Here is a 118248-nt window from a genome sequence, read left to right as displayed (position 1 = left end):
TTGCCTTACTCCTAGGTTGCGGGGGCCTGGGGCTGAGAGGTGTATGTGCAGGGCATGTGCCTCTGTGATTATGGACACCTGCACCTAGAAGGGGGGATAGTAGGGTCTTCTTAGCTCCAATAGGCGTGGCATCACTCTGAGGCTGTAGGCTCAGTTGCTGCCTCTCTGCTTGTATCAGTCCCCTGATTCAGCATTAAAGCCCTATAAAGTCTCCTGAAGGTTCCAAAATTCTCTTTTTGTCTGTGAGCATCAATAATGAACCCACCTGGCCTAGGATGGTTGCACAACAGAATTAGTGGCCACCACAGTGAGGAGAGAGCTTAGTGGTGAAGAGCAAAGGGCTGGGAATAAGGAGACCTAGATTTGATTATCAGGCTATGCCATCCCTGGCAATGGCCCAGAGGGGTTGGGATTCTCATCTGTAAAATAGAAGCCATAACAATCCTCAGCACATAGCGCTCTTGTGCACTTAACATGACATGATGTGAGCAAAGTACTTAACAGGATGCCTGGCTTATCCTCTGCCTAAGAAATTGTTGGTATGGGACAGGCTGGCTCAGGTAGACACCTGACTCAACTACTTTTGCTTAGGTGTTAAAAAACAAAACAGAAAAGCCATCATTTTAGTTAAATGTTTGCTTTAAACACAGCAAAAGCAAAGACCAGAATTGGGATTTTGCTGACAAAATAACAATTTCAGCAAGTTGAACAGCCTGTCTTAAAGTAGCCTCCGAAGCAATCATTTCAGCTGAACACAGAGGGAGGGAACGTTTCTTTGCCTTCAAAAGGTCCTGGCTCAGTTATAATTATTAGAAGAAACTCCAAACGCCCGGATGAGGTTGCTCAGTCTCATTTTGTGCAGTGTCTGTTATTAAAAGGTTTTGCTTCAGCTTTTTTTCCTGAATTTGAGCAAATAAACATCCAGTGTTTTCCAAGCATTTCCACTCTGGGTTGCTCCCAACAAAAGCAAGAAATAGACTTACCCGCTAACCCAGATAAAAATAAAGGCTGACACCACTGCCCCACATCTGGTGAGCAGACAAGTTCACTAACTCAGCTAGGATGCAAGTTCCTCAAGAGCAGGAAACCTATATTAGACACCCCGTAACCCTAGAACAAGGCCGGATATAGGTTGGATGCGGAACATATGTTAACTAATTGAAAGAAGGAAAAACAAAGCACTGCCCTTATTGAGAACAGTAACCCCCCCACCCCTCAACCCCAACCCCTCCTGATGTGGCCCAATGTGGTTTTGATGTTGAAAAATCCCTCTGGGGTAGTATGGAATTTTCATTCATTACCACTGGGAGTAGAAATAGAAACCACCACTCCGGAAAAGCAATTGGCAATGTGTAAGGAGAGCCTTAAAGCTCTAAACATAATTATGTTCACTAGAACCTAATTCATAATAGTTTTACATAAACAAATGGAAAGGTCCCACAATAGAGGCCAGGTAAGTGCAGGACAGTAGCTCCATTGAAAACTGTTCTAGTGATAGTTTTTAAAAGATGCTTTTCCCTCCTTTCTTGGCTTTAATATTGAATTCCTGCAATGTTTCAGGCACTGTTCTAGACTTTGGGGATCCATGAAAAGAAAAAGAAAAAAAAAACTTCTGGTGGTGTTTCCATTTTGGGAGGAGGGAAGTGCTAGCAGGAGGCAGGGAATAAAGGTTGAGTTGGAGGGCAGTGAGTCATCTACAAAAGCCGAGTAAGGGAGGGGTGGCGTGGATGTGAAGAGGGGGTGACCTGGCTTTTGATCTGTGTTTAAAATAACATGGTCAGTGTGAGCATCATTCATTATGGGCATAACCAGGTGGAAGGTGCAAGCCAGACAGTTAACTGGTTGGCTTTCAAAACTGTGATAGTGGCAAAAGCTCCTACTACATGAAAAGCAGGGCGCAAAGGTCCGCATTAATGGAGGAAAACTGGAAATAAATAATAAAGGCAGCAACAGGGCCAATTCCTGCTCAAGGTAGTTTGTAGGATAAGATTTCCATTGGATGAGTTCATTTTTTTTTCCCTTCTGCATTTTCCTTTTTTATCCTCACTGTGATAAATGTGACACCTTAACGTTTTTTAAAAAAAGACAAAACCTTGAATAAGAAAAGGCACAGGGCCTCCCGGGTGGCACAGAGTGTTGAGCACTACACTATGAGGCTGTCTGCAGCCTCTGCAGCGCGGGTTCCATTCCCGGCTGGCCAGGGAGCTACCCACATGGCGCGGCAGACCTCTCCTGCCTCTCCCGCTGCTCCCCTCAGCAGTGGATTTCAGTCAGTCTGCCAGTTCTGCACCCCACTCTCTCTGGGTGAATCCTCCCACCTCCCTGCACCTCGGGCCTGTACCCCAGTTCTTGTATAAATAAATAAATCTTTAAAAAAATTTAAAAAAAAAGGCACAAGTCCAAGGGTGGGTGGGCGGGCTGGGCCACTGCCCGCCCCGCCCACCGACAGCTCCGCCCACCGACAGCTCCGCCCACTGCCCGCTCCGCCCCGCCCCGCCCACCGCCCCGCCCCGCCCACCACCCGCTCCGCCCGCAGCCGGCAGGGGGCGCGCGGCCTCCGCTCGGCGCCGCCGATCCGCGCCGGCCCGCTCCGCGCCCTGGGGCCATGGGCTGCGCCCGGAGCCGGGCGCGGAAGGGTAAGGGCCGCAGCTGCGGGGACCGCGCAGGGTCGGGAGCGCCCGAGGGCGAAGGCGCGGCGCCGGGGCGCGGGCCCGAGCGGTGCCGGGCGCGAGCGGGCCGAGAGCCGCCCTCACCCGGCTCGCGCCCCCCGGTGGTTGGGGACCGGCGCGGCGGAGCCCCGGCCCTGCTGCGCCCCGCGTCGCGCTGCCCCGACGGGGCGGCCCCGACGTGCGCAGAGCTGGCGAACCCCCGGCCCGGCCCGGGCCCCGGGACGTCCCGCGGGCGGAGCAAGGCCGCCCCCTCCGGGTTTCCCAAGGCCGCGGAGGCCGGAGGCCGGGCGAGGGGCCGCGCTGGAGGCCTTCAGAGAGGTAGGGGCGAAGGAGCCTGCGCCCGAGGACCTGGGGAGACACCCCCGGGGAGGCCCCAGCCTGCCTTTGCTCGCGAGCCTGGAGCGCGAACCCTTGTGACAAGCACCTGTCCTCAGAGAAATATGACAGGGGAGGGGAGCAGACATCTTCCTGAGCCCCCCGAAAGCCACCTCACCAGTCACCTCACCTCTCGGCAGCCAGGGGAGGTGACAGGGCCCGAATCTAAAGCACTGAAGTGCCCGAAAGAATGTTGGGCCTGTTGAACCGGAGATTCTGGCTGGGCTAGGTCTCCATTGGGGCGCCCCTGGGCCTCCCTCCCCCATACCTTCTCCATCAAGAATTTTACCCAGATCTTTCCCCTCCCTCCACCCCCTTGAATCTTAGAGACACTGAGTCCTGAGTTCCCCCTGAGTTCCCCTGAGATGAGACACGGGCTGCTGGGCCCCCCACGTTGCAGGCAGGGGCGGCGGCTGGCAGTTACTACCTGACGTTTTCATCCTTTCACGTGCATAATCCTGCTTCCTTGTACCAAGCACACTGTGAGATAGGTTGGTCCGAACCCCCATTTTACGGATGAAGAAACAGCCACAAAGAGCTGAGGAAACTTGCTCAGATGCACTGGTGTGTAGCAGGGCTGGGAGGCCGGGCAATTTGAGGCCCAAGCCCAGGTTGTTTCAGGTGTGAAATGCGAGGCCCATAAAATCAGTCTCCCAGATGAGGAGCGAATGGGGAGCTGGTGCGGATTTGACTCTTTCAGAGGCTTATCCTTTGCAGCCCAAGGGGAAGGGGTAAGAGGCGTTGGAAAGCCAAGGGGAGAAGGCAGTGCCCTGAGAGAATCCAGAGGAGTCAGGGGTGTTGGAATGGAAAAGATCATTCTTGCTTGGGGGGCAGCCTAGAGACAGTGAGGAGCTAAAACCCCGCTGGAGTTGAGGACTTGAGTTGGGGAAGGGATTGTAGGGGAGAAGCTTAGGTGACTCAGTGCCTGCTCAAGGTCAAGTGGCCAGCCTTGACTTTCTTCTCACCCACACCATGAAGGAGTTTGAGTCGGTATTCCCAGACTTGTCTTTAGGGTACCATCTTCAGGATTTCCCCACTATAATGTCCTGCACCCACCATTTAAAGTACTTTTTAATTAAAATATATTGTGCATCCAGAAAAGTGCAATCATCACGGTACAACTTGCTACATTTTCATTGTATCCCAAGGCAGCACCCAGCTGACATTTCCTGTACCCCAGAAGCTCCCTTTGCGCTTCTTACTCCCCCACCAAGGGCAACCCCTAATCTCTTTCAAATCACCTAAAGGTTTCACCTCTTCTACATTTGCTTATTGAAAGAAAGTGTGTTGTTTTAAGCACTAATCTATGAGACCATGCAGTGTCCTAGATCTTTCTGTACACATACAACTATGCATCCTAGTGAAATTGTAAATATTCTTTCACATCTCACCTATAAACATTCTAGAAGTGACTTTCCTTGATGATAATCTTTACACGACAAATTTAGCAAAATGCTGGACTGCTTGAGCTGTAAGTTACCTGTCAAGACGATGACTTCTTTAATGAGCAACCAGAATCTGGCCTAAGTTGTAATGAGGATGTCTTGATTGAGTGACTCATCAACAAAGCCTCTACTACTTAGCAGGCACTAGGGACTCGGCAGTGAATAAGGCATGCGCCCAGCCCTTGGACGGACAGAAAGTCTGAGAAGAAGAATGACATGGGAAATGCAGCGTCATCCTGGGTAATCCTGGAAGTGGATGAGTGTAAGACGCTCGGGGAAATGATTGAGGGAGTTAATTTCTGGGCACTTAGAGTCTGACTTGTATTTCTGCGGTGACACGTTTCACTCTATTTTAATTAACTTGTAAATACTGTGCCAGGGGGATTTTGAGGATCAGGAATATGTCTTGTTCGTTATGGTATCTCCGTGGTCCTTGGCACACTGCTTTATAGGGATGGAACTCAGTAAATGTATCCGTATAGAGTATGTGGCAAAGGTGAGGAAATCCCCAAACGTCAGTGTTATTAATGATGACTGGCTGCTGTAGTCAGGCAAGGAGACACTGTTTCTCAGCGTGTAGTCCTAAAGTCACCTTCAAGAGAACTCATTACACAAGAGGTGCAGGTTAAAGACTCATGTTCCTGGCTTCTATTCCAGACCTGCTAAATCAGGCTCAGAGTATTGAACCAGGAATCACCACTTTCGGTGCCTTAGGTCATTCTGTTTGAACCTGATCAGGAACACTGCAGTGAGGTGTTGGGGCTAAGGTCAAACTACCTTGGGGCAGAGAGAGGCTCCTCTTCTCAACAGTGGGCCCGAGGCTTGGGTGGGGCACCACTGCAGATTGTTGGGACTGATAAAGAAACAGAAAGCTGTGAGGCAGAACCAAGCCTGGTTCAGACTGACTTGCTAGTGATCTGTAAGTCCGGAGTTAGTAGTGAGTGATTTATTAGGTAACTCAGGTAATTCAAGAGAAAACTTGCTTTTAGCCTAGTCTATGAGATGTTTAAACAAATCTCTGCCCACTCTTTGGCTCTTCACACTTGAATATTCACTTCTTTCTTTTAATGTGTGATGAATATTTAAAGTTTTGACAAGTATATTTTACTTTTACAATTGGATTAAGTCCTTGAAGGAAGGGATTGATCTGTATGCCTTTTTTTTTTAACCATCATAGACCATCATTGAGGATTTCATGAATATTCCTTTTACCCTAATTATTACTTTGCTGTTAGAAATGAGTATGTATGTACAGTTGTGCAGTTGCAAATTGCTTTCACAAATCATTCTGTAACCTGTTGGTTTAGTGAAAGTGCTGTGGTTTTCAGCTTTCAACTTTCAGGTGTGTTGAGAATGCTTTAGTGGTGTGCTACCAACTTTTGATTGATATGTAAGAGATTTTCCCCCCACACACACAATTGAGTGTATGGGCCTCTAAGGTGTGTATATACACACAGACACACATACATCAGATGTCAGTGTCAGGGGATTCAAAACTCAAATAGCTAGAGGGACAGGCAGGTAATAGAAATGAGTAAAACAGACAGATGGTAAACCATAGGGAGTCGTGGAAACTGGGATAAACTGTGGAGGGAATGTTCTAAAGGGGGCAACCTCTGTTCAGCTCTCCTTCTGTTGGTTGGGAAGATGAGTCAACTTTACCAGATATGATTTTTCAAGAGAAACTAGAAATCTGTACTTATTTTTTTATTTTGATAACGTGTAATTTGTAAATGTCAGCAATAAAACAGAAACTGAGAACCAAACAAGATGTGATGTAGATCGCAGGTAACTGTGACCTGAGAATGTGTGGATTAATGTCAAGCTGGCACACATTAAATACCAAGAAAACAGTCAGTGCCTTTTGCATGTATAGAAGTGGTCAGGCAGAAATCAATTTTTCTTAGACAGCAATACAATGCAGAGAAATAACTGAGAGAATGTGGTAATAACTAATGTCAAAGTATGGTTTTCAAAAAGTTAAAAACATGATTCTTGTACCAAAAAAATGGACGTGTATAACATTTATTAAACGTATCAGTACATGAAAGAGTCAGTAGGTAGTAATGTTGATTTAAGGAGAATTAAGGACTAGAGATTTAAGGACTAGTGATATAGTAGTTACAAAACTGGTTACTGTAACCCATGGGCTTATTGGATAGAGATGTACAAATTAGCATCAAACCGTTATGGGGCTAACCCAGGAGGAACCAGGGATGACCTAGGTTATGAGTCCTCACCTGCACTTAGGGATACAGGACAACACCCAAAGCAGATATCCAAAGAGAAATTAAAAAAAAAAAAATTAAAAGGACTTATTTACACATGGAGTAAGAAAAGAGAGAGAAGAAGAAGGAGGCTTATGGCCAGCGCGTGGCTGGATGCCGTCTGTTCTACCTGCCATGGCATCAGCTGGACAGCACTGGGTGCCATTGGAAGTCAGTCCAAAAAAAAAAAAGAAAAGAAAGAAACACTGGCTTGCCTGTGCTCCAACATTTTAAGTCCCCATAGTAGCGGCTCTGCCCTGCCCCTAGTTCCTAGCAGCCCCTGTTTAGGAAGTTGGGGTGGAGTCGGGTTAGGGCCACCTTGGGCCTCCGACTGGCTTTGTGCCTCCCTCACTGGCTTGGAGGTTGTTCCTCTTGCAAAATTTGTGTCTGGACTCTCATGAAATAGTAGATAGCAGGGGCCTACCTGGTGACACAAGAGGTTAAGTCTAGCTGCAGCCACTGCAGCACGAGTTTGATCCCCTGCCAGGGAGCTGATCCACATGGCGCAGCAGACCTCTCCTTGTCTTGCCTGCTGCTCCCCTCAGCAGCGTATTTCAGTCAATTCGCCTGTTTTGCTCCCCACTCTGTCTCTGGTGAATCCTCTCACCTCCGCTGTTCCCCCACCTGTGGCCTCTACCCCAGTTCTTGCGTGCATAAATAAATAAATCTTAAAAAAAAATAGTAGCTAGCAAACTCAACTGTAAGTACATCCTCTTAGAGAATTAAATAATTCTTGAGTGTTTGTTAAAAATGTCCTGGTGTGACAGTGAAAGGATATTGTCATCCTCTGCCTTTATTTCCTCATTGTAGATATTCTTAAGATTGCGGATTTTATATCATAGTTAAAGGGAATTATTACTCCCTTACTTAGTGCAGTTTTAAGCTTACTGTTCCCCTCAACTCTGCTGCCAAAACTTCACTACTTGGGTGGCGCAGGCGGTTGAGCGAAGTGCTGTGAAGCTGTCCGCAGCCTCTGCAGTGCCGGTTAGATCCCTGCCGGGAGGGTCCCACATGATGCGGCAGACCTCTCCTGTCTCGCCCGCTGCTCCCCTCACAGTGTATTTCATCAGTTTGCCTGTTCTGCTCCCCGCTCTGTCTCTGGTGAATCTTCTCACCCTCTCATGAATCTGGCCTGTACCCTGGTTCTTTTATAAATAAATAAATAAATCTTTAAAAAAAAAAAAACAAAAAACTTCACTACTTTTCCAGGTATGTGTAGCAGCCTGCAAAGCTCTCTATATCCAGTTAACAAGGACTTCGTTGAGTTCTTGATCACAAACCTTTCGTTTGAAGTGGGCGCCCTGCGCTTAGTGGTCTTGTCTATTTGAGTTTTTGGAAATAATCTTACCTAATGGCAAAGAGCTAGATTTTTTTTTTCCCTTTCTGTAGGCAGTAAATCAAGGAAGGAATAGTAGAAGGAAGTACAACTTAGCAAATAACTCCCTACCTCCACGCAGGTTTGTCAGAAATACAATAGGGGGCTCAGCTCTCCTTGCGTGGGAGAACAGGAAGCATGGCGTCTCCTGCCCACTGGCATCAGGGTTCTTGGTATCTTTCTGGCAATTTGATCTGCTAGACTGGTAAATGCAATCCTTGGATTTAGCCAGGCTTATCTGGCTGGGCAGGAAGGGGTGCCCAGCCTAGGACAGTACAAAAGAAAAGTGGAACTGGGATTTGGTCCTCAGTCAAGCATGGGCAGTAAGAGAAAGGGCTCAGGTATCACCCAGGGGCAGCAGAAGGGAGGGAGTGGCGAGGAGGGAGGAGGAAACACCAGCCAGTGTCTGGCAGGTGGCTGGAGGGCCTGCAGCTGGAGCGGGCCTGCTAAGGAATGTTAATTGTATTTATTTAAAGCAACAAAACAAAGTCAAATCAAAGTTTTTTTGGCTGTAGGTGTAGGCAGGGACTTGGGGAGGGGTGGATATGAAAGAGAATTATCCGTGAGATCTTTTTGCCTGGCTGCTGATAATACTCTTTCACTCCGAGGCAGATCAAGGCTGGACTCCTGGTGCGTTTTCTTTAAGACCAAGGGCAGGTTTAGCCCACTTTTTAAACGCTCCTCTCCTGTGTACCTTTCTGTTCGCTGACCTTGCCGGCTCCTCACTATCCGGTCTTGGATGGTTAGCCGGGCATGGAATTCCCTGCCATTTCCTCTTTGCTGGGGGAGCTCTCCTTCCACATCAAGACCCAGTTCCAAGTGGCACTTTGACGATTCCCCAAGTGGAGTTAGCGCTGCCCTTTGTGGACACCCACGGGCCTTCCCATCTCCGCTTTGGGACATTCGGTGCAGTGTGTGGTGGATTCTGTGGGACTGAGTTCCCTGGGCAAGGATGGCCTGTTGAGCGCTGAATTTCCTTTTTGGGATAGTACAGGGTACCCAGGATGTGCTTGGTCAGGGTCTGAGTCCCTCCTGTCTGCTTCTCCCTCCCCCTTGAAAACTTCTTTTATCTAATTCTCATGCCTCTGACTCTGGAAGCCTCTAAATGTGACCTCTCTGGCAGGTAAAATTACCTGGTTGGTCCTCCCTGGTGGTGCAGGCGTTGAAGTCTCAGCGCTATCAAGCTAGTGGCAGCCACTGCTGCCTGAGTTAGATCCAGGCCAGGGAGCTAACCCACAAAGCAAGGCAGACTTCTCCTGTCTGCCTGGAGCAGTGTATTTCAGTGGATTCTTCTGTTCTGCTCCCCACTCTGTTGCTGGTGAATCCTCTTCCCCACCCCCCACCTCTGGCCTACACCCCAGTTCTTGTCTGCATAAATAAATAAATCTTTTTTAAAAAATTACCCATCATGAGGTGTGGGAATGGAATTCCCAACATCCCACTTGCAAGGTCGTAGTTTTAGTAAGAGAGAGCACAACTCCTAAGAGAGTCTCATAAATTAGGTTGCATTTACTCGTTCAACACTTATTAACAATCTTCTAGCTGTTAGATGTTAGGGTAGGTGCCGGGGATGTGAGTGGGCATGCCCTTTTGGAGAGGTTTTCTGAGCAATGTATCGTTTTGGAGGCAGTTTATGAAAAGTAGCCACATTTATCATTCCAAGCCCGGCGCTATGCTGAGTGCATGTATTAACTCGTTTAATCATTGCAGCAATCAAATGAGGAAAATGAGGCACAGAGATGTATGGGCCGCTGGCTGGTAAGCAGCAGAACCAGAGCCCTCACCCAGGAAGCTGGTCTCTTAACCTCTGCGTGCGCTGCTTGCTGTGTACACGGATGAGCACTCTAGCCTACGGAGAGCCTGCTCCCCTCGCCCCCTCATAAGGCTGGAAGTAAGCGGGGTGCTCCCCTGGAAACAAGCAGCTGAATTAAAATCACACTTTTGGAGGGTTGCCAGTAGCTGGGAACGTGGGAAAGGAGCATATTCAGGACACTTAGCCTTATATATAGGGACAAGTAGAATCAAACTCAGTCATAGATATCCTAAGAGTAACCAAAAATGACCAGCTTGGGTGGGGAAGGCTGAGAGCTATGGGCTCTGTAGCCCGTACAAAGCAGAGGAGAATCCCTGTGTCACTTCATGCCCACAAGGTCAACATTGTCCCTGAAATATAGCCTTGAGCTGTTACAGGGCAGGGAGGGGGCACCCCAAAACCCCCAAACCTGCCTGTTCTAAATAGATTTTTGCCATCTGCTGTATGAGGACAAAACATTAGTGTGTAAGATCTTCAATGGAAAAGAACTTTAATACAATTAGTGTGCAACAAAGACAAAAAATATAATTCCAAATCTAGCACCTGACATTACCCATCCCCTGATGGGTAAATACACAGCCAACAGGGTTGGCCCTCCACTATTGAAAGCTGTGTGGAGATTCCTCAGCCTACTAAAGATAGAGCTTCCAGCAATTCCACTCCTAGATATTTACCCAAAGGACACAGAAACATTAATTCCAAAGAGCACCGGCACCCCTATGTTTATAGCAGCACTATTTACAATAGCTAAGCTTTGGAAACAACCCAAATGCCCAAAAATAGATGACTGGATCAAGAAGATGTGGTACATATACACCATGGAATATTACTCAGCGTTCAAAAAAGATAAACTCATGCAATTTGCAGGAACATGGATGGAGCTGGAAGGGATCATGCTCAGCGAAATAAGCCAGAAAGAAAAAGAAAAATACCGGATGGTCTCACTCATAGCAGGAATCTAGAAAACCTAAATAAGGGACCAGGAAAAAGAATAACTATAAGAAAGAAAAAATCAAAATCAACAAACAACTATGAACCAGAGACACACCATGGGGGGGGTGGCGGGGAAAGGAGGGATAGGGGTCAAAATAAGGGGATTGCAATTGTATGGGGAATATAAAAATAAAATTAAAAAAAAAACAAAACCAGACAGTGTTGGCCCTAAGCAGGGCCACTGAGGCCCAAAAGCCTGCCACAGCTCTATGGCATGTTCCGGCGGGGACCCGTAGAAAAGGGTCCAGAAACAGCCAGACAAGTCCTGGAGGAAAAGAGCAAAATCAAGATAAAAGCTGCCACTGTCACCTCCCCACAGATCTCTTAACCCATGTCTGTTTCAATCAATCCAAGGCCGAGAAGCAAGCACAGCTTCTTCACATGTCTCTGCCCCATGTGCCTCCTCCAGGTCTCCTATGACTCTCCATCCTGCTCCTTCCTTCCTCAGTCTCCTCTCTGCGGTTGGCTGCTGGAAGCCTCTCCAAGTCCTTCAGAGGCCTACAACAGCCTTCTGGAAGATGGGCTCGGTGGGCGCAGAAATCACTAACCCCGGAATCGCTGAAGACCCAAAAACACTGAAATCCCAAAAGCTGACTGAGGGGGCTGCTTCCGTAGTCCCTTATATTTCTTATCAGAGTCTCCACCTGCACCGATACTTTGTATTTTGCCTGGGCCTATCCATCCTCACCTGAGCCCCCCTCCAGGGGGCTCCACCTGTAACAGTCTTTGGCTTCAGCCACGCGGTACAGGGCCCGCAGAAAGAGATGTAAATCTTGTTTTTGTTGAGTCCTGTGAGTTCTATGTATATCTTTGTCATCAGTCCCTTATCGGTTGACTGGAGTGCAAAGATATTTTTTCCCAATCAGTGGGGTGTCTCTCTGTTTTGGTTAGTGTCTTTTTTGCTGTACAGAAGCTTTTCAGTTTGTTGTAATCCCAGGTGTTTATCTTTGCCTTGACCTTTTTTGCTTTGGGTGATGTGTCTTTAAAGATATTCTTGCAATGTATGTCTTGTAGTGTTTTACCTGTATTTTCTTCTATATATTTTATGGTTTCAGGTCTTATGTCCAGTTCTTTTATCCATTTTGAGTTGATTTTTGTGCACGGTGAGTGGTAGTGGTCTAGTTTCATTTATTGCATGAGGTGGTCCAGTTTTCCCAGTACCATTTATTGAATAGACTGTCCGTGTTCCATTGCATATTCTTTGTTCCTTTGTCAAAGATCAGTTGTCCAGTCAAGAAATGGGCAGATGAACTTAAAAGACATTTCTCCAAAGAGAAAATGCAAATGGCCAACAGGCATATGAAAAAATGTTCAACATCCCTGATAATCAGGGAATTGCACATCAAAACCACATTGAGATATCACCTTACGCTAGTAAGAACGACACATATCAAAAAAACAAACTATGGCAAATGTTGGCGAGGATGCGGTGAAAAAGGAACTCTCCTACATAGCTGGTGGGAGTGCAAACTGGTCCAACCACTGTGGAAAGCTGTCTGGAGGTTCCTCAGTCTACTAAAAATGGAGCTACCATATGACCTGGCAATTCCCCTCCTGGGGATCTACCCAAAGGACGCAAAAACATTGATTCAAAAGAACAACTGTAGCCCTGTGTTTATTGCAGCACTATTTACAATAGGTAAAACCTGGAACCAACCCAAATGCCCAAAAATAGATGACTGGATCAAGAAGATGTGGCATATACAGAATGGAATATTATTCAGCAATCAAAAAAGATAAACTCATGACATTTACAGCAATGTGGATGGAGCTAGAAGGAATTATACTCAGTGAAATAAGCCAGAAGGAAAAAGAAAAATATCAGATGGTTTCACCTATAGCAAGAATATAGGGAAACCAAATAAGACGTCAGTGTGAAAAAATAATAATAGTACAATACACAACAAAGAAAAATGGACAATTACAAATCAGAGACATCCTGCAGGGGAGGAGGCGGGAGAGGGATCAGAGGGAGGGAGGGAGATGCACAGGGGCTGAAGTGATGGTGCACGGGTGCATTGGGGAAGGAAACTATGGAGACTACACCTGAGGGGGTGGGGGGAAGCAAATATTGTTTAAGCAAATATTGTGTTTACAATGATGTAAAAAATATATAAAAATATAAATAAATAAAACGTTTTTAAAAAAAGAACGATGTAAATCAACTTAGCTTCTGAGGTCACCTCCAATAAAGGTTGTCGCAGAGAGCTGTTAGATTTGAGGGCTACTTACTTAGGTTATGGCTGCACAAGTCACTGAAGGGAGTAAGAAGAGAGTGTCAAGGAAACACTATTCTCCCTCCTTTTGCCACTCCCTGGCCCTGTGACCTTGGAAGAGGTCATTAACACAGCAGGGTCTTGGTTTCCTTATCTGCAAAATAAAGTGAATGGATAAATATTAGCTCCTTTTCAGCTCTAACATTTTGTGAATCTGTCTTCCCCGCAAAATTAACCATTAAATTCCAGTGATTCCAAATAAAAATACCTAGCATTTTATAGAATTCCACACTATACAAGATACTTTCACATGTATTAGCCAAGACATGTCTGTTTTCTGGCCTTGACTACTGGAATGCATGTCTGGATTCTAAGATTTTTACTCATTCCCTTCATACTATGTGGGCAAGTCTGCAACTCCTGAGTAACAGGAAAACACTTGCTTGAAAGCAATAAATATATTAAGATCCAAAGTAGTATCTGAATTGCATTTGGAAAAGATTTGAGCAGAGGAATTTGTATCAGTCCTGGTATATATCTATAACCATTTCTCTCAAAGAAATCATCTTTAAATCCGTGTCCTCCTTCTGCATATAAGACCTCCTTGCAGTCTTGTTGCTTTTGAGAAATAAATTTCACATTGATTTTAATAAACTGAGAACTAGAAAAACTGAAAACACTTCACAGTACATACATGCATTCAAACTCTTGCTTTAGTCCACCACCCCAGAAAACGAGAGGGGTTTGGAAGGACGCATATGGCATGATATAACGGTGTATTCAGCACATACGTGTATTCCTGCCGTTTGTAAGTACAAACGTAATTTGGAAAAAGGGTGAGAAAACTCTCTTTTCACTTTAAACGCTGCCAGCATATGCTGCGTGGACTTTTTTTTTTCAATGTGGAGTCTTGTTTTCTATTTTATAACAACTGCATAGGACCTGAAAGTATCCTTAGGGATATCTTTTAAAATTTTACTTGTAAATGAATATACAAGTAAAATTGACTTATTTGGTGTTAATTTATTAATTTTAACACCTGGATACATAACAATTTCATGACCCTCCCCCAAAACTCTTGTCATGTTGGTTCCACTGTCTGGCCCCACTGGCCACAGCCCACCACCTGAGAGGAGAGGACAGCCCTGCTCAGGGTGCACCTTGTCTGGCTCCTCCTGCGTGGCCACCAAGAAAGTGGTTCAACAACTCTGCTTGGGCCCTGGCTCAACTTGGTGGATTCCCGGAAGCTTTAGCTTTGAAACAATTCTGCCTGCAGAATGCTCAGCGTCACCCCCTGTTGACCAGGGTGTCTTCAAGTACAACCTCAAAAAGTCTGTTCCTTTTTGTAGTAAGACAAATCTTTGGAAGGTTTCCTAAACCACTTTGATGAACCAGTGAATATTCAAAGGAGAGCTAAAATGGGAAGCTTGGAAAAAAGCTTATTCCTCTAACATGTGCATAAACCTCTTTCATCGGTCCTTAACATCTGAATTTTCATGAGTTTCTATGTCATAAAGGTAATTATTTTAAATAGACTGGCAGTAGTATACAATAAAATATAGTATAAAAGTTTACAAAAACAAGAGAACTCCATCATGGTAGCCCTTTGTGGTCACAGCCGTCTCCTACTCCTTCTGGCAATCACATAATCTGTCTTTCATCAGTACTTTTGTCTTTTAGGAACATCATTTAAATGCGACACACAGAATACTACCTTCTGAGACTGGTTTCTTTTTTCTTTCTTTCTTTCTTTATTTATACAAGAACCGGGGTACAGACCAGATGCATGGGCGTGTGAGAGGATTCAACAGAGACAGAGCAGGGAACAGATCAGGCAGACTGATGAAATACACTGCTGAGGGGAGCAGTGGGCGAGACAGGAGAGGTCTGCTGCGCCATGTGGGAGCCTCGCAGGCCAGCCGGGATCGAACCCACACTGCAGAGGCTGTGGACAGCTTCACAGCGCTGCGCTCAACCACCTGCGCCACCAGGGGAGGCCCCTGAGACTGGTTTCTTTCATGCAGCATAAGGCCTTTGAGATTCGTCTAATTTGTTTTGTGTATCTACAGTTTATTCCACTCTGGTGCATTTATGACATTGTGGGAATGTGCCATCATTTATTTAACCTTTTGCTTTTTTTTTTTTTTAAAGATTTATTTAGGCATAGAAGAACTTGGGTGTAGACCAGAGGTGCAGGGGGTGAGAGGATTCACCAGCAAGAGTGGGGAGCAGAACAGGCAGTCTGACTGAAATACACTGCTGAGAGGAGCAGTGGGTGAGACATGAGAGGTCTGCTGCACCATGTGGATCAGTAGTGGTGGTAGCGCTGAGACTGAACCCCTAGGCCACTAGGGAGGCCCTAACCTTTCACTTTTGAAGGATATTTGGAGTGTTTTCATTTTTGATGATTATAAATTAAACTGCTATAAACACTGTACAAGTTTCTTAAAATTTGAGATGTAACTAATACATCATAAAACTCAGTGTGCAACCATCACCGCTATGCAAGTCCAATTAATATTTTGGTTTCTTTTGGTTTGCTTATGTTTTTTTTTTTTTTTTTTATATAGAGGCATGTTTTCTTTCTTTCTTTATTTGTTTGTTTGTTTATACAAGCACTGGGTACAGTCAGAAGCGCGGGAGGGTGAGAGAATTCACCAGAGCCAGAGCGGGGAGCAGAGCAGGCAGAAGGACCGAAGTACACTGCTGAGGGAAGCAGCGGGCGGCAGGAGAGGTCTGCGCGCCATGCGGGACCCTCCTCTGGTGGCCGGGAAGCAGCTGGGGATCGAACCGGTGCCGCAGAGGCCGCGGGCAGCTTCGCAACCCAGCGCTCAACCGCTGCGCCACCGGGGAGGCCCGGTTTGCTTATGTTTTTAATGTCATCTCTAAAAAGCAATCCATGGTCATTTAGGGTAGTATTTCTTGCATTTAGTTACCTGATCTATTGAGTTAATTTTTGTATATGGTGTGAGGAGAGGAACCAACTTCACTTTTCTGCATGGGTAGATCCATCCTCAAAGCACCATCCCTCCTCAAAGTGTCTGGACACCCTTGTAAAACATCAATAGAATGGTTTCTTTATGGCATTTAAAAGAATAACAGCTGAAGAATTTGAAAGTAAAGAGGACAAATTAAATCAAGGCTTTATCTTCCATAGATGAGAAAAACCTGGTTTCTGAAGTCATTTTTAAAAGGATCTACTAAGGAAAACTATAAATTTTATTCTTTCCTGTAACATCTTTTGTGGTTTTGTGCCTATAATGTTTTAATCCTGTAGAATTAATTTAAACCTTTAAAATGATTTTCTTATTTACAGAATCAATATGAAATTCAACAGCTAGATGAAAGAAGGGAATGTTGATGAATCTACTCCTTAGTAGAAGTTGTCATTGTTTTTCTTCTTCCATTTGGCCCTTTAGTAACCTTTGCTAGCTCCCTGTGGTAACCCTGGCAGGGTAATCTTTGGGCTGAGTGATCTGATCAACCACAACTAATACCACCCTCACCTCTGCCTGACCCCCAGAGTCAGCTTCCAATGACAATGCAGTAGAACTTCTGGCATAGTTTCTCTTGTCATAAATCAGCTCACAGGCAGTCACTTGGGGAAGAGATAATTTCTTTACATGGTCTATTCCCAGCCTCATATAGCCATTGACACCTGGATGTGGCACATAATCAGTGTGGAGTGAGGTGAGTGGGAAATTTCTTCTAGGCTAGGATCCCTACCACAATCCCAATTTAATTTTAATCTTCTAAGAAGGCTTTGAAGGAGACACAGGAACAAGAGCTAAAACCAGGATGTTGTAGGTCTTTTTATAGCAACTTGCATCCAACATAATTATGACTTCATATGTCACTTTCTCGTTAAGAACTAAAAACCCATTTTAAGGGTGAAAAAACCATCCTAGTGTTTTATTTCAATTTGGTACGTAAGTAGCACTAAACACTAAGATGTATTATGTTCAGCACTGGAGATTCATTAGCATGAAGGAGTCTTTAGTCTTCTAGCGTTTCCACAAATACTTCCTTTATATTTTTCCAGCATGTCTCACACCCTACAGACTTTAAAAAGCACGTATAATTATCTTGTCTTCTTCACTTTATGGATCATGTCATGCTTCCCTTTAAAGCTTCCCCACTCTCAGGTTTTTTATGGAATAACTTCTTATTTGATGGGATCTTATTAGATCTGAGCACAAAAATATTCCATGTGCCTTGTGATTTGAGGAAAATACTACTCAAAGATACTTATTTAAAATATCTGAGAGTAACAGTGTGTTTACAACTCTTCATACTTGAACTGCATAAAAAGGTTTGTTAAGAACTATGGGATCTGTAAGAATCCTTGATTTCTTCTCACCTCTTGCAGTCCAGATGCTTTTTAACCTCAGGCAACAGAATAGAGACATGCACACGAAAAGCCTGCAAACCAGAAGGTGATGAAACAGGCAGATGGACTGCTGTAAAATTTTTATCATTACCCTTGAAGTGATCATGTTACTTATTAATGTCAAAAACTCAAGTTCTAACAAGTCGCGGTTTCAGCCTGTGGTTAGCTTTGCCATTTGGCTTTCTTTTGCTGGCCCTCGCCCTTGCTTAGCCCCCCTTTTTTTCCTGCTTTGAAGTTCCCAAGTTTCCCCTCTCTTCTTTTAAGTGGCAAACCTCTTGACCTTGACCTGGTCTTCTGAGAGTCTAATCAGTCAGTTTTCATGATGGTCATCTGCTGGTTTTCCCTGCCAGTTCCCATGACACAGACTAGAAGCCCGGGCCTTGGCAGCCACGTGAAAGGATCAAGAAAGGAGGGAATGTTGATGAACCTGCTTCTTATAGGAGTTGTGGTCTTTCTTCTCCCTTCTCTCTCCTCCTCCTCCTTTCTCCCTCCAATGGTATCGAAGAGCAGGAGCTACTATAATTTAGCTGTTCTCCTAGTGTTCATCTGTTTTTCCTAATTTTTTACCATAACCAATGCTGCTATAATGAAACTGCTGGTAATATTGATTGATTGATTGATTCATTCATTCATTGATTTTCAGAAAAACAAAGTTATCTTGTTTAATCCTACAAGTCCCACTGGACAAATTCCAGCAATAGATCAATGCATATACCACTACATGATTATAAAACATTCATGATGTAAAATGAGGAATGACAGTCTTTTTAATAAATGTTGCTGGGAAAATTGGAAAGTCACACATAAAAGAATAAAGTTAGATTACTTGCTAATACAATACACAAATATAAATACCAAGTAGATTAAAGTGTATATATAAAAAGTATAACAATAAAATACATACAAGAAAAAAAATGGTGATACATTCCACAATTACAAAAATAAAAATATTTTTTGGTGACTCAACCCCTATGGCAAAGGAATTAAAAACAAAAAATAAACAATGGGGGCATCCCTGGTGGCACAAGGGGTTAAGACGCAGCACTATGAAGCAATCCGCAGCCAATACAGCATGAGGTTGATCCCTGCACAGGGAGGTGACCCACATGGTGCAACAGACTTCTCCTGGCTCACCCACTGCTCCCCTCAGCAGTGTATTTCAGTACATCTGCCTGTTCCATTCCCCACTCTGTGTCTGATGAATCCTTTCACCCCCACACCACTGGCCTGAACCCCAGTTGTTGTATGCATAAATAAATAAATCTTTTTAAAAAATGAGGATTACCTCAATTAATTTTTAAATATTTTTTAAATTTTATATATTTTTTACATCATTTTTCATTTTTGCACAATGTATGCATTTTCATCTTGGTTTAGTCCCCATACAATTCCCACCCCCTGCTTGTTTTGATCCTACTCCCTCCGCACCCCCAGTAGTGTGTCTTTGGTTTATAGTTGCTTGTTGATTTTGATTTTTACTTTATTGTAATTAGTCTTTTTCCTGGTCCTTTATTTAGGTTTTCTAAATTCCTGCTGTGACTGAGACCATCTGGTATTTTTCTTTTTCTTTCTGGCTTATTTCGCTAAGCATGATCCCTTCCACTGCTGGTAATATTTAGATAAAAAGAAAGGATTGAGGACTGGGAATAGAGATGGATGAAGAAGCTGTAGAGCAGAGATAGTATCTCTTTGCAACATTCCCCCCCGCCCCCAAGGGAGAAAGGTAGCTCATGCAAAGTATCTTGCCTTTTCTCTAGAGAGGTGATGTACACGAATAGAGTAGGCAGGAGGCAGGGAGTGGAGAGTGTTGATATTAAGTCAGTGGTCTATTTTGTTTCTGTGGGTGTCACAGGAAGTGAACACGATTCATCCTAAAGCTATAGAACACTATAGTATCCACAAGGAACTTGCCGATGTCCCTGTTAATTAGGTGATGCTAATTATATTAATAAAAACTACTGAAAGCTTTTTCTGTGAGAACACTAGGAGGTAGTCACGCTTTTGTGACTATAATGTTTTCATTAGAGATTTCTTTTTTTACAGTAATTCCCCACAAGTAAGAAGACCGGGTTAAAGGGAATGGCTGACTCAGTGGTTTTCAAATGCACCCTGTCTAGCTGCTTTCCGAAAGAATAGCATTAGCCATCTCTGATTTGTTATTTATCCATCTGCATATTTTGTTTTTACTGGACAGTCTCCCCTCAGTAGGAACACAGCTCTTCTTGATTGCAGAAGACACGCCTGCCCTTGTAATGGCCCTGAGTCCTGTGTTTTGTGCATTGGCAAGTATCTGGGCTTATTAGGTGGGCGGTGCCCTTGGTAGAGATGTTATGTAAGGACTTGTCACCTTCATTGGAGTCAGTCATCCCGCGAAGCCAGGAGTCGGCCGGGGATAATCGCAAAGGCTTGTGTGGGAGCCCTGCCTCTGACATCAATTAATTACCTGTCTGGACCTCAGTTTCCTCATAAGTAGATGAATAGGTTGGCCTAGTGACCCCAAAATGTCTTTCCCAGGCTGATGTTCTGTGATTCTCATTCCATGAGAGGTTACTACTGAGAATTCTATGTCCGCCTTGTCTTATAAAATAAGTGAAATGGAGGAGAAAATGAAAACTAGAGTTTGATTAAAAATTTTTGTAGCGTCATTAGGGGGGCTGTGGTCATGTGCCATGTTGACTTAGTACAGTGGTTCTGAATTAGGAGTGTCCATTAGAATTACCAGTGACCATTTAAAATAGATATGTGTACATATGCACATGTACTGCACAAATACACATGCTTGGGCCCCATGGCTTGTGATTCTGATGCAGTAGTTCAGAGTGAGAGCTAGGAAACTGGGGTGATTCTGATACAAATAAGGGTTGAGAGGCTTCCCTTAGACGACAAGCTTAAGGGTGGGGATGGGGGCAGAGACTATAGTTATAGTCTGGTCTGATGTATTCTGCAACAAATATAAAGCCCCATTGCTTTTTCTTGGATCCTATAATTGTTACGGATTTTAGTTTTACTTTAAAAGAAATGGATATTCCTCATATTTCAGAGATAAGGGGATTTCTGTATCCCTCTTTACTTTTTTATCCATGTTTTAGGTTAGTAATATTTGTGTGTCTGGTATATAAAGAAGGTCTCTTGATCTTTGACCCAGTCTTGACAGTAATATAGGGGTTACTTTAAATTTTTTTAATTTTAAATAATTTAAAAAATAACAAGGGCCTCCCTGGTGGCTCAGAGGTTAACGACAGTGCTATCAAGCTATCACCAGCCACTGCAGCACGAGTTGGATCCCCTGCCAGCCAGGAAGCAACCCACATGGTGCAGCAGACCTCTCCTGCCTCGCCCGCTGCTCCCCTCAGCAGTGTATTTCAGTAGATCTACCTGTTCTGTTCTCCACTCTGTCTCTGGTGAATCCTCTCACCTCCGCCCCTCTGGCCTGTACCCCAGTATGCATAAATAAGTTGGTGTTAAAGAAAATAACTTAACAAATAGTATGTATTCATGGCTTAAAAATCCATAGTGTAAAAATATATTGAAAGGTGAAAGTCCACCTTTGTAGAAGTAACCGTTGTTAACTTCTCTTGAGATTAGCTGCTTTTGTTAACACTTTGTTTAAACACCAGTCTGGGTGTAGTGACAGTATAACATACTGGTTAAAAAATGTGGACTATATCTTTTCACTTACGGTCAATTGATTTTTGACAGAGATGCCAAGTCATCTCAATAGGGAAATGCAAATCGCGCTGGGACAATGGGATATCTACAAGTTAAGATTGAAATTGGACTCCTTCCTCATACCACACACAAAAATTAACTCAAAATGATTAATAGAATTAAATGTAAGAACTGAAACTATAAAACTCTTAGAAGGAAACTTTGGAGTAAATCTTTATAACCTTGGATTAGACAATGGCTTATTAGATATGACACCAAAAGCACAAGCAAGAAAGAAAAAAATAGATAAATTGCATGTTATAAAAGTTTTAAATGTGGGCCTCCCTGGTGGCGCAAGGAGTTAAGCATTGCACTATGAAGCCGTCCACAGCCTCTGCAGTACAAGTTCGATCCCTGGCCGGCCAGGGAGACAACCATATGGTGAGGTAGACCTCTCCTGTTTCTCCCACTGCTCCCCTCAGCAGTGTATTTCAGTCAGTCTGCCTGTACTGTTCTCCACTCTGTCTCTGATGGATCTTCTCACCCCCACCCCCTGCATCTCTGGCCTCTACCCCAGCTCTTGTATGCATATATAAATAAATCTTAAAAAAAAAAATTAAAATGTATGTGTTAAAAGACAGTGTAAAAGACACTATCAAAATAAATAAATAACCTACAGAAAGGGAGAAAACATTTGCAAATCAGATAGCCGGTAAGGGACTTGGATCCAGAAAATATATGTAACTCCTGCAACTCAAAAACAAAAACAGAATAGTCCAATTATAAAAAAAGGAAAAGGATTTGAACAGACATTTCTCTGAAGAGGAGATATATATATTCAGATAATCAATAAGCACATGAAAACTTGCTCAACATTATCAGCCCTCAGGGAAATGCAAATCAAAACCACAGTGAGGCATTACTTCACACCCACTAGGATGACTGGGCTAAAACAGACAGATAACAAATGTTGACAAGGATGCAGAGAAATTGGAATCCTCATACATTGCTGATAGGAATGTAAAATGGTGTGATTGTTTTGGATAACAATTTAGTGGTTCCTCAAAAGATTTTGCATCACCAGACAGTTCTACTCCTAGGTATTTAAAGAATTGTAAACAGGTGTTCCAAAAAACAAAACAACTTACACATGAGTGTTCATTGCATCTCTACTCACCATAGGCGAAAGGGGGAAATAACTCATGTGTCCATCCACTGATGAGTACATAAATAAAAGATCTTATATACAAAGTCTGGAATGTTACTTGGCAGTATAAAGAAATGAAGCATTGATGCATGTTATGGCATGGATGGGCCTTACTTATGCTAAACAATAGAAGCCATATTGTAGATTTCAGAAAGTAGATTAGTGGTTGCCTAGAGTTTGGGGGATGGGAGGAGACTTGCTGGAGGGAAATAGGAAGTGATTTCTAATGGATTTGAGATTTCTTTTTGAAGTGATGAAAATTCTAAAATTGATTGTGATGATGGTTGTACAACTGTGTGAATGTACTAAGGATCATTGAATTGTGCATTGCTAATTAGTGAATTCTTTGTCACGTGAATGATATGTCAATAAGCTTGTTTTCCAAAAAGAATGGAAGAGAATTATAACAAATTTAAATAATACTAGCTCACCACTTACTGTCAGCTCTGCAACTTTGGGGAAGTTGCTTGACCTCTCTGAGTCTGTTTCCATATTTGTAAAATAGAGAAGATGTAGCAGTGTTTATGTAATGGTATCCTTGTAAGGATTAAATGAGATGATGCCTGACAGCATTAACCCCCTGTCTAGTTCTGGGTAAACATTAATAACAACTATGAATATGGTGAGGAAATTGAAGAATGAATAGGTCTTAGATAAGCAGAGAGGAGAGGAAAATTATTTGTGGAGCAAGTAATCAGCGTAGGATTAAGCTGGCTTTGTTTGTGGGCCCAGACCAAGATAGCTAGTTTAAATATTTACAAGCCAGAGGTAGCAATCTCTCGGTGGTTTGGGCTGGTGATGATGCCAGGATGACAGTGCTGTCATGTGGGGGTGACATGCCACTAAGATGGGTAATGTTTGTTAGGGTGTCACACTGGGCCACAGCAAAATCCTGCGGGGGAGTGATAATATGAAAAAAGTATTAAAAAAAAAAATCTTGCTGCGTCTGTGGCCTTAAGATCCAGTGTCTGAGTCTCCAGGAGTTGGCTGGAGAACACAGAGCCGAGCCTAGAGTTGCATCGTCTGCTCCCATGTCTCCAAGCAGGACTGAGTGGGAAGTGGACATAAAGTCTGCATTTCAGCCACAGTGGGGAGATGGGAGGGTAAACTGTGGCCCTCAGTGTATAGAACCTGTTATTTTTTCTCTGACTTCCAAGGATAGTTCAAACTTTTGCTATCATTATTCCAGCTGGCCTGAGAACTAATCCTGAGTGTGACAAAATCAGTCAGGAATACTGAGTGGCTGGCAGTCTCCCCTCAATGATAGCTAAACGTAAAGAGTCCTTCCGCAGGTTTCATATGGCCCTCGGGGCTAAAACCGTAAGGCTTTTAGAGTGAACCTAATATTAGAAAATGCATCATGTTTTCCTTTCTGATAATTACCATCTTTGCTCCCATGACTTCTAGCCAAGGATCCTCTCCCAGGCCCAGAAAAGCCAGCTGCTGGTGTGAATGTTCCCTTAGGGGCCACCAGCACCGCCGTCACGGACCCCGGAGCCCTGCTGCAGGCCTACATAGACAGTCACCCTGTGGTCATCTTCAGTAAGTCCACCTGCAAACGCTGTGCGGAGGTAAGGCTTCAACCTCAGTGGGCAGTGACAAATTGCTGAATTAAAGACGTTTGACAGATTTTGAGCTCAAGTATAAACAGTGGAATTCACCTTAGCAAGGGGACGTGTGTAGCTGTAACTTGCAGAGTGTTGCTTTGAAAACAAAATATTGAGTAATATTTTTCCCCGGGTGTTTGCAGAGTACTAGAGCTGTTTTCAGGTAGTCAAGGTTAGGGAGCGAGGGTTTCCAGCCCAGGGGGCCTGCTGCTTGCTCAGTCTCTGAGAATGTTTCCTAAAGGGCTGTTATTTAAATTGTGATCTCTTGATGTTCACAAAGAATAAACTGTGCTTCCAATTTGGTTCTTATTCCAGATTATCTAGGATTAGAGGTCAGTGATCACAGCCCTAGGGAGGAATGAATCCCAATTAACCCCATCAAGAAACTGCGGATTCAAAAATAAACCTGATCTGGTGCTTTAGAGGAAAATTGAGAGCATTTAGCTTTAAATTTATGCTCAATGTAGCTGCAGGGCTAGACATAATTGACTCTTAAAAAAAAAAATAACTGGCCATCTATTAAGTTCAACTCTTCTCTTCTTGTCTCCTCCTGACATTTTCTCAGGGAAGTTGAATGCAGAAGGCTTTTTTATTCTGGAAGCCTTATAAATGGCAGGGATTTTTTTTTTTTTTTTTTTGAGAGAGAGAGTGTGTGTGTGTGTGAGAGAGAGAGAGAGAGAGAGAAAATGGGTAAAGAGTGGAAACACATTCTGGTTCTCACCTGGGCATAGTCACCTCATTGCCACCTGGGTATTCATCCCTGTCGATGCCATGGAGAGGATATCGTGTTGGGAGTCGGAGTGCAAGGGGCTGGGAGACAAGTCCCATTCTTGGCGGCTTTAGTGGAGGGTAGAAGGTAGCACATAGGCTTAGGGAGAAAAATGATCTAACACAACCCATTTGAAATTCTAGGTCTAGGCAGAAATGTTCCAGAGTTTAGAAGCAGACTGGGTATTAGAAATTTGCTCTATGATTCTTGGCCTTTGGGAGCTTAATAATCTGGCTCTGGTGATCTTGTCTGCTTTTGAGGCTCCTCTACATTGTTTTTTTTTCTTTCATTTTTTGTGTAGAAGATCTGACGTGTAGGCTAGGGTGCAGGGGGCTGAGAAGATTCACCAGAGACAGAGTGGGGAGCAGAACAGGCAGATTTGTTAGAGGGAAAGGATGTCCTGTGCTAATCCCATACAGGCTTTGTGGATGCCACCCCCACTCCAGACTAAAGCCATCAGGACATTGGGAAAGACAAATCCCGTCACCACCAAAGGGAAGGTGGCTGGGACCTGAGGGTGGAGTTAAGCAGCCAGGGTTGGTATAAAAACCAGACACGTGGGCCTTGGGCTCTCTTGCTCTACCGCTCGCCTCCTGGCTTCATGGCTCCTGGCTCGCGGCCAGCTCTCAGAGTGCCATTTTGGGATTCCTGATCAGTGGATTGGGTAGGACGCATTTAAAACTTTGTCTCCCACTTTTCTCCCTAAGCTGTACATTTCCTCATTTTCCCTTCCCTTGTAAATAAACCTTTTATTAACCTTTCGCATGTGCCTGCAGTAAAACATTGATAAGTCCTTTTAAGCGCGCAGGTGAGGACCCACAGTCAGGCACCCCGTTTTGTATTGGGGCTGCCCTATAACAGTTTGGCGCCCAGCGTGGTTTCCAAGTTACACCCGCAGTTGACCAGCCCAAAGTAATGTTCCTTGCGTTGACTGAAATACACTGCTGAGGGGAGCAGTGGGCGAGACAGGAGAGGTCTGTTGTGCCGTATGGGTCAGCTTCCTGGTGGGGATTGATCTTAGGTCATAGTGGTGATAGAGCTGAGACTTCACCCCTAGGCCACCAGGGAGGCCCTACCTTGTTTGTTTAATCTTTAAAATGAAGGGCTTGGATTAATTGATTATTGAGATTCCTTTTAGTTCTGAAATTTTGTGGTTGTCTAATCTTTTCTGTTACCAGTTAATGGTTAAGAGTCTGAACTCTGAAGACACAGTTGGATCTTGGCTCTGTGACTTATTAGCCATGTGACCTTGGTTAAGCTATTTACCATCATGCCTCAGTTTTCTCATCTGTAAAATGTGAATAGTAGTACCTGTCTTCTGAGTTTGTTGTGAAGATGAAATAATATTTTACAAGAGCCCTTGAAAAATGCCTGGCATATATTAAATGCTATGTAAATTTTTTGTTAAATACAAGAACACTTTGCAATTCTTGTTTTCCTATCAGGACTAACAATTTGGATATTGACCTGCCTTTGGTTAAATGGTGATCAACAAATATCAACCATTCTAAGAATAACTAGTACCATTGAAAAGTGGTTACTTTTACTAGTCTAGCCTCACCCTTCAAAACCCCACACTCACACTGGCATAGTAGAAGGAACACTTGGAGTGAAAAGACTTGTGTTCTCATTCTGTAAATCTCAATTTCCTCAACAATAAGAATGACATTACCACCTTATCTATAGACTTGTTAAATACGGCTTGATCATGAGGAACAGATGACTCCAAACCTATGAGAAAGCACTTGGAAGCCTGCGGCATTTGCTTATCTTGCTAGTACACCTTCGCATGCCTATTGTGTGTCAGGCACAATTTGGGCACTTTCCTTGTATTTTAAAATGCTATTAAGGAATGGGGAATGTCCACTTCTGACCCTGCCTAGTTCTGAAGATGACTGGTCAAATCTCAAGGTGACCTGTGGTGGGCAGCTTTGGGTCAGCTTCTTCTGCAGGGGCCTGTCTAGGCCTGCCTGAAAGTGTGGGGGCCTGGATGTGCCGGGCAGACCCCTCAACGGCCTCCCTGCCTGTTTTAGTTATCAGACTCAAATAACTTCAAAGTGGTTCATATTTCTCATCAAACTGTTTTTAAACTTGTACCAATTTATATGGAAATCAATTTCCAATTTTTTTTTTGGCCCTGAGGGATGGTTAGGTGCCTCTCCTGGTAAAAATAGCGATTTTCTTCTGTGTGGGCACAACTTATATATTTGACTGCTCACAATCTTTTCTCTTTCCATTTAAATGACCTTGAAGTAGAATTTCCTCAGGTTATTTCCTTCAGTTTTGATTTTATCATCTCACTTGTGTTGTGATTAGAGTAAATCAGGATGGAGAAACTTTGTTCTTCAGATCTTTATTTAATCTTATTAATTTGCATTTCTCTCTGTGATGAGTAATATAATTTGCATCAGTTCATTAATTCCCAAATTAGGAAATACAAGAGAAGACATTAACTTCCACATGAAGTTGGTTTCCTGCTTGTTGCTCAGCACATCACCATGGGCTCTTTGAATGTACCCCTCTGGGAATGGTGGATTTTAAAGTGCAAAACCCGCCCTACCTTTCAGAAAATGTGGTGCTTTTTTCTTACAGCTGTTGAATAGCTGAAGTCAAACATATGCGGTTAGGATTAACAAGTGATGTCCTGCTTCAGCTTTCCTGTGGCTTGATATCCAGATCCATCCCCACTTCTCCACAGTGTGTCTATTTTATGGGAAGCTCACCCTTTACTTTTATCAATAAGAATATTCTAGAAACTGGCACTTCTGATTTTTAATACAGGTCTTTGATTTTGTACTGTAGAGCGATGCTGAAGTTTAACCAGAGTGAAAAGAACCCACACAGTAGTTTCTTGAGGTGGCGTCATGAGTATTCTGGAGTCTGTATTTTCTACCTTCACAAAGTGAAGGTGTCAGATTATGATGATAACTTTTAGTTGCTGCTTTAAGGATTTTCTCTCTGTATATATTTGGAAAGCCTGTGGGTGTTTTGGGGTTTTTTTGGGTAGCAAACTATATATGATTTATTTATAAAACTCAGTGGCTAAAGAAGTATTAAGGGTATCAATGATTTTATACATACATTTTGTTTCAGTCTTAGAAAATAAGTGTTAGAATATCAGTTGACAATTGTCCTGTGGTCTCCCAACTATAGGGAGCCTTAAAAATAGCAGAAGTTTGGATTTGCTTTCTGATCCAACCAGCCACTCTTTGCCTTTTAATTGGTGAGTTCAGGCCATTGACTTTTAGGGAAATTATTGATATATAAGTATTTATTGCAATGTTTCTATTTGTTTTCGGGATGTTTTTACGAGTTGTTCCTATTGTTTTATTCTTCTCTTGTTCTGTTCCATTGCGTTTTAAAAGCTACCATTCGCGTGCATTCCATTTTATATTCTTCTTTGTTTCCTCCAGGCATTTTTGTTCTGAGGTTATCATATGGCTCATATATGGAGCTGTATATTTAAAATCTATCTAAAATCTTATCTTTTCAAATAATTGTTTCCAAGGGGAGCTGATTCCTACTGGGAGACAGGCCCTGTCCAAAGGAATATTAGAAGGCCACTGAGGGTGTGTGATGAATTCATTCTCCCATTTTATTGAAATATGTTATTTGTTCTTATGAAAATGATGGGAATCTTTCATGCACTTTTGTACAATGAGAAGTGTGCTGTTTTAATTGTTAAATTAGACTGGGACAAGAATGCATTCCCATGATTTAGTATTTCTGTGAATTCCAGGCTACTCTGGCCTTTTGAATTTTATTGTGTAAGCTGGAGGAATGTGGTTCTAAACTTTACAAAAATACTAATGACAGACTATCTGTGTCTTGTATGCACCTGTCATTTTAAGATCTCTTTTATCAGTAATTTATATGTTATTTATGATGTCAATTTGGCAAAAATAACTTACTTTTCAAGTAAAAAATTTTTCACTAGTGTAGTTTGCATAATCTTGAACTGAGTTGTTAGCTGAAGGTTAATTGGTCAAGAAGTAAATAATTGTTTTGCTCTTGTAAAATGTATTTTTTCCCCAATGTTGCCACATGATGTTTTGGAAACATTAAGTATTCTAGAGCCTTTTAAAATAATATAAAACCCATTTTATTGTTAGGTTGACTGAGTCACTAAACATGTAAAATATATTTTATGAGGTTATATTGGTGAATCATTGAAAATAGAATTGAATCAACAGACTTCAAATATCCTTTTAAATATCATTACTGTCAGCAGGGAGAATCTTATGGGTAATAGAAAAATGAACTGGAAATTTTCCAAAAGAGTAGAGTGATTAAGGAGGATTAACAAAGTTGGGTAAGAGACTATTCTATTGATTATATCGTTGATGTGGTTTTTGTTTTTTGACATTCTTAACCTTATTTTTAACTTCTAGGTAAAGGAGTTATTTAAATCTATGTGTGTTCCATGTTTCTTCCTTGAACTTGATCAAGCAGGTAAGATTCTGCTCTATATGTAAATTATATCTACTAATTGTTAATTTTATTTAATCTATCCTGCCTGGCTTATATTTTTCTTTCATGAGGTTTATATTATTTGGTGAATTCTTCGCAGTTTTTTCCTTTATTTGACTGTTTAGATTGGATACTACTCTGGGCTAAAGGTAAAGACTTTTAGTCTTTATCCACTTTATAGCCTTGATATTACTCTGAAATTCCTGTTGTTGAAATCATTCTATTGACCTAGAGTCTAGTCACAGTACAATATTTGCTGGTCTTGTGTTTACTTTATTGCTATTGTGTCTACCAAATGGTGTTTGAATTAAATATAAATTTTGATGTATTCTTAAATTTCAGCAAGGACATAGAAATACTAGTAAGGGTAATGATCCATGAAAGGAACTGGTAGCAAAGCATTGCAAGTGACTGGATTTCCTAGGGAAAAATAGGTTGGTGGAGCAAAATGGGGAGTCTCTTCCTAAAACCATGGTGTTCACATTTTTTGTCATGTATCAGATATCAAAGATTCATCAGCAAACATTACTAAGAACTGGAACAGGGGCTCATCACCATCATTTCTATAAGGAAAAGTGGGCACTTCCAGAATCAGGAAGCATAGGTAGCCTTCATGCCTAATAGCTTGGGGAAGCAGAGTCCTGGGTACTTCAAGTCTCAGCTCAGTGACTGAAGGAAAAAAACAGCAAGGAACAGACTCAGCTAGAGAAAAATGAGGTAATTAGGACAGAAAACTTATTTTAAGGAGGAAGAAGGTATAGTTGTAGAGTGGGGAAACCATTGCTTGATGTTTCTAAAGAGAGATCCCCTACCAAAGCAACATATATCACAATAAATTAAATACTGAGGCAGATAGGAGAATCAAACTGTTGTCTATTAAATATACACGAAAATTGCAAAAAGGCAAAATAATAACCAACTTTTCATAATGTATTTTTGTTAATTAATTTTTAGTTAATTAAAGTGATTTTAATTAAAATGTTATTTATGTCAACATGTAATGGGTCTGTTACTGTGAAATTCTTTTTAAAGATTTATTTATTTATGCATACAAGAGCTGGGGTACAGGCCAGAGGTGTGTCGGGGAGGGGGGTGGGAGGATTCACCAGAGACAGAGTGGGGAGCAGAACAGGCAGACTGACTGAAACACACTGCTGAGGGGAGCAACGGGTGAGACAGGAGAGGTCTGCTGGGCCATGTGGGTAGCTCCCTGGCCGGCTGGGGATTGAACTCTTGCTGCAATGGCTGCGGACAGCTTCATAGGTTGCATCTTAACCCCTTGTGCCACCTGGCATGCCCTGTTACTGTTAATTTTAAGTGAATTAATAAATATAGATATTCATTGACATACCATTGGTTTGCAGTACTGTATAAGTTGCATTATTATCGCTTCACACCACAATAAATGTATTCAATAAATATTTTTAAAATGTCTCAGCTTTAATTTCTAGTGAGGTAAATATTGACAGCTATAAGCCATATGAACAAGTTCTGTGGGCCCTAATAATTATTGAAGCATGTAAAGGAGTAGTGACAACAATCATTTGGCACCCTCTGTTCTAAGATAACTAGAGAATGTGTTAGTCCAAGCACTTTTGATCCTGTAAGGTTTACTTGTGCTCAGCTTAAGAGGAATGCCATCCAATATCTGTTGGGCACATGGGCCTCCTCCCCAGGAGAGGTATACGATCTGGTCCCTGTCTTCAAGGAGCTTGTAACTATGGACCCGAAACTGCTGAGGTGGTCTCTGAGTGCTGGTTTCATGTATGAACAGTGGCTGATCTGCTTCTGCCTGACTCCATGCAGAACCCTTCGTAGACAGGATTTTCCCAGGTTCCCTCACTCCCCAGTGCCTGGTTCATAGCAGCTTCTCAGAGGATCAGCAGGCCAGTTGGTAGGCGGGGATATTTGGTATAGAATCAAGTGGGCACCTGATTCACTCAGCTTGTTATTTGAGTGTTGCTGCGTGTGAGACTCTGTGCTAAGCCCTGGAAATACAGCAGGAAACTGGGTGGGTGTGCTCTGTGTTCTTAAGGAGTTAGACTTTTCTCAGAAAAGCCTTTTTCTCTTCATTCCCAGCTGAGAGCCCATGGCAGCCTGTGGGTTGCCTGACGGGCTTGGTGATGGAGGGGATACACAGCGGGGGCCTGCAGTTGTGTAAGTGGTTCACAGGACTCCAAGGTGGAACCTCCCCCCACCATTTCCCTTCCTTCTTTGGGGCTGCATCTCAGGCAGTGTATATAAATGAAGGCTGTTGTTTGGAATAGTTCTCCAGATCACCTCTGACCTTGGTATTGGTGTTGGCATTGGGGAGAGGAGCTTAGCTCAGGAAGGCATGGCATTAGTGTCTGTGGCAACGGTCATGCATGCTGTGCTCCAGTGCCACAGACTTGTATGTGTTCTCCTATTTAATCTCCAAATATCACCATTGAGGAAGGTGGTGAGATCACCTTCCCATGATGAGGAAACAAAGCATGGAAAAGTACTACTAGCAAGGACAGCTGACTTGCTAGTGAACACACTGGTCATTCCTGGTTCCTTCCCTCTGCTTCCTCTGACTACCTCCTCTGATTACCTGACCCTTCCTGCCTTACGTTTGTCATTCTGGGTATTGATATGATGATAAACATTCCTGCAAGTGACCGTGACTGTTGCAACCAGAGACTGTGCAACCCGCCACTGCCATATCTGCTGCACTTCAGCTGCCTATGAGGAAGGGCTGCAGCTCACATGGCTTGTTGATGTATGACGTCTTGTATCTCAACTTCAGGTCTCTGCCCAGTGGCTTCGATCTGAGAAACAGACACCATCAATGTAATCATCTTAATTTGATCTGGCAGCTGCTGCCATTCTTCAGTTACTGCTGGAGGTTCGAGAGCATTTGTGTGACAGTTTGCCAAAAGTCTGGATCTGGCAGCCTGTGTCTCTAGCTTTGGGCTCCTGATGTGTATCATCTTGGAGCCCTGGCTGCTTATCGAGAGCATGGCTTTAAAGCTTTCAGCAAGAAGGGGAGGAACTAATAGCTGAGTCCCTTCTTTATGTCAGTGTTGTTAGAAAGACTATGTCAGTAAAGACTTAATGTCAGTCTTTTCCACTTCATCCTCACAACGACCTTGTGAGATTGTTGCATTAGTTCTGTCTTGCAAGTGAGGAAGCTGATCTGAGCATTGTAGTGACTTGCTCAGTGTTGCCCAAGCCTGTCTGTTTCCTCAGTTGCCTCTTCAAAGATTGGTTTCCTTAAATAAAATCCCCAACAGGCAGAGATACCCCAGGCTAGCTCAGACCTTCCCACTTTTGGCATTGATGTTTATCCATGCAACAGTTGTGTTTTGGGCATCTGTTCATGTGCCAAGCAAATGAATAAAGCAATCTTATTCTTCATGGTCATTCTACTTGTTCCCAGCTGCCTCCTTTCTAATTTCACTGTAATCTTGTGACCAGAAAGTCCATAGGATCATGAAGTATCTGTAAGAGGATGTTGGATAGGTATTTCTCAGTAGAACAAAAATAGTAGTAAGAATTCATGACTGTAAACAAAACAAGTTAGAAAACATCATGGCTTGTTCATCTAGCGTGGTTCTAGTAAGGCACGCCTGCAGAGAGAATGATGATGAGCAGTGAAAGAATGAAGAGGCTTTATCCTGAAGGAAGCAGTGTCCGTGGAGGGGGTCCTGTGTATTTTATGAGTGAGACTCAAGATAGTCTGTAAGCATTTTTGTTTTGATAGTAAACATTCATTTAAAAAATTTTGGAGTCGGTAGTCTAATAAAATATAAAAATTACATGTATTTACATCCAGAGATAACCACTACTAATATTTTTGTGTATCTTTTATATATCCTGTATTCTGTTTTGTTTTATAATATTTTGCATGCTGTTAAAAGTCCTTAATAGTTTTCTTAATATATGAAATATTCTGTATAATATTTTATAATATTATACAGAATTGTAATATAATTCTGTATAATATTTGTATAATATAAAATTCTGTATAATATAAAATTCTGTATAATATTACTTAGCCACTCCACTGTGGTTGGGCAAATAGTCTGTTGCCAGTTTCTTTCTCTTTTATACGTAAAACTTTTGATGCATTTAGAATTGTTTTTTGAGGCTGGATTACTGGAATGGATTTCTGGGTCAGGGTATGAACTTTTCTAAGGTTCTAGAGCCTTTTAAATGATGTGCACCGATTGATAACTCCACAAGTTTAATGAGTTTTTAATAGGTTTAAAGAATTATTGTTTGGTAATTTGAGAGATTAAATGATGTCCTTATTTTAATTTGTATTTCTTTGATTATAAATGAGACAAAATATTTTTTGTATTGCATTGTTTGAAGTGTGTTTTGATTATTGTATGTTGATTATCTGAATTGTCAGTCCATGTAATAATGGTAACAGGAAACTGTTAGGACAATTTCTATGTGCTCTAAGCCCTTCTGGTTAACTAATTTAATCCAATTGCTCTGTGAGCTTGTATTACTACTATCTCCATATCACAGATAAGGAAATGAAGACACAAAGGGCTTAGATGACTTGCTCAAGGCTGGTACAGCCAGAGAGCGACAGAGCCTGAACTTGAAACCAGGGATCTCTGGCTCCAAAGTCCAGGGTCTTACTGCTGAATTGTTTTCTGATCTAATCTGAGTTTATGGTCTTTATGGTCATCGTGCTTCCCACTAACTTCTACATCCAACACACCCTACGCCCCACACACACCCCAGGCTGCTTTCAACACCCAGCTATTCATGGAAGTTACCACTGCACTGATTGGTCCCTAAGTGTGTTCTTTGCTCTTTATTAGTGGATCAAGAGGAGTGGAGGCAGGTAGTTTTATAGCATTCCCGTAAAAATCCAGACAGACATAGCTCTCTATTCAAGTAACTTTTGGTTTGGACTGAATGCAAGGGAAGTTGATGGTCCACTTAGGAAAACAACTCATACATTTTATAAAAGGATTTCTCTTAACTAGAAAGTAGAAATTATGTTTTGTAGCACTCAGACCCGGTTCATATTCCTGCCAGGTGAAGTAGTGTTGAGTTATGAATCCTCATTCATAGAGGGAGGAGACAGACTTAGGTTAGAGAAGACGATGAATTTGGTTCAGGACATACTGTGAAACTGTCTAGTGTGGACAGATGGGCTAGTGCATGTATAGGTCTGGAGGAGCAGGAAGGTTTAATCTGCAGGGGAATTTTGATTGAAGAGCATGGAAAGAAAGTCTGTGGAGTGAGATTCAGAGTGACTCTTTCTTTCTTTGCTTTAGTTATTTTTCATTTCCTATAATGTATAGGTAAATTTCCTATAATGTCATATAATTGTCTTTAGTAGTATTAGGTTTGGCCACATGTGATAGCAAACTCAAAACAACAGTGGCTTAAATTGGATATAAGCTTATATCTCTGTTACCTAAAAGAAGTCTATGTAGAGGGCATCTTACCAGGCTCATATGATGCTCTGCAGTGTTGAATCCAGTGTGGCGTCCCCTTATTTCCGTGTTCTACAGTCCATTTATTTTCCATCTTTTGTTCCAAGAATGACATCCAAACTCCAGCCAACAGTTGGAAGAATGTTTGAATGAGTGTCTATCCTTTCCATATAAGGACATCTCCCAAAAGTTGAACATTACAGTTTGTTTATATCCTTTTGGCCAGAATTTAGTCACTTAGCCATCTATTTGCTAAAAAGCAACTGGGAAATGAAATCTTGATTTTGGAGAGGTCATGTGCATGGCTAAAAATCCAAAATCCTGTAATGATACCTATAACATCTTGGTTTTGCCTGTGGAAAAGCTGAGGTTGGTTCACCTATAGCTATTAGTACTGTAGGGCCTCCCCTGATGGCACAGCAGTTGAGCGCTGGGCTGCAAAGCTGCCCGCAGCCTCTGCAGTGCCGGTTCAAACCCTAGCCACCAGCAAGGGTCCCACATGGCATGCAGACCTCCCCTGCCATGCCCGCTGCTCCCCTCAGCAGTGTATTTCGTCAGTCTGCCTGTTCTGTTCCCTGCTCTGGCTCTGGTGAATTCTCTCACCCTCCTACACTTCTGACTGTACCCAGTACTTGTATAAATACATAAATAAATCTTAAAAAAAAAGAGATTAGTACTGTAATTTCTATATAAACCATATATGTGTCTCTATTCTTTTAAATTTTATTTTAAAGATTTATTTTATTTCTTTCTGTATATAAGAGCTAGGGTGTAGGCCAGAGGTGCAGGGGAGGGAGGATGAGAGGATTCACCAGAGACAGAGTGGGGAGCAGAACAGGTAGATTGAAAAGCAGCGGGCGAGACAGGAGAGGTCTGCTGCCCATGTAAGTTAGCTCCCTGGCTAGGGATCAAACTCATGCGGCAGTGGCTGCTGATAGCTTCGTAGTGCTGAGACTTAATCCCTTACATCACCAAGGAGGCCCTGTGTCTCCTATTTAAATGATGTGTAGAGGCACCATATGATCATTATATGATGGCAGAGAGAAACAATTTTCCATTTTAGAAAGGCCAGTGAGTGAACACTGAACTAGAGGCATCGTCAACTCACTTCATGGTTGACGTTGAGTCCTGTGGAGGCGAATAGGAAGTAGTCCACCCTCTTCCATGTCAACGTTTCCTCTAAAAAGATGTGAGGTTATTGAAAGATTAAAGAAACATTTTATATCTGTAGATGTAGGAGTTCAGAAACATTTTGGTGGCTCTTATCTGTCTTTAGAGGAAAAACTGGTCTTAACACAGGCAAAGTTATAAATTAGACAGGGTGCTTCTAGATTGGTAAACAAGTGGGGGTACTGGGAGAGACCATGGCAGCCCGAAGGCCTTGTGTAAGCATCTCTTCCATCTAGCTTTTCCTGAGTCATACTCTTTTATAGCAAAGTAGTAATCTAATCTTCTCTGATAACTCCAAGAAGTAGATGAATTTCAAGTTCAAGCTTTTAATGATTATGACCTGAAGTCAGTTTCCAGAAGGGAAACTGTCCATGTTAATAGACTCAGGGTGAGGACAAGCTCTTTCTACATCCACACTCTCAGGAAGATTCTTCCAGAAGTTACAATAAATTAGTCAAGGGTGGACTTGCATAGGAGGTGGAAGAAATGGTATCTTCCCCCTGTTGGAATGCATGTGCTGAATGGCCATGCAAGATGGAAACTCCATGTTTCTGGCCGACAATTAATCCTAACCTGCTGGATTTCTGGGAAACACATGGAGAGAGTACCCTGGTAATTAATGCCAATTAAGAATAAATTATGGCCTCTGACCCTGATCAGGTGCAATCCAAAAGTCTAATGTCTAGTTAGCCTGTTTCCTTTTCAACTAAACCAGAAAAAGCAGGTTAACACACCGGGTTTCTTCCTGTGATGACCATATACCCCAAAGGCAAAAATGGAGACAGTGCTTTTAATCCATATCAGGACTTGAAGTTTTATACCCCACTTAAAATGACTGTGCTTTCCCCCTCTTATAACACTGAAGAATTCTGAGACTGAGATTAATACCGGAGACATAAAATTATGATATAAATATAAAATTGTAACTACTGTGACTAAATGTACTTTTGTCTTTTATGAGTTGGCGCTTTTAGAATCTAGATAATGCTATAAAAATTGTATAAGTCTACTTAATACTATAAAATTATAACATAGAATTTATAAATATTATAAATATTCATTTAAAATATTTGAGAAAGATAAATGAGACACAAATTACTCTCAGTTCAAATCAGAATCTGAAGTATTGATCACCGACCAGGAAGATCCAAGACAATTTCGGCCTCAGGCTCCACGGGGCGACTGTCACCCTCCGTCCAGGACGTGTAGCCATCAACAATCTTGGGATTCTAGATTTTGCCTCTCGAAGAAATTAGAGGGGGATGTTCCTCTCAATATTGATAACCCAATAGGGCTTAAATATTTGAGGTTACTAATAATAATAACTTGGATGACACTTCTTTCATCTATAGGATCTAAAAACACTTTACACTGTTAATTAATACTCACTTAACCCCTTGGCTGGTCATGAGGGTGGCTGATCTCCAGTTTTGTAAGATGAAACATCTGAGAGTTGGCTGAAATAGAGCCTGTACCTCCTGAGGCTCTGCTGGCAAGTGTTTTTTTGCATTAAAAATGTTTTATTTTCTCTAGGATTGAAAGGGGGCCATTGAGAGACCTAAAACAAATGGAGTCAAGCAGGGGACCAGTTCTGCATGTTCTAGTGGATATCCATGTTGTGTGTATGTCCATGGAATGCAAAATGCATGTACTAATTTTTTAAAGAATATCCTCATGTCCTTTCTACTTTTAGCAAATAGTTTAAGAAAACGATGTGTTTCTTCTTCCAGGGAAAGAGCAAGCTGTGAGTCATGAGAATGGGTGCACTGTAGAAAATGGCGTGCTTGGACGGCTAATTAAAAGAAAGATGAATCAGTTACCCTTTTGAATTAAGTTTTGAATAGCATCTCGTATAACCCATTGTTGACAGTTACTGTGAATGACTAAGTTGTAGAAGGGGAAAATCCAAACTCTTTTTATTTATTTTTGTGTGTAGAAGAACTGGGGTGTAGAGCCGGGATGGGGGTTGTAAGAAGAGTCACCAGACACAGAGTTGGGAGCAGAACAGGTGGAAAAATCCAAACTCTTAATCACACTGAGGTTTTTCCAGATTTATCAGACTTAAGGGCAGGATAATGATACTAACTCAGACACGGAATACCTGCCACATCTGGAGCCCTTCGTATTACTTATTCCTCTAGTTTCCACAACCATCCCATGAAGTGTAGGCACTAAATTTATCACCTTTTGACAGATGAGTACACTGAGGCAGTGCAGCTTGTCAGCATTAAAGCAGGTGATGTGACTTCAGAGGAGGCTCTCGTTACTGTTAGGCCAGGCTGTTTATTAGTAGAAAGCTATCAATAGATGAGGCTGCGGTATCAGCTCAAATATTGACAAAAGAGGAGACGTTGGCACATGGGAAGGCAGAAGGACTTAACAGTCCTTGGTTGCAATATGATAGTTAAGGGATGTGGGGTTTCCTAAGGCCAGCTGGAACTGAAATAGATTTTGGGAGCCTGGTAAAAGTGAGCGTTAGCAGGTAGAATGTCTTCTCCATGTCTTCTGAGGTTGTGGTACAGTCTGGAGAGCTGCTGTGGAGAGGGGGCATAAAAGGAAGTAGTTCATAACTGATGACCTTGAACTTTGGGGGAGCGGGAGATAGGGTTGGAGGGTGGGGTGCTGGAACATTCTACTGACAGCTCAGGAGAGTCTTTGTTAAACATTCAGGAATTTTGCAAGCAGGTTGATAACCTGAACTCAGCCAAAGTGGGAGCATTTATACCACAGAAATTGACAAATGCTACCACCACCACCACTACCCAGAGCTGATTTGCCCAGAGCTCTCTTCTCCACTTTGCTGACATTTGAAAGCCTGAAGAAGTGCTGGTTGAATTCAGACCTCATGTGAGTGCCTACCGTGGGAAGGCACTTAGCCAGTTCTGGGGATGCAAAGACCAGCCCCTCAAGTAGAACCACTGGGTGGAGAAAAGAGGGTGAGGGTGTGAATCTTGGACCAGCTGTCAAACCTTGGGCTATGCACTTAGCGTGGGGGTTACAGATGACTCTGTACATCCCAAAAGGTTACTGAGATGATGAATGAGAACATATAAAGCTCCTGGCACAGAGGTGCTCAGTAAGTGACAGTTCTAAGGGTGGCAAACCTATAAGTAGATGCTTTAATGTAGCTTTGTGTAAGAAACAAAGTGAAAAAAACAGTTCTCAGATCAGAGAAGACTTCACAGAGATCTTGGTCCCCTAAGAAGGGTGTCCAAGTTTTCAGGATGAAATTGTCCCTGGTCCTTGTAGAAAGGTACTGCATTTTTTTTTTCTGTCCCTACAGCTTGTTGCTTTTCCCTCTTTTTAGCCTGTATCTCACTACACATTATTAAATTGTAAGACATACAATGGAGATGGAGATATAGGTACATCCAGATGTATGTGCCAACTTCAACACACTGTGTGACCTTCGGCAAGATTCTTAACTCCCTAGAATCTAGTTTCTAAATTTGTCATGTGGGTGTAATCCTTAGGGGGGAAATCCAGACACTTAGCTGCCTTGTGAATCTCAAATTGAATCCAACATATAATTTCACCTCCCCTTTTGCTTCTGCAGCACAGGCAGGAACAGGCCATTTCTAACCTTGTGTCTTTGTACATATTGCTCCTTGGCCTTCAAAAATCCCCTCAGGAGGTAGAACACATAATGGTAGGAACCCAGGGCATTGTGTCGGTTTCAGCTCTGCCAATTATTAGCTAGGTGTCCGTGGCAAGATAATTATCCTCTCTACACCTCAGTTCATTTTCCATTGTAAAATGGGGAATACAATATTATCTTGCCCTTTGGGTGGTTGTAAGCATTAGCTTCATCACGTTAAGACCTAGATTTATGCCTGGCACATAGTGTTGAAAAAAATTCTTAGGCACCACTCCCATTCCCATTACTTCCATCTTTATTATTTCTCAGGATGTGGTTCAGATATCATTGCTGTCAAGCCCGCCCCAATTTTCCCACATCATTCTTTGCTTCCCCTCTGTGATGTTGATCCATCACTGCATTTTGAGTGTCTGTTGTGTACCTAGGGGTACTACAGATGTTATTTTATTCAGGGCACCACGTATGTCCTCATTTATTATTGCTACCCTCGAGATAGACCGAATTCTTAAAGGTCAAATTCAGCTTCTAGAAGAGGACTGAGAAACGCCCAACAGATACCGTGTAGAGACGCTTTCCTTTCCTGTGGAAAAAAATTAAATCCACAAATTAGCCAGTAATATCTTCATTTTCTAGATCGAGTCTTTTCACAAATATTTATTGAGCAATTACTACATGTGGGAACACTGGGGTGAGCATCAATTATCCCTGCCCACATGTGGCTGTTTACTGTTTAATTAATTAAACTCAGATAAAATGAAAACTTCCGATCTGTACTTGGAGGAGCGCTGTCTTAGTGCCCAGTCATCACATCTGGCTCGTGGCTAGTGGGGGTGGATGATGCCAACACAGAACATTTATGTCATGGCCGAAATTTCTATTGAACTGTGCTGTTGTAGATAAGGAGGCTGACATTGATATCAAATAAACTTATCACTATTGTGATAAGTCCTAAGCAGAAAGACTACACAGTAACGTGGTGCGTGGCTTCCTCAAGGACAACCTGTTTGAACTGAGATTTGATGAATGTTTGGGAGTTAGCAAAGCCCTGAGGTTGGATAATTAAAGAGACTGAAAAAAGGCTAATGACCAGGGCGGGGAGATCCAAGGGAAGCTTGGGTGAGATAAAGAGGTCGAAGGGACCACAGATTCTTTCCTCAGAAAGAACCTAAGGAAGCTGCCAGGCTGAGCAGCTTGACTGTTTAGTCAGTGACAGGAACTGGACCTGATTTCAGAGCCTACTGCTGGGTTGGGCGATGTGTATTCAAAGCCCTCTGCTCCTGTAATGAGCACTTCTGATTCCTTTCCTTTTTGGAAGTTGCCACGTTTCCCTCTACTGGATTATTCCTTCAAACTAAAAGATATAGGACAGGAATTTTTTCCTTAACTAAAACAAAAACCTTCTTTGAGCCTGCATTCCTCTTCAGATAATTTCCCAATTTAAAGATTTATTTTTATTTATTTATGCATATAAGAATTGGGGTGTAGGCCAGAGGTGTGTGTGGGGGGTTGTGTGTGAGAGGATTCACCAGAGACAGAGTGGGGAGCAGAACAGGCGGAGTGACTGAAATCCACTGCTGAGGGGAGCAGCGGGCGAGACAGGAGAGGTCTGCTGTGCCTCCCTGGCTGGGGATCAAACTCAGGCCACAGTGGCTGGCAATAGCTTGATAGTGCTGAGAATTTAACCCCTGCACCACCAGGGAGGCCCTCCCAATATTTGGTTTTTATAACAAAACTCCTTGAAAGAGTTGGCCGTACTTACCATTTCCACTTCTTTACTTTCTGTTTCTTTTTCTTTTTTTAGATTTATTTATTTATGCATACAAGAACTAGGGAACAGGCCAGAGGTGTGGGGGGCGGGGTGTGTGTGAGAGGATTCACCAGAGACAGAACGGGGAACAGAACAGGCAGACTGCTGAGGGGAGCAACGGGTGAGACAGGAGAAGTCTGCCTCGCATGTGGGTTGCTTCCTGGCCAGTGATCTAACTCATGCTGCAGAGGCTGCTGATTGCTTCATAGTGTGGTGCTTAACCCCTTGCACCACCAGGGAGGCCCTACTTTCTGTTTCTTATTGAACCTCCTCTAATTAGGCTTCCTTCTCCTCCCTCCCCCATCATTTTCATAAAATTCAGTGTGACTTCCACAGCTCCATCCTGGTCTTACAGGATTTCTCAGTAGCATTTCATACGGTTGATCTTTCTCTTTCTGGAGCACTTCTTCATTGGCTGCTGAGATGAGCATAGCCTCTTGGTTTTCCTCCTGCCTTCTCCTTTCTCCCTCTCATGCTCCTTTATTGGACCCTTCCCCACTGCACTGTCAGGTCTCAATCCTTGACCACTATTCATTTCTCTAAATATATAACTCCCTTAATTTCCTCTAGTGCCATGGTATGATAGTTAATTTTATATGTCACATTGGCCCCTAGTTGTTCGGTCAAATACTAGTCTAGATACTGCCTTGAAGGTATTTTCTGGAAATGATCAACAATGAAATCAATAGACTTTGTGTCTAATGCAGATTGCCCTTCACAATGTGAATGGGTTTCATCCAATGAGTTGAAGGCCTCAAGAGAAAAGATTGAGGTCTCCTGAAGTGGAAGAAATTGTGCCTCCAGACTGCCCACAGACGTGGCACTGCAATAGCAAGACCACTGGAATTTCCAGCCCACTGGCTGAGCCTGTAAGTTTCCAGTCTGCAAGTCCCTGCTATGGTGGGAGCCAGTCCCTTAAAATAAATCTCTACCTACCTCTACATATATGCATTTATTGATTCTGTTTCTCTGGGGCACTGTGACTAATGTGCATGACATTAAATATCTTTTATATTTGACTTCCAAATTTTATTTGTAGCCCTGACTACTTCCCTAAGGCCAGATTTACATATACAGCTACCAACCCCATGTCTCCATTTGGATAATTAATAGTTCTCTCAAATCATACTGTGGGGCCTCCCTGGTGGCGCAAGGGGTTAAGTGCCGCACTATGAAGCAATCTGCAGCCTCTGCAGCACGAGTTCAATCCCTGGCCAGCCAGGGAGCAACCCACATGGCGCAGCAGACCTCTCCTGACTCGCCCGCCGCTCCCTTCAGAGTGTACTTTGGTCAATCTGCCTGTTCTGTTTCCCACTGTCTCTGGTGAATCCTCTCACCTCCTGCATCTCTGGCCTGTACCCCAGCTCTTGTATGCATAAATAAATAAATCTTAAAAAAATCATACTGTGGATTTGTCTCAAACTATTGCTTTTCATCTCCCCCCTTACCATCTTTCTTCCTCCTCCCCGAGTGTTCCCCCTTTTCATTAAAGAGAACCACCATTTGCCTAGCTGAGAGGGCCAAATGCAGGAGTCATCACTGATTCCTCTCTCTTTTATATCCCTCACTTCATCCATCTGTCAAACTTATTAGCTTTACCTCTTTTATTGAGATAATATCAATTTACGACACCGTATGCGCTTTCAGAAGTGTGTATTTCACACTGTACCCAATACCAGCTCTCCAATGACCATGTGTCACTAAGCTGTTGCTGCCCCAGTCCTGCTGCTCTGCTCTGGTAACCACCATTTTGTTGTCAGAATCTAAGGGTCTGTTTTTTGCTTTTGTTGTGTTTGCTTGATTGCCTTTGTTTTTCTTTATATTCCACAAATGAGTAACATTTGTCACTGGCATTTGGCTTTCTCCTTTTGACTTAGTTCATTTAACGTAATTTCCTCAAGGTCCACCCATGTTGTCAAAAATGGCCAGATTTCATCTTCAGATAATATCTCTTGCCCTCAGGAACCCAAACCTTAAGATATAAACCAGATCATGTCTTTCTCTCTTGACACTTTGGCTTCTTAACACATGTAGAATGAAATCCAGAGTCCTCACTATGGCTTTGGGGTTTGACCCTGGCTACTCCCCTCATTTCACCACCAACCGCTTTCTTTCCTTGCTCACTCCTTCCTGTATAAATCTTTGGATAAGTCAAGCAGCTTCTAGCTTGGGGCTTTATTATACTTCCCTGTTCCTCTGCTTAGAAAGATATTCCCTCACCCCACGCTCTGATCGCTCACTCCCCCATTTCACCCTCCTCTCTGCTTACGGGTCATATTCTCAGCGCATTCCAGACCTTTCTACCCTACTTCCTTCTTCTTCAGGGAACAAATAATTCTTTCAAAATAGTTTTTTTTTTTTTTTTTTTTCCCTGTGAGGGGAAACTTTGAAATGGTGTGATAAATGGGAGGGGGGGTTGGGCACATGAGGTCATGAGAGGCTTTTTAAAAAACAGGCAGAAAATGAGCAAGTGATGATGCCAGGGAGGAAGGGTAATTTCAGAGTAAAGTCATTGACTACTGAGAAGACAAAAAAAGGGAGAAGCTGCCTTCATTAAAACAGCCGTGAGGGCAGGGAATGTGGTGGCTTGCAGGTAGAGAGGAAGATGGGAGGGAGTTCTGTGTGGCTGATTCTGTTCTCTTCAAGTAGGAGGCAGGTCATGAGCCAGTGGAAGGTGTGGGCGTATTAGAGGTTTGAGGAAAGAGGAATGGGTTTGAAATAGTCACTTTGGAAACCGGGTAAACAAATATACCAGAGACATGAAGAATTGCCGGGAAACTTTGGAGACACACTGAGGTTTGTGGTCCTGGTTTAAAAGTGAAATCACTTAATTTCTGTGTTTTCTCCAGCAATTTTTTGCTGCCAAGCAGGTATAGGGTATGTGGACAATTATGCTTAATAAGGGTGGACCTTGCTAAGTTAGTATAATTAAAAAGTTTGGAATTTGTTTTGAGGACCTTGAGAGTTAGTGAAGGTTTGAGCAGAAGAGATTTGGGTGTCAGAAAGGTGGTTCTAGCTGCGTGGGGTGGGTGTGTGTGGTGTGCGTGAGAAAGGCAGAGAACACGAGTTTCGTGCAATAGGCCCTTGATCAAACACCTGTATAGATCTGTTTATACAGCTGATAGGGATCAGGGGTGCTGACCCCTACTAGTCGAAAATCCAAGTATAACTTTTGACTCTGGAAACATCACTGCAGCCATCCCTTCACATCCACTGGGACTTGGTTGGGAAATACCCCCATTCCTCATACTAAAATCTGTCTATGCTCAAGTCTTTTATAGTCAGCTCTCCATAAGTGAGAGTTGTGTGCCCTTGGACTCAACCAGTGATCGATCACGTATGGCTGGATGAACCTGTGAATATGAAAAGGCCAAAAAAAAAAAAAAAAAAAATCTCCAAGGGTTGGAAGAAAAAAATCAGCTTATCTGTGGACCCACACTGTCTTGTTCAATGGTAAACTGCAGTGTACTTAGATGACAGCTCAGGAACATAGAGAAGTTTTCCCAGCATTTTCTGAGTTACTGTCTGTAATAGGTTCTGGGGAGACAAGATAAATCAAACAAGGGTTTACTTCCCCAATGCTCTTGGATTTAGATAATTTTTAATTATTTTTAGGTATCTGGGAACACAGAATAGGGAAGGAATGGGTGATAAACACTGGGTGGGGATCAGGGAAGCCCTCCTAGAGGAGGTGACATTTCAGATTAGCTTTGAAGGAGTAGGCTCTTAGGGAGAATAATTTTAGGCAGGCAGAATAACATAAGCCCCATCAAGAAATGTGAGATGTATGACTAGAACAAATACTGAGTGATGAGAAATGATGAAAATGAGGCTCTTCTTCCATTGATGACCAGCTAAATAGAAGTAAGGAGTTCTCTGTTTTGTGAGGAGGGTGAGATATCTAGGCCCTTAAAAGAAGCAAGAAAGGTTTGAAAGGAAATGATTTTTTTAAAAAGATTTATTTATTTATGTATACTGGGGTACAGGCCAGAGGTATGGGGGGTGAGAGGATTCAGTGCTGCAGTGGCTGCAGACAGCTTCCTAGGTTGTCTTAACCCCTTGTGCCACCAGGGAGGCCCCCAATTTTTTTTTAACTCAAAAAAATAATTGCATGGAGCTACTGGAGAGATTTGTGCTATATTTTGCTCACTTAAGAACAGCAAGCAAGTCCTTTTCTGAGACTCTTTAGAAAATATTAACTATGTTAACTAACTCTGACCTGTCATACAAAGCTCCTAAGAAATCAGTCCTTATCATTTGTCTTTAGTACATTATTTCACATTATTTCACAGTCCCTTTTTATCTTAAAACATACTTTGGAAAGAAACTCGTTTGTCTGTATTTTTATGAATGAGGTGTTTATAACCTTGGTTCATAGTCGTTATTATATCGATTAAGTGACATCAGGCGTATCAGATGGTTAATACAGTTGGGCCCAGCAGCCTGGAGTAAATGGGAAGTTTTCTCCCTTAGCCCCCGTTTTCTTTCCCCCACATTTTTTACTCTTTGCTCCTTAAACCACATTGTTTTTTGACCACCTGTGTGCTAGATCCACCCTCTGTTCTAAAGACCCCCCCAAATCAGACAAGATACACCTTCATGTAAATAACCACCACAGAGACTGTCAGTTTATCGAGTGCAGTGTGTGTGCGAGTGTCTACGTGCATTCAGACTACCTGGAGCCTCTCACTGGGGCCTGGGAAGGGGCTCAAAGTGATACTGGAATTGTGTAGGTTTTCAGGCCTAGACTCCCGGCCAGGAACGGATTCCAGGCTGCAGGGGCAGCGCTGAGTCCCAGCCACTAGACCACCAGGGGTTGGTGTCTCTGGAAGCTGCAGCAGGAACTCACAGACAAGCAAGAGAGAAGAAGAGGGTTTGTTTAGAGAAGAAAAAGTTTATTGAGGAGAAAAGGAACAGAAATAAAATGGGACTCCCAGGCCAGGAAACCAGGCCAGGGAGCAGCAAGGAAGCCAAAGTTGATTCATGCCTCAGAGAATATAGACCTTCTTTCCCTTGTTATTCTAAAGCTCCACCAGTCTCTTTGTGATTGGTTAGTTCTGGGTGGTCTCGCTCACTGCCTAAATTCCCTGTGCCCAGAACTAAGTCTCTGTGCCCTACACCTTATCTTATTTCTTTATTGTCCTCAATTTGGAATGCCCTGTTGACCTTAGTCCTGGGGTATTTGATTAGTTCCTTTTGGAAGTAGTTGCCCTTATCTCTGGATCCTTCCTTAACTCTCCTGAAGTCCCTGCACTGTCCTTGAGGCGGCCTAATTATCCCTAACTTGCCCTGGGGTTCGAAAGGAGGGACTGTGGTTTCCTGCAGTGCGAGGAGAGAAGGTAGGACTTCTCACCAACCCCAAACACTAGCAGCCCTTTCCTCCTAGAGTGCTTCAGTCCTGCAATATCCAGACAAAGAAGGGGACAAGATGTGTGTTTACTCAGCAAATACCTTTGGCCACCTACGAGTGCCAGGTGCTGAGTAAGTGTCAGTAGAGAGGGGAGCCTGGGAGAGCCTGGCTCACCCCGGTAGCTGCAGGTGGCTGGGCCTGGCCGGAGTTAAATATACTCTCAGTTTTCCTTAAAACAAACATGACCAACCCAAAGCAGAGGGAGACAAAGAGGAAGTACCGTGGGGAAAATTAGGTGCTGGTGAGAAGTTGTCACTTCTTTACAGGGTTAGTCAGGGTGGATTAGGTGCTTCTTTGGAAAACCTGAAACTTCCTGCAGGAATTGCCAGACTGACTAATCCATTACTTTAGGGCCAGGGGCCGCAAATTCTGTAGTTCACTGGAAACCCCAGGCCACACCCATACCGATTACTTCAGACTGTCTGGGTGGGAGCCAAACGTCAGTATTTTTGAAAATCCTCTCCTGATGACAAAGGCCAGCAGGGAGCTGGAGTCACTGCCCTGGGGCACAGTCCAGTGCCCTCCAGTTCAAACGCACTTTTTTCTAGGTGGTGGTTCCAAACATTCCTGCACTTTTCTAAAAAAAATATTTATTTATTTATACAAGAGCTGGGGTACAGGCCAGAGGTGCCGGGGGTGAGAGGATCCACCAGAGACAGAGTGGGGTACAAAACAGGCAGATTGAAATCCACTGCTGAGGGGAGCAGCGGGCGAGTCAGGAGAGGTCTGCTGCGCCATGTGGGTAGCTCTCTGGCCAGGTTGCCTCTTGACCCCTTGCGCCACCGGGGAGGCCCCCCCCACCCCCCCCGCACTTGTTTTTGCTACTTTTTTGAGTTGGGGGCGCTGTGAGCAGGAGAGGCGGTGCAGTCACCAATTAGGAGCTCCCACTGTGCTCAGCCCTTCGGCGTAGGTGGCCAGGGCCGCACGAGGAGTGGATTTTTGCTTTGTCATTCTGACTCCGGCGGTCTGCCCGGCTCCGCGGCGGGCGGGGCTTCTCGCAGCCACTGAGCACCCGCGACCCTTGCCCGTCTCTCGGCTGCAGTCGCGCGGGGCCTCGGAGCGGAAGGGGGAGCCGTCCGGAGGGCCGAGAGGGCCGGGGAGCTCGCCGCGGGGTAAGCGGGGGGTGCCTGCGCGCGGCCCGGCCCGCGCCTCCCGCGCGGGGCGCTGGGGACGCGCGGGGGGAGAGGCGCTCGCCCGGGCTGCGCGGGGCGCTCGGGGAGCTGGCGCTTTTCTGGGGCGCGCGAGCCTAGGAGTTTCTTGGCCGGGTTCCTCGCCTCGCCTGTGGGAGTGACAGCGTAGCGGATGGAGGGTGAGACCAGCCTCCAGTCAGCTGGTGCTTCCTTCCGCTGGCTGCTCTTTGCAGAGTTTGCAGGATGCCTGAGAAAGTGGGTTTTGGATCATCTCTTGAAATGTGGGCAACGATGTGATGCATAGATGGACACATGCTCGGGAGCTTGCTGTGGGTGTAGTAAGCATGTCAGGGAGATGCCAACCCTCCCAAATCCTGGGGGGGCGGGCAGGTCACAGGTATGCCCGGCGCTGACCAGCTGGGGGGAAGCCGAGGCGCAGAAACGTGCCACCTGCCCCCGGGCGCTTCAACCCCGCGGGCGAGCGTGGAGCCCCGGGCTTGCCTCACTGGGGTCGGCAGCAGAGAGGGTAGGGGTCGAAAGGGGGCGCCGGTCCCTCCGCCCCTTTTGCTGTGCCTCAGTTTCCCGACCCGCGAAATGGACCTGCTGGAGCCCCTTCGCCAGGGCGCTCGTGGAGAGCCCGTGTGACTCTGCAGCGCACGGCGCCTGCATCGGGTGCGCTCTCGCGGGGGGTGCCGAGCAGCTCTGGGGTGCGGGTGTGGTTTTGCCCCAAGGCCGGGTCTGACGTCGGCGCCCCTGGAGCCCCTCCAACTCCCTGGCCGACGCAGGGCCGACCGAGCTCACCCGTGTGTGAAACGGGGCCCTGAGCTCGCGGGGTGTCACGTGGGGTGCTACCGTAGCGCTTCAGGGCACGTAAGTGAAAGCGCCCCAAGTGGGCAGGGTGGCCTTGGGCTTGGCCCATGGCTGCACATTTCAAAGCAAGTGGAAGCTGGGCTCTCGCGCTCTGCGGTCGCAGGGTTCAAAGGAAGGGCCAGCCGGGAGGTGCCCTATAAAGTGGAGCTAATCGTGCCCCGAGCCTCCTCCTGGCAGCGTTTCTGAATCCCGGACTTGCTGGGCGAGGAGGTTGGTCCTGGTCGCCGGGCTCGCCGCTGCCGTGCGCGGACCCCGGTCGCCGGCCGCGCGGCGCGGGGTGGCCGGGGTGGTGCGCGGTGGCCGGGGGTGGCCGGGGCGGCGGGGGGTGGCCGGGGGTGGCCGGGGTGGCCGGGGGTGGCCGGGGCGGCGCGGGGTGGCCGGGGTGGCCGGGGCGGCGCGGGGCGGCGCGGGGTGGCCGGGGGTGGCCGGGGTGGCCGGGGTGGCCGGGGGTGGCGCGCGGTGGCCGGGGCGGCGCGGGGTGGCCGGGGTGGCTGGGGCGGCGCGGGGTGGCCGGGCTGGCGCGGGGTGGCCGGGGGTGGCCGGGCTAGCGCGGGGTGGCCGGGGTGGCGCGCGGTGGCCGGGGCGGCTCGGGCGGCGCGGGGAGGCCGGGGTGGCGCGCGGTGGCCGGGGATGGCCGGGGAGGCCGGGGCGCCGCGGGGTGGCCGGGGCGGCGCGGGGCGGGCGGCAGGGCGGGCGCGCGCGGCCGGGGGGCGCGGGCGGGAGGCGGGGCGCCGCCGGGAGCGCCGGGGGCACGCGAGGCCCCGCCCCGGCGCGCCCTTCCCGCCGCCGCTGACTCCCGCGCCGGGTGCTTTTGTGCCGCAGAGGACGGGCGCCGCCTCGAGGGAGCCCTCGCGGAGCTGACCGCGGAGACCGAGCTGCCGGTGGTGTTTGTGCATCGGAGAAAGCTAGGCGGCCATGGTCCGACCCTGAAGGTAGGTGGGAGGAGGCGCGCGCGGTGCTCCCCCGCCGGCCCCGGGGGTCGCCGCCCGCGCGGCCAGCAGTTGGCGGGGAGCGCGCCCCGGAGCCCGCCAGCCCGGGGGGACCCCGCCGGCGCGCGCGTGTGCGGGGAAGCTGGTGAGATCCTGGGCGACTTCAGGACTGGGCCGCGTGGAAGGGATGATGGTTTTCAGTCGTGTCCTTTTCCGCCTGTTTCCCTTTGCCTCTCTTCCTCCCAGTCTAACTTCACGGTTTTATTATTATTATTTTCTTAGCCGTGTCCACTGCTGCAAATGCGTCGTCTAGGGAAGCTCTGAGAAAAGGGGGTTTTCCTCTTTAGTGCTCCAGCAGGGAAAGTCAGGGAGCCTAGGCTCTGGGAGAGCAACCTGGAGGCCTGCAGCGAGTTTACTCCCCATCAGGTGTTTTATTTCCCGCCCTGAGTTAACAGTTGGGTGGAGGGAAGAGAGAGAGGAAGGTCTTTGCTGGTGGGGCGAATGGTGGCCGTCCCCCCTTAGCTCGTTGGGGATGCCCTTGGGCCATGGGCCTGGGTGTGGGCAGGACGCCGGGAGGCAGGTGCAAGTGAAGGGGATGCGCGCAGGGAGGTGCGGTGGTTATCCTGCTGGAAGCCTCTCAGAATCCCATCACCCTGATACATCTGCTTTGGATTATTTATTTATCTATTTTTTTGTCCTTTGTCGGTTTGTATCTGTAATTTTTAAGAAATGGAAGTCATACTTAATATTGCCTTCATAGAGGTAAACCCTGAGGCCTCAGTTCAAAGTGAAAATATATTTAGGCATGTGCCCTTTTAGGAAGGATATTGACAATTTGCATGTTCATTTACTACCTTCTAAAAGGATCTAAACTCTTTGAAGAAGAGGGTAGATGAGATGGAGCTAGACTTCAAGGACAGATGGCTAATTGACAGAAAATAATTCCGGGAGATGAAACAAGCTTTTCACTTGATTTAGAATGGAATCTTACTCAGAACTTTAGTTTGCAAGTAAAAAGAGACAATTCTATTACTATTCCTTCTTGTCTGATCTGCTTTCTCTATCTGTCATACATTTACATTTAAAAAGTTACATAGGGCCTCCCTGGTGGCCCAAGGGGTTAAGCAACTCACTATGAAGCAAAGCCTCTGCAGTATGAGTTTGGTCCCCTGGTCTGCGCCAGGGAGCAACCCACATGGTGAGGCAGACCTCTCCTGTCTCACCCACTGCTCCCCTCAACAGTGTGTTTCGTCAGTCTGCCTGTTCTGTTCCCCACTCTGTCTCTGGTGGATCCTCTCACCCCCCGAATCTCTGGCCTGTGTCCCTGCTCTCCTATGCATGAATGGATGAGTCTTTAAAAATAAATAAATAAATAAAAGTTACAATTAGACGTTTGATCTTTATGTAAATCCTAGTGATGGTCCTGGTTTTAACATCAATAGTAGTAAAAAGAATCTCTTTTTATAAGTTTTAGACCCACTTTATTGGTATGATATTGTGTTTTCATTTTCAGGTCATCGCAGTTAATTTCAGACAGGTGCAGTGCCATCAATGGGTACATGCCACCTGGTCATACATAAAATCATTTAGCAAGTTTTCAATCCCCAGAAGACTTTTTAATCTTAACATTTTACTTAAAATTTCATTTAAGTAATCTTAACTAGTATGCGTTTGTGTCATTTGATTTATTTTTGGTTTTTAAGGAGTACTAAGAAATGGGAAAACAGAGACAAGGTAAAGATGACTGGTTTGAATTTGTGAATTTGCACCTAGTTGTCTACTTTGGGCTAAATGGTGGAGTCTGAAAAGCTTTAGGGCTCTAGTGGAGAAAGTGACTTATTTAGTGGAAAATTGAATTCCATATCTGTTGTACACATCTTTAAAGAAAAAAGTTACGATTTTGTACTTTAATTGCAATGTAAATAATGGAAAGGGAACTCTAACATGCCTGCTTTACCCTTCTCAATTTTGTTTCTTCTTTGTCTGCCTTTCCCCTCAATAAACAGCAACAATAGTAAATCCTACCTTTGCTTTCAGTGCCCTTTAGAAGACAAGGGAGTGAGAATCCTACTGGAAGGAACTGATGAGTTTAGGTGACTGCCTGCTAGGTGAAGGCTTAAAGAAATGTGTTTCAAAAACCGTGCTGTCTGCAGGCCACCTACACAGAATCCCCTGGAATGCTTGTTAAGCATGCATGCCCCGGCGGCTTTTGCTGAGTTCTTGTTAAGTAGGCCCTCTGGAAGGGGCTAGTATCTGCCTTTTTTAATTTTAAATCTCCCTTAAAAAAACAAAGTGAAAAATATATAAAGCCCCCTCAGGTAATTCTTATCAGGTTTAAGATCCTTCAGTGTATAAGCTAGTTTGCTCAAGATCATTTGCTAAGTAGAGTTGGGGAAAACAAAGAACTACTCTTTAATACCCCAAAGAGTGTAGTTAGAAAATAGCAAATGGTAACTCAACAGACGAGTAACCCTTCATGCCTGAGTAGAAAAATAGGCTCCCTGTGTCTAAGTGTGAAGTTGGAACCAGGGGGCTACTGAATTTGAAGAACTGTGAATAGAGTACCTATTATTGCACAGTCATCTGGCTTTCATAACATTTTAATTCTTAAAGGTGTAATTGCAAGTATCCTTGACGGCAACTTTCCATGTGGGTAAATCATTGACTCCAGGATACCAGTGTTTGGAAACTCTGAGGAGAGTTTTTGAGAGGAAAAGCCAAATGAATGAAAAAGTGCTTATTGGAATTCTAAGTACTAGACAAAGTTAAGTCTCTAGTATAAGTTTGAGATGGTAGTATTGAGAGTTAAGACTAAAACTGGCAATAGGGAGCTTAAAATAATTTCTTCAAGGAGAAAGTAGTAGGAGAGATGACAAACAGGAAGCAGTGTGTGGTTGACACCCAGTGCTCATGCGTGTAGAGCCCAACATTGATCACATGGTGGGCAGGCTGCTTAGGCTTGGAATAGTCACTAAGACAAAGGCAGGTCTCCCTTCCAGCCCGCCTTCTAAAGTTACCAGAAACCAGACACTAAATAGACATCAGGAAATGAGCGATAATAACATCTTACTGTTCTACCAAGGCTGACAGGAAACTGAATTTCCTTTGAGTCTCTCCTTTGAGATAATCCCTTCTGGGTATTACCTGAGTTCTCTTGGGGGGATTAGTAAGTAAGATCTGCTTTTGGCCTGGTTGAGGTGGACACCTGAGGAGAACTGGAGGGCTGCTTGGAAGATGAGACACTGAACCTGCTCTGTGCTTACCTTAGAGGGTAAGATAAGTACTAGCAAGATTTGAAAGAGGCATGTATGGTTGGGGTCAGCAAATGAATTTATCTAGTGCTGATCATCTAGTAGAATTTTTACTAGTTGTGAGTCCATAGTGAGACCCTATGCTGCCTTTTCCTGCTTTTGCCAGGTGACAACACAAACCTCATTTTTTCAATGTCTCTTCTTCTACAGTAGTGTCACTCTCAGCCTGTGGTCCAGGCTTCACGTTTCTCTCAGCTGCCCTGCCCACCCACTTGCCAGGGCTCACTGTTTCCCACGTTTGTGCCGAACACTTCTGTACTTTTTGCCCTCTTTCAGGAACATGTTACCTCTGGCCTAAGCCATTTCAGCAGTCTCTACCTGGCCTCCCACTGCTGCATCCCCTCAGCTGCGAGGGTCACCTACCAGATGGCATGTCCCCCGGATCTGTATCCACGTAAAGGCATTTTCCTTAGCTGGGTATTCTGTGTCCTCCAGGGTCTGGTCCCAGCTTGCTTTTCTGGTTATTTCCTGCTCTGATCCCTCGTCTGCTGGAGCCTTAGGGATACTGTTGCATCCATAGTTCCTAAAATTTCCCTTCTTTGCCTTGTTCTTTATTTTAGTTTCTGGCTTATTCCTGCTCAGACCCACCTTTTCAACTGCCTACCTGTTTTAGAGTACACAATGCGCTAAACATTTGCCCATTCTTTCCCTCTGTGTTTCCACAGCACTCTCACAAATCCTTACCTCCAGAAAGGGAAGAATCCTGCCAGTGGCAATTTTTGGTTTCCATATCAAAAGTAGAGTTAGTCTCATTCTTTGTACCTGTGGCCCAGATCATCATTAGAGTTGGGCAGATATCTAAGTCTACCTGCCTATTGACAGCAGGAAGCGTTTAGTGAGTGAATGTCTGATGTGGGCCAGATTCTGGGTCCTGTAAAACTATGTTGATTGTCTTCCCAGTAATCCTATGGAGGAGATGCTACCCAGTTTTACAATGGGAGCTATGAAAAAAAATTTTTTTTTAAGATTTATTTATTTATGCATACAAGAAATGGGGTGTAGGCCAGAGGGGCGGGGTGGGGACGGGGTGAGAGGAGTCACCAGAGACAGAGGGGGGGCAGAATAGGTGGATCTACTGAAATACACTGCTGAGGGGAGCAGTGGGCAAGACATGAGAGGTCTGCTGTGCCACACAGGGTTAGCTCCTGGTTGGGCATTGAACTTATGCCCCAGTGGCTGGCGATCGCATGACGGTGCTGAGACTTTAATCCCTGCGTCATCAGGGAGGCCAAAAGAAGCTGTGAAAATTTCAGGAGCATGCCCAGATTACTCAGCTAGATCAGTGGCAGAGCCAGGAGTGGAACCTGGCCTGTCTGTCAAGCTCCCTCTGGTGTGCTCACACTTCTGGCACTTGGCTTTGTGTTATCTCCCTGATGCAACCGTGTGCTCATGATTCAGGGCTGAGCCCATGCAAACCTTGGTGTTCCTGGCATAGCTCGGCAGTTCGTAGGCTTTCATTCACTAGATGCTTGCTGAGTGGAACTGCATTCCTCTGTGCCTACTAAGTTGTGCGTTCCTTTGCCATGAAAATGATTTATTTTTGTGTCTTCCATCTGTTTTTTTCAACAGCTAACATTCACTCATTAAATATTTGTTGAATGGATGATGGGCAGAGGAGAGTCACTTCAGTGAGGGATTTCTCTACAGGGGGTCTGGTTTTATCTTTATCGGAGACCAAGCCCTAAGTTGAAGGAGAGTCCGTCACTGGACAGGGAGTGGACCCGCAGCCTCTCAGCCAGATCCCAACCTTCCTCACAACACGGGCGCATAAGCTAAGTGGCTGTCCTCTGTGCCACCCTGCAGGAGTTGGAGGGATGGACACTGAGGGATGGACTGAGGGGGTCTCGCTCCCAGGCCGGAAAAGGGTTCTTGAGACCCTCTGGTCAGGACTGAAAAGAGAACTCCACAGACTCTGGAGAGGGCAGGCAAGGAGTCGGAGGTGTATGATTAATAGCGAAAGACCTCCAGGGCGTGAGGGAGACTCCTGGGCGTGAGGGAGACTCCTGGGCATGAGGGAGACTCCCCAAGGTGCTGGGCTTCAGGGGGTCTATGTAGGCTTTAGAGGTTAGAGAACAACCCGTAAGTTAAACCATTAGTTGAGAAAGTGGGGAGGACCTGGCGGAAGTCCATTATTGTTGCTGACTGTGGGCGCCCATCACCTGCTGGTGGCCTCTCCAGGGTGAGCTGCTCACCGAGGTTGTGTCCCTGCAGCACCAGGGTGAACCCAGCTGCTCTCAAGGTCTGTGACTCCCTTTTTCTTCTGGGTTTTTAAAATTCCCCTTTCCCCATAGCAGCCATCCTGATAAGCTCTCTCAGAAATGCCTAACCTGGAGGTAATTAATTAAAAAAAAAAAAAAAAAAAAAGCACTAAGGAAATTTATGACAGCAATGTCTGGGCCTAAAGTCATTGGATTTAAACCTCTGGTTTATTGGTCGTCGAAACAGTAAAATCGAGTGCACAAGCACTGCAAAGTTTTCCTTGAGTCTTGTCCAGTTGGGGGACTTCTTAATATCTCAGCTCTGGCAGCATGTTGGAATGTGGTTCAGGATTTTAAAGGCCATGTGAGAACATGTCCACCTGTAGCAGCTCATGCAGGTGTGGCCAGGGCAGTTGAGAAGAAAGTTACCTTACGTCTACTTAGCTACTCCTTACCGAGCACTTGTTTCCTCTGCATTGAGCTCTGCATTCTTTGTTTATTTCCTCACACAAGTCTGTATGTAGCGCAAAGTATATTATAAAATACACTTATCAGCAAATAATTGTGTATCTTTTTTCTACAAGTTTTCACAACCACTCTGGCAGAGACATCATTTCACTGTGAGACAGCTCTGAAGAAGATAAGTGGAAAGCTGTTGAACACTAGATTTTGATTTGAACTGTCTCCAGCTCTGAGTTGCTTCAAGGCTGCCTCCTTTACAAGCCACATTTCTGGCTCTTCCCTCCCCCTAGGCCACCAGAGAGGTGAGCCTGGTCTTTGTGGCCTTGTCCTTGGAGGTGTCCAAAGAGAGTTGACAATTGCTCTTACAACTTGGAAAGGTTCCTTCTCTCACACCCTTGTTTATGTTCCTTCTTGAACTTGGCAGGCAAGCCAGCCAGGACAGGGTTAGCTGAAGTGTCAGTTAAGAGTATGGCTTTTGACCACACTGCACAAGGGTGGAATATAAGTGAAAGTATTTCAATGCATGGGTTGGAATTATTTTTTGGGGACTTGACTTCCTTTTTATTGTTTACTCGGTAAGAATAATGTCATCTCATTTGAATAGGAGTTATTCAAAGCCTACTTTGCATACTTTTTTTTTTTTTTAAAGAATCTGAAATCCAAGGAGACTTTTGGGAGGAAAAAATGCATAATTTTGCATATAGTTTCACTCTTCATGCCTGCTTAGAATATATAGTAAAGAGACTTATCCTTCACTTCCTTCAGTTGAAGACTTAGGTTTTTAAATTTCATCATCTGGCAAATTTCTGGCATTGTGGGGTATATTCCTGTATTTCTCTTTATAAATTTAACCTTTAAAACATTTTTCTGTTTGTAAAATAACATCTAGGAATGTAGCTACTGGTTTATGTACCTTTTTTTCCTACTTAGTGTCAAATGTTTATTAAATATTTGCTGTCTGTGGGATAATTTAAGATTTATTATGTACCTCCTTAGTTGAAAATATTGCCAGATCTATCACATAATTCTCATTCAGTACTTAGAATAACTTTATTATGTAAGTAATAGTATTTCAGGTGAGGGAACCAAGGGCTGTGGGGCTACACAGCCTGCCTGTGTTAACACTAGTAGCTAACAGGTCAAGTTTGGCTCTCAAGTTTTTGCCTCCTCCCCCTGTCCATAGTGTTTTTAGAAACTTTTTTAAAAGACACACTGATATTTGGCTTGAACATAGCAAATTTTCCCTTTAATACTAAAAGCCAAACAGCAAAAATAACATACACACAGACACACACACACACATACACACACACAATCTTAAAGGAAACTAAGGTGAAAGAGAAAATATATCTAATATCCTTTTAAATAAAACTAGGACTTTTACCATATCTCTTCATTTTTTTTTTTCACTTTTCAATATTAGATACCTTGGTGGGATTGTTACAGGGCAGGGAGAGGTGCACCCCAGACCCCCCCAAAACCTGCCTGCTCTAAATGGGTTCTGCCATCCGCCGCATCAACACAAAACATATGAGACTTTAATGGGAAGGAACTTTAATACAATTAGGAAACAATACAGAAAAGGCAAAGAATCTAGTTTCTAAATCAAGCACCCAAAGTTACCCGTCCCCTCATGGGTAAAACTCCATGCGAATGGGATTGGCCCAGAGCAAGGCCCCAAAGCCTGCCACAAGTCTAAAGCATCTTCCAGTGGGGACCCACAGAAAAGGGCCAGAAACAACCAGACAAGCCTGGAAGGAAAAGAGCAAAATCAACATTAAGATAAAAGCTGCCATTGTCACCTCCCCACGGGTCTCACCCACATCTGTGTCACCCAGTCCACGATCAAAAGGCAAGCGCAGTTTCTTCACGTGTCTCCTTGCTCCATGTGTCTCCTCCAGGTCTCCATCTTGCTCTCCATCCTGCTTCCTTCCTTCTCAGTCTCCTCTCCAGCTTTTTCTCTGCTCAGCTCCACCCTCTTTTTGGATGGGGCAGGGAACCTGGAACCTCCCCCTTTACTGGGGACCACCCTGTTACAGGATGAGGGGAGAAAAAAGACAATGAAAGAAGGAACAGAAAAGTTTAGGGAAGTAGCTGGTAGTAGCTTAGGTATTTCAGCCAGTGCAGACTCAGACTTGACTGGTTCCTGCCTTTGGCTCAGAGGTCTCAAACATCTATTTGTTATAGATTAATCCTGCGGTAAAAAGCCAGCACCCCAGAAGAGTTGGCCCTACGGGAGTTGTTTATTTGGCGGTGGAAAGATCTTAATGTAATGCATGACACTTCATACCATCCTGTTTGAGTCGAGCAGCAGGGAGAGTGGGAAAGCTCAGGATAAGCACATCTGAATGCCTAGCAAAGGAACTGGAGAGTAATATGGAAGAAAACAAGGAAAGGGAGAAAGGAAATGGAGGGCCACACCGAGCCTTTGGCAGCAAGTCCTGAAAGAGGAAAACAGGGAGAGAGGACCTAAATTTAAATTCTCTCGGAGGCCAAGGTGAGCGTCAAGGTTGTCTGAGCCAGTTGTGTTGCTGAAGGAAGAAGACTGGTGATTTCTTCAAGCCGCTTCTGCTTTCTCTAGAAGTCACAGAGATGTTTAGCAATATAACTGAAAGGATGTATTGCTGTCTCTTTTAAAGCTGCCTTTATATAACTATTAGTAGTTATTTGACCTTAAGTTAGAAAATTCCTGTTTAATGATTGAAGGATTCTCGAGTGTAAAAAATCCCATTCTTTAAATGATTAAAGGAAATGATTAGACTTGAGATTTTTACTTTGTGGCCACATCTAACCTTGTGCTCTAAAGACAGATTTTAAAAGGCATAATGTAATGCAAGTATGACTTTTTCTGCAGATGATGTTAAATGTTACTGAAGTTCTTAGGGACAGGGATCTAGCATAGAATGAATTCAGCCCTGGATATCACAACTTAATAACACCATGCTTGTCTTGATGGGTTGTTGCTCAGAGCAAATTGTGTAGGCTGTTATCTCCTGAGAAATTCTTGTAAATGGTAGTAATAGTACTTTATAAGTAGGTTGGGAGAATTAATTAATTTTTTCAAAGTATTTTGAAATTCTTTGGTGAAAGTCTCTGGATGGAGCAAATTGGTACCAGCCAGTTTTCCCTCCTCTGAGCCAGGAGAAAATAATAGCCTCCTTAGGGTGGGAAGGTTAACTTAATCTTCTGGAATTCTTTTATAAATTCCCTTTATTGAATTTCAAGTGGATATCAGAAGTTCTCAAGAATGTGCTTAACTATAGAAGTAAACTTGTTTGGATTTGGGACTTGGAATGAGTTAGGTGTTTTCATCTAAGGTTTAAAACAGGCTTTAAGTGTTAGTTTGCAATTGGACAGAAACCAGGAGAAATATGGTCTTTTGTTAGTCCTGGGTCACTACTTTTTCTCTCATTTGTCTTTATTTCAGAGAAGGTATAAGACTAACTTTCTGAAAAGCAGCCTTTATTTTCAATGTATAGTATATATTTTCCCTAATCTGCTAAATTACTCTTGTGCCGAATAAGTTGGATTAGGTGGTGAAACAAAGTTTTTCATCTACATTAATTTGTACCTTCAAATGTACATACTCAAATGCATGCATGAGAAAACAGCTCAAATGCAAGATTGAAAACCAAGTTCCTGCTTTGGAGAAACAGTCCAACAGGGCAGAACAAAACTGGATAAGAAACCATCATTCATGTTGTTTTGAAAAATGTGTTTCTTCCTCAATTATACCTACCTGAAAAATAGCGAGCAAACAGTAATTTCAATGTTTTGGAGAAACTTTTAATACTAGATTTTACTGTTTATGCATTTACCAGTCTGTGATAGATTCCTGGGAAGGGAGGTAGGGCTGATTTACTCCTGGTAAATCAGGAGTAATTTCAACATTGCCTTCAATGTTGAATGAATGAAATGAAACCCAACATTGACAGGTGCTGTGTGTTGTTCTCTTTCCCCACTACTCTCTTCCTCCCCTCCTGGTTAAAAGCTTTTTATCTTGAGAGGGTGTGAGAATATGCATATTCCCTTTAAAAACCAAATGTGCCCCTCCTTTTTCATTTGTGTGGCTGTTGAGCTGAGCCCGGGTGAATTTTCCATGATCGCTTAGTTGCATTTGCTTTCTTGTTCCTATCATTTGCTTTATGAGATCTTTATATGACTTTGCTCACCTTTTAGAGTTAAGGTCTACTATCCAGAGACTATAGCTACTCACCCTCCACTCAGCTTATTGGATGTTTGGCGGTGTGACCAAAAGGATGTATTGGTGTGCCTTTCTATAACTATTAGTGTTTGACCTCAAGTTACAAAATTCCTGCTTCATGATTGAAGCATTCGCAAGTGTAGAAAATCCCATTCTTTAAATGATTAGAGGACATGACTAGACCAGAGAGTTTAACTTTGTAACCTCTTCTCCCCCATGATGGGGTAGGCTGGAGGGGACTTGACTTTTGAGGGCCAGTGAAAGCCATTAATCCAGTGTACATTTGCCTAATGAATGAGTCCCAGACCACCTGTTAAGTGAACTGTGCAGAGCTCGCCTTATTTGTAATAAAAGTTCTGCATTTCATGATCCTTGGCTTGATGGGCAGCTAATAAGCCAGATTGAGTTCTCAAGAAAGAAAAGAAGAAGATCACCTTTTAATTATATAAAAAGAAGGGGGGTGGGTGGGAATTGTATGGGGACTATAACCAAAATGAAAATGCATGCACTGTGCAAAAAATGAAAAAAGATGTAAGAATGATGTAACATAAAATAAAATATTGATAAAAAATAAAATAAAATAAATCTAATATCAGTATCTAAAGAATTTCTGGAAGGGGATGAGATCTCCATTATTTTAGTTAAATAAAAAGATATTTTTACTTCTTAAAAAAATAAAAAGATATTTTTACTTCTCTTAAAAAAATAATTATATAAAAAGAACGAAAAACGTAGGTCGACCTCAGGGCACTGTGTAACAGCGGGGGAATCTTTAGCCCCCCCCTAAAAATTGGTCCTGGCTACCCACGTGTTTCTCTGACAGCCAGCGCTGAGGAAACGCCCGAACGCGCGTCCCCGGGACCCATTATTGCGCGCGGCGGCGCCCGGGGCTGGCTCGGGAACTAGCAGCGGCCGCTGGGGGCGGGGCCAGCCGGGGGGCGGGGCCTCCCGCGGTGAGCCGCCGGGGGGCGGGGCGGGACGCCCCGCGCGCTAGTGCGCATGCGCTCGGCGCCCGGCGTTCTAACGGACGTCGTCTCTGTCCGCCGTTGGGGGAGACGTTGCGTGGCCGCGCGCCGGTTACCTCAGCTCCTCCGATGGCCGACGGGTCTGACGAGAAGGAGTCCCTGAGGGGAGGCGTCGAGCGAAGAGAGGAGCTGGTCGTGACCTCGCGGGGCAGCGCGTCCTCCGTGAAGCTGGCCGAGGAGGAGGAGGAGGAGCCCATGAAGGTGGAGGTGGCCGTGGGGGACGACGGCTGCTCCGAGGACCTCAGCGCCGAGGAGGTGGAGCTGGACCCCGCCCTCCTCGGCCCCGCGGACAACGAGGAGAAATGCCGGACGATCCGCAAGCAGTACCGGCAGCTCATCTACAGCGTCCAGCAGCACCGCGACGACATCGTCAACACGGCGAGCGACACCCTGACGGAAGCCCTCGAGGAGGCCAACGCCCTGTTCGACGGCGTGAGCCGCACGCGGGAGGCCGCCCTCGACGCCCAGTTCCTGGTGTTGGCCTCCGATCTGGGCAAGGAGAAGGCCAAGCAGCTCAACTGCGACGTGAGCTTCTTCAACCAGGTCGCCTTCTGTGACTTCCTGTTCCTCTTCGTGGGCCTCAACTGGATGGAAGATGGCGAGCCCGGGGACCTGGGCGGCTACGACGAGCACGTGGCGCGCTCCTTCTGGGCGGCGCTGCAGCGGGAGGCCGCCTCCTGCACGCTGCAGGCCGAGCCGTTCCGCTTCCTCTTTGGCTCGTTCAAGACGGAGCGGGCGGCCCCCAGGCCCCGACTGGAGCCCCAGAGGCGGGTTCGCAAGATGGAGGAACGGGGGGACATGCCGACGAAGCTCAGGAAGCTGGACCTGAGCAGCAACCAAGAAGCCACCGAGAAGGAAGTGGAGAGAATCCTGGGGTTGTTGCAGATGTACTTTCAGAAGTACCCGGACACGCCCGTGTCGTATTTTGAGTTTGTGATTGATCCCAAATCTTTCTCGCGTACTGTGGAGAACATCTTTTACGTGTCGTTCATCATCAGGGATGGCTTTGCGAGGATACGGCTGGACCAGGACAGGCTGCCCATCCTGGAGCCCACCAGCACCAGCCAGATGGGCGAAGGGAATGACCTCGGCTACCTGGGCAGGAAGCAAGGGGTTATATCTTTGAGTTTGCAGGACTGGAAGAATATTGTGGCCACTTTTGAAATTTCGGAGGCCATGATCACAAACTCCTACTGAAGATGTTGCTCGTCGTGTAGGATGTGTTCTGTGGTTTTTCTAAAGGAACGCCAGGCGAAGAGTAAAATCCCCGCAGCAGCATCGGTTGTCTCTCTTGTCAAGTGAAAAAGTAGTGTCAGCGACTTCAGGAATTGTGCCAGTGTATTTCTTGCTGCTTTATAAAGTTGTCATGGTCTTCTGATATTAAAAAAAATTCACCAGTGTTAATTGGGAAATTTTTTGTCTGCCCTTGAAGACCATGTAAATAAAAATCAGTTCTGAATTTAAGTTAAAAGGTATTTGATAATGCTCAAAACACGTGGTCTGTTGCATTGTTTCCTATCCCAGGGAACCAAGGGGAGTCCATCTAGGACTCCTAAACATGTTGGGGGAGAATGGGTTAAAAAAAAACAGTCAGGCTATCCTTAGGGTAGTGAATATTCAGTATTGTTACAAAAAAAACCCTGTTGCAGTGCGAACTCGGTAAGATGGTTGAGTGGATAGCCATATTCTGAGCAACCCCTCTGGACTCAACAAAAGCAGGTAGAGTATCTCCACCGCAGTAGGTGAGGCAGCAGCTAAGTGCTGCCAGGTGAGTAGGAAGTGACCATTGGTAGGAAGTGGCCATAGGCATTCTTGGCCGGGCAGCATGGGGCCACACACCTGAACTTATGAAAAGTTCACTGCAGCAAAGAACATTTACTGGGAAACTGTCACATTTGAATGTTAAACCTGGCAAGAGTTGAAGTACCTTGTATTTAGCTGTGGAAGATATTTTTTTCAGGTAATTTCAAACAACATTATCTGTTTACTACCTGTATTTACTTGGTTGCTTTCTTCCAGGACTTCTGGTTTTCCTTGGTAGGTTTTGCTAGTACAGTGTGTCCTTCAGGATCAGTGATGCTCATTATTTAACAGCCTCAGGTATTGTCAGCTTAATCTTGCATTTCTTAGCAAGGCTTTTTTTATAAGTGCTGGAAACGGTACCCTTTTAAAATGAAACATGATTTATCCAAATATTCTTCACTATAAAGCCATGCACCTTTTTTTTCTTTCCTTTGTTGCTTGTGATTGTTTTAAGTATAAAGTACAACTTTATTTGGAGGTTACTTTTGAAAATTTGGATCATTAAAATGATCTTTGAAGGTGCAGTGAGCATGCTTGTAAGCTGCCTTTCTTAATCCCCCTAGGGACTAAATCCTTGGTTGTGGTGGGATCTTGCTGGTGAGCATGATTTGACAGATGGCTCTGTTCTACATGGGAACAACAACACACTCTCCTCCTAAATCTAGTGTGGTACAGGGAAGGGAACCCAAATACTAAATGACATCAAGATTGAGAGGAAACATCTAACATATTTGTGGGGAAAGTTCTTTACCAGGTTTTTCACAAAAATAGGAATTTCTCATGAAATTTGACCAATTACTGTCTAGTCACTCCTTTCCCTTATGTGAAAAAATGCTCACCCTTACCGACATGTCTGTGCTTTGACTTAGCAGTCATAGAAATGTCATTTGATCTTGCTGATATGCTCTACCAAGTCCATTGGGTGTTCTAGAGATTGGCTTTTTGAGGACACCCTTTTAAAAAAATAATTACCCAGCAGGTTTTTTTTTAAAGATTTTATTTATGCATACAAGAACTGGGGTGTAGGCCAGAGGTGGGGGTGTGTGTGAAAGGATTTACCAGAGACAGTGTGGGGAGCAGAACAGGAGGACCTACTGTTGTGAAATCCACTGCTGAGGGGAGCAGCGGGCAAGCAGGAGTGGTCTGCTGCGCCATGTAGGTTAGCTTCCTGGCTGGGGATGGAAATCATGCCATAGTGGCTGGTGTGGTGTCATTTTTTTTTTTTTAGATTTATTTATGCATACAAGAACTGGGGTACAGGCCAGAGTTTTGGGGGGGGTTGAGAGGACTCACCAGAGACAGAGCGGGGAATAGAACAGGCAGATCGACCGAAATACACTCTTGAAGGGAGCAGCGGGCGAGTCAGGAGAGGTCTGCTGTGCCATGTGAGTCACCTCCCTGGCCGGGGATCGAACTTGTGCTGTAGTGGCTGTGGTGAGTTTCACAGGTTGTGTCTTAACACCTTGAGCTACCAGGGAGGCCCCTGGTGATGTCTTGATACTGCTGAGACTTTAACCTCCGCCCCACTAGGGAGACTGAAGAGACACTCTTAATAACAAAACCCACCAAATTGCTCTAGCATATGCCAAGTGTCCTTAGTTGGGAGCATTTAAAACAGTGGTAACTAAAAGCATTAATGGGGAATGTGGACGTTGGAGGGGAGGTAGTGTTTTGGTTGTAGCTGTTAAGGCAAGCACTTGTTTCTATTTTTGCTGGTGGTCATGACACCTGGGTCACCTCATCACTTTGAAAGTAAAGCAGCTGCTGACCTGGAAGAAAACAGTTGACCATAATAGATAATTTGCTTTGAGGGACTAGGTATGAACCAAACTGCAGATCTGTTTCCCACTAATGTTAGGATGACTGAAATTGCACAAGTAAAGTAAAATCAGCTGAACTTTAGGAGACCTACAGAAATTTATTAAAACTAGAATCTTTTTATATAATAGAACCACTTTATGATCAAAAAGATACGGGTTTAGATCTGACTCACATTTTAGTCCAAGATACTTGGGTAAATTACTGACCCTCTGGTTTTTGAGTTGCTAGGTGGCAGTAGTACCTCTTAAATTTACTATAAGGATAAACTTTGAAGACATATGGGACAAGTTCTTTGAGAAATGAATTTCCGAGTATGGTATGGTGAGAAAAAGCAGAAGATCTTGAATCATTCAGACCTGGACTGAATTCTAGACTCATGGGCAAGTCTGTTAACACTCTAAGGAGCTTTACGTTGTCCCTTATGAGGTGGGAATGATAACTGCCTGGAAGACTATTATGAGGATTAAATACAGTGATAACATGAAAAAATCTAGAACAGACTGTGGGCACTTACTGTGGCAGACTCCTGTTAGTGCCCTAATCTCTAGATTTGGATCAAAGTCCATGCTGTCACCTTCCATGGTGACATCTGTGTCAGGGTTCATTCACTTTACATAAAATGACTAACTCATATGCTTGCTTTTGCTCTGGGGAATCCACTGGAGTTGGCACTCAGCAACCATTTTTAGTGCCCACTGCTTTAGGCACTTGAGAGGCCCTGCTCCAGGCACTTGGGAAGAGAAGTGATCACGAATTGCTCATCTCTCATGGAATTTATCTGAGTGGGCATATTATCCTTCAGTTCAGGAGGCTGGAAGTCTGAAGTTGGTTTCTCTGGGCAAAATCAAAGGGTCAGCGGGACTGGCTCTTGCTGAGTATGAGGGGAGGATCTATTTTCTTGCCTTAGCTTTGGTAGGCCACCTGCATTCTTTGATTCACAGTTCCCTCCTCCATTTTCAAGTAAAAGATACTGTCTTTTACTGCAGTGTCTCTCTTGCGCTTCCCTCTTGTAAGGATGCTTGTGAGCACATCGGACCCTTTGGCATAGCTTTGGGAAGTCTTCCCACCCCTAATCCTTAAACTACATCTCCCTTTTATGTAAGATGATGAATTTGCACTTTCTAGGGATTTGGATTTCCACATTGATAGTGACGGCTTTGAAGAACAACTGGTTGGATAGCGGTTGAGGTGGTACTGTCAGGGCTATAAGAAAACGTTCCTGGGAGAGGTGGCTTGAATGGAATCTGTTTGCCTGAACACTACTTTATATGGCTTTAGATGGTTTAGGTGCTCAGTTGTTAAGATGTAGATAATCATGGACAGTCAGCTTCCTTGATTCTCTCTGCTTCCTTGAGCAGGTAGGTGACTCTCTGATTTGCACCCACCTTTGATATTACTATTTGGTGTCTTTCGCCTAGCAACATCTATCATCAATGACTCAGTTTCCCTAGGAGTTGGCAAATTATTTTCTGCAGAAATCCACATAGTAAATATTTTAAGCATGTGGGCCATATGGCCTTGGTTCAAACTTATCAACTGTGCTGTTGTTTCAAAAACAACAATGTTGAGACAAATGAGCATGACTATAACTCTCTGGATACTGAAACTTGAATTTCATATAATTTTTAAATATCAAGTATTGCTCTTGATATTTCGCCCCCCCCAACCCCCCTATTTAAAAAAATCTAAGTATCCTTAGCTTAGGGATGGTATAAAAAAAAAAAACAAACCAACCAAAAGCCAGATCCACTGGACATAGTCCCTAGGCTATAGCGCCAACTTATGTCATAGGCTTTTTTTTTTTCTCATGGATGAGAAAAGTGAAGCCCAGGTTCTCAGTGTACATACATAACAGAGTTGGAACTAGCCTGCCATCCATGTCTTACTCACAAAATATTTTTGAGCACATGCATGGAAAGTTAGCATTGGGGATGCAGAGATGAAAGGCAAGGTCCTGGTCACTGCAGAGTTGCTGGGATTGTGTGATGGCACCAGTGGGGTCTCAGAGTGTTCAGCTCACTCTCTGGTCACTGAAGATTTGCAGCTAAAGAAGGACATGAAGGGGCTTCAGGGTGGAACAGCTTGTGCTGTGTTCCTACAAAATGTGTTAGTGGGAACTGTAGGAAAGAAAAGGAGAAGGTTGTTGGGGAACTCTGGAAAGACTTCGTAGAAAAGAAGACGTTATGTTCAGGTCCTAGAATGTTGATTAAAAAAAAGTCCCCTAACCCTTAAAGGAATGCTTTAGAAAGGGTGATGTGTTTGTGTACATAAAGATAACATAAGTCCAGTCTGCCTCTCCTCAGTAATAAAAAATACTTTAAATTTTCAGGTTTAACATTATTTAAAATACTTAATTTAAAATTTTAGTAAAAAAATTTTACTTCCTAAATATTAATAGGTTTACTGCACATTAATAACTCAAGTACTAAGTCGTGTTGTAAAGGGTGTCCTGAGAGGATAGTTCGGCACCCCTGTTCTTTGTCCACGACGACAATCAGCAGCACTTGTTTATAGCAGTTGTAATTGGAGGAGACTGGGGGGCTATTTTCTCCTGCTTCTCCTTTCCCCAGCTGTGCTTTTCTTCCTTACGCTGGGGGAGCTGTCTTCTGCTGTTCATCTTACTTATATTCCAGGTGAAAAACTGCTTACCTGGAGCTTAATGGCAGCCATTTCAGCTTTAAATTGGATTGACATTTAAAAACACATTTAGTTTGGGGCTAGCTGAATGCTTCAGTTGCTTGTTTCCTGCTGATTTTACCTTCCAGAGTTAAAAGTGTTCAGGCTCACTTTCTTTTGTAGTATCTGTGCACTCATTGATCTAATTGGACTTGACGCTTGAATCACAACCACCCAGGTGTGGTGGAGAATCCCAGCACAGAGCAGATTATAAACCGTAGTGGAGGGAGTATGCGGCCTTTCATCATGACCGTGCATTTTCTTACGTAATAGTTGATGTTGGGGTTGCTGGTTACAAGAACGATGGTTTTCATTTAGACAGTGAAAGTGTTCTGGCGTAGTCTGTGCAGCTAAAATGAGGCTGAGATTAAAAATGGCTGTGTTATTTATCCAGCTGCTTTTCTTCTTTCAAACCAGCAAGTCAGCCTTTGAGACCCACTGAACAATAGAATTTTATATATGAAGCTTATGTTGCTGCTTTGAATATATGAATGGCCATTATTATTACCAAACTGTCTTTCCACCCCACAGTGCCTTGTGTCGAAGGAGGAGGAGCCTCTGCCATAATGCCAGTTGATGAATACTGGCTGTGTTTACCTGCAACTCACCTTAGACCGTTCGTGCAGACGGTCGGGGTGGCCTGTCCCCACTGTTGCTGTTTCGTGCAGGCCTGTCCTCACTGTTGCTGGTTTCCAGTTGTTTCCCCTTCTGTCCCTGAGCCATCCTGTGTGCCTGCTGTGCTCCCTCCACCTCCCACCGCACCCCCTTCTGCATCCCAGGCATCCCATTCTACTGACCTTAAGCTCTGCCCGTTACCCCTGACATCTGACTGTAGGCAGGTGAAAAATGTGCAGTCTGGGACGGTAAGTTTGGGGGCTTTTTTGATGGTTAAGTTTAAGATTTGATTTTTATTGTACGTGTTAACAACTTTTCCAGTTATCACCCCATGTTAGACCAGAGTTTTGGTAACTGTAACACCAGAACAGTGTTCCAAGCAATAGGAAATGTCACTGATGTGTCTAAAAACTAGTGGAATGAAATGTTTTTTTTTTTTTTTAAATTAAACTGTCAACACTTTCATTATAAAGCTTTTGTCCTGCCAAGCGCTAACTATAGGAGGCTTCATGCACAGGTATATGAAAGAAATTGCTTTATTGAGTCATGCTTATATAAAATGCCTTGTTCAAGCATCAGCCTTTACATTTAATGTTTACAGCTATTCAACTATGCATTTAAATTGCTTAGTCTGAGACCTCAGCGGGTTTGATATTCCATCTTAGAGTAAGATGTCAAGATGATGGCTGAATCGATAGCCATATTAAAAATATATGGCGTAGATGTTTTGGAAACCTAATTTAGAATCTAGTTTAAAAATTCTCAGAGGAACCGGGTTGATGATCAAACTGAGTTTAGGCCTAAGCTGGTTTTGTCGAGTCATCAGGGTCTTATGTAGAAGAACTATAGGGACCCGTGTGTGCGGCTGGCTGTGTGGTGAGGCATGCCTCATTTACGTACTTGTGATAGAAATCAAACATTTTTTCCTTTGGACATTCCTTTTGCTTTTCTTTAAAGAAAGCTTTCCTCACAAAACCTTCCAGACAGCTGCTTTTAAGGTAAATTATTTTCCCTTCCCTCTTTTTCAGGCTTTTCAGGAGGGCATACTTCAAAAGCTAGTGAACATGAACGGCTCTGAGGATCTCCCCGAGTCCTATGACTATGACCTCATCATCATTGGAGGGGGCTCTGGAGGACTGGCGGCTGCTAAGGTAAGACTCCTTGTGTTGTGTTCCCTGGGCTACTGGTGGAACAGTCACCCCCTCACCAGGCTCTCCGGGGAGTTTGCGCCTCTTGTGACATTGACACATTGACCAGGACAGGTCATGAAGGTCACTCTTTTTTCCGGGTTGAACTTTATGTTCTCTAGATAAAAACATACTGGACCCCATATTTTATGGCACAATTTCCTTCTAAGTTTGGTTGATTTTTTTTTTTAAGAGCTGATAAGTGTGTCGTATATAAAAATGGTGTGAAATTAAATAGATTTCTTATCCTCTATACTAATAATATTTGATTTTTTCCCACTTTGATGATTTTCCTCTTCATACCCCTCTTCCCTAGTAGAAAGATGGAGGGTAGTTGGATTTCTTAAACTTAATTATGAAAAACAACTTGCTTCCTGTGCAGCTGTGTGAGCTATGACAGTAACCAATGACTCCTACCTGGCCTGGGAGCGAGGGGAAAAAGGATGTACAAATAAGGGAGGCTAAGGTGAAACTCCTGGCCCTGTGAGGTACATTTTCCATGTGTGAGGAGGCCTTGCACCTGTCATTTCCCCAACAGGTTCTTTTAAAAGATGAGGTGGTTAGACTCTCTTAAGGTGCCTCTGATGTAAATCAGTGAAGTTAGCTTCAAACGAAATGAGGAGTAGGATGCTGACAGACATCAAGCAGTACTTTGCTGTGATTCAGGGGTAACCCTGGATATATTTTACTCTGTACATTGATGGCATTTTGAAGGACATGTGGAGACTCAGCCCTCTCAAATAGCTTGGGATCTAATTGTTAATACACAGAGTTTATTCTCAGAGAAAGACAGGGGGACTGTAACACGGGGTTCCCCCTGTTGTTGTCATCACTCTCATAAAATACATTTGGAAATCTCACAGATGCTACTATTTTCCCATTGGTTCTTAGCATGAAAATTTTAGGTGATCTGACAGTTTTATTTATTTATTTTTTATTTTTTTATTTTTTACATTTTTTTTATAGAGGCATGTTTTATTTATTTATTTTGTTTGTTTGTTTGTTTTGTTTATACATGCACTGGGTACAGTCAGAAGCGCGGGAGGGTGAGAGAATTCACCAGAGCCAGAGCGGGGAGCAGAGCAGGCAGAAGGACCGAAGTACACTGCTGAGAGGAGCAGCGGGCGGCAGGAGAGGTCTGCGCGCCATGTGGGACCCTCCTCTGGTGGCCGGGGAGCAGCCGGGGATCGAACCGGCGCCGCAGAGGCCGCGGGCAGCTTCGCAACCCAGCGCTCAAACGCTGCGCCACTGGGGAGGCCCCAGTTTTATTTATTTTTAAAAAGTTTTATTTATGCATACAAGAGCTGGGGTACAGGCCAGAGATACGGGAGGGTCAGAGGATTCACCAGAGACAGAGTGGGGAGCAGAACAGGCAGATCGACTGAAATACACTGCTGAGGGGAGCAGTGGGCAAGACAGGAGAGGTCTGCTTCGCCATGTGGATTGCTCCCTGGAGGTCTGGGAATCGAACTCGTGCTGCAGAGGCTTCAGATTGCTTCATAGTGCAGTGCTTAACCCCTTGCACCACCAGGAAGGTCCCAATCTGACAATTTTAGAAGAAAGTCTGCAGTAGTCTACCTAGACACTGAAGCAGCTTAAAAGTACTTAAAAATATATTATAGGATGTAAGTTGAATCAAGGATTGCAGGCAGCAGTAAACCTGCTTTGTTACTTCTTACCACTGGCTTGGAAATGGCACTCAGCTCGTGGAAAACATGGTATCGTTTTCCATGATTCAGTTTGGAATCATGTGGGAGGATTCTGGGGTTTCCAGCTGTGGACTCTAACATTTTCACAGCTGTAATTTGCATATTCTTTAAGGCTACCCTTAAAACTATGGGTTTTGCATAATTTTTATCTTACCGTTACAGTCATCATCTTGGTATATGAAGTTCCCAGGATTAATAACTGGTTATGTTTTGGGTATTATAGCTTTAATTAAAGCAGCTTGAACTTTCATCAGCTTGTTTCCAGTTTACTGTATTTAACCTTTCTAACTCATTTTAATAATTTCATTTTCTAGGAAGCAGCCAAATATGACAAGAAGGTAATGGTCCTGGATTTTGTCACTCCAACCCCTCGTGGAACCAGATGGGGTAAGTATTTACAAGATATAGAAGTGAAGTTTTAGGAGCAGAGTTTGCATTGACTTGGACTGAAATGGTTCTTTTCTTTTTTTTTTAAAGATTTATTTTATTTATTTATACAAGCACTGGGTACAGTCAGAAGTGCGCAAGGGTGAGAGAATTCACCAGAGCCACAGCGGGGAACAGAATAGGCAGACCAACGAAATAGACTGCTGAGGGGAGGAGTGGGCAGCAGGAGAGGTCTGCGCACCATGTGGGACCCTTGCTGGCAACCAGGGATCGAACCGGTGCTGCAGAGGCTGCGGGCAGCCTTGCAGCCCAGCACTCAACCGATGCGCCACCAGGGGAGGCCCTGAAATGGTTCTTAAAACCAATTAAAAAATCTAAAAAAACCCCTAAAAACCCCAAACAAACCAAAAACATGCACCTCTTTTGCATGAACTAAAGTTAACATGGATTCCAGTAAATGTTGAACATTTAGTTTCTTTGGCACAGAATCAAGGTGGTATAAAACCTATTCATAGCCGTTAGAATGACTTAAAGCTAAATATCTGAAACTTTATATACTTAGGGGCTTAATAATTGAGTTTAAACTTTTAATCTGTAGGTTTCTGTTTTGAATTTTCCTCCCACACAACAAGAACTAGAATCAGATCTTAAGGGGTAATCCTCCTTTCTTCTGATTGTTAGTGACTTAGGTGTTCATTATTTATTATATAGCAAATATTTATTGAACACATCATGGATTAGGGCCATGGGGACAGAGCAGTGAACATGGTAGGTGTGCAGTTCCTGCCCTTATGGAACTTAGTGGGAAGACAAAAGAGAAGTATGAACTTTACACAGTGCTACTGAAAAAATGATATGTATGGACTAGAATGGAATAGGTAAAAGAATTTTAATTTTGAGATGATTATCAAGGAAGTTCTCTGAAAAGGTGGCCTTTACATGAAGCCAAAAGAATAAGTTGAACTAACTGTGCCAGAAGCTGAGGATAAACCTTCTAGGCAACTATTCACCATCTTACCCACAGAATAGCACATGCAAAGGTCCTGAGGTAGCTAAGAATCCTTTGTGGTGATTGTGGTGTGGGTGGTGTGACATAGTTATTTTGGTCAAGATTGGGCAAGAAGGCAGCTCTGAAACTGTACAGATCTTTGTAAGCCAAATGAGGAATCTGAACCTAATTGAAGTATAGTGGGAAGTTTTGAGGAAAGAGTAAAGTGATACGTACATTTTATGAAGATGATTCAGCTGCTGGAATTAGAAGGAGGCAAAAAGCAGCCAGTCCAGTGAGAGAGTGTCACAATTTCTAATTTATCTATCAACAAATACTCATGAGGTGTCAGTTTTGTGTCAGGCACTGTTCCGGTGCTCTGGACTGTGGAGTGACAGGCCCTCTGGTAGCACCCCTCTCAGAGGGCTTGTGTTTCTTGAGCTGTGACATTCACTGTAAAGATACTGTTTGTTATACTATTTTGTCCACCTCCCACCAGCCTACATTTTGTTCTAATGGAAACAAGCTATTGCCAGGGTCTTTATGATCAGGAATGCTAAATACTTTTTGGTTTTTTTCCCCCCATGAATCCTGTGAGAGTCAAGGAAGGCTGTAGACTGCCTTTTTAAAAAAATGGCCACTTGCCACACCAGATTTTGTATGTGGTCCCAGACCCCATGCTGTCCAGCTAGTTATGTTCCTAGACTCGTGATTGGACAGTGCTGTGCACAGAGTAAAATTCCAGTTGCTGGCATCTTTACCAGCAAGCTGTCAGTTCTGAGCCTTGGGGGTATGGAAATCTGCTCATCTGTTTTGTCTTAGGATGCTGTTCATGGCGTTTGGTGTATGAGACTCTGAATTTAGAAATGTCATTGAAATTTAGGAATACGTTTCCTATTGGCTTTTTTTTTTTTAATAGAGGCATGTTTTATTTATTTATTTTGTTTGTTTTGTTTTTGTTTTATACATGCACTGGGTACAGTCAGAAGCGCGGGAGGGTGAGAGAATTCACCAGAGCCAGAGCAGGGAGCAGAGCAGGCAGAAGGACCAAAGTACACTGCTGAGGGGAGCAGCGGGCGGCAGGAGAGGTCTGTGCGCCATGTGGGACCCTCCTCTGGTGGCCCGGGAGCAGCCGGGGATCGAATGGGCGCCGCAGAGACCGCGGGCAGCTTTGCAACCCAGCGCTCAACCGCTGCGCCACAGGGGAGGCCCCTTATTGGCTTTTTTAAGCATGCCCGTTTTGTTTCATAGGATGATAATAAACTGCTCTCCCGATGCTGTTGCAGGTCTTGGAGGAACCTGTGTCAATGTGGGCTGCATACCTAAAAAACTGATGCACCAGGCAGCTTTGCTAGGACAAGCTCTGCAGGACTCTCGGAACTACGGCTGGAATGTTGAGGAGACAGGTATGGGGAGGAGCTACTCTCTGCTTGTGCTTTTGGGGGGAAGGGTGAGCTGTGCTCTCGCAGTGTGCCATCCATTTTTATGAGGCTACCAAATAACGTAGAAGTTTTCATTGTTCACATTTTTGGTGGATAATATCACTGCTGTCTTCCTCTGCTCTAGTGCTCTTGGCAGTGTCGCTCTATAGTAGAAAACCAGAATTCATTCAAATAAATCCTATCATTGGATTTCAAAATTTCTTTGAGGTTTTCTAATGGAGTGCAAATTGTATTTGCTTTTCTTTGAAGCTATTATGTTTTTCTCTCCAAAGAAGTCTGTCTCATGAACTGGTATTTGGGAGAAGGGTTATTTGTTGAGGGGAAGGGAGTGGTTAGTGTTTGGATTAAAAATATTTAGAGTATACCCTTGAAAAGTTGAGGTGGGATTTTCTGACTTTAGAAAATAGCCTGCATCGTCTGGCAGAAGAATAAAATGAGGTATGAGGTACAGCTTCATGGGTAGTTAATGCCATATGTCCCTCTGCTCTTGAAGAGGGACACTCCAACCCCTATCTGATTTTAGCGCTGAGCTCTCTGTGGGTGTAGGACAGTTGTGGGAAATTCTTTTTTTTTAAAGATTTATTTATTTATGCATACAAGAGCTGAGGTACAGGCCAGTGATGCAGGGGGTGAGAGAATTCACCAGAGACAGAGAGGCGAACAGAACAGGCAGACTAAGTGAAATACACTGCTGAGGGGAACAGCGGGCGAGACAGGGGAGGTCTGCTGCGCCATGTGGGTTGCTCCCTGGCCGGCTGGTGCTGCAGAGGCTTCGGATTGCTTCATAGTGCAGTGCTTAACCCTCTGCACCACCAGGGAGGCCCCGAGGGAAATTCTTGGAGCCAGTAGCTAGGGTAAATTATTTTATGACTTTGCTGAATTGTAATGAATAATTTATTAAGTATTTAAAAAAGACATAAACCCATGCTTTGAGATAAATTGCTCCCACCCAAACTGGTCATGCTCTGTTGCTTTTCCTTCCCCATTAAAAATCAACAGTACTTTTGTTCTAAGTCTGGAAATCTTAGACATGAGTTGCCTTGAAACATTTCTCTGAGTGCCCACCTACTAAATCTGCTATCAGTGTATGTTTCCCCTCCTGGAAGCCTGCTGTGAATATATCCAGTGAACAGCAGGGTCATCCTTCAGTTAATATTACACTTCTTAGTAGACATTTTAGAAATCCTAGGAAATTATTTAATGCTATTGTTGTGTCTGCTGTTTACGTTTGCATCTGTGCTGGGAAAATACACAGACAAATAATTCTGTCTTCATTGATGTACTGATACCATTGACTTACAAACCAAGTGTCCTGGAGGCCCCAAAGAGGGATTGATGAATGTAATTTAAGAGGTGACTGGAGATGATTTCTCAGGTATTGTGCCCTTGACAGTCAAAGGAGGGGATGTCACTACATTCAGGCCGTGTGAAGAGCAGGGACAGGGAACCTATCTGAAGCACAGCAAGGTAAGGACCGCAGAGGGGCAGCTACTGTCTTTCCCATCACCCATCACAGCCTCCCGCCAGACTTTTCTGGATTCATCGACACCCTAAGGGTGAGCATGGGTGGTTAAAGTCAGGTCATCTCATGCAACCTTATTCTCTAGTCCATCCTAGCCCGGCACATATTTGACCCTGCGGACCCTGGGGGAGATGCTGCTGTGCCCATTTGGTGAAGCAGTTAGCCCAGGTTGTATCCAAGGGATGGGTGGCACTAGGATTCAGACTGAGGTCTTTCCGACCACAGTACCCATAGCCTTGACCAGAATTCTTGGTCAGACCTTGTCTCCAGGAACCTAAGGTGAAGGTCCTTCCTTTACACCAGGGTTCCTGGCCTGTTGAAGTGCAGGTTAGCATAGTGGAAAGACCTGGGCACAAACTCTGGCTTTGTTATGTGCTGCCTGTATGATGAGGATTAAATACTTGCCACTCACAAATACTAGTTTCTGTCCCTTCCTGCTGGACGCTTTCATGTCTCTTATCAGAGTCTCATTGCCTGAGCTATGAAAACCAGAGGTTTCTGGGCGGTGTCTGCCATGCCTGCCAGGATCTGCCACTGAGGGAGCAGTAATTACCTCCCTGTTTTTTTTGTTTTTTTTTTTTGTTTTGTTTTAAAGGTTTGTTTATTTATATATACAAGAGCTGAGGTGTAGGTCAGAGGTGGGGCCTCCCTGGTGGCTCAAGGGGTTAAGCACCACACTGTGAAGCTATTGGCAGCCACTGCCTCATGAGTTCATTCCTTGGCCAGGGAGCTGACCCACATGGCGCAGCAGACCTCTCCTGTCTCACCTACTGCTCCCCTCAGCAGTGTGTTTCAGTCAGTCTGCCTGTTCTGCTCCCCACTCTGTCTCTGGTGAATCCTCCCACAACTCTCCTTCCTTCCCTACCCCCCACCTCTGACCTACACCCCAGCTCTTGTATGCCTAAATAACTAGAGAACTGGGATTCCGGGCAGGTCACTACCAACAGTAGGGATTTGAATTTATTAAGACAGAAACTCAGTTCTCTGAGGGGAATGCAAGGTAAGGATCACAGGGGCAGCCCGAGTGCCTTAATGCCGAGTCCCACACTCGAGTCCCATTCCTCTGTGCCTGTGCCACTAGAGATTAGGACTGGAGGTGAGCTCCTGCTGTACCAGAGGAGGAAGGGTCTTGGGTAGAGAAGGTGGATTTGAAGAGTTTGAAAATCAGTTGGAGCCTGACAGCCACAAAGGACGGCTTTTAACAGAATTAAGGTTGGCTTAGATGTAATCGTTGAATTTGAATTTCCGTCTTTGAATGAATTGAATGTATTGGTGCTATTATTTACTCCTAAGTGTGTCTTATTTTAAAATATGATATCTTTCTATAGGATTTGTACAGCGAAATTTAGTAGTTCTGCAGTTGTACACTTTGAGAAATGAGGTCTCCCTTTGACCTTGCTCATTGTTTCTCCATGGGGGTGAAGTGTGGCATGTTGGCCTGGACGGTTCCTGGTTAGGACTGGAGTGAAGGATGTGTAGCATCACAGGCCCTTGGGATCCCTGAGTCACTGTGACAGCCAAAATCACCACCCATCAAATGATGTCTGGGGTTGGCTTAAAATATTCTAGTTACAGAGAAAGGGGGTGTGTGAACCAAGATTGGTAAAATGTTGGTAATTGTTGCAGTAGATGATTGGCGTATGGGATGAGTTACATCTATTCTGTTCCATTCCTGATGGAGAAACTGCGAGTCCTACCTATTTTGGTAGTGGTGGTAGTGGAGGCCAGAGAGAGGCTGCTCGTCAGGGCTCCCTGCAGCACCGCCAGGAGACCCAGCCCCCAGTCCTCTTGGCATCACAACCACAGTGGCCCCTACATTCACTTTGTTTTTTATTGAACTGATTTTCAAGCTTTGCTCAAGTGCTAACATTTTTCAACTCTATAAATTGGGTGGTATCTCCAGGAGGCCACAAATAATCTTTGTGCTGTCACTCCCACTTCCAGTGCTGGCCACTATATTTAATAGACTTGGTCTCACCACTTCCTGTGTGGCCCAGCTACTTAACCCTGAATCTAGGACTCAAATGCCTCATTTCGGTGATAGAGGCTTTTCCAAATTTATTGAACCTCTTCTCCTTCCTTCCAAAGCATGGCTTCCCCAGAATCTACCTTCTTCCTGCAACCTCAGTGTATTTTCTCTGTCTCCTACTTTTCCTAGTCATTGTAAAGGTGTTAGTGAAGAATTGATTTTTTTTTTTAATCCACTGAAATTTATTACTAGTGCCTTGATTCAAAGGATTAATTTTGTGAGGGCATTAAAAAATCCCCTCTTTGTTCAGTTGCAGATTTGAAGGGCGATGATAGAGACTCTTAAAGTTCCCTATTCAGAGCCGGGGGTCTTTTTCAGTAAAGGGACAGAGTAAACATTTTCAGCTTCAAGAGCTGTACGGTGTCTGTTGCCCACATTCCGCTCTGCACTTGTCCCCTGAACGCAGAGCCCCTGTCACTGTGTAACTAGGTGGTTGTGGCTGCATTTCAGTAAAACTTGACTTCCACAAGAGGGGGTGGTGGGCTGGACCTGGCTGACGGGCCTCAGTTTGCCACCCTTGGTCTAGAAACTGTAGCTCCAACCTGGCTACCTCATTGCTGTGGAGATGGTTACCCACAGAACCCTGTGCCTTCACTGTACCCCATTAATGCAGCCCTCAGTATTTACAAGCCGACATGAAATTCCGGTTCTGTGGTAGATAAAGGAGAAAACGTTTGTGTATGATTAGGTTAGTCTTCAGAATTGCCAGGAAACCTTGCATTATTTAATTGTAAATAAAAGAGGGGATGTAATTTTAAAAGGGGAGGGGGTTAAATATTTGAAGATGAAAAGATTGTTTATGTGCTTGAAATGAAGGACTTGCCCTTTTATATGAGTAGCTCAGATCTTTGTATTCCTTGTGAACACTTACTGCGAGCGACCGTGGGCAGCCGAATGGCTAAACATGTCTCCTTTCCTTGTGCAGTTAAACACGACTGGGAGAAAATGACTGAAGCTGTGCAGAACCACATCGGCTCGCTGAACTGGGGCTACCGGGTGGCCCTGCGGGAGAAAAAAGTCACCTATGAGAACGCCTATGGGCAGTTTGTTGGTCCTCACAGGATTAAGGTAATTGTGGCACAGTTTAGGTAGCCTTTTCTTTCTTTCTCTTTTTTTTTTTTTTTTTTTAAAGATTTATTTATGCATACACGAGCTGGGGTACAGGCCAGAGGTGTGGGGGTGAGAGGATTCACCAGAGACAGAGTGGGGAACAGAACAGGCAGACTGACCGAAATACTCTGCTGAGGGGAGCAGCGGGCGAGTCAGGAGAGGTCTGCTGCGCCATGTGGGTTGCTTCCTGGCCAGCCAGGGATCGAACTCGTGCTGCAGAGGCTGCGGTTAGCTTCATAGGTTGTGTCTTAACCCCTTGCACCACCAGGGAGGCCCCCTTTTTCTTTCTTTTTTATGGTAAGCTTTGATTGGAGGTAGGGGAGGAGAGATTATCCTAAAGAAAGAAATAATCACTGTGATCTAGACTGTCTAGTTTGTTGATTTTGCAGTCTCATCTTCTGGGAATTTCTCTGGTGTGCAGTGTTAGAGTACGGACTTGGGGCCAATGACCTGGGCTCCAGTCTTGATTTGGCCACTTACTCTGATAGTATTGTCACCTCCACCAAATCTCTGTCTGTTCAGGTCTTCTCTCACTGCATTGCTCAATTTCATGTGCATCATTCTTAAATTCTAAAGGACAGTAACTTAATAAACATTGATTTATTGGTTCCTTTGTAGGCAACAAATAACAAAGGCAAAGAAACAATTTATACAGCGGAGAGATTTCTCATTGCCACTGGTGAAAGGCCACGGTACTTGGGTATCCCTGGGGACAGAGAATATTGCATCAGCAGGTAAGGGACATGTTCCAGGGAAAAAAGACAAAAGCTGTGTGCATCTCTACTTTGGCGGTTGCTTCAAACCCATTTAATCTGTTTCTTGAAATAGAGTTTTTTAGCCACCTCTTTGCCCAAGGGTGAGGGTACTGGGAAAAACAAAGAAATAATTATTTTATGCAGATAACATTTAAAAATTTCAAAACTAAACATCAGTCATCTTATCCATAGTAAATACCAATATAACATATAGATACAGTATATAGGTATATGTTTGTAATATTTTTATTTGAAATTTTATGTTTGGGTATATATTATAAATGTTTGCTATGTAAAACCAGGTAGATATTCACAAAATATTTTGCAAAATAAATAATATGTGTGCATATATTTACCTATTTGCAAAACTAGGGTTACCCATATTACCCTTTAACACTTGCAGTGTGGATGTTGAAGGAATTAGATGGCAGTCCTTTAGATTGATCACATCCTGGTCTGCTCACCACTGTTCGTGGTTGCAAGTGTCAGTGTAGAGGGGCTTTCTGGATTGAGGGAGTCAAGAAGGAAGGTTTTGCTGCATGATTTATTTTTGCCCATCAAGTGATGGTGCTGCTGGCTTTGTTCAGGAGTTTTCAATTGTGAAGTCATTATGATTGATTTCTCACAAATTTATACTCTTGGATGCTTTTTGCCCAAGGGTTTCTTCCTGAATGTGTTGTAATTTATTTATTTTTTGGTTGTGTTTTATCCTGTGTGTCTCAACTAGGGACAGCTCAGAAGGCACCTATTGCCATTTAAAAGCATATTCCCCCACAGTGCATTTATCATCTCTTCTGTCTTGTTTAATCCTCATTCAAAGAGAAGATTTTGCCAGGCTTTACATTTTATAGTTGACTTTTGTATTACAAAAAAAAATATGTTGAAAGCTTTTTCCTACCTTTTTCCTTAGTCTTGATAATTATGTTCCATTTTAGGGGATAGAACATAGGCTTTCCACCGGGGAAGAGAGCTGAGTAGGAGAATGAGAATAGAGGTTTTAAGTTTACATGTGTATGTTTTTTTTTATTAGACTTTTTTATTTTCTTACATTGTTGTTCCTTGTTGTACAATATTTGATTAATCTGGTCAGGTGTAGTCCCCAGAAGTCTCCCACCACCTACATGTGTAAGGTTCTAAATGTAAGTGAGCTATTCTGAATAGTACAAAATCATTTTGTCTCACAGTGAGTAGGCCTCCTGCCAGTCATCACATGGTTTGCTATGCTTAGCCACGACAGCTCAAGCTATCCCATAGCAAATAAGTGCCTTAAAAGGGAGTGTCCTAAGACCTTATAAAAAAATCTCCTGTTTTATGTATGTAGCTAGTGGAATGTTTTTAATCTTGAAGGCATCTGAGTCTTAAGAAATACTTTGACGTGGTGGTTATTCACATGAACATTTTTCTCTTTTCTTTCTTTTCCCCCCAAATTTCTTTTCAGTGATGACCTTTTCTCCTTACCGTACTGCCCGGGTAAAACCCTGGTGGTTGGAGCATCCTATGTGGCTTTGGAATGTGCTGGATTTCTTGCTGGCATTGGTTTAGATGTCACTGTTATGGTGCGGTCCATTCTCCTCAGAGGATTTGACCAGGATATGGCCAACAAAATTGGTGAACATATGGAAGAACATGGTGTCAAGTTTATAAGACAGTTTGTACCAATAAAAGTAAGTGGGATTGCCTGTAGTGTTATTAATTCTGTATTCTTGTTAAAAGGGAGGAGAGAGAGTCGGGGTGGGTGATGGCAGTATCCCTTCAGCATAGTAAACCTCGGGATGCTGTGATTCCTCAGCCCTGTTGTATAAACTTACACCTGCCTGCCACCTCCACAGCTTTGTTCTTACTTGCAAATTAATTTCTTCCCTTCTCAGCTTTCTTCTGGTACTCTTCTGTTTAATGCTTCCCTTTATGCATCCCTTTATTTTTTCACCTTTGGTCTGTTGTACTTATATTCCACATCATATCCACGATTTATTTTTTTTAAGAGGCATGTATTTATTTATTTGTACATGCACTGGGTACAGTCAGAAGCGCGGGAGGGTGAGAGAATTCACCAGAGCCAGAGCGGGGAGCAGAGCAGGCAGAAGGACCGAAGTACACTGCTGAGGGGAGCAGCGGGCGACAGGAGAGGTCTGTGTGCCATGTGGGACCCTCCTCCAGTGGCCGGGGAGCAGCCGGGGATCAAATCGGCGCCGCAGAGGCCGCGGGCAGCTTCGCAACCCAGCATTCAACCACTGCGCCACCGGGGAGGTCCCATATCCACGATTAAAATGAGAGTTCAAGACTAGGCTGATTTTTTTTTTTTTTTTAAATTTCCATAAGGCAGTTCTTGTGGTATAGAGTATAGTCAACAGATACCCTGGATTATTCTGAGCTTCCCTGGGAAGTTACCTGGTTTTCCTGGCCTCCTTTGCATAATTAATCTTTTGAAAAATCTGAGTAATATGTTAAATTATGTTTGGAATTTCTTAAAGATTGCCACAAATGTTTTGATACATAAGAATGACAAAATCGATCCCTGTATCTTACTGTTAGTTTTCTTTAGTGCAGATAAAGGTGGAACATTTTTGTTAAATTTTAGCTGTGATTTTTTTTTTTTTTTAATTGCTAAATGACTTAAGGACCATAAGTCTCTTCATGGTGACAGGATATGTGCATCGGCATCAGGATCACATGAGTTCAAATTCTTTTCTGCCAACTGTTAGCTATCAGACTTAGGGGGGATTCCTTACCCTTATGGATACTCACTTTCCTTTATAAAATGAGATAATTGCACTTGCCTCAGCATTTTTGTGAGATAATTGCACTTATAAGCATTTTAGCTTATACTTAGAAAGTAATTAGAATCTTCATCTAAGATGAATCTCAGGTGGTGTTGTGAGAATTAGTAGCATGGCTCCCGGAAGGTGCCGGTGTTGGATCGTAGGGAGCAGAAGTACACAGCTCTGGCTGCTTAAGAACACAGCCACTGGATGTGTATGTTGTGCTGATAGAACACATGGGAACTGTGGGCCCCTTTGAGAACCTGGCAAACTCTCCCTAGTGAAATAACGCTGTGTCTGTGCACATAACATTTTGCTTGGGTTTCCAGAGTGATCCCCATAGACAGGCAGAGAATGCTGGATGGATTATAAAGTGACAGAAGGGAAAGGAAACCTTCTGCAGAGAGGAGGAAGAGTGCATTTTGGACTAAATACTGTCTTTGGGGAATGAAATTGTTCTAGATGCAGAGATCACCCGTGATAATAGAATGGCCTCACTGGAGCACAAAATGAGTAAAGCAGAAAGGAATAGGTGGGATGAGACCCTTATCATTTTGAAGCAAGTCTAAGCCATGGATTAATTCAACTCTACTACAAAGATTAGAACATTTGAATTGAAATGGAACAGGAGAGACATTTGCAATATATTCAAAGGGGCATGACCACCTAAGAAAGGACGGGAATTTGAGAAGGAAAATCTTTCCTGTTTATTGATCATGAACACGAGATGACCCTTGGGAGTTTTCCCATACAGAGTGGTTGTGTTTCCAAGGTAGAGTAGAAAAATTGCGGGTGATTTCATGGGTTTCTCCCAGTGAATATTTTGCAGAAATCCATGCTTTGGCTGTCACTCAGAGACATTAGAGATGAACTACATACTTGGTAGACGTGATTGTTAGCCAGCCTGCAGGTGTTATAGCTGAGTGTGTTCAGTCACGTTCGTGTAGCACAAGTGCTGCACCTTGCTTATTCCTACAAAACAACCGAAGCAGCCCCCCTCACTCTGATAAACACACACCTCCTTGCCTGGTTGGCCTTCCTGAGCTCTTTATAGTTGTCATCTGTATCATGATGGCCTGCTCCCATGTCTGTTCTTCGTGGACAAAGCTGTGCATCTTCAAAAGAGAACAGCGGCTGTCCCGGCGAAGGGAACTGGGCGAGCTCTGACATAGGTGCCGGGGAAAAGCCGTGAAGTCAGTGTTTTGATTCAGGGTCTGTAATGTGCTTTCTTTGGCTCTTTTTCTTTCTCACTCTCCTCTGAATCTTCTTCTCTCTGGAACTAGCCCTGCTAGCAAATGTTAAGAGGCAAGGAAGAAAGGTAGAGCAGGAGAAATCACTTATCTTCCTAATGATGTCAGGGTGCGGGAGATAGGACATAAAAGGCCTTTCAAGCCAGATTTTGTGTTAACGATGGATTAACTAGGTAAAGGGGAGGACATGATTAATCCACTGTGATGATGTTTCTACTATGGAGTAAGACTCACATTGCTTTTCTAGGTGGAACAGATTGAAGAAGGGATGCCAGGCCGACTCAGGGTGGTGGCTAAGTCCACCCAAAGTGACGAGACCATCGAGGGAGAGTACAACACGGTGAGGCGCGGACCCAGGAGCGAGCCTTTCCCAGGAGCAGATGCTGTGCTTAGTGCTGGTTTGCTGAGTGTTTGCAGTGGTCACGTGCTGTTTCTAAAACCTGTGGTTCTTTTCAAAGATATCTTGATTACTTGTGATACATATTTTTTTTTTGGGAAAGAATTTCTCTGTCCCCTGTTCTTTATCCCTGGCCCATATTTGAAAACAAAACAAAACAAAACAGTTTAGTCATAGGCTATGCTGTCTTTGTGTCTAAACTTGACCAGATTTATTAAGAAATTGTTATCTCCTTTTTCCTCAACAAGAAATAGGTAAGAATTTCTGCTATATCTTGTTGAAAGGGTTTTTTTTTCCTCTGAAAGATTTTAATTTGTTTAAACCTCTTAAGGAAATATTTCTTCCCAGAAAATGAAGTCAGATTGGCTTAATAAGCAGATAAAAATATGATTGAAAAACTTAAGCAAAGCCTTTTGATTAATAGTCACTAATATGCTAATAATTTTTCAGGTGTTGCTGGCAATAGGAAGAGACGCTTGCACTAGAAAAATTGGCTTAGAAACCGTGGGTGTAAAGATCAATGAAAAGTAAGAAAATATTTATTATGCCTTACTGATTTGTATTTCAATTGTTCATATGGTAATATTGATTAATAGTGGACATGGGCTTTTTGGTTTTTAAAGTTAAATTTTACCAGGGAGAATCCCTTTTTAAGGTTAGAAAATGATTCTGTGTGTGCCACTTATGGTAGTATTTCCTGTTTGTTTTATTTATTTTTTCTTTTCAAAATAAATGAGAGAGAAGTTGGCTAGCATGTTGTTTCGTTAACGTGTGTGTGTGTGTGTTCAGAAAAAGAGTCCAATCCACAGATAACTGCAGGTATGTGCTTTGAGTGTCAATAAGTATGTAGGTTTAAATCATGTTTTAAGTTACCAAGTCTCAGTATCACTTGAGTGGTCACTGTATTTTTAGAGACAGCTGTGAGTGTGAACACTTTTGTTTGTTCAAGGGCTTTAAAAGTTACAATCCACTGGACAAGTATCCTGCCCTGGACACCACCCCTGATGTCCATTTGCGGGGTCAGCTTGGGGTAGTCCAGTATTACTTTTTTTGCCTCCAAGCAAAAACAAGTGCTGTGAATGACAAGCTGCTTTAGAAACTAAAACTACAGTACTGATTTGTTTAGGGGGAGTGGGAAGACAAAGGAGTTGAAGAGGTCAACAGGAAAGATTTTGCAGCCAAATGTATCATCTTAATAAGCTGCTAGCCTGTTTCCACTTGGGTTCAAGGTTTAGCTCTCACCTAATGCTAATAGCTGCCATTTATTCTGCGCTTCCTGTGAACCATGGACTAGTGTGCTATGTTTTATGGGCATTCTCATCGAATCGTCACAACCCTTTCATGTAGATTATGGTATTCTTTTTCTTACTGTTATTCCCATTATCCTTATTCCCATTTACGGTGGGAAAATGAGTCTTAGCGATATTAACTAGGGTTTCCAAGATCAAAGCAGGAATAACTTAACAGACCTGGTTATCACAATTTAGTCCTCATTCTTAACCACTAAGTTCTCATTTTCCCACTCCAGAGTTCCTTATAATTTTTTCACTCATTTAATTTCCAAAATAGCAGCCAGAATTGCCTCTAAGTTTTTGCTTCCTCTGAGAACTTTGTTTTTTTGTGATACAGTCAAGTATTGCCCTCAGCTGAGAGTCGCAATTTTGGGTTTCTTTGCGAGAAAGGGAATTTTGTTCTACTTCGGGAATAGTGATAACTTGATTTTAACTGAATGAATTTGCAGGACTGGAAAAATACCTGTTACGGACGAAGAGCAAACCAATGTGCCTTACATCTACGCCATCGGTGACATCCTGGAGGGCAAGCTGGAACTCACCCCCGTGGCCATCCAGGCCGGGAGATTGCTGGCTCAGAGGCTCTATGCTGGCTCCTCCATCAAGGTGAGCGTGGAGGCCTCCTCCAAGGAGGGACTATTGTTAATAACACTCCTGGCTCTGTATTTAGGGGTAGTTGGGAAGTTTTCCAGGGCTTGAGTAATTTAGTTGTTTGGACTGTGGCCTCGTAGATGTGTTTTATTAGCTGTATTCCAAGCAAGGCATGTTCAGACTGCTGTACTGTGACTTCATTATGAACGTTGTCACCTTGGAGTCACACTAGGAATAAAATGAGCTTGATTAGTCAAGTTTCAGCACTGTTATGCTCTACATGCTCATTATGTAGTTGCATTTTTCATCAGTTTCATTATTACCCATTTAACTATAACTTTCTTTTATGGCACTTTTATGGCACTGATCTAGGCTATTAACAGGATTTGGGGATCCTAGGTAATAATGTCACTGTGCAGAGCTGCTTAAACCCTATTCAGCCTTTATTCCCCAACCTTTCAAAGTCACTGTAGGAAGTTGAACTCTGAGGAACTCTGAGTTCCAGAAACTCTGTTTCTTGGAACTTGATGACAAGAAAAAAAAAAAATAGGCTCAATTTTTTAAAGACTTCTTTTCTTAAGAGCAGTTTTAGTTTCACAGCAAAGCTTAGGATGGTACAGAGATTTCCCATGTGTTTCCTGGCCCCATTGTTTAAAGCAGGAAGGCAAATCTGGACCTGAATCTACCATTATAGTTGTAAGTGAATGTTTGTCTTTACTTTGGAACAGAATTCCGAGAATTTATGTTCTTGTTAGGATGGTATTTATTGTTCATAGAGGGAGGTTCGTTTTAAAGATTCCATCCTGTTTTAGAGAGTTGAATTTGTCATATTTTCAATTCACCTCTAAGTGACTGGGTAGATTTTTGTCAAATGGCATTTAATTAATCCAGTTTTCACAATTCACATCAGCATATTAAAGGTTCTAAGAAATCTGATAGTAGAGAAACTTGTTTATTTTGCTTAATTCAGCATTTACAGACTTGCTTGACTTCTAAAGCCTTTGGTCATGCATCCCTATTAGCATTCGAAGCCATGCTTTGGAAATAACTGTCATAATCATTTACTTTTTTTGTGTGTGTGTATCTGTGGTCTCCATTACCATTTTAATGGTTGCCTGTACCATATTGAAAGCAGGTACCATAGGTCCACATTCATGTTTGCATTTTTTGGTCGAGATTTATTTTTATTTATGCATACAAGAAGGGGGGTATAGGCCAGAGGTGTGTGTGTGGAGAGGGGGTGCTAGAGGATTCACCAGAGACAGAGTGGGGAGCAGAACGGGCAGACTGACTGAAATCCACTGCTGAGAGGAGCAACGGGGAGACAGGGGAGGTCTGCTGAGCCATATGGGTCAGCTCTCTGGCTGGGGAGCAAACTGGTGCTATTTGGCTGGTGATAGCTTCATAGTGCTGAGACTTTAACCCCTGCGCCAAGAGGGAGGTCCATTCTTATTTGCATTTTAAAGCCACTCCAATACTGCTGCTGGTGAAAGGCTGCAGCAGTGCTCAATTAACACACATAGCCTTTTCTGTCTATTAAATTTCTGTCTATTAGAATTCTAAAAGTGGTATTATTTGGACAGTAGAAGTAAAATGTTTTTATAGCTCTTAATAAGTATCCCTAATTGATTGTCCAATGTTATCTATTAATTTCTCTCATCTATGAGACTGTCAGCATTAGGTACACTAGTATTTTTATCTGGTTTATTAACAGGAGGGAAAAAGTGTGTTCTTGTTAATGTCAGTCGGTAGATGGCTGGAGAAGCCAAGTGAATCATTTCTTCATGATCAGCCTTCCCAGGCTTGAAACATCTGCTAAAATTGTCATATCATTTAGTAAACCCAAGTAGCAGGTTTACATTTGGGATTGTGACTGCCCTGCTTTTTTTTTTTTTTTTTTTGGCCCTGCTTTTGGTAGAAAATGTATTAGTCTGATTTCCCGACTCACTGTGAACCTTTTAAAAATACACCCTTTTTTGTGTTGCAATTTCTCTTATCATAATTTTCTTTCCATTTTAAAGTGTGACTATGACAATGTTCCAACAACTGTATTTACTCCTCTGGAATATGGTGCTTGTGGTCTTTCTGAAGAGAAAGCTGTGGAAAAATTTGGTGAAGAAAATATTGAGGTACGTTCTGTTTTTTACTCCTATATTAATGAACTGTTGTTAATTCTTCAAATTTAAATTGCAAGTGAAAGGTAGTACAAAGAACTCCCATATGCCCATGATCCAGGTTCATGTATTATTAACATTCTGCCTGTTTGCGTTATACTTTTCATATTCTTTGTCTTTGTATTTTTTTGGACTCCATTTGAGAGTAAGAAAAACCTTTCTTTTATTAGATTGTTTACAGTTTTTTACTATTTCAAATAGAATGTCTTTATAATTTATTTTCCATTTCTCTGATTATTTTCGGAAGATAGATTGCTATCAAAAGATTAATTTTCAGGTTCTTAAGATATATTCCATATTTCTTGATAATCTTTGACCTTTATTATAAGGATTTGCATTTTTCATGATAAAATACATTTGAAGAAACTTTGAAAAATGTAAGAAAATGTAAGAAAAGTTGCTCATAGACTTAAGTCTATGATGTGTACTTGCTAGCAGTTTGGGATAATTTCTCTAGCCTTTTCCCTGTGTAATTATTATGATGTTATTATTATATGTTCAATTTTTTAATTCACATTAAAAAATCATTATATTCCAACATAAAAAATCACTTATTATAATATCTACATACTATAATTTTAAAAGGTAGTCAACCATATATGTTTTGAAAATAAGCTAGCAGTTCGAGGAGAAAAAAAATCCTTTCAGTCATCCTGGACTTCAGTAAGGATGCTCCTGCATCCTTCTATCAGCCCCCAATCTCCCTCTCTCCCTCCCTCCTTTGGTACTTTTGGTGAATACTGCCAAAGGAGGAAATATCCTTGGAAGCATTAAGCAAGAGAACTAAATAATTGCTGTAATTGTTCCTGGCGCCGTATTTGTTTCTTGTCCACAGTTGTCATTCCTGTAAGATAGTGGTGAGGTTTTTATTTTTTGAATACAAGACAGCAAGTCATTACATGGTTTCTTTATCTCATTTGCTTGCTCTTTGTTCTCATTACATAAGGTTTACTCTTTGAAGGTTGAGGGATAATTCAACAAGGAGTGTAAAGTCATTTTCTCTTCTGACCAGATTTCTGTTTATTCCATGCATGAATTTTATTATTTAGTGAGAATCTAGCGAACCTCCATTCTCTTCACATGTACCCAGTGTTTGACAAACACGTCTTTAGATAATGGGTCTAAATTGTGCCCTTACTGTCCTAGGTTTACCATAGTTACTTTTGGCCCTTGGAATGGACAATTCCATCAAGAGATAACAACAAATGTTACGCAAAAATAATCTGCAATATCAAAGATAATGTAAGTGCAATTCTCATTTTATCCCTTCTACTCATTTCATTTTGTGTTTAGTATGTAGTTCAGTTTTGGTCACATGGTACACATTACATTACTTTAGCATGTTACCTGTTGGTTTCTCCAGCTCCGTGGACGTTATGGGGGCAAGACACATGCCCCACTCTTTGATCCTCACTGTATGGTCCCCGGCTCAGGTGTTTAGGCGTAGTTAGTCGGCAAGCCGTCAAAAACTCGGTTGATGAAGGACCCAAACAGACACCTTAAGAATTGTGTTTATAAAGGGGCAATCATTGAAATTGACTTTCAGCATTTAAAGGTGCTTGGTTTCAAGTGGCACTTACAGTGTTTGTTATCTGCTAGGCTTTTCTTTTTCTTTGTTAATCTGTTTTTAATGAAATATTTAAATTTTCAGAAAGACAGGAAAAGTCCCCACCATCCAGATTTAGTAAATATTAACAATTTGCTTTATTTGCTTGAGAGTTTTTCTCTTACAGGCACGAAATCACCACAGAGGCAGTTTATAGTAGCCTGTGTTTATTTAGCTCTTACCATGTGACAGGTGGTACTTACAGGCCTGCATGTATTAATTTACTAATCCTTACACAGCTCGGGAGGCATGTACTCTAGCTGTCCCTGCTTTGTAGAGGAAGGAATCTGAAGCCCCTGGAAGTTTAGTAATTGTGCCCAGACCTTGGCAGAGCAGGAACTCAATTCCAGGCGATTTAGCAGCTGTGTTGTTTTCACTCCGTTGTCCTCTGTGTGTGTGTAGCCTTTTGTATTCCTTTTTTATCCTTGCTCTTTCCCTCCTCCAGAGGCCATGCTGTCTGGAAGTCGGGAGTGTCTCTCCTGTCCATATTTTCATGTTTGCCACCTGTCATGTGTCTATAAATACTCTACAGTGGGGTTTGATAAAGAGTAGAAGCCTGCCATATGTTTTCTTGATCTCATTATTTTTTGAGATCAATCAATATTATTACATTATACATCTAGTGTATTTTAAGTGCTAGTATGTTCTGTGCTCTTTTTATCCACATATTAAACCCCTGAGTGTCAGGATGAATAATGTAGGACTCCTACATGGAACCTCTCGGAGCACTTGGGCAACAGAATGACCTTCCAGATGGTTTTCCAGGTAGCAGTTGAACCTCAGATGAAGCCTGGTGTTCTGCAGCCCAATTTGCCAGCTCTGTGATGAGACTGGACCCGATATTCCAGCTCAGTCAGAGTTTACTCGGAAAGTCTGTCAGCTGCATACACCATCTTTCTCTGCTCTTGGTAGAAGTTAGCCTGAGTTTGGGATTTTGGATTTATCCAAAAATAATCCCCACACAGGTATTTCAAAGTTGCTTTCCAAAATGGTTTCAGATGGGAAGAGTATTAAGTTTTGAATTATGCTCTTTACCCCCAAAACCTTAGTTAAAATGATTTTTCAATTTGATGGGTTGTAAATGTTAAAACTGTGCTATCAGATAGTTTATCTGAAGATACCACAGATGGTTATTTGAGACACAACAGTAGAGGGGCTGAGGACAAAACTGTGCTTTGGAAAGATTGTCCAGACATTTCAGTGCATAAGGAGTTACAAACGTTTGCTTGTATATGGTCCTCGTCACCATGTGCGCCACCTCCCTCTCTCCCCTTGTGATGTCCCGCCACACCGTCTGCATGGCTGTGAGGGTGTGTCTGCAGCCTTAGACAGCTTTTAGCTCCATAAATAGAAGACTTTGGCCATTTCTGAAAGGGGCTTTTTGGAGTAGATTGGGGAATTACTCCAGGTGTTCAAGGGGCAGAGATCATTATAACTGTATAACTTTGTGCCCTAGGAACGTGTTGTCGGCTTCCACGTCCTGGGTCCAAATGCTGGAGAAGTTACCCAGGGCTTTGCAGCTGCCCTCAAGTGTGGCCTGACCAAATCACAGCTGGACAGCACCATTGGGATCCACCCCGTCTGTGCAGAGGTGGGTCTCCACTTTCCCAGCTCTGGAAGTGCACGCTTCGCCTGGGGCAGATCCACCCCGGCAGGTGTAGGACTCTGGAGCTGTTCCTCTTTTCTTCTGTACACAAGCGTTGCAGCTTACTGTGTTTTTCCTTACAGCTTATTAACGAAAATACCTCAAAAGTAAGGCCTGTGTCTGGAAAGGAAACTTTCTCTGTCAAATATGTTTTGTTGCTGGTACGAACTCTGGAGAGTAAGGTCATGCTATTAAGTGTTAAAAAATGATGAAAATGATGTATAGAGAGGTGCCTTCAACCTTTTATTTATTATGTCTCCTAAATTATTTTCGTGGCAGTCAATATGCCATTCATGCCCAGAAAGATCTTCCGCCTTAGTTATTCCAGACCCACCTTGAGGCTAAGTGATGTCGTCTACCTCTTTAGCTTTTGCTATCAGAGGATGAGATTTGAAAGTGATGCTTTTAAAAGATAGAGCAAATGACTGCCTGTTGAACACTCTGGGCCTCTGGGTGTCTGTTTTATTTCACATCCAAGAGCTGGGCCTGTTGGAGAGCCTGGTGAAGGCGGGAGGGACTATCTCATGTTACACCAGCTCAGACATGGAGCTGAAAATGCAGCTGCTACCTGGTCCCCACAGTCAGTGACCCGGGTCAGCGTGAGCTCATTGTCTCTCTCACACAGCTGAGCTTGTCCCCGAATCTGTGAAGTGTCAGCTTTAGGGCTTGGAAGCCCTTTTGCTTTGCCTTTTCTATGACTCGGGAGATGCTGCATTAATAGTCACCTGGCTGTCTTAGAGGCGTGAAATATTAATGTGTTCTGTATTCAGAGAAAGCTATTTTTGTGAAGTAAAACTAAACTATAAAAATGGAAAAGCGTCTCAATGCTCTTAGAGAATGTGTGATGATATCTTTTATTCAGTGTAGTGACTAGCTGCCTAAGGAGAGAACTAATTTTAACTTTTTTAAAAATTTCTAAAATCCTTTTAGTGAGTATATCAGTTTCCTGGGACTGCTGTAGCCAGTGCCGGAATATGGGCTGAGGGTGGGGTGAGGGGGTGGGGGGTGGGCGGTGCTAAGACAACAGAAATTCATTCACTGGTGCATTTGGAGACTAGAAGTCTGAAGTCAGGGTGTTTCAGTGAGGCCGTGCTCCCTCCAGAGGCGAGGCCTGGGAGAAGCATCCTTCCCGGCCTCAGCAGCTCTGGTGGTTTCGGGCTTGGTGGTTCCTGGCCTATAGCTGCCCTCCCCACTGCCGCCTTCATGCGGCCTTACCTCCTGAGTGTCTGCGTCCACACTTGGCTCTCATTATAAGGACACCAGTCATTGGATCCAGTCTCATGCAGTGTGACCTCATCTTACTTGGTTTCATTTGGGAAGATCCTATTTCCACAAAGGTCACCGAGGCCCTGGGTTAGGACTCAGACATATCTTTCTGGGGGATTGAATTCAACCCACAACCATTGGATATACTTTAAAATGTCGGTGCAGCCCAAGACACTTAAAAGCAAGACAACAGTCTTCTCCAGCCTGTGGAAGAGGGAAAGGCGGCTCCCAGCTCGCACATGCCAGTGTCTAGGTTTTTATCTGAGTTCCTCTCTCAGCGAGCTGGCTCGAAAGACTGTTATCCTCCGCCGCCTGCCAGGCAGTGTTGTGCTGGGATCCAGCGGTGGGAGCGCAGCATCTGGCAGGGTGACTGCCAGCTGCGCAGGGAGATGAGGGGAGGAGGCGGGATGTCTGCCTGCAACCCCTGCCTGCAGAGAGGTCAGCCAGAGGTCTGCTCCGCCGGGTAGACCTGGCACACTGTGGAGCCCTTTCGAAGCATTTGCTGCTGTGCGTCTCCATCTGTCGCTTCTCTTACAACTTCAAAGCTCAGAGGCTGAATGTGTTTACTGCTTTGCTGGGGCTTTTAAAAAATTGTTCTCCAAGCTGGTGGCTGGTTCCTGAGGGGTAGACTGCAGTGGGTGCAGTCTCTGGGGATGTGGTGTGTGGGGTTCTGTGTATAACACTGTTGGGCACTTGGGGTATAGCAGGGATTTAAGATACATTTAAAGGCAGGGGGCAGGGAAATGAAATGCCAGTTTTGGTGGAGTGTGACGAGTCCTAGGATCAGAGTAAATATAAAGTGGCCTTTAGAGTAGGGGTATCAGGGCAAGGTTCTTGAGAGGAGTCCTTGCCTAAGATGAGAAGAATGTGTTCGTGTTAGCTAGTCAGAGGAAACACCAAATAAAAGACTCCGTCAGGGAGCACGGTGTCTTCAGGCCAGTGAAAGACCCTTGGTATTTGCTATTACTTGAAGAGCTTAGGGAGAGATCAGAATAATGCTGGAGAAGTAGGTGGGAAGGTGCCTTGCAAACCAAGGCAGGGGTGTTCTGTTTTATCCTGGGGTGATTCAGTAGAGAGGGGTTTGAACAGGGGATCACAGGGTCAGCTGCATTGTTGGGAGAAGTCCTGGGGTGGCAAAGGTTAAGAGAGGAGGCAGGTGGTGGCTGTGGACAGACACTGACTTATTCGAGAAGGAAATAGGGAAAGAGATTGTTATAGGACAGGGAGAGGGGCAGCCCAAACCCCGCAAACCTGCCTATTCTAAATGGGTTCTGCCATCCGCCGCATCAACACAAAACACATGAGACTTTAATGGGAAGGAACTTTAATAAAACTAGGAAACAATACAGGTAAGGCAAATAATCTAGTTTCTAAATCAAGCATCCAGAGTTACCCATCCCCTCGTGGGTAAAAGTCCATCCAAATGGGATTGGCCCAGAGCAAAGCTCCAAAGCCTGCCACAAGTCTAAAGCATCATCCAGTGGGGACCCACAGAAAAGGGTCACAAACAACCGGACAAGCCCAGAAGGAAAAGAGCAAAATCAACATCAAGATAAAAGCTGCCATTGTCACCTCCCCATAGGGTCTCACCCACGTCTGTGTCACCCAGTCCACAACCCAAAGACAAGCGCAGTTTCTTCACGTGTCTCTAGGCTCCATGGGCCTCCTCCAGGTCTCCTGGCTCCATCCTGCTTCCTTCCTCAGTCTCTTCTGCCGCTTCTCCTCTTCCTGCTCAGCTCCACCCTCCCTTGGGTGGGGCAGGGAAACTCCCCCTTTCCTGGGGACCACCCTGTTGCAAGATGATGACACTTTCCAACTGATTGGAAATGGGAAGAGTCAAAACAGAATGGTTCACATTTGTGGCTTGAAGCAGGAAGCAGTAGTGGAAAGCAGATTCAAGGGATTAACACTGACCACAGCTGATGCCGGTGTGGGCTTACGGTAGCAAGTATTGACATATTTCCTGAGTATTGACATATTTCCTGAGTATTGACATATTTCCTTTCAAGATCCTCTGGGGAGGTGGCAGTAGCATCTGCATCTGACAGATGAGGGAACTGAGGACATAGAGGTGGGGTGACTTGGCCCAGCGTCTGACCCCCAAGCCCTGTGCTCCAGTGCAGACAGACCTCCCTGCAGTATCTGCCCTGGAATTCCAACATGGAAATGATATTGGTGGCAACACAAGTGAAGTGAAGTGGAGACACAAGACCTGGCTTGCGGTCTCAGTGAAGCTGGCCCTGTCAGAGGCCTGGCTTTCCCATTAAATAAAATTGAGCCGCAGTCTGACTCACAGGGCCGATGAGCAGACTGTGCCCAAAGTGCCCGAGAGTCTTGGCATTTGGGAGCTGCTCAGGACATGCATCTGTTGGCTGCTGCTTCCCAGGGTATTTCCATCGCAAAAGATGTGGCTTCACTGAAAAGTCATCATTAAGGTATATTTTGGGGGAGATAGATAAAATCTGAAAAAGTTCCTATGTTGATTTTTTTTTTAAAGATTTATTTATTTATTTATACATGCATTGGGTACAGTCAGAAGTGCAGGAGGGTGAAAGAATTCACCAGAGCCAGAGTGGGGAGCAGAGCAGGCAGAAGGACTGAATGAAGTACACTGCTGAGGGGAGCAGCGGGCGGCAGGAGAGGTCTGCGCGCCATGTGGGACCCTCGCCGGTGGCCGGGGATCGAACCAGCACTGCAGAAGCTGCGGGCAGCTTCGCAGCCCAGCGCTCAACTGCTGCGCCACCAGGGGAGGCCCTGTTGATTTTTTTTTTTTTTTAACCTCTGCTTATGAACTCGTTCCTTTAGAAGCCAGGGGTTGAGGAAGTGAAGACTTCCTCTCCTGACTGAGAAAATCTTTTTAAAGATTTATTAATAGAGGGAAAGTGCTGTTTGATTGATAGGTGATGTTTAAGGGACTCTTTCTCTAAACTATGAAGCCTGGGTTCTGACTTGGACAGTCATTGCATTTGCCCTGGACCCACTCTTTCTTCACAGGGTGTTGGGGGTCCACTCAGAATGCAGTCCTTATGTGTTACTACTAAGTCCACCAGGAGGTGGAAGACAGGTTTAGACACTTGAGCCATTTTATGGTGTCTGATCTGATAATAAAAAACTAGCCTTTAATTTTACTTGCTTTTTAAAATTTCATTTTCCGAATACATTTTTTTTAATTTTTTTAAGATTTATTTATTTATGTATACAAGAGCTGGGGTACAGGCCAGAGGTGCGGGGGGTGAGAGGACTCACCAGGGACAGAGTGGGGAACAGAACAGGCAGATTGACTGAAATGCACTGCTGTGCGGAGCAGTGGGCGAAACAGGAGAGGTCTGCTGCACCATGTGGGTTGCTCCCTGGCCGGCCGGGGATGGAACTCGTGCTGCAGAGGCTGCGGACAGCTTCATAGGTTGCGTCTTAACCCTTTGCGCCACCAGGGAGGCCCTCCAAAGACATTTATATTGAATTGCACACGTGTCTGATCCATTTTGCTGGATCAGAAATAATGATTGAAATCCACTCCTGCATCTGTTTAACGCTTTCAGCACAGCCGCACCACTAACTGGGGTGATTTGCAGAGGGAATCATTTCAGGAGGTCTTTCAGATCACTTTGATAAAATAACCTGGGCAGTTGAGCAGCCTTTGGCTCTGAGGAGTAAGAACTTAAAAAACTTCCTCTGTTCCAAAAGGTTTTCTTCTGTAATTGCTCTGAGTAGGATTTTACTGAACGCCCGTTGTTGTCAGTCTGAGAGAGGGAGTCTTAGGGCCTGGAGCGATAGGAATGCATTAGCATTATTCAGTGTGAAGCTCGATGGTGGTAATTTATTCTGGACTTCTGAGCAGCCATAATTGAATAAGAAACTGACTACACATCATTTAGAGTAGTAATTACAACTAATCAGGTTTATCTGTAGGGGGAAGTAATAGCTCAAGAAGAAAGAGCATTAGAAAAGACCCCTGTGGAATGTCTCCAGGTGAATTTTAGTGCAAAGCATCGAAAATTTTGTTTTATATTTTTTTAAAAGATTTCTTTATTGATGCATACAAGAGCTGGGGTGTAGGCCAGAGGTGCAGGGGTAGGGGGGTTGAGAGGATTTACCAGAGACAGAGTGGGATGCAGAACAGGCAGATCTACTGAAATACACTGCTGAAGGGAGCAGCGGGCTAGGCAGGAGAGGTCTGCTGCGCCATGTGGGTCAGCTCCTTGGTTGGGGATTGAACTTGTGCTGTAGTGGCTGTCCATAGCGTCATGGTGCTGAGACTTAACCCTTTGCGCCACCAGGGAGGCCCCAAAAGTTTTGTTTTAATAGTTAACATAATCACAGTCTGGAGTGAGGGGTTCCCGTGAGGCTGGGGCCCAAGTCACAACAGCACTGACTTCTGCATGAAGGGGTAGTCCCCACGCTCATGTTTAAAAAATGGGTTTTATAAAAATTCTCAAGCAGATATGTGCAAATAAAAGCTTTAGAAAGCTTGGCCCCCTCAGTTTTTCCATTTAGACTAACCAGCAAGGGTATTTAGCTCCTCTGTCTCTTTAACAACCTGTTTATTGGAACAAGAACAGATAAGGGCTCTTTTTAAAAATCTGCTTCTGTTTTTGATGGGGTTTCTATCGAAATTTCTATTTGTAAATTAATTTCTGAGAAATAAAACTTAGGCTTGTAAATTCACAAGCCTGGAATTTGTCTTAATGTGCTCCTTGGCTCTTTGTGTCTTTCTTCCTTTAAACATTGAAAAGTGCATGTTTGATGGCGTTTTAAATTCCCCATGATAGCATTTTCCCAGCAAAACTATTTTCATTTTCGCATATTGTCTTTTTGTCCTCGTACACAGCCACACATTTTTCAAACAAAGGAATTTTATTGCTTTTCAAAGAGTGTACTTCCTTACGGTGTCATTAGCACTGAATTTGAGAGTGCTAATGAAACTTAGAAAATTCAGTGTAAATATATTTCTCCATAGTAGTATCAAAGGGATAACTATTTCAAGGATTTCCATGTGTCTTTGCTAACAAGGATGGACCTCTTAGAGTTATTTTTTTGGATGTGAACTGTTCATATTTTACATGTTTTGAGATACTGGCTGTGTTACTGGGGTCTGAAGTTTTTGAGGTGCTGAAGAGCTTTCAGAAGTAAAAATACTTTGTCTCTTTAAAGCTGAAGCAGACAAAGGGCTTTCTCAGTCAAGGTCCTCCTTAGTACAAAAGTATTTTACCCTTTTATTCAAAAGTGTTGGATGCTGATTCCTATTGCTTTCACTATATAGAGTCAAAGTGACCTTGAATTGTATGTGTGTTCTTTGTGTTAAAAACCAGGAAACCAGTTGTGTCTCAGGAATTAAAGGGGCAGCTGACCAAAGTTTGTCTAAATGTGCCCACAAGGATGCAGGCACTCAGGAGTCTTCCTTCACTGGGATTCTCCCAAATAAGCTGTGGTCTCCATTCTCAGTAAGACACTTAATGGCTTGGAAGGTCAGCTTTTTAGGGTAGGACAGGTGGACTCCACGGAGTTGTATAGCTCCAGCTCTGGGTACAGGAGGCATTCTGGCAGGTCACAGGGCATATTACAAATAGCATGTTGACCATAAATAGTTTGGATGGCCAAGCAACAGAAGCTTGGATATGTAATTTGTAATATCTTCACTGTGTGAAGACCTGAATACTGTAGTACACAATATCAGTACTGTATTACCGTGGTTGAATAGTCTTGTGTGAATAATGGAAGGATTGAACTTTGTGTCTGTATAGGTGAATTACAGAAATACAGTATGGAACCAAGAAAACAGGCAGCACAAGTGCCCACACACCAGCTTGTCATTCACATGTAAAGTTAAAAACCTAGGGGAGAAATGCATAGGAATGGCAGGCACGGATGGGGGGCAGGGAAGGAGGTGATAGGGGTGCACACGTGACTCTAACCATATCTGCAAATTTCTGAACTGGTTGGTTGAACAAGTAGGTTTGTTAAAAATAGCCTTTATACCTTTCTAGGTATCCAAGATATTTTATGATGCATTGCTTCTAGAGTATTGAAAAGCGTTTGTGTGGTTATTTTGTTTTAATTTACCTTCATGGTCAGAAAGTTCATTAGCTATGCCTAAATGGCTTTTTTTCACTTTCATCTTGCTTTTAGAACGCTTCCCCGTTTTCATCTCTGGAGAATTAGAGGATTTCCTTCATTCTCTTCCTTCTGCTTTGTTCATTTTGAGTAGGCGCCCAGGTCATTCTTACTCTGTATGGTGTTGTCTGAACTGTACCCCGTTAGCTCATTGGCTCAGGGTCTGACCCTCTTCTGCTTTCTCCTCCCGGCAGGTATTCACGACGCTGTCTGTGACGAAGCGCTCCGGAGGGGGCATCCTCCAGGCTGGCTGCTGAGGTTAAGCCCCAGTGTGGATGCTGTCGCCATGACTCCGCACCACGGACATCCCCGTGCCAAATCCAAGGCCAAGTTTTGGGGAAGGTTCTCGGACCTGGGCACCTGTGTGTCCTGTGCCTCCACCACCCGAGGCCCCTTGGATGTCGTGGGTAGGAGGTGGTAAGCGGAAGGCAGGCAGCATCCCACTGGGGTCACCATGACAGACTGGGAACTGACTCGGCAGAGCATCGGAGCATGCATCCATGAAGTCACCGGCCTCAAGCCCGTGTGGGTGGGCAGTGACGGATCGTCTGCTGGGGCAGTTTCGGCGCCCTCACCTTTGTGGGTGCTCACTCTCTCTTCTAGCTTTTTAATGTTGATTACTTTTTTCCTTTTTTCTCCATGGTATTAATGATAACTAGAAATGAAAAGTGTTAGCAGCTGATTTCTGTCCATGAGCAAGTTAGGGCTGGATAGTGCAAACAAAGTGGCTCGTTGCGTGGAAGACTCGAGATGGCTCACTTGTCCTGTGCAAGAGGCTGTCCCGGGGCTCCCGAGTGCTGGCTTCCCCCACCTCTGCAGCAGTGGCTCCCGATAGGCCGTGTCCAGGCAAATTCATGACCGTCTCTGACCAAATTCGCCCCCGTGCACTACATCACTGATGATTGCTACTTTCCTAGTTGTGTTCGGGCAAGGAAATGGCTGCTTGGCCGAGGCTGCACGGAGCCGGGTGGGACAGGCCGGCTTCGTCGCGGTGTGCGTGAGAGTCACATCTTAAACGGGGAAAAGAGGAGTAAATCTCCCTTTACTTAGCTTGTGTGTTGGTCTAAGTGAGCTGAGATCTCTTGCAAAGGAAAACACCTGTGGAAGGCTTTCTTCGTGGTAGCTGTGGCGTTAAGCCAAACCCCACCGAGGACGACTCGACTTTCCTGGTGTGTCAGGTAGCTCTCCCCTCCCAGGAGCCACACTCGTAGGCCTTCCCACGCCTATGTTAGCCCTCGCGCAGTCATTGCTTTTTAAAAGAAGCTGTTAATAGCCTAAGTTATTATTGAACACAGGTGGATGTGAAGGATTTTCATTTAAAAACCGAATGGTGTTGACTTTCTCTGTTGAAAGAACAGCTGCACCTGGCGGAGTGTGGCCGGCGTGTCTGTGCCTCGCCGCGTTCCGGCTTGTGTTATGGCAAAGAGGTGCTCGCTCACAGTTACAGGCCCTGTGCGCCATCCTGAGGAGGAGGCCGTCTTTGTGTATTTGGACTCCAGACACGTGCTGTGGACACCCGCCTCCAATCGGCAGTTCCCAGTTCTTGTGATTCCCTCCTGCGCGCATCTTGGCTGCAGCGCCGGCGGCTGGTCCCAAGCGCGCTTCTGGGTCACCGCGGGCACATCTGGGCCGGCCTGGCCTTTGGTCAGCAGAGTGCCCGGCCCTCACCCGCAGGGCGCTGCTTCACGCCCACCCTCCCATCCGGGTCTGTGAAGAAAACAGAAAAAGGAAGAAAGGACCCGGGGAATGAGGTGGCCGACTGTCGCTGCTTTATTTATTGGTTTGATTCGTTTTTCCTCCAAGTCTGCCAGTCTCTGGAATTGGAACGTAGCCGCGTGAGCCGCTGCACCTGATCATGTTGTGATTCTCTCTTCTTAGTGGCACGTGGGAGGCTCTGCCCCCACAGGAAGGATCGTACTTTATAGACTTGTCTTGTTTAGATTCTGTCGTAGCCCAATGTGTTAAAACCCGTACTAAATTCCATGTATTTTTATTACAAATCTTCTGAGAAAACAATGTGAAACATTAAAAGTATTGCTATCCTCCCTGTTGCCTTCTTACGGGTTGGCGGCGTTGGTGTCGGTATAAGGTGAGCGGCGATAGTCACGAGAGCCAGGATGGGGTGCTGGGTGGGCCATGGTGCGCCCCGCCCGCCATCTGCTGAGGCTGATGTGCAGCGGTGTTGGCTTCCCCACTTCACAGCTTGTCCACATCTGACCATCAGCGTGAGTCTCCAGGGTGGCAAGACCACCACCCTCACCCCAGCCAGCTCCAGGTATCCCAGCACTTAACACACCCAAGGCTGGATCAGTTACCTCCCCGCATGGCGCTGGAGGGAGTGCAGTCTGCCCCCAGCCCCTGGTGGGCTCACACATGAAAACAGGCGCTTGGTAAGTGTTTCCATCCGTGTGGATGGTCAGGCTCTGGTCATGCACTCACATGTGCTTCGTCCCTTACATGTCACTTGTCAAGCAGAAACTCCTGTGCTGTGTTAATCCTTTACCCAAATACCTTTCCAGAGTGTATTTCTGTCCCACCCTGAGAGCACAGCACGCTGACAGGCACAGCTTCGTGTGTGCACCAGGCCCTGTGACTGGCCATGTAGACTGACATCATCCTTAACAACAGCCCGAGGCGGGGATTCCCACCTCAGGGTCACCGCACTATTGGTGCCGCTAGGTCTTGAACCCAGAGGTCTGTAGCTTTGGAGTTGGCCCCCAGGCCACACGGACTCCCTGTTGTCTGACAAGTGGAAGCTTTCAGGGCCGCTATTGCGGTTCCTGGAACTTGTGGTTTTTCACGTGCCATGGAGCGGTGTCAGCACCATGAACAAATACCTTGTCTGAGGTGTTTTAGCACTTTCGCTAACTGGCGGTCTCCTGCCAATTTATTTCCATGCTGCAGCCAGAATTTTGCTGCTCAGACTTGCCTTGCTCCAAGCCCTCGGGCTTTTGCAAAGTCCTATAAATACGCCCATGCTGTCCTGTCCGTAGCCTGTCCTTTCCTGCAGACTGACCTCTGCTTTCTTTTGCTCCTCTGGCCACACCTTCCTTCTGCCCCATGTCCACTCCAGTCCTCACCTCCCTGCCCTGGGCTGCCCCGTCTACCCAGATCCCCTTGGTTCTCTCCAGAGCACTTTAAATGAACTCTGCTTGGAGCCTGACATGAGTCACCACTTCTAGATAAATTAGGGCTTCTCACCTGTAAAACCACAGCTTCTAGGCTTGTAACCTGTAAGAGCACGAGGGGCACTCAGAAGATTTGTGTAATTGGCTCAGCAGGTAGAGTCTCTTAACATTTGTGTAAGGACCTGGCAGAGATGGCTGATGGCCATGTAGGGAGCTTGTTAATCTCCGCCTCTGTCAGGAATCCTTGATTCAAATGTTAATGGTGGTAGAAAGTCATCAAAACAGCAACCTCTCTGATGAGAAATCTAAATTAACTGCTGTGAGATACCATTTCATACCTGTCTGAACTATTTCTGTAGCCAAGATAAGGAAATAACTCAGGTGCCTGAGTGGGGTGATTGGCTACAGATATATACCCAATGAAATACTACTCAGCCATGAAAAAGGTGAAACCTGCCATTTGTGACGACATGGATGGACCTCATGGGGATCATGTTACATGAAATAAGCCAGAAAGAGAAAGACAAGTATTTCACTGGTTTGTGCACTATGAAGAGCAAAACAGCATGGTGGTTACCAGAAGGGACCAAGGTGGGCTTGGGGGGCTGGTGACCCCTCCAACAAATAAATGAAGGAGCAAGAATGCAGTGATCACAGGAACGTGGCATATCCCAGAGTGACGAGCCATGACAAGAACAGGCATTTTCTGAGTATGTTTCCCCCGATCCTGTTGAAATTGATCTCATCGCTGCTCTGTGCAGTGGCACATGTGTCCCACTTAAATTCAGAGCCGCCCCCTCAAACTCTAAGAATTGTACATGCTTAGAGTTATAAAGGTCATTTTGAGAGTCTGCATGTATTTCCCCAAATTTGGATTTAGTTACGGATAATGACAGCATGGAGCTCCCTTTAAACTTTGCTCCATTAGATTCATGAGGTGTTGTATCTGAGAAGAACAAGTGTTAATTATCTCTGTAATGACATTCATTAGTGCATAAATGAAATGCATTCATATTTTATTCATAAATATTAAGTGCTGCCCGATACCAATGCAGTGTTGCTGCAACATGTTTTGAGTTATGCTCAAATTCTCTGCTGCTTTTCTCAGACACATGGTGACCCACAGAGCTCAGGCAGGAGGACACCCACCTGCACCTGTGTGCACACCTGCACATGAGCATACACCTGCACCTGAGTTTATATCGGCACCTGAGCACACATCTGCACATGTGCACATACCTGCACCTGAGCACACATCTGCACATGTGCACATACCTGCACCCGAGCACATATCTGCACCTGAGATTATACTTGCACCACAGTCCCTTACATAGCAGGAAGAGTGGTGTCCAGGTGACACTTTCTGGAAGCAAATACATGTGAGAAATGATCTAGCCAAACCTCCAACATGTGGATGTAACAATGGAAATAGAGATCCCAAATGCGCTGACGTTCTGCAGAAGAGTGGAGGCCCAGGTCCCACCTCCAGAGTCCCTGCCATGACTGGGAGCCATCATGGAAAGGATCTGTGCCCTCTTCCCAGGGGCAAGGGAGGTCTTGCTCTTCAGCAGGGAGCACAAATCTCAACAAAGGACCTTCCAGCACCCTTGACAGAGGAAGGGAGGGAAGCCTACTCCCTCCAGAGAGCAGAGCTGGAGAGGATCCCTGGGACTCCACCACTTTTCTACGTCACTGCACACCTAGTCGCACTTTTTCTCATCTCTGGATATTTACTTAGCACTATACTTCAAAAGTGATCCTCCTTTTAAATGTAAACACATTTATTTGTAAAGAAAACTACATATCAAAATCGTACTCGGAAACTAGTTTCACTAGCCAGAGAGATTAATTTTTAAAATAAATACAAGAGCACATATTTACATATGCTTGCGGAGATACACATCAAACATTTCTGGAAGAACACAGAGCGCATAGTGACTGCCTTTGGAGTGAGCCAGTGGCTAGGGGCTGTGGGGGGAGAGGGGAGGCAGCAATAGGTGAGTGTTCCTGTGTATTCCCATTTATGCTCTCTGCTTCAAGAATAAAAGTTAAAACAAATGGCTAGAAAAAATGTAATGAAACCAAAACATAGGCATTGCATTCTGGCTGGATGCTGTTGCCTTCTGAAGATGCTGAAGGAGGTCTATCTCTGATAAAGAGGATTCCTGAGCCAGGGAGGTGGTAAGTAGCCTCCAGCATCCAACTGAGACTCACTCTTTGATGTAGTACTAATCTTTGATGGAATAAAAGAACCGAAACACAGAGGCTGTCTTTCCCACGCTGTCATTCATGCTACCTTTCTTTCCACACCTTGTCACCGTGTCCAGGTCTCTGCGGCTATCCTGACTCAGGGCCAGTCTTGCTTCAGACAAAGAACAGGCACCAGCAAATCAGAATTGAAAGCAGCCTTAGAAGCCTCCAGCTGAATATTCCCACCTCTACATATCTTCAAAGGCCCCTGGGTATAGTCCCCTATCCCCCAAGTCTTTCTGCAAAATATCCCACTCCAGTTTATTTTCTAGGGAGATGGTGCCTGGTCTTTCTTCATCAATTCCCAAAGAGGTCTGTGACTTCTAAAAGTTGCAGCTCAAAAACTCCCACTTTGCAGAAGCAGAAACAAGTCCAGAGAGAGGAGAGACTGCTCCAAGGCTATGCAGCTCACGCCTGTGAGCAGAGTCCCAACAGGTTAGTAGCTGAAATTAATTGAGGAGGCCTTCTTGCTGCACAAAAACGTGGACCATTGACTCAGGAAAACACATGAACTGCTTGAATGAAGTACTAGCCATTCTGACAAAGTTTCTCCTACATGGAATTTGTGCCAGCAGCAATTTCTGGAGGCAGCTGTGAAATAGTGGGGAGAGGTCAGGACAAAGCCTGAGGAACCAGAGCACATTCTGTGGATTTGCAGTGGGGCCTTGGAAAATACATCAGTGTTTCCTTCTCTGAATAATGGAGATAATAACACCCAGGTATATTTAGTTTAGGAGGGTTTTTTAGCTGCAAGTAACAGACATCCACTAACTGGGACTTAAACGTGATGTTCAGTTTTACAACATAACAAGTCCTAAGGCAGGTGGTTTTGACAATTACATCAGCAACTCAGACGTCAGGATTCTGGGGCTTGTTTGTTTACGGTTCTCTTGTTCTTTCCCTCATGGTCACCAGATGGCTGCTGTAGCATCAAGTTGATAATTAAGGCAGTAACAAGAGGGATAGAAAGGGTAAAGTTGCCTTCTAGCTTTTATAAGACTGCCCCAGCAGTCAACATGCTTGTATCCCCTTGACTAGATCCATGTCCCGTGGCATCTCTAGCTGCAAGGGAAGCTGGAAAACCATAGAGTGGTTTAACCAATGAACAGTGTCTTCCTGAGGATGTGAAGCAGAGACAAGACTAGGTAGGTTGGGGAGATGCAGAGAGGGGAGAAACTAATCTTTGTTTCATGGCTGCCCTTCTGCAGGCTCCATTACTCCCCACCCCTGATTGCAGACCTCAAAGATGCTAGTTTATGAGAACCAACTCTGTAATATGCCACACAAACTAAAATCATCACTGAGATTATCAGAGCTTCCAAAAGGTAATGCAAAGCAAACCCAATTAAAGTGGTCTGTTTCCCTCCCCCCACCCGTTTATCTGTTAGAAGGTTTGGATTTGAATTAAATCTTCATTACACAGTCTAAGCATTTGCTTTAAAACCTCACCTCTTGTGATCCCTCCTTGTTCTGCTCATTCTTTGTTCTCAAAGCAACGGGAACTAGTCAGTTCTCTCTGCAAATAACATCAGTGAAAACCTTCTGGGGACACTTCAAGGCCTCCACAGCTGCATGAATGCCGGCCCGGCTGGGTCCGTGTTAATACATCAACTGGGGAAAACACTCTGTCAATATTTGCAGGGAAGAGAAGTTGCCACGATGAGAAAGGCCACATTATGGAAATGGAGGGGTTTATGCAGGGAGACATTTTAGAAGCAGGGAGGGTCAATAAAGAGGCTAAAATGGGTTAAGTGGTACATAAGCATAAGGCACAGATGAAGTTACTGGTTAAGAAAGAAAGCGAGACTCTGGTAGCCCACAGCTCCCAGCTGCCCACGCTGCCATTTTAGGAAAGAATGGACATTTCCCAGGGACTGTTTTGTGGCAAAAACTAAAGGTGCTTATGTCAGAAGGACTGGGGGATGGACGAGCCACTGTAACCCCTCACCACATGCCCCCCCACACTCTCAGTGCCCTGGCTGCTTTGTTCTTCCTCAGTCAAAAAGCAGCTAGAGGGGCCTCCCCTGGTGGCGCAGGGGTTGAGTGCTGGGCTGCGAAGCTGCCCGCAGCCTCTGCAGCGCTGGTTCGATCCCTGCCCGCTGCTCCCCTCAGCAGTGTACTTCGGTCCTTCTGCCTGCTCTGTTCCCCGCTCTGGCTCTGGTGAATTCTCTCACCCTCCCGCGCTTTAAAAAAGCAGTTGGAGGGTGGCTAAGCCATGGTGTAGGGGAAATGAAGTTATCAGGTTTTTTTTTTTAAAGATTTATTTATGATTACAAGAACCGGGGTACAGGCCAGAGGTGTGGGAGGTGAGAGGATCCTCCAGGGACAGAGCAAGGAACAGAACAGGCAGATAGACCGAAGTACGCTGCTGAGGGGAGCAGCAGGCGAGTCAGGAGAGGTCTGCTGCACCATGTGGGTAGCTCCCTGGCGGGCCGGGGATCGAACTCGAGCTGCAGAGGCTGCGGACAGCTTCACAGCGCTGCGCTCAACCCGCTGCGCCACCGGGGAGGCCTGGTTACCAGGTTTTTTACGCCCGCCTGCCATCAGCATCTACGGCCCGCACCTGCAGGCCTGCACACTTGCCTGTAATTATGGGCACCTGGGCCCCGTATATGGAGCCCCTGTGCCGAGGGGCGAGGGGCTAGAAGGGCTGCGTCACGCCGAGGTGGTACGAGGACTAAAATGGAGGACGCCGAGAGGAGAGAGCCAGAGCCGTGCTGGGAAAGCTGGCCCGCCTCCTGCGTCGTCATTCAGAGACCTGTGAACATCTACCATAGGCGCCACCATTATCTTTTCACCTGCGAGAACTGAAGCTGAACCTGCCCAGCTGGGGAGGGTTGCCGAACCCATCGCTGCTGAAGTCAGACGGCCGTGTGACCTGGGGCTTGCGGCTTGACCGCTCCGTGCCTCGCTTCCCCCCGCTGTGAGGCAGTGACAACGTTCATCCTGCACCCCGGATCCTCAGGCGGACAAGTTAACCTGAGGTAAGTTAATATTAAGGTAAGGTTGGGGGGCGGGCTGGAGGGGGGCAGTGGTTGGAGGGTTAGGAGCCAAGGGGGAGAGGACTCTGGTGGGGTGTTAGGGGTGCTTTAGTGGTGAGTGGGGTATAACAATACTTCTAAAGAGGTATGCCCGTACCCCCAAAACCTCGAAAGTGTTGTAAACAATGATCCCAATAAAGATAATTGAATTAAGAATGCACTGGGGCGGGGGATAATATAGGGAGATAAATCAGCGTTTGCTGAGCAGGTATATGGCGTTAGCCCTCAGGATGGGTGACCCGCTGGCAGGCGGCAGACTTGGCCTGGGGAGGCGTGGGGGACTCTGGGTTTTTCCAGGCTAATCCCACAGGAGTCTCGTGCGGTCTGCCAAAAGACACCTTTTTCTCTTTCTTGTGGAACGCGAGCAGGGATCTGGAAAGCAGTTCATGCATTTTCGAGAAAGAAGGCACAAGGAGTGGGGTGAGCAGGTGCCATGGAAACGGCACAGCCCCAGCCAGGCCCCTCGGTGGAGCGTCAGATGTGGCCGCTACTCACTCTGGTGACCTTGACAATGATGAGCCCTGATGGATTAGGGAGACAGGTAAGTGCTCCTGGGCCCCAGGACCGCCTAGAGGATTCCATAGGACCATGATGTAAAAGCCTGTTGCTGTGCCTGGCACACAGTCAGGGTGGCTAAGTCCATTTAGCAAGGATGATTCGCTCAAAAGCCCTGGCCCGAGGGAAGTCACCCCGACCAGTTGCCTTATATTCATCACACCAAAGGGCAGACCCAGGGGAAGTGCAGGTGGAAGCTGCCATCTCTCTGCTCCGACCACGTCTGACCGTCTCTCAGGAGGTGGGCACTGCCTGAGCGATGGCCAAGGACTGTCCACCAGGTCCTGGGACTGCAGGGCCAGTCTCAGTGGTTGGATTTGGACAGGAGGTGGGTGTTGCGACCGGGGTGGGGTGGGAGGGGTGGCAAGCGGGAGAGACCTCCTCCCTTGCCTCCACTCAGATGATTCCAAGCAGTGGGGGAGGGGGGCTCTGCATGGAGGCGCATCCTGGTCTAGGCAGGCCAGAAGGATGAGGTCTGAGCAGGAAGCTCCGGGGAAGGAGCTGAGCATGCCCAGAACATCCTCTCCTCTTTGGGACCCAATTTGTCCACAAGAAGCGTGCTTCCCACCTGCCCTGCACCCTCAGTACAGGTACCCTCAGTTTACAGTGTAAGGCTGCAGGATATGGATGGGAAGGAGAGGTGCTCAGAGGCCCAGCCCTGGCCTGTGGTAGGAGCCAAGCTCCTGTGCAGTGAAGTGAGTCTCGGCCCCCTGGCCCTGCTGTCCCCAGCCCAGCCCTTGCAGAGACAAGCCACCATCTCTGTCCTGTGGTGGGTGCTGCTGGTTACCCCGGCTCCAAGTGTGCTCAAGCTCCAGGCATCATTTCTGCAGCTGAAGCAGGCAGGCTCCCACCTACATTAGTTTGGCTTCAAATGCTGCACCTTTTAACTCAGGGGATTATTTTCATTTATTTGAGACCCACTCAGGAAGATCTGAAAATAGCAGAGACTGTGTCTGTTTCATCCACTTATCCCCAGGGCCTAACATAATCGGTATCATCCAGGAAACGTATGTTGAATAAATACCTAAAAATTGAATAGTTGGTAAGTGAAAATACCCTACGCATAAAAATATTCGTTGCCATGTTATTTATAGCAGTGAAAAAAAATTTTATCTGGTTAAGGGATCTTTGGTATTAAATACAATTGAAATGGCTGCCATTATTAGAATTAACATGAGGACCATAAAAACATGAAAAAATGTTTATGGAGTGTAATGAAAAGGGTACAGATGGAATTTGATAACACTGTTAATAAAGCAATATAAATGGAAATCTAGATAGAATAAGATTGGAAAGTACATATAGAAACAAAGTTATTGTATAAAATGAGTGGGTTTATGAGCAATTAAGAAGCATTTTTATAATGTCTAACGTGGGCTCTAGAAGATTTTTAAATTCTTTTAAAGAAACCTCTGAGGACTTTCGAAACAGACGAGCCAGTGGTTTGCTGTTTTCCAGGGTCTCTGTGTGAGCTGTGAAAGGCCTCACTGGCTAGGGGGCTTCTGAAAATTTCCACCTCCCTCCCTCTCCTGGTGCAAAGCAATTCAGACCTGGCAAAATTATTCTTGGCAAATGCAAGTTTGTCTCAGAGTTGTCAGTGCAGAGAGCCTCCAGCAACTGAGGAGCTCTGTGTGTGTGGGTCGAACTCTGTTTGCAGCAAGGATTTGACAGAAGCCATTTCAGGCTTTTTTTTGCAAGTCTTTCTCCTCTTCCATTTTTTTTCAATTTCAGTAAACAACACAGGGGTGTGGTTTGATGCCCCCACCGACCCCTCACCAGCTCTGAGTATTAGGAAGCAGTGGAGAGAAGCTTGCACTGCTCCCTCCTTCCCTCCCCTGCATTCTGTCCCTGTGGCCACACCAGCTCAGCTCCCCTGTGGTCTGGCAGAGGAGCCAGAGGAAACCATTGCCCATTCTCACACCTCTTCTTGCTGAAGGGGCAGGGTCCTTAAGGAGACAGTGTGACCCTTTGTGGGACCAGCTGGTGTCTTCTCCCAGGACTTGGTGGATGTGCTCCTGGAACTGTACCCCGGGCTATCCAGGCCTTCATTTGCAGCAGCCACACTCTGGGACTCTGACATAGGCCTCCGTGGAGGTCCAGGCAGCACTGGCCTGGGCTCACCTTAGCCGATAATGCCAGCAAGACAGAGGTCCCAGCACTGCCATGGCAGGCCAAAGCCTCGGGGGACCACAGAGAGAAATCCCATTTTGAGTTAGGTTTTGTAAAATGCAAGCAGTTTAGGGGTGTGTGTGTGTGTGTGTGTCTTTTTGGCCTATGGATAGCCAACTGCGTTAGCTCTATGTATGGAAAAGTCTCCCTTTCCACCATTGAGTCACTTTTGCACCTGCCCAAAACCGCTCAAGCATGTTGGTATGGCCTACTTCTGACTCGCCGTTCTGCTCTGTTGACCTGAGTGTCTGTTCCTGCACATTGATTCCTTTGGCTTCATAATAAGTCTTGAAATTGAGTAGATGGATCCCATTTTATTCTTCTCTTTCAAAATTGTTTTAGCTATTTGAGTTCCTTTGCCTTCTCAAGTAAAGTTTAGAATAATCTTGTCTATATCTACAAAAATCTTGCTGAGGGTTTGCTAGGAATTGGTCTAAACCTATTTATCAGTTGGGAAGAACAGACATCTTTATTATATCGAGGTTGCTAATCCATAAATAAGGTGTATTTTCTCATGGATTTACATCTTCTTTGAGTTCTTTCATAAATATTTTGCAGTTTTCAGCATACAAACCCTCGACATGTCTTACTGGATTTATAACTATTTCATTTTGGGGACATTGACAGTAAACACTATTGTATTTTTAAATTTTGGTACCCACGTGTTCCTTGCTAGTGTAGAGGTAAACAGTTGACTTTTGTATATTTGACTTGTATCCCGTGTCTGCTAACCGGGCTTATTGGTTTAAGGATTTTTTTTTGCAGACTCCAGCAATTTTCTACATGGACAGTCATGTCACCTATAAACACATCTTCCTTTCTGGCCTGTATGCCTTGTATTTCCTTTATTGCCTTTTTTTTAAATTGGCTAGAACTTAGGGCGCTGTGTTGAGTAAGAGGGGTGAGAATAGACACGTTTCCAAATATTCAGTCTTTCACTGGCAAATATGTGAGTTGCAGGAATTTTTATAGTTGTTCTTCAATAAGTTAAGAAAGCACTCTCTTCCCATTTTTCTGAATTTTTAAACATCATGAATGGGCATTGCATTTTGTCAAATGCTTTTTTTCTACATCAATTTATGAGATCATGTGATTTTCCTTCTCTGAGTTGTTAAACTGGTGGATTCCACTGATTGATTTTCAGATATTGAATCAGCCTTGCATCCCTGGAGTGCCTCACTTGGTCACGGTGTACAATTCTTTTTATAGATTGCTGAATTTTACTTGATAATATTTCATTGAGGGTTTTTATGTCTGCATTGATCTATATTTTATGTCTATATGATGTGTGTGTGTGTGTATGTATACTGTCCTTTTCTGACTTTATTAACAGCATAGAATTAACTCTGTAGAATGAATTGGGAAGTTTCTCCTCTTGTTTCTAGCAGAGAATGTATCAGGTGCTACTTCTTCTTTAAATGCTTGGTAGAATTCTCCAGTGAAACCACCTGGGTCTGGAGACTCTTGTGGCAGTTTTTAAATGAAAAATTCAATTCCCTTAACAGTTGCAGGTATATTCAAACCATCTTGTTCATACCAAGTGAGTTGTAGTCATTTGTGTTTTTCAAGGAATTGGTCCATTTTATCTGAGTTGTCAAAAAATGTGTGTTCTCAAAAGCTTTAAAAAATTCACTTTCCCTTATTAGTTCCTCTCACACTGAAGTGAGTTGCTGATTCCCCCACGTGCCTCACCTGCTCTCATTCAGGTCACAGAGCTGATATGTGAGGAAAAGCATCATTCTGAGTCAACACAAGCCCAGCATCCTGGACTGTTAGGCAGAGCTTAGGGTGGGCCAGCCCCAGCGTAAACATGCAGAGCAACAGGAAACCAGCTGGCTTCGGCTGCTCTAACGCGTCCTGGCACCTTACCCACCACCTTAGCAGGCTGGAGACTCACTAAGTCACTTAAGCCTCCAAGAGAGACCAGGAGAGACCTTCAGCCCAGGATGCGCAGAATCACTGGAGACCACTAGGTGGCGCTCAGAATGCACAGTTGCTCACAGAGGCCAAGGGCTGATCCAAGAAGCTGAGCTGGACAAGACAGGTCTGTGGGTCATTTTGTTCTCTCACTGGGACAAACTCTGGGCATCTAGAACCTGTGAGGACCCCGGGAACTCTAGCCTGGCAGAGTATGCAACACTTCCCTAGCCTTCCCTGCAGACAGAGGCGCTAACGCTTGGGGAGGACAGAACAAGCTGTCAGAAGAGCTGCTGGTGAAACCGTCTTGTCCACACCCAACAAGAGTCCTGGAGTCTCTGCCTGTTAAACAGTGATCCTCCAGCCAGGCATGGAGCTGAATCCTGATGCATCTACTCCATCCCCTTTCAGGCCTGGCTCCTCACATCCCTACCAGCTCCAGTCCCTGAAGACACAAGGGTCCCTCCCCCTTTTTCATTATACTTCCAGAAGAGCTCTCTAGAGGTTGTCCTGCCTCTGCCACTAACTGTGCACCTTGGCCATGTCCCGTGCAGCTTATCTGCTGGATTTGGACTCATTCCAAATCCCAACTCAACCATTCACTGGCTGTGCCACCAAGGAAAGTTACTTAACCTTTCTGAGCCTCAGGTTCACGACCATCCCATGGGGTTCACGATGCCACTCATCTCACAGTGTTGTAAGCTTTAATCTAGGAAGAGAGACAACACTGAGCTGCTTTCTCTTTCAAATGCAGAATCCAACACATGAATGACTGACATTTCCTTTCAGAATTCCTTGGACAAGCTCTTGGCTGAGGTTAATTGTTCATTACAATGAAATGAAGCGTTTCCGTAGTGTAGTGGTTATCACGTTCGCCTCACAATGAAATGAAGACATGACCTTGGATAATGGACCCATTTTAGTAAGTTGCGTCCGCTCTATCTATAATGAGAAGCTAATCATATTTACAGATTTCGTCGATCCTCAGATGCAAGCCTGCCCTCCACACACACTTTCAGCTGCCATGGAATTGGGATGTATCTTGTGATCAGTGTCTTATTGTCACCAACACAGGCCGTGACACTGCCTGACATCTCTGTCAAACCCCGAGTGTGGCGCCCTTGAGCGAGTCTCATCCTCATCAGTGCCACTGGTTGCCCAGAGGGTGACTTTGAGTTGAAAAGTATCAGCATTGACAACAGTGAGTTGAAAATCACCAAGGTTTAGACTCTGTAAAAAAAAGTTTTGAGACTCACTCAACCAGTTTTTTCCACTTCTCTTTTCTTCCTTTGCTATGCCCAGGGGTGACATGGCATCTGTCCAATTAAGTCACTAAGTATGTGCAGTAAGTCTAAAATAATTGTAAAGGGGAAGAAATTTATCTTTCTTTGTAGCTACAAAAATGCATTATGGTTAACTGGCAGCATTGGTAGATAAAATCCTGCTGCTTCTTAAATAGATGACATCTTATATGAAATGTAGTCACAGCCCACACACATGGCACTTTCTAGCATTAACACTTGGTATGTGGAAACTCTTTCAAATCCTCTTCCTTGTTAGATCCATTTTACAGATAAGCAAATTGAGGCATTTAGACGGTAAGATTACACAGCCAGAGACTGGTGGGCAGGGTGGGAATCCAGCACAGGCAGCTGGTACCAGAACCCAGGTCCTGATGCTAAAAGACAGGCTCTCATAAAGAAGAGTGTAGATTTGCTGTGTCAGATAGTGAGTGGTGAGGAATTTCCAACCAGATTTGTATTTGAGCAAATAGAGTACGGACTAGGATAAAAAATAGTGCAAACATGTTGCAAAGACAAGGTGGGTTCTGTGACAGGCAGGAGGGCAGCAGTACCTGGAGGTCCTGTCTCCCCTGGACCCCTGCAGGCACTTCATTTTACCTAGCGTCCATCCTAGGAGAAAGTTTCTCTCGGCTTCTGACTGAGTTCAAGCATTGAAAAGAGTCAAAATGCAAGTGTGTGGTCCCTCCCCTTTTTCCACAGCTTTGTGTTAAAAAGGTCTTGACTTCAATGTTTTTTTACACAGAGGTTTGCTGCCGTTGTCAGGGAAGAGGCAGTCCCAGTGTTCAGGGACTGAATTTGGGGTGGATTTATTCTTCTAGAAGGATTAAGCAGGCTGTAGGAGAAAGGGTAAATGTGGTGGAGGGTTATTGGAGCTTTGGTGGTGGGTGTGGTGGGGTGACATACATTTGAAGAGGGATGAACCCCTAAAATATACAGTATTGTAAGCTGACATTACTTCAATAAAAATAATTAAATAATGAAGAATAAAATAAACCAAAAAAAAAAAAAATGAGGGAAAGATCATTTTCATGGATTAGTTGGAAAAAAAAAAGATTCAGTGTTTGACCTGCTTTTAAAGCCAATCCCCCAGATTCACTTTCTTTAGCAGATTTTTCCCCAAAGCTTGAATTAGTGCAAATTTTACTTTATTTTATTGCTTTTACTGCACATGACAAGATTGACAGGATGACAGCGACATTTGAGACTTGAGTGACTGGAGTTGATCTTGGAGACAGAATCTTTGGAGCCTTAGTTCATTTGCAGGTTACAAACAGGCGATAAAACAGGAACCCAAAAACTCAGTCATCTTTGTTCAGGGAAAATTTCCTTTGTAAGCCTTTTTTTTTTTCCCCCAAGATAAAAACACAGAGAAACTGGGGTCAGAGCCCCTTGAGGTCCACTGCCAGGCCCAAGCGCCTTGCTCTCTCAGGACGAGGTTGCTTGTGGAGTGTCGCAGGTTGGAACCATGAATGCTCGGGGATCCATGAATGCTGAGTCCGCTGATAGAAAAAAAAAAATAGGAAAATACCCCTGAATAAGCAGATGAAAGCAACTTTCGTTGCTCAGGGGCCATGTAAGGAGTTGCCTGGGTCCTGAATCTGCTTCCTGTGCTCTCATTCAGCCCAAGTCTTCTGGAATTTACAGCCTTGATACTTTAGCATTGCATTGACTGATCCAAAAGAAAAGAAAGAAAACTTTAGGAAACTTATAGGTAATTTAAAGCATTATTTTTGTTTGAAATAGATGCAGCTATATTACTGAGGAAAATGGGCAATCGAGGGATTTAAAAATCTCCTTTAGAAGAAATAAAATATAGTGTCTGTAGTACAGAAAATGAGAAATCTGGTGATTTGGGGGGAGAAAATTAAAAATAAAAGGCACATTTCTGGCTTCTTGGCTGATTCAGACTGGACCCCCAAGCCCCAAAAGTTGAGCTTCATTTTCATCTGCTACAGGGGACACTGATGTGGAAAAGTTTGAGAAACTCTGCTTTACAAAGAGCCCCTTGAGCCTCATGGTTGTGGCCATCAGGCTAAAACTACCCTGGTTCCTTCTGTCCCGGGCTGCCTTCCACTGTTGTCCACTCATGACGGGCCACCCATTCATGGCGGGCGGGGGGGCTTTGGAGTCAGGCTCTCTTGGCAGAACATTCCCTGGAGTTTTAGCTCACCAGGATGTCCAGCAGTGTGGTTTTCAAGGCTACCTTAGAGACCACCTAGAATTTTGAAGCTGAAGTGGAGCTTTTGCCTTCTGGATTTTGGTGTCGTAATGAGGTAGAACCGTGGTGGGTTCAATCTGGGAATCTGGTGAAACAAGAACACTCTGAAAAACCAACATCTGTATGTACAGAGAGGACAGATTCATTGCAAATCTTTGAGTAAAGCTTTCCCTACTTCCTTAGTTTATCATTTTTAAAATTATATATTCAAGGCAAAATGAAGATACCACTGAATGATTTCTCAGCTGAAACCCTGCATGTTTTTACAACCTTCTCTAAACCTCAAGAAAAAAATGTAGAATATGTGATGGTGAACAGTTCTATACAGAAAAACTAAGAAGAGGGATGGGAATATGTGTGTGTTAACAGCCTGTCTGTGATATCAAGTGGGTCGATCAAATATCACTGAACAGGTGACATTTGAGCAAACAACTTCCAGAGTCTGGATCTGTATTATTGAAGGGTCTGTTGGGTTTTCTGGTGGATTGGATATACGTTGTGAGAAAGAGAAATTGGAAGTGATTCCATTATGACACGGGTCCTAATGAACCCACCTCCTTGTACTCATGTCTTTGTGTAATTCCCTCCTCTTGAGCCTGGGCTGGACTTAGTGACTTGTTTCTCCCAAATAGTACCTGGCAACATTGATGTGAGGTCATTTCTGATAATGGTTTACAAACGATTATAAGAATCTCTCTGCTGCCTTCTCAGCTTGTGTGACTCGTGAAGCAAGCTACCTCGTTGGCGAGGTCCACATGGCGAGTGTCTGAGGGTAGGCCTTGACCAACAGTCAGCCGAGAACTGAGGCCCTTGGTCCAATGACTCTGAATCCTGCTACCAACCCCAAGAGCATGGAGGAGGACCTTCCTCTCCTGAGATCTGAGATGAGACTATGGCACCTGCCAAGACTGTGGTAGGAACCTTGAGATACTGTAAACAGGGGTACAGTCAGCCATGTCCAGAGCCTTACCCACAGAAACAGCGAGATTATACTTGTGTATGTTAAGATGGTGGGTTATGCAAAAATACTTCATTAATATACAAGGTTTTTGGCCTGGGCAACTGGAGGATCGAAATTTACTCCTTGTCATATAATAGGATGAGTGTAGGCAGGAGGGTTTTTACTGTTGGAAAATAGCTAATTTGGTTTTGAATATTCACAACACACACGTGTTTTTGTTTCTATGAATTTGTCAAATGGTAGTGAACAAAATATATCACATATTCTCCCATGAACCACTCTTAGAAATGTTAATGCATCTTCAAAATTCTCTAGTAGGGAGGGAATGAGTAAAAGGGGCTGATGGTTGGTGGTGGATAGTAAGTAGACATTTGGAACAGTCTGGAACAATCTGGACAATCTTGGAACATACAGCGTTATACGCTAATGTTACCTCAGTAAGAAAAGGAAAAAAATCAGATTCTATAATCATTTCAGTCACAATTATTTCTAGAAACCGAGGACATCCAATACAGTACCAACCCGTTAATTCTGAGGTCTCATTTTTAGAACTTAGGTTTTTTTACAGTCTGCACAAAAAGTGGGATAAAGTTAATCTTTATATCTCTAAAAGGAAAGATTTCTTGGAGCAATTTAACAGTACAAACCATTTAAGAGAAAGAATGTTTGATTTTTAACATTTGAGGATTTATTTACACGCTAACATAGTTATTCACAGTCAGTAGCCATTTGCCCAGTCTGCTGAGGCGTGGAAGTGAGCTAGCTGAGAGGGTGCGCACAGGTGAGGCCTGGCACCCAGAGAACTGAAGGAAATAAATTCGGCAGCCTGTAGAGATTGGCCGGCTGTTGACAAGGACTCTGCAGCACTCTGTGCTGTTCATTCTCTTGTCCCTTTGCTGGGCCAAACAGCACCATTTTGGTTCTGGTATCAGGTGACCAGTGCAACAAGAGAGCCCGGGTCTCCACCTGATCCCCAAAGGTGAATCGTTAATCTCAGCCATTGTGATGATTGCATTCCCTTTGCCCATGAGGGGCTGAGGGGTTGGCTTGCGACACAATCCATGAGATGTGAAGGGAAGCTCATCTCTGGGAGGGGTTCTTTGCTGTTTAGAAAAGCACATTGAGGGGAAATTTTCCTTTTCTGCTTCTGGACATTGCAATCAGCTTCTTTATCTGCCACCAGGGCAGCCATCTTAGGACTACACAGGGAATCGGCTTAAGAGACAGAAACAACAGGCTGAGGAGCACTAGGGGAAAGACAGAAGACCTCGGGTGTCTGCTGCTAGGGGTGAATCACCACATTAACCAACCCTGGAGCTGCCACATTTGAGAGCTTGTTTTTATATGAGATAGGATGTTTCTTTCTTTCTTTTTTTTTTTTAAAGATCTATTCATTTATGCATACAAGAACTAGGGTACAGGCCAGAGGTGTGGGGGGGGGGGTGAGGACTCACCAGAGACAGAGTGAGGAACAGAACCGGCAGTTTGACTGAAATACACTGCTGAGGGGAGCAGCGGGCGAGTCAGGAGACGTCTGCTGTGCCATGTGGGCAGCTCCCTGACCGGGGATGGAACTCGTGCTGCAGTGGCTGTGGGCAGCTTCATAAGTTGCATCCTAACCCCTTGCACCACCAGGGAGGCCCGAGATAGGATGTTTCTTAATGGTTTAAGCCATTTTGAGTTTTGGGTTTTCTGTAACTCTCAGTCAGAAACATTCTAACTGAGACAGGAAAATTCTAGGATAAGGACTAGTTTTCTGGCTTGGTCAGTGAGCTCGTTTATTTGAACAGGAAATTTGGAAGGAGCAGTTGACCAGGCTGGGGATGGGGGAGATATGGTGGCCCGGGCTTAGGACATGTTTATCAGTTGCCTGTGGGAATCTGTGAGGTGAGGACTCTGGAGTCAGGAGTGAGCTCTGAGCAGAGCAGAGCTGGGGGACACCTTCTGTGGCATGGAGAGGCTGGCTGGGACTTGCGTCTGAGTGACCTGGGGTTTACTTGGTTTAATCCTGTTTCCTCGTTGGAACAATGAAAATGCTCACCTTAGCATTTCCAAACAAGGAATTCTTACCTCGGTATGGCAGGGACGATATTAGACTTTCACTGAAACTTATCTTTCTTCTTGGGTCCATGGGCAAATGACATATCCCAGCATCCCCTGCTGTGAGGTGAGGTCGTGTGAGGCATTCTGACCAATGGGACATGAGACTGTCTCTTCCCTCACCTGCCAGCTGGATGCTGAGGACCCAAAGGATCCCCCAGGGCTCCAGGAGATGATGCAGCCTTCAGATGGAAGTAGCCTGAGTGACTGTGGAGGACCCCTACTCTCCTAACTACCTGCGCTGGACTGTGAGCCACCAGTCAACCTTGACCTTCCTCACTCTGACTCACAGACCCAGTATTTCCTAGCGTCTGATACACAAGATCATGTGGGTCGTATTCAAACAGTTTACACTTTTAATTTGTTACACGTTTGTTCTAAAAATATCAGAAAAGGGGTGTGCGTGTGTGTGTGAACAATACTCCTGAGCCAAAGATGAGGAGAGTCAAATCTGGAGGAGCAAAGTGATGAAGGGATCACAGAGGGGCAGGAATGTGCCGAGGTCTTTGGAAGCCATGTGGGGTGTGGGACATGGCCGAGCATGGCCGAGTAGCCCACATCCCTGCCAGCACCCATCATGCCCGTGGGGGTCCTGGCCACTGTGATCACCCAAAACATCCCCGGGAATCAGCGTTCCCGCTGGGCCCTGCTGGTCTAACCCGCCGTTCCCAGTGGATTAAGGA

General features: G+C 44.5%; 2 protein-coding genes across 5 annotated transcripts; both read left to right on the top strand.

Moving 5' to 3' along the window:
* Positions 1-2951: 2951 nt before the first annotated feature.
* On the top strand, positions 2952-99961 carry TXNRD1 (thioredoxin reductase 1). 4 transcript variants are annotated; one of them, XM_037513729.2, is made up of 17 exons: positions 2952-2987; positions 23806-23969; positions 29166-29226; positions 49481-49590; positions 68731-68853; positions 70913-70985; positions 73260-73379; positions 77892-78034; positions 78695-78810; positions 80270-80495; positions 83088-83180; positions 83688-83764; positions 84979-85135; positions 87142-87249; positions 88441-88536; positions 90357-90491; positions 98117-99961. In XM_037513729.2, exons 3-17 carry the CDS (start codon positions 29187-29189, stop codon positions 98177-98179), a joined length of 1680 nt encoding a protein of 559 aa, XP_037369626.1. In that variant the 5' UTR covers positions 2952-2987; positions 23806-23969; positions 29166-29186; the 3' UTR covers positions 98180-99961. The 4 variants fall into 4 exon arrangements, with proteins under 4 accessions (XP_037369626.1, XP_037369629.1, XP_037369627.1 ...); XM_037513730.2 differs by lacking the exons at positions 2952-2987; positions 23806-23969; positions 29166-29226 and adding an exon at positions 47738-47770; XM_037513731.2 differs by lacking the exons at positions 2952-2987; positions 23806-23969; positions 29166-29226 and adding an exon at positions 48812-48868.
* On the top strand, positions 60758-66745 carry EID3 (EP300 interacting inhibitor of differentiation 3). Its single transcript, XM_037513733.2, has one exon. The coding sequence runs from the start codon at positions 60857-60859 to the stop codon at positions 61982-61984; it is 1128 nt and encodes a 375-aa protein (XP_037369630.1). The 5' UTR covers positions 60758-60856; the 3' UTR covers positions 61985-66745.
* Positions 99962-118248: the final 18287 nt, after the last annotated feature.

The sequence above is a fragment of the Talpa occidentalis genome, unplaced genomic scaffold, assembly GCF_014898055.3.
Source record: "Talpa occidentalis isolate TD23 unplaced genomic scaffold, MPIMG_talOcc4v2.1 talOcc4.16, whole genome shotgun sequence".
Classification (NCBI taxonomy): domain Eukaryota; kingdom Metazoa; phylum Chordata; class Mammalia; order Eulipotyphla; family Talpidae; genus Talpa; species Talpa occidentalis.
Note: the sequence above shows the minus strand (reverse complement) of the source record. Positions and strands in the feature narration are given on the sequence as shown.

Bases quoted from the DNA above. Each gene is read 5' to 3' on its own strand.
- TXNRD1 (XM_037513729.2), top strand. From the start codon at position 29,187: ATGTGTGTTCCATGTTTCTTCCTTGAACTTGATCAAGCAG. The intron at 85,136-87,141 runs GTGAGCGTGGAG...TCCATTTTAAAG, and splicing joins ATGCTGGCTCCTCCATCAAG to TGTGACTATGACAATGTTCC. The intron at 87,250-88,440 runs GTACGTTCTGTT...TTACTGTCCTAG, and splicing joins TTGGTGAAGAAAATATTGAG to GTTTACCATAGTTACTTTTG.
- EID3 (XM_037513733.2), top strand. From the start codon at position 60,857: ATGGCCGACGGGTCTGACGAGAAGGAGTCCCTGAGGGGAGGCGTCGAG.